This window comes from Limanda limanda, chromosome 21 (assembly GCF_963576545.1).
Source record: "Limanda limanda chromosome 21, fLimLim1.1, whole genome shotgun sequence".
In the NCBI taxonomy this organism is placed as follows: domain Eukaryota; kingdom Metazoa; phylum Chordata; class Actinopteri; order Pleuronectiformes; family Pleuronectidae; genus Limanda; species Limanda limanda.
In genome coordinates this window covers 8516166-8635481 of record NC_083656.1, presented here as the reverse complement: position 1 = coordinate 8635481, position 119316 = coordinate 8516166, and the positions used below count along the sequence as shown (strand labels likewise).

General features: G+C 42.0%; 2 protein-coding genes across 3 annotated transcripts; both read left to right on the top strand.

The window, feature by feature from the left end:
* The first annotated feature begins 1171 nt into the window (after nt 1–1171).
* LOC133027646 (disks large homolog 5-like) lies at nt 1172–27990 on the top strand. Of its 2 annotated transcripts, none has more exons than XM_061094714.1 (33): nt 1172–1972; nt 6564–6632; nt 7383–7536; nt 7853–7996; nt 9374–9557; nt 10239–10495; nt 10751–11063; nt 12002–12232; nt 13603–13787; nt 13910–14035; nt 14239–14371; nt 14464–14588; nt 14859–15034; nt 15140–15243; nt 15948–16040; nt 16470–17429; nt 17541–17664; nt 17758–17902; nt 18091–18212; nt 19009–19092; nt 19180–19339; nt 20214–20376; nt 20469–20602; nt 21028–21192; nt 21333–21516; nt 21819–21967; nt 22096–22266; nt 22410–22600; nt 22805–22948; nt 23070–23197; nt 23495–23604; nt 25581–25690; nt 26925–27990. In XM_061094714.1, exons 1-33 carry the CDS (start codon nt 1675–1677, stop codon nt 27026–27028), a joined length of 5940 nt encoding a protein of 1979 aa, XP_060950697.1. In that variant the 5' UTR covers nt 1172–1674; the 3' UTR covers nt 27029–27990. The 2 variants fall into 2 exon arrangements, with proteins under 2 accessions (XP_060950697.1, XP_060950696.1); XM_061094713.1 differs by having other exon boundaries at nt 7368–7536.
* Nucleotides 27991–29262: 1272 nt separating this feature from the next.
* Nucleotides 29263–100000, top strand: LOC133027981 (calcium-activated potassium channel subunit alpha-1-like). The gene is made up of 31 exons (XM_061095170.1): nt 29263–29580; nt 40324–40461; nt 59561–59622; nt 63962–64055; nt 64763–64874; nt 67771–67846; nt 68971–69046; nt 69159–69329; nt 70662–70753; nt 74050–74160; nt 74252–74357; nt 74475–74557; nt 74990–75059; nt 75412–75567; nt 75730–75839; nt 76284–76352; nt 76776–76862; nt 77184–77260; nt 78914–79090; nt 84314–84407; nt 89560–89683; nt 90002–90226; nt 90870–91062; nt 92051–92164; nt 92359–92451; nt 93429–93559; nt 94319–94513; nt 95384–95502; nt 95638–95859; nt 96390–96391; nt 97803–100000. Exons 1-31 carry the CDS (start codon nt 29341–29343, stop codon nt 97952–97954), a joined length of 3771 nt encoding a protein of 1256 aa, XP_060951153.1. The 5' UTR covers nt 29263–29340; the 3' UTR covers nt 97955–100000.
* Nucleotides 100001–119316: the final 19316 nt, after the last annotated feature.

Sequence of the window (119316 nt, the reverse complement as noted above, 5' to 3'; positions counted from 1 at the left end):
GTATAATTTAGTGATATCTAGTTGTGAAGTTGCATGTTGCAGCTGAATACCCCTCACCTCACCCCCCTCTTCCAAACACGGAGGAGAACTTGGGGTAGCCTTACGTTGTCATAATAACTCAAAAGATGTTTAGTTTGTCCAGTTTGGGCTACTGTCAAAAAAACATGGCGGCCTCCGTAGAGTGGATCCCTCTCCTCATGTTAATTAAATATGGAAAGATAAAGGCTGCGTTCTAAGATAAAGAAAACAACAATTTGTGAAAATATATAAGGTTTATTTTGTATTCAATATCTGTCAATAGATCCCTTTCACACTGGACCTTTAACGAAGGAACACGACAAGAGAAATGTTATCTTATATTGTTAAAACCACAATTCCGCACTTGATGCAATAGCAGGACACATTCACAAGTTGGTAAAACGTCCATTTTCAGTTGCAGTCTTGTACTTTTCACGCTCTATAACGACCGTACACAACAAACCGCGTGAGGTTTTCATTTTAGCATGAACTGTCCCTTTAAAGGTTCAGTGTGTATAATTTAGTGAAATCTAGTTGTGAAGTTGTATGTTGCAGCTGAATACCCCTCACCTCACCCTCCTCTTCCGAACATGGGGAAGAACCTGTGGTAGCCTTAATTTGTCATAAAAATGCAAAAGATGTTAAGTTTGTCCAGTTTGGGCTACTGTAAAAAACATGGCGGCCTCCGTAGAGTGGATCCCTCTCCTAATGTAAATTAAATATGTAAAGATAAAGGCTGCGTTTTAAGATAAAGAAAACAACAATTGGTGAAAACATATAAGGTTTATTTTGTATTCATTTTCTGTCAATAGATTCCTTTCGCACTGGACCTTTAACGAAGGAACACAACAATGGAAATGTTATATTATATTGTTATAACCACAATTCCACACTTGATGTAATAGCAGGACACATTCACAAGTTGGTAAAACATCCATTTTCACAACAGAACCTCCATGAATGACACAATGTCACCAAAGTTGACTTTTGCATCATTTATAACACCACTGTCACGTGATCACCACTTCACCACGACGGGAGGGAAGCGGTGGAGCCAGGTGAAAGCGAAGCCCCGCCCTCTTTTACCTTAAAAGTCCACGGCGGGCTCGGTGATTGGCAGATCGCTACAGCTGCTGCAGCCCGGACGCAGGGAGACATGGCGGAGTTTGTAGTTTCCCAGGGAAGCGCCGCTCAGGAGTTTCTCCACTTTTCAACATGTCCGCACGACTTCAGCTCGGCGCCCTAATGTCCCCGTAGCTCTTGAGGAGCGGGACAGGACGAGGGACCGACGTCTTTGGCTCTGTTTTGCTTTCCCCGGGGGAAGGACACGGAGGGAGCAGGTCGGGGGGAAAATGTGTTGTCATCTCCGCGCAGTCAACAGCCTTGGGCAACAAATATGGCTACTTCTGGTGTATCCCTCAGTTCGGGTCGATAACCGTGCCCAGCCGGGCCGAGCCGGGTAGCTCCTCCAGCCGGGTCAGGGGTGACTTCTAGTCCGGGGGGGGGGTTGCAACTGGAAGTTGACGACCAGGAACAGATTAAGACGCTGGGTTTTGTCCCCGGAGCTGGTTTGGTTGAAGCGAAGGAGTTGGAGGGAGGGAGGAGGGGAGCGAAACTAAAGAAGAAGAAAGAGAAGAGGAAGAAGAAGGAGAAGAGATGGATCCCAGGAATAAAGAGTTACTGGAGACGTGCTACCAGAACTTGGTGGAGTCCATAACGGACGTGGACCGGGTGGTGGAGGTGCTGGCTCGCTGCGGGAGCCTCAGCCCGGCGGAGAGCTTCGAGCTGGGGCACAGCTGCGCCTCCAACCCGGAGAAAGTGGAGCTTCTCCTGAAGATCCTGATGAGCAAGGACCGGGACCATTTCTCCCAGTTGTGCTCGGCTCTGGAGGAGACGAACCCTCACCTGCATGCGGTGCTGCTCAACGGCACCGGACCAGTGGACCACACGACCGGTGAGCAGCCAGGGTTCGATACCCCATGTGTAGATTGACTGGGGATTGTTTGAAACCATGAGTAAAAGTAGGTTAGTGTGGAGGTTTGTGCAGCTTTATCACACTGAAGGGTTGTGGTTGTGATCCAGCCTGGTCTGAATGTAGATCTGACCAACATTAGGGAGTATTGACCATATGACAAGTTGATGAAGGGCACGACTCTTCCCCTGGGCAAGTATACAAAGTGTGTGTGTGTGAGAGAGGGCTGCACAATCATGGGACCTGATGCTTATTTACACACACACACACACACACACACACACACACACACACACACACACACACACACACACACACACACACACTACTGTGCTTGTTTCCTTTGCCCTGTCACTGAAAGCACAGCCTGCCAGCCCTTTGTGAAAGTATTTAATGGACCCAAAAATACTTAAACAATCAATGTAGTGACCAGTTGTGTGTCTGTGTCTGTGTGTGTGTATTTGTGAGTGTGGGTGAGAATCAATACCCCACTGTCAAAGTCAAATAAATGAGGTAAGAGTTAAATGTGTTAATGCACACAGCTCAGTATTGATTTGGTGAGTTTACCCTACATTGTGCGCCATTTTCATTTATTTAAACGTAACACATATTCAGCCTTCATGCCTCTTTTTGTTTCAGCCTCGTACGATCTACCTGATAACAACTTTGTGTCTTTACATATTGTTGCTTGCAGATGATGCAGTGATACGATGGCACAGATCTCAGCCTCCTCTCTAATCGTTTTGGGATGTTTTTACTCTTCTCTGTAGCGCGCTCAGTGTCATATGAGGTTAATTTTATCCTGTGCACTCACAAAAATACTTCATCACACCCCCTAGTCTGAAGCTACAGATTTACTCGACTATAATAATGCTTGCTCAGCACTTCCACTGCATGTTTGCATTTCAAAAACAGTATTTGCATTTGTAGTTAATTCTCTGACACTCAGCTATTGTATCATATTCGCTCAGCTGGATGTGCGGTATTATTAATTAAGTATGCATTTATTCTGTCCTAATTATTTATAAGAGGAGTGAAGCTGCAGAGTGAGTTCATTTTTCTACTCTTTTATTTTCTCAGACGCTCTAGGCCGGTCGCAGCAGTTTGTTGTACTGTGTGCAGCTTCTTGTTTGCAGTCACACGGGACAGAAATGGGCTGAGCCGCTGTTTGCTACTGGGCGGACAGGTTCCTCCACTGCACAGCCAAAAGAAGGGCCTTTCCCCAGGAAAACAGTGGCTTGTTACAGTCTGTTTCTTTAATAATATGCACTGTCAGCAGCCTGATCTTGTTACTCCCCAGTCACCTCGAATCCCACAGGGAGATGGACCCAGATCACCTTTTGAAATCAAAACAATGTGAACGCTTCCTCAGTTAACCCCGGCAAATGCTCCAAAATCAATTGCCAGTAAGGGTGATCAGTTTAGCTTATTAAGATGATCCGAGCTGCATAAGATGCATGTTTATACAGTGCTTAATAAGGTGTTTGTCCCTGAGGGGTTTTACTTGCTTTTCTTTAATGATTAAAGATATTCTGTGGTTGTTGCATAACCATATCTTCAGGGCTTTGACAGGAGAGACCTTTTTGTTTACACATTGTTCTCGTCTTAAGGGACAATAACACGATGGCAGCGTATCACAAGGGCGTGTACCGTGGCTGACGTGTTCACTTGGATCACCTGTGCCACGGCTAAATAAGACTGATCTTTAGTAGGAGAGTAAAAAGCTGGATTTCACTGGTTTGGCTTATCACCTGCTATTTCCAGTGGGCATGTTTTATCGGGAAGGAAGTGCAGTAAACACGTTTGTTAGACTTTAAGGATAGATACAATACGTTTTGCTGAGTAACACTTATTGTGTATATAACATTAGTTGTAGTTGACTGGCCAAAATATGAATTTTAGCCCAGCGTTTACCAAATTGATGGGTGCTTTTTACCGGAGACAGAACTAAGAAAGGTTGCTGAATTCTGAGAAAATGTAAGATCTTATTTTTAACCTGTCCGTTTACCCTGGGATGAGAGATTACATTTAACTGCTTGCAAAGCTGTCAGATCTGAGTCAAACCATGTGACTGTCCTTATAAAGCGCTCAGTGTTTCCTACCCCACTCCACTGATAGAGTATCAGATGTGATTTTAGAAGATATCAGCACTCAGTGTTTGTGCTTGTGTTTTCAGTTCTGAAAAAGACGAAGCTCTCCAACTGTTTCACCCCCCCCCTTTCCATCTTGTTCTCATGAACGTTTTAGGTAGATTAGAAAACCTCCAAAGGGCATTGAGTAGCTAAGAAATCAGCCTAAATGAGACACTTGAGCGCTGAGGGTCAGACCACAGCGAGGTCCAGGTCACATGACTTTCACGGAGCAGAAAAGTGAGTGAGCTATGACACAGTGAACCTTGCCCATTGAGACACTCTTTGCTCAAACAGAGTCATGGGAAACTTAAGCTAGAGCGAGAACAAAGAGAGCTTGATCCATGGGATGCCACGGTTCCTGAGGCACATCAGTCTTTTTTTTTTTTCTCTCTCTCTCTTTCAGTCCCTTGCTGGGAAAAAAGAGGGGTGAGCCATGTTCGCTGGGCTCCTTCCAGTCTTAATCAAACTCACGGTCTCCTTTAGCTAGTGGGAACTCGGCCAACCAGGGATTGATTTAGAGGACTAGGACGTGGGTAAATAGAATCGTTTGTCATGCTCCTGCTAGTTTACATCAGGGGTGGAAGTGGCTGATTTAACTGAACTATAAGCTTCTCATCCTCCGGCCAAATTGGATCACAGTACAATGTGCACCTCTGGCTTTTTGATCTAGATTTGTGCAGCTTGTTGGACATCTCAAGCATGATTACAATTCATTATTGTCTGAAACGCTTACAGGTAGAACTGTGTGGAAACATCACATTTTACGATAAATGTTGTGATTGATGTGTTGAAACGATTCAGTTGACAAAATATGACTTTTAATAATCTACTCGTCATTAAGTCAAGATCCGATGTAAAACATTAGTGGATTTTATGACCTCAAATGTAAGGATTTGCAGTTTTTTAGTTTCATATGATTGTTAGTTAAATATATTCGATTTTTACTTTTGATTGGACAAAATAAATTGAGTACGTTTTTGAAAATTACAGAAAAACTATAGCTCAATGGATATCATTTGCTGGTATCAATATTTTAGACTCGAATACATCTAATAATGGTGTATCAGTCATAATTTTTTTGTGACATGGATACAGTTTAACAAACGCACTCTCTAATGTTTTCAAAAGAAGAATTATGACCTTGATGTATCCGGAGTGGGACGTTTTTTAGTTGAAAAATAAAGTTAGTGCTCTCTGGTGTATAAACCCTGTAATGTAGACACTGTTTCTAAATGACTTAAAGTTCTGTGGAATTTCTGAGCCACAGTTTTGTGTTACTTATTGGCGGAGATACTGTACATGGGGATATATCTGCAAGACGCAGCATTTTGGAGAATGATGTGTGTAGCTTTGACTTTGGCTCTCAGCAGTATCAAAAACCCAGTGGCAGAGATAACTGCTCATTACAGTCCTTAAAGCATCAGGATACTCCATCTGAAGAGCTAGAAGGGGAGTTGAATAGCTTCAGAAACAAAGACTGGCAATGTCTGTTATTATTTAAAACAAACAACCCGACATTGACACCTCAACAATTACCAACTCTTTGTTATTCTGCCTTAACTTAACACCAGTGACACCAGTGGCATGATTTAATCTCAACATTTGTGCAACTTTTTGATGTGATTTCCGGGTTATTCAACACGTTACCGGGCATGCTGCTATAATTAAGATATGTAATACTCTAAGCACAGATTTTAAACCCATATCATCTAGCTCTGAGATTCTCCAACAAGAACGTCAAGAACGGCCCTCTCAACCCGGGTGTTCAACCCACCGCGTTTACGTTCAAATAAATGTTTTGCTATGTTTTGTCAGAGCTGAACTAGGCCCAGTTTTACACAATAAAATTTTTTTTCTACAGAAACGTATGCAATCAAAATAACAAGGCTGTAACACTGTCTACACAAAGTTTCTTCCCAGATAATAAAGTTCTTTGGGGATAAACTGTTTTTAGTCGCAGCCTCTCTGATCCTCTTTAAAAACCACAATTCTTTGGGTTTTTCAAATAACACCATCTCCTCCATAATACTTAGTGTTGTACTGAGGCTTCCTTTCTGTACAGTTAATTATGGATCACTGTAGGCTATAAAAGACGGGGCTTTCACAGGGGGGACTGTGTGAGATGTTGTCAGAGGAGATAAAAGAAGCAGCTCGGAGGCTGCAGCCTCTTTGGGGCCCTGGCTCGTCAGTATTCAAGCTCCCTGACCAACTGATAATTAGCCACACTCTGCTGTCAGCCCACAGGCCCGTCATCCAAAGTTGGGGAAAGTCCCACCTTATTATGCCTCCAGCTGGCCTTTTTTCAGTGAAGGCCCCTGAATGTAACCCAAGCTGCAGAGCCTTGATGTACCATACAATGCTGGAGATAATCATCCAGCTATAATGCAGACATGCTCGAGTACACTCGGAGCTGACTTTAATGTTTTTGTTCGCCTCTGCAGGGTCTACTTACAGCGTCTTGTCCACCATGCCGTCGGACTCGGAAAGCAGCAGCTCTCTCAGCAGCTTAGGTGAGTGTGGTGCTCGTGGTGACGTTCAGGTGTTTTGGTGCAGACATATCATAAGAACATATTTTCTCCCTGGTTTAAGATAACAACAATACGCATGCTCTAAAGAACCAACCAGTTTTATAAACAAGCTGTTGGTTGTCAGTCATTTGGTCACTGCCTGTTTAGACTCTGAGCACATGCAAGTGATTACACAGATGTGAGAAGGATTTAGAAACCCTCTACCCCCCCCCCCACACACACACACACACAGACCTGTTTCATTTAGTCATTCTTTGTGCGAGAGAGGATTTGACTGGTTCATGTCACTGAAAGGGAAACTTTGATTTGTATCAGTGGGGGATTTTCTTTGTGATATATTTACAAGCAGTGAGGTTAATGGTTAAAACAGTGGTAGGTAGAATATTAAGCATTTTTTATTTTTCTTGTAGCTTACTGTAAATAAGTGTTTTGGTCCAGTAGCTGCGACAGATCGCTTTTATTACTCCATGTAAACACCAATTTATTTCCGTCTGACACTTATTAAGGCTTCTTTTATCCTTGTTTTCATTTTCTCTTCAAATTCTCCAAGGTTTCAGTAAAAAAATTAAATAAAGAAAACACATTAGTTAAACACTTTGACGTTATCGGCTGAATGAGCATTTGAAACAAGTGACGCAGATGCAGCTGCTCTAAAATCCCCCATCACTTGAGTTCTGTGAACGGCCCATGCCTCCAGTGACATGCTGACTCTCACAGGTACGCCCGCTCAAGCCTCCTCCCCACCGCCCGCCCACATGGACAGCCACCCGGTCAACGAGAAGATGGAGACGGTTCTTTTCCAGCTCCGACACGTGACCCGCGAGAGGGACGAACTACGCAAACGTCTGGCACTCTCCTCGCCTGGAACCACCTTCGATGACTGCAGGTACTGTTCTAATCTCGCACACTTGTTTTCCAGAACAAACATTTACAAAAAGGAGCTGTGTACCTTGTGTACCTGCACTCTGTGAATCAAGGCATATTGCCATGTTCTGCTTTTCAGAGCAACGAAAACACAACATTGTTTTAAAATATGCTCGACAACTGGTGAGCATGCAATTTTAAACGCGCCTGTCATCTGCTGGCTCTCTTAAGCGCAAAGTTTGGTTTTCTCAGTTATTCTTCTGTCACCCTCCCGTGTGGCTTCTTTAAACTTAACTCTGATGCATTTTTGTCTCCCTCCTTCGCTCTCGGTGAAATAGACCAAACTCAAAAGCAGGTCATGACTACGAGCGTCTGAAGATGCAGTGCATGAAGGCGATGGCAGACCTGCAATCCCTGCAGAACCAGCACAGCACCACCCTGAAGAGGTGTGAGGAGGCTGTGAAGAAGGCAGACTTCTACTAGTGAGTTGAAAGCTTACTACAGGGCCTTTGTAAATTTTTTAACAGCCGCTACATCTGTGCTGTATTCGTTCACGCACAGCCTGCAGGGTTTTAGCTGATGTTCAGTTCCTCCTCTGACATATTCACAGCAGATTGCATCGAACAGATTTTATTTTATTTAGAGCAATATGGATGGAGTCCAAAAGCAGATGACTTAGCCTTGAATCCCTTCATCAATTTCATTTCATCTTTTAGATTCTCTAAAAAAAAAGTGTTTTTATCATGTTCATAGCAGCATAAATCCAGTCATGTCTTCAGACCAATGATATCGACTGCAAACTGAATTACTTCTATAAGTAATGCCCCCTCTTGAAGAGTTCATGCCAAAGCATGCTCTGTAATCATCATCCGCACCCTATATGCATGCCACGACATCTGTGCCATGAGGATAATGATGTGAACCGAGCATTTGTTGTCCCGTGCAATAAGCTGTGCCGAGTTGACGTAAAGGGGAGGCTGGTCCATTTGTGTGATTTAATGATGCCATACTGTCTCCAAAGTGAAGGGAACCGACATCTGGCCCAAACGCCAACAGACAGATGAAGGATTATTGCCATGTTTAAGCCTCTCCTCCTCAGCCCTGTTCGCACATCAGAGAAAGTCTTCACTTGTTATTGTCCTGTCTGCCTCTGCTCTTATCCATTGACACTAAACGCTGTCCTCGGTGAATGAGAAATCACATTCATGCCTGCCTGATGATTTCTAGTTAAATCAATATGTCACTTGGCCCATGCATTACACATCGCTCTAAGCAGTCATGGGAGGGTTTTATTTGGCCTGTTGGTGATTCATGTATGTACAGTTACCAGAGAAGCAGTATTACATAGGAGGCTGTTTCACTGTATACAAGTAACTCATAAGTGGCATGACGGCCTGAACGATAAGGCTTTAAGTAATATTACTATAATACTAATTATTCTACAGTACCTAATAACCAAGAGGGTTATTTTTTTCTAGAGCTTCCCATGATTTTTATTCAAGGTATAGAATAACCCTTTAAAAGGATGCAGGTTATGTAGCAATAGCGGACACAGAAACGCAGGTACAAAGTTTCTGATGTTTACTCAAACAGAGTATCTGAAATGTAAATGCAAATAATTTGTTATATTACATACATTTCTGTAATCAAAAGCAATACAAAAAACTGTTTAAGTAGTTTAAAAACCAGAATCCAAAATATTCCTTGGGGTCAGTTATCAAAACTTTTTACGATAAATCAGTTGAGCATCTGTTGTCTTGTGGCTCATAAGTTATGCCTTTACTTTGGCTATAATGCTAATTTTAAGCTCGGCTGGCAGTGCTTACAGTCTGACGGTACTTGCTGTGTTTTCTCCTCAGTACGCTGCACAGCCGTCTGGCGAGCGAGCACGCCCAGCTGAAGGACGAGGTGGAGGCGGTGAGACAGGACAACATCCAGCTGGTCAGGGAGCACAACCACGTGAAGCAGGCCTGCGAGGAGCTGAGGAGACTGCATGATGACGACCAGCGAGAGGTTGCTGACATGAGGATGCTGCACCAACAGGTACCTTGCAACTGTCCCATCTGCATTTCAGATTGTACACATACAGATGCAAATACTGATATATGTACTGGTGTCAAGCGTAGAAACGTTGACATTCGCTCTTTTGGATCTTGATTTGAGACCGAAATCTATTTATTTCTCTGTCAGTGACCATTCCTTCCGAGAGGACATCATCCAGAGAAACAGACAGTCAGTCCTCCAGTGTCTATCAATCAAAACATGCTTTCAGATCAGATAAATGACTTAACCTTAGTTCTTTACTGTTACACTGTCTGACACTGTATATTCAGCCTCTCTGCAACCAGAAGGTCGGATCATTAAATTTTAGCAATACCTTACATAACCATGGGGGATGGGGAATCGGGAATGTATTTCATTGGCTCTTTGGTAGCATGCTTCACTGTCGGCAGAGTTTATGTCATTATTAGGGGAACAGCTACTTAGTCAAATTAGGTATAAAATTAGTTGTGTGACGTCTATCCAAAGATAAACATGAGAGGGATGTGAGACATGGCGAAGCTTCCTGTGATTATCACATGATCAATAGAAAGAGTAATTATCATGAATATCCCATGTCATCTGTCATACTCTGGTTAATACTCTGTAACATATTGTGTGAAAGCTGCCCGTTTACATACCTCGTGAAACAAGGTGAGTCATGATGCCTGATGTCATTTCCAGGTGATGAGGGAGGGGTCGCCTGATGTCCTCAACAAGCTGTACGACACAGCCTTGGACAAGCTAGAGGCCATGAAGGGCGACTACGAGGGTCTGAGGAAGCGCTACAACGAGAACACTGCTAGTCACAACGTAGACCTGAGTCGTCTGGAGCAGGCAGAGGAGGAGAACCACCGTCTGCAGAAACAGCTGGACATGCTGCTGAAGCAGAGGGACGCCGCCATCCACTACCAGCAACAGTACTCCTCGTCTATAAGAAGGTAAAGCTGGAAATATCATGGATACAAAACCAGCAGCACTATTATTTGCACACTCAGGAACTTTAAAAAGCCGCATAGTACTTAAAACATTCTTAATCCAGATGAGGCTTTGCAGTTGGACAGACGCTTTCCAATTTGAACTTTTCCTCTATGACTATAAGACTTCAAGCTTTTGTTTCTGCCTGTCCCTGTTTTTACAAATTGTTTTGTTTCTGCACCAAAAATCATAGCCAAAACATTTCCTATTTGCTGCAGGTTTGACAGCACGCAGCAGGAACTGTCCAAGGCCGCATCCCAGAACAAGGAGCTGCAGCGAGAGATGGAGCGGCTGCAATCAGAAACAACGCGGCTGAAGACCCAGCAACTCAAGGCATCGAAGGACAGTGAGAAATACAAGGATGAGCGGGACTCTGTGATCAGCGAGTATCGTTTGATCATGAGCGAGCGGGACCAAGTGATCAAAGAAGTGGACCGGCTTCAAACTGGGATGGAGATGGCAGAGGCCAAGCTGAAGAACACTTCCTGTGAGAGACGGGTGGCCAATGAGGAGCTGGAGGCATTGCGACAGGTAACAGCTAGAACAAGAGCTCCCATAGTTGCCTCCATCAAGGAGGATATGTTTTCACCTCTGTTTGCTTGGATCTAAACAAGATTATGCAAAAATAGTATGTGACGGATTAACATGAAACTTAGTGGAAGGATGTGGTATGGATCGGGGAAGAACCCATAAAATGTTGGTGGGGTTCAGGTATTGTGTTCCACTTTCTGAAATATTGTGAGGCATTTTTTGTAATCATTTTTCTTAGCTGTCCAAGGAAATTATTCATGTATCTTCGGGGGGGGGGGGGGGGGGGGGGGGGGGTGGCACATGTAGGGAACTGAAATCTGTGAGTGTGTGAAATTTGGTGCTTCATTTAATGGAACTGTTTAATGCCTTCTGTGGAGGTAGGTGCTCCACTTTCTTTATTGTAGGTTAAATCAGGTCCTGCATTTTACACTGAGAACTCAGGCCTTACTAAATTATATTTCTAAAAAAACATAAAATGTATTCCCATTGCTTCAATTTAAAAAGAATGCTTTTACTGCAGTTATACTGGTTAGAGTTACTGCTGTCATTGTTTGTTATGGCTACACCCAGAGTTTCATAAGGTGTGCCAAAAAGTAATCATATGTCATTATTGGTTTTATTAGGATACAGCCTAAACATAGGTTCAGGGTGAATTGTCCGGTAACAAAGAAAAGTCATAATGGCTATTTAAAAAAGAGGTGCTTAGTGTCACCTTTTGCTCAATGAGATAAGATTGTATTGATCCCTGAAGGAGAAATTCCAGCATCGCTCTTGCACAGTAAACAAGGAAGTTGGTACTAACAACGGTACAAAATAGAAACGCCCTTGTCATGAAAATCCTCATTACAAATGAATGGCTTTAAAATGAAATTCAGACTGTTATGAGTATTCATCTTTAATCTCTCACTCACTGTTAATTTGTTTTTTGTGACATGAAGGAGTTGGCATCATCGCTGGTGGACAGGGACCGGGCCATCTGCGAAAAGAACGAGCTGCTGGAGAAATACTGCCACGAGGTGAAGGACAAGGCCGAGGCCCAGAAAGAGCTCAGCCAGGCCAGCAAGGACATCGAGACGGTGCGCGAGGAGCGGGACGTGGCCCGCAAGGAGAGGACGGAGGCCATCATCCAGAGGGACCAGCTGCTGCGAGAGTATTACCAGGCCAGACAGGTAGTCAGACAGACGGGAGACTCATCATTACAAATGGAGGGATTGATTTATTCCTCTGACAATAATCCCTTCATCCCATCTCATACAATAGTAAATGCTTTTTTTTTTTTTTTTGCTGGCAGGTTTCCACACATTGATTTTGTTGAGAGACGTATTATCGGACTAATTGCAATTAAAGTCCTGATATTCCTGCATTAGAAAATTACCAGTAATTACAGGGAAAAGCTTCTCTCTGACTTTGAAGAGCACAATGAAACTGTGCTGCATCAAAAATTGATAATTAACCGGAACAACAGTGCACTCAATTCTAATGGAATTAATTAAGCCATGGACTTGATTAATGCTGTCATTACCCTTGACAGTCTCCTCACTGTGTAGATATTTAAAGGGAGTAACAAAGTGCTACACATATAGATATATATTCATTATACACACTTCACACTAGACCCTCACTAAAATAGATTTTTATGGTGAAATGTCACCATTGGCGAGTCAAAAATGTCAAAATATTTAAAAAGATGGCACATAGTTTTATCAGAAACCTATGTTATTAATTACGAAGAATTAAAAGAAAACAAATGCAACCAAATATGTAGAATTTTAATTAAGAATAAACAAGATTTCTTACTTAAAAATGATCTTGCTGTGAGCTGATGATGTGTTGGTGCTGACACAGCACATGCTGATTGGGGTTAGATTAACTGGAGTCTCTAAATTGTCCATAGTTGTGAGTATGAATGGTTGTTCGTCTCTGTATGTATGATTGCTTGTATGACTTGTCCAGGACGAACCTTGCCTCTTGCCCAATGTCAGATGGGATTGGCTCCAGCCCCCCATGACCTTCCAAAGGATGAGCGATATAGATAATGGATGGATGGATGATGAAAAAAATATGTCATCTTGAAATTACTTGAGTCTCTCATTTGGGACAAATCTGTTTCTCTTAAACACCCATGTGTACTTCTGTAAATTCCCATGCACAGTGATCACAAGGTCATCACTCAGGCCAAAAATAATCTATGAGGAATATGTGTGTTTGCATATATTTGATTGGCAAACTTTGTACGCCTGATGATGTAACCATGTGTTGATGAAAAAGTTGAGTGGTGTTAAACTTCTTGCCTGACAACGGTTTGTGTGTGTGTGTGTGGTTTTTTTTTTTACTGAAGCTTGTGTATCGGGACCTGATGAGCAAAATAATTTCTCATGTTATAGATTCTAAATAATTAAGTTAATCAAAATCCTTCACAATGTGTCTATTATACAATTAAGGAAAATATTAGATTCAAAGCCTGTATCTCCCTGCACCAGTTGTAACGCACAATATAACACTGATGTTCATTATTTTACATGTTCTTCATCTCCTCCAGAAACAAGACTCTGCCACTGTGGACATGGAACGAGCCAACAAGGAGATTGAAATGCTGAGGAAGCAGTACGAGGCCATCTCTCAGGAGCTGAAGGAGGCGCTGCAGGAGGCCGAGGTCGCCAAGTGCCGACGGGACTGGGCCTTTCAGGAGAGGGACAAGATAGTGGCTGAGAGGGAGAGCATTCGGTGAGGAGCTGCTTTCGAAGGCATCACGTTTGTTCAGATACGTTTTAATGCAGAATGGTAAGAGAGTCTCGGACTAAAATAGATTTGTTTACATTTTGTTTGAAAATCTGTTCATCTGTCAGCACACTGTGTGACAACCTGAGGCGAGAGAGGGACCGAGCTGTGAGCGATCTGGCAGATGCTCTGAGGAATCTGGATGACATGAGGAAACAGAAGAACGACGCTGCGCGGGAACTAAAAGAACTAAAGTGAGTCATTCCTGCATATTCTTTAAGTTTCTCATGTGAATGAATCCGTGTGACCCCCTTGTTTGTGGATCCAGGGTGTAGATTTCTAACCAGATCTTTGGTGACACCCAGTGGAGAAATCATGTCACTCACTGAGCAGAGTTTGATAACTCCTCCAGGTGATTTAATTTATTTAAGAAAGTCAGATTGTATGTTTCCTGCAGAGAAAAGGTGGAGGACCAGATGGAAGAGGAAGCGAGGTTTCGTCAGTTAATGGCTCACAGTTCACATGATTCAGCCATCGACACGGACTCCATGGAGTGGGAGACAGAGGTTGTTGAAATCGAGAAGCACAGAGTAAGATCCACTATAATATCAACAATTCCTCTGTATCTTTAGAAAAATACCTTAAAGTCAATGAATGTACAATTAAACCATCTTTTTTTTAGGACATGGATTTGAAAGCACTTGGGTTTGATATCGCGGAAGGGGTAAATGATCCTTATTTACCAGGAGACTGTGGCATATTTGTCAGTAAGGTGGATAAAGGAAGTATCGCTGAAGGAAGATTAAGGTAAATATCTGCTTTGCTGCTCCTATTAATAAAGTCACTTTATCAATGGGGTATCATAGTACTTTTGATATATCTGTGCCAATAGATCACTTGAGGTTTTATTCGGATACCAAAACAATATTTCTTGATAATTTGTTTGCTAAATTTTATAATAACTGTTATAATACTTCTGTAAAAAAGTAAAAACATTTTTAAATGTCCTTACCTTCATATCCTTATTTTCTTTGAGAGCTTGATAAATCAAATCTTCCCTCTTTTCTCTCTGTGCAGGGTTAACGACTGGTTGTTGAAAATTAATGATGTGGACCTGACTAATAAGGACAGGAAGCAGGTGATCAAAGCAGTGCTGAGCGGAGAGGGGGTGATCAATATGGTGGTCCGCCGAAGGAAGTCGCTCGGAGGACGGATTGTGACTCCGATCCAGATAAACCTTACTGGACACAAAGGTCATCTTCAAGCTTAAATTGACAGTAATTTATCTCTGTATTTGCTTGTTATTTTTGATGATTATCATAAATATGCCTCCTCACTGTCTCCGTCTTCCTTCTCAGACAGCGGCATTGGTCTGGAGAGTGGAGTGTTTGTTGCCACTTTGGCTCCAGGAAGTCCAGCAGCAAGAGACTGTGCTCTCACTATTGGTGACAGAATTTTAGCTGTGAGTATGCTGATGAAAAAGCTTGTTTGTTATATAGAAATGATTTATTATCATTTGAAACCATGAGACAACTTGAGGGTGTTGACTCTGGGCTCTGGTGCCCTCTACTGATCTTTTTAACTCAATACACCCTTTAGAACTGTTTGCCAAATCTACATTACACACCAACAATATGTACTTATCTTCACAGAATATTGGTTGAGTTAGAATTTGGGTAAACTATGTATTATATCCTTATTTATGCTAATAGTAAATGACACAAGGCATTTGTCAAGGATTAGCTGTCAAACTCTGATTGAGATGATTTGATAATTTTCATGATAATAGTTTCTGAGATGTTTTTAAAGCTATTTCACCACATTACATCCACAATACGTTTCAATGGTTTATATGAGTGTGCGCCTCTGCTCCCCCACCTCAGCAGGACGGTTGTTACCATGGAGACTACACTTAAACATCAAGCAACTTTATCTTGGATCTTTTGCTGTCCTTGAAACTTAATACATTAGTATGCATTATGGAAATGGGAGACAGCTATTGCCGCCTTCAATTGCAAATGTGTTTTGGATCACAATGTTCTAACTGACTGTCCATAATAAATTTGTGAATTTTAGGATTCTTATTCACAGGCCTTGTGAGGGTGGATTGTTTTTCATATGGTTTGTGTTGTAATTTTTTGGCATCTTATTACATTTGGTCCACAGATCGATGGAATTGCTCTCGATAACAAGTCGCTCTCCGAATGTGAGTCTCTGCTGAGAAACTGCCGCGATTCTCTCAACATCTCCCTCATGAAGGTGAACCTCTCAGATATATGACACACACACCCACAGCCACTGATTCCATTCAAGGTACTGTGGTAAAGCCCCATGAAAGTACATGCATGGAGAAAATTTGAAAAGTTCTCTCTGTTAAAAATGTATAAGCAAGTTATATTTCTCTCTTGGAACGAGCCAACAAGGAGATTGAGTCCTTTTTTTTAATGGACAATATTGAATGCTTAAACAATTCTGTTTCATAAAATAAACACATTAGGTCTAAAAACATAAATAGTCTGTTGAAAACCTTTGATAAAAGGATTAACTGAAACTTTTGTCTGGTAAATTTGAAACTTCAGCCTTGCATCCTGCTGTGAGTCACTAAGGTTCTCTTTGCAAACATGATTTGAGAGTAGTAGTGTAACGAGTGCAGTTAAAATGCATTAATTTGCCCCCCTTCCTCTTCAGTTCCTCCCACAGAGCTGTTCTGGTCAGAGTTTATATGAAAGTTCAAAGGACTCAGAAAAGGTCTCCCGGCTGCAGTCCTGCGAGGTCCACAGCAGGAACTGCAGACACTCCAAACACAACTGCTCCAAGCACAACTGCTCCACACAGACAGACATTTGCAGCTGTGACTCGGGCGGCAGAGGGGAGAAGGACGCAGGGGACTCTCTGGACAGCAGCGGCAGTAGCACTCATTCCCACCACAAGCCCTATTCCCACAGCTCCGTGCACTCCCGCTCCCTCTCCACCTCACACACTCCCTCAGATCCCCACCCAGACTTTGTTTACCGGAGGCAGGAGATCCACCATCATCCCTTCACCTTCACCCCTGTGCTCTCCGACTGCAGCTCGCCGCAGACACCTGTGGACCGAGTGAAGAACTCCGCAGCCAAGCCAAGTGGAGGCACTTGGCCTAAAGTGTTGGTGGGAGCTTTGATTCCCGAGTACGCCCAGCTGTCAATCTACAAAAAACCCAAACAGAGGAAGTCCATCTTTGACGTGAATGCTTTCAGGAGACCCGAGGCGCCCACAAAACTGGACTACATGTCGGTTACCCAGTTGCCCAACCTCTCACCACAGAGCTCAATATCCGAGTCCGCACAGACTCCTCCCACACCGCCCGCCAGAAGCGACTCGTTCAGGTTCAAACATCGGCAGCAGAACAGCTCTGCGTCGGACTCTACCATCACCACCGGGACTCCCCCTGCTTCCCCGGCTCAAGCTACAAGCACACAGGATAAGGGGGAGACAGGAAACCAGTTCTATTACGATGCTCCCCCAGGAGAGACTAAGACCGCCGTCAAGAAACCTGCAGAGGAAGAGAAAACTCGACACAGAGCAGTGGAAAGGAGGAGATACAGGCCCAAATCAGCACCGGCACTGAGGAGGAATGTGACTCCATTACACATCCCTGCTCCCATGCAGGTAACTGAGAGACTGAAACCCACTGGTATTCGTTATGGAAGTTTCCCATTGATTAATGAGGACCTATTTTCAGTTCCATCCCTCGACTTATTGGCTGATTGTCTTTTGCAGGTACAGAGTTTCTCTAATGATGAGCACTCCCCAGAGCCGGTGGACTTGTTACGCTTCTCTCCTATGAGAACGAATCGGTACAGCATGCCCTTTGCCCCGCCGAGCTACAGCAGCATTGCAGCACGTAAGACATCTGAACAAGTCCCTAGTAAACAAAGATGTTTGTGATCTTCATAATTAATCTGCACGTCATTGTTAAACACTTTACTTTTCCCAGATGCAGCACAGCGAGGTTTAGCCCCATGTCCTGCTGTGACGGCTGTGATGAGGAACCCGGTCTACACTGCCTGGAGCCAGGAGATCCAGAGCAACAACTGTCCTCCAGCCCCCGCCTCAGGAGTTCACTCAAATTCACACACAAGGTGTTCACATGAGCCAGACTACTAATCTTTCCATTGTGGCTTATCAAATTGTTGTTAATTTGGGATTTGAACTGTGTTTACCCTGCCCTAGATCTCATGAACAGATGGCATGTAGCTAATAACATCTTTCTCTGAGTTAAATAATTGACCACTCAGAGACTTATTGAGGCGTTTTCATCCACTTTTAGCCCCCAGCATCAAGGTCGCCTCAGCCTGGACCTCAGCCACAAGCGTCCCGGAGAATCGACCGACATGAAGTGTAGCCAGCCACCGCACAGCACCAACTCCCTGCCCTCCAGTGCCAGACTCGGTATGTATTGAGTCCTAGATTCAGACAAATAATGATTAATAACACGTCTTGTAAATGAGCTGTTGTATTAATCTAAATTACAAAGTAGCTTTGGTTTGATTTTTCTATGTTTGAAATATCGGAAACTAAATCCTGGTGACTTGATTGAACAGTTTTATTAGGGATTATTCAAGTTTTCCATTACCAATTAACCGAGACATTGTTTTTGTATTCAATATAAAAGTCAACGCTACAAGTAGGCTTATGATAAAATGGAAAAATGTAGTGACCAAGATCTTTCAAGAGACACAACTGGGAAAGAAATGATATCTTTCATACTGAGACATACATTTATCGTTTTTTTATTTATTTGCTGATTTTGAGATGAAAATGAGTGCGGAGCGTCCTCACTAACTGCTAAATTTCGACTGGTGTTTATGTTTTTGTAAAATAAAACGTCAACCATTAGTGGACAAAAGGGGGAAGCAGCCCGGCAGCATATCGTATAGCACAGGGCATGCATTTAATGAGTGTTGGTGCCGCCATCCAACAACTAAACTGACCGAGAGACAAGATGCAACACGATCTCTCTGACTCCGCTCAGGTGATCACAGTGACTAACATTTGCGTCGTGGTAATTATTCAGAGTAGCATCAGGAAAGGAACAGCTTATCACTCTTGCAAAGCAACTTTCTGGGGGGGGAAGTCCTGTATCTGCACGGCTAAACAACTTGGAAAGTACGAGAATGTATGTTTTGGTGTAATTTAGGTGAACTGACCTTTTTTAATGATTTCTTTCTCTTTTTGTTTTCTTTAGGCTCTCTGAGTACTTTACAGTTCCGAGCAGAGCGACTTAAGATCCCACCCACTCGTTATCCTCGCTCCACTGGATCTGACAGAGGTACATGGAATACAGCAGCTCCATCGTCCGATACTTAACGTTAAATGTGTGAGTTTGAATTCAAAGTTTTCTCTTTTGCCTCTCCAGGTTCTCTCACACATTCAGAGTGCAGCAGCCCGACACCTCCAATGTCCCCTGTCCACCTGGATACATCGTCTTTCTCCAGTAGCCAATCACATAGCTCCATCTCCACCCAGCCCAGGATATCAGTCAGCCCTGCTTCTGTCGGGGACAGGAGGAAGGATGGGTAGGCCAGCCCCTTGTCCTGGTCGTTGCACTGCCATCTTTCAGCAGAACACGACGTGTTTTCCACCATTTGTCTGTGCTTCTGTCAGGTTCATTGTGATTAAATGCTTGTAAAGCAGTAAACAAAGCCGTGAGATTCCATCTCACACTGTTCAAACGCTGACTCACCATCTTTCATCTTACCCTCATCTCTTTCCTCTGTGTCGCTCTTCATCATAACCTGAAATCTTTCTCTTCTGGTTTGTGTGATCACGTGAGCTCTTTCCTCTCTTCATCTCCTTCTCAGATTTGTCTCTTTTAACACTTCCTCTGTCAGACTTCCACTGGCAGTAAAGCACAAGTTCTTCTCTTTAAGATGCTTGAGGTTTGTCTTGTGCTGCTTGTATATAACACAGTTAATGCACTAAGACTTTAAGAGCACTTTTTTCTTTTTGTACAAAATTCATTTATACTTTTACAGACTGGCTCTGCTAAGCAGCAGTGGATTTATGTGACTGTTGAATAGTTTAATGAAAAATAATGGATGTGTATCCATTTGAGTAATCGTCTTTTGTCTGCTTGTTATTTATTCAGACTGCTGATGAATTTTGTATGATTGCATGACCTTGGGTTGGAATCCGAGAAGCACTCGGCATGCGACACGGATTCTTTTCTCATTTAAACTCTTCAAAGTCTAGTGCGTCTTTCATTTAAAGTAATAGTTGGACTCAAATCACTGTCGAGAATAATGTTAAACATTAAATCGGAATCTTGTTTTAATCGAAGCTTATAACCCTGTAAAACTGCATGTTGCATCCTGCTAAGAGTCTTCACCTTTTCTCTCGCACTTCAGTGCATCACAGTCATACAAAATATTTTCCTTCTCTCCCCTGAAGGCCGTACTTGGAGGAGCCGCGCAATGTAACGGTACAGAAAGGAGCTGAACCTCTGGGGATCTCCATCGTGAGCGGTGACAACGGCGGAGTATTTGTGTCCAAAGTGACAGGAGGCAGCATCGCACACCAAGCTCGCTTAGCGTACGGAGACCAGCTCCTTGAGGTACAGTTGGCCGCAACATTCAACCTTAAGTATCTTCAGGATGTGGTTTATCATTTCTTTCTGTTTTCTAATGAATCACTGCTTTTTTCCAGTTTAATGGAATCAACCTTCGCAATGCCAACGAGCAGCAGGCGCGGCTGGTAATCGGGCAGCAGTGTGACACTGTGACCATTCTGGCTCAGTACAATCCTCACATGTTTCAGCTGGGCAACCACTCTCGCTCAGGGTAAGATGATGATAATGATGAGGAGGAGGAAATAAGACCACAACTGTGATATACACAGATTGGGATTATAACTTTTTGATGAATTAATAAACCAGTCTGAAAAATAAATCAGGGGAAGCAGTTGTTTTCAATATAATGTTCGTTCTGATACATCCAGTTACCACAGGAATTCTGTGCACGTGTGGTTGTGTACTTGTAAAGTGGTGTTTTCTAATGGAACCACAGTGACAAACCAACAATGGATAAAAATGTATGGGTTGTAGAACTGAGATCACTTGACGAATGCAAGGATTAAACAGAATACAAATCCGAAAAATGAACTATAGAAGTAAGAGTATATGTTTTGTCATTCAACTTTTATTTTAAGTACTCCGGTGAGTGATTTGAATATAAATATTTTTTTAATCTGCATCTGTTCTCTTCAGTTCTCGAATGGAGTCCATCAGCAACCAACCGACACCTCAAGGCAGCGGAGCCACAACCCCGGACAATCCCTCCGCTGTCGACACCCTGAGTGAGCAGGACGAGGGCACCATGACGCCGCCGTCCAAACAGACGACTCCTGCCACCAGTCCACACAACTCCTTCCGGTACGATTGTAAACTTTTACTCTTATTTTCAATGTCCTTGGTTATTATCTGTCTTGTGGCTATTATTTTTGTGGGCAATGATGGCTGGTGACCATTTAGTTTCATTAAAACAAACAAGTGACTGTGGGGTTTTTCTTTAGTATTCCTGGTTCCGGTTCTCGCAGGGCTGCGGAGCCTCGACTGGTGCGGCTGAAGAGGATCCAGGTGGAGCTGGGCGTTCAGGTCTGTGGAGGAAACATTTATGGCGTCTTTGTAGAGAGTCTGGATGACGACAGCCCAGCTAAGACTCCTGATGGCCTGCTGCCTGGAGACTTGCTACTGGAGGTACTTGCAGTGTTTAATCCCTTTTATCCACTAGAATATGATGTGTGTAATACAAATTACTTGGGCACCTAATGTGAACACATTATTGGACATAATTGAGGAAAGATAGCCCCTTTTATGTGCAGGTTCACATTCAGGAGATTTAGTTGCATCATAAACTGGAAAGTACAACTGAAGTCCTTCAAAATGACTTTTTTTATGCATTGTTTCACTTGCTTTTACTGAAAATTATGAATCATTCTGTGTTGGCTGCCAGGCTGAAGTGTCCCTTTTTTAAAACTGTAATTGATGTTTTCAAACAGTACAATGGCATCAGCATGAAGAATAAAACTAAAGAAGAAGCTTACTTGGAAATGTTGAAACCAGCTGAAACAATCACGTTCAAGGTTCAGAATTGTGTGGACAACCTCGCTGCGATCAAAGAATCCCCCGGAGATGGATTTTTCATTAGGTACCCGAAATATTTACCATATCAAACCATCCAAACTGTGGATGTTGGTCAATACTTTTAAGAATATTCTCTCATTCCTCTGTTATGATCCCTAAATCACAACTGCTTTATTGTTCATCTCTTGTCAGAGCACTTTATGAGAGGGTGGCCGAGGTGGAGCAGGAACTAAGCTTTAAGAAGGACGACATCCTGTTTGTGGAAGATACGCTGCCAAATGGCAATTTTGGCTACTGGATGGCCTGGCAACTTGATGAGAAAGCACAGAAGCTGGAGAAAGGCCAGATTCCAAGTAAATACATGTAAGTCCAGCATATTGTGTGTGTTTTCACTTTGGAGGAAATATGATTACTGCATTTCCTCTAGTCCATTATTATCATCTTCCTAAATTTAATGTGTTTTAAGAAAGGAGTATGATTCTAATTGTTTTCATGTGATCACGCAGGATGGACCAGGAGTTCTGCAGGCGACACAGCATGGCCGACATGAAGGACGAGAACAACAAGACCCTGTCTGCTGCTGCACGGAGGTCCTTCTTCCGTCGGAAGCTGAAGCACAAACGCAGCGGATCCAAGGACGGAAAGGATCTGATGGCTTTGGACGCCATAAGCACAGATTCTTTCCCCTTCCCAGAGGGTAAGAAATTAGAATGTTTTGGAAGAGTCCAAAAGATTGTTTAGATATTAACCTTCGTGTAGGGGTTCCATAATTTCAGTCAAAAGAAGGAAGGAATACCAGAAGGAATACTCCCATTCATAGCTGGGGTTATTAAACAACCTTTATATTTCTGTCATCCTGCTGAATGTTTGAATCAATTGTATGCCTGTGTTTTCTGCTCAGATGGAGGGAACCTGATGTACCAGCGGGTTCAGAAGGTCGAGTGCTCGTTCCCCAGACCAGTGCTGGTCATGGGTCCGTTAGTGGAAGCCTGTAAGGACATGCTGGTGAAGGAGGCTCCTACAACGTTCTGTCGCTGTCTGCCTGGTGAGCTCATTTTAGATAAAAGTCTGGATATTCAAGTTGACAGGATTGTATCATTGATGTCATACTGTAAAGAGAAGTTTTACTGAGAGGTAATTAAAAAGGGAATTAATTTTGCTTGCAGAGATTATGAAGGCCTCTCAGCAGGCAATAGAACGAGGGGTGAAGGACTGCGTGTTCATCGACTACAAACGGAGGAGCGGCCATTTTGATGTGACAACTGTTGCCTCAATAAAGGAAATCACAGAGAAGGTAAAGTCATCTCATAAAGGCATCTTTGTCAGCTTAGATTGAAACTAGGAGCTGAGTCTATCTCGTTGTAGAAGTCCCTGTATTAAACATCACATGTGTGCGTCAGTAAGATATCATGTTTGTCTGTTAAAATAGGTAAAATAGGTTTTTGGTTATGGGGTTTAACATGAACTTATATTTTAGATGTGTATTCAAACCCATTGCAAAACATGGAAAGAAAACTAAATGTTTTTTGCAACATTCTGCTTTGAACCATCCTCCATTTCTCATGCAGCCTTTTGCTATTTTCTCTCATAGGACTGTCACTGTTTACTTGACATTGCCCCTCACGCCATCGAACGTCTTCACAGCGTTCACATCTACCCAATCGTCATATTCACTCGCTACAAAAATTCCAAGCAGATAAAGTGAGTAATATTTCAAAGAAAAAAAAAAATTTGTTTCACTTATTTATTTTTGATTTCTAGCCTGATGACATTTCCTAACTTCTGTGTGTTTTGGTACCGCTGCTGTTTATCCAATTTCACTACAAGGTCACACTGAGAAAATCACTCCAAGACTTTTGGCTCTGGAAGCACTTTTATGAGAATGTAATGATCAGAAAATTTGATTTTACAGACTTGGTGATGTCAATATATGAAACACAAGTCCTCATCATGTCTGTAGCATCTACTTTATCACCTGTTTTTATTTTGTAGTCAGGGAATTGGACATAATTTTCTTATTTAATCCAAAATCTGTTACATGCAACTGTACAACATCTTTAAGCATACATGGTGTCTTTACATGCTTTTACTAGTCAGGCAAATTTTTGGTCGAAAAGATGGACATTAGAATGACTCGGCTGCAAAACAACACCCTCATCCACGTTAATGCATGACCTCTTTCCAGGAAATATAATTATTAATAATTACTCTTAATTATCTGTTTGTTGAAGGGGCTACTCAGGAAATTGACATGTACAGATTTTTTGCTGACTTTATAATCACGTTCATCCTGCAGACACGGCTAAAGCTAATTAATCAACCTGATTTGATCAGTGTCATTAGTTCAGGAACCACAGCCTCCCCTGCCTCACCACCGGCTGGGTTCTGATAGGATGATGGTGAAATGTCAAAGATCCCTCTACTGGTTCCTTTGTAGACGCAGGGGAAGATTAAATCTGCACAAACTTCAGCATTGTACTGTATGCACACAAACCCAAAGACACACTCGGGTCTGGCAGAAACAGGCTTTCTCTGCCTCACATGTCCAAACCCAACGCCTACAAATCTATGAAGTGGTGCAGCAGGCAAACATGATGGAGATTGATTCTTGCTAAGCCGTCGCTGTCATCAGCTGAGTGCCAGCTGTCCAGGGAGAGCTCGCAGGGCCTGTGGCTCTGCTTCATGGCGTGGGTGGCTAAAACACTCGGTGCCCCCATCAGCAGTGGCCGCCACGAACACACCTCCCACTGCCTGCCTGCTGCAGCGACAGAAGCTTGATCTTTGTCATGGATTTTTTTATCCTCTGGGAGGCATCAGCAGACCAATATGCTGAGTGCCAGGGAGAGAAGGGAGAGTGCTTGGATTTTGGGTCAAAGGCTCCCAGTGGATGAAGTCTGAGGACTCACAACTTATTCTCAAGCCTTTGTAAAGATATGGAGTGAACCTGTGTGCTGGGAAAAGTTTTTCTACTTTAAACTCCATAGACTGTATATAGAGATGGACGACATGACTGCTCTCTCTAAAGTGAAGCTTAAGTGTCTTGATCATCGCCTGTTTGCAGGCTGCAGTACAGGTCATAAACCTCGCCTCCTCCATCTTAGTGGATATTGGATGGCACATGCAGCCAATTAAAAAGTCCAAAAACATTTCAAATTAGGCTTTAATTAGTTACCTGATGCTGTAGAACAGTGTTAAACATCATGACTGACAGCTGAGACAGACTAACGATTGGTCAAATGCATTTATGGGTGTGACTTTGGATCTGTGGCTCCATCCGCATTCGCTCCAAGTGGCAAAGATGGCAGGGTTCATATCTGAGATATTTTGACTTTTCATTTCTAGTTAGTGGAAGGATGGGGAGAGGTGTCGTCCATCTGTATATACAGTCAATGATGTAATACCTGTTAGATTTGTGCAAACATTTTGCTTTTTTAAAACAGTATTTCTTGTTGTTTTTGTCCATTTACTATCATGACAATGGTTTTCATTCATTTCACTTACCTTTTGTTTCAGTAAACAAAAATATGATCCCAAGAATCAAATCTTAAACTTGTGTAGAGATCTTAAACCACCTATTGCCTTGTTGGCTTATTGTTCCATGTTGTGAATCTGAAAGCAAACTGTGCAATGAGATGTTGTCAAGAGGCTGTTGACAGATGTCCGTGTTGTCTCATCAGGGAGCAGAAGGACCCTCTGTACCTGCGGGATAAACTCTCTCAGAAACATTCCAAGGAGCAGTATGAGGCGGCTCAGAAAATAGAGCAGGAGTACAGTCGCTTCTTCACAGGTTGGTGGAAGTCACTCGCATTATCTCTGATGTACAAAAGCTGGTGTTGATACAGTGATTACATAATGGCCACAATTATTTTGAGTTGAGAGACGGATCAGTGCACAGATTCGTACGAAATATACCAAAAGAGATACTTAACGTGTGTATAGTGAATAACTTAAGTATTATTACAGAACTGAACACCGGTTTATCTTTTTGATTAATGTTACCCCAGCTCAAGTAACACTAAGTAACCTTTCTAAAGTCACCTCTAGTTTAATGTCCTCATGCAGACTCTTTTATTTAATTTAATGTTTTTGTTGCTTTGGCATTGAGATAAACAAACCAGCAGTTAGATTGTATTGTTGTTATACTTTCAACTCCTGCTGTTGCATAATGGAGGTATTACGCATTCAGCAGTGAGTAATACTGTCTGTTGGGACCAGCATGACGCGCAAAAAAACTCTTTAACATGCTCGACTTTCTGTTGAGACCTTTTTAAGTCCTACACACAGAATTTGTCATCCTAAACTGCGACAGGCTGCAGGAGATGAGATCTTGTTGCTAGATGATTTAAACGTGACAAATATTGGACGATAATAATGGTATGAATATGTTATCAAACTGATACCCTGTGTTATTTGTGTTGTATTGAACTTATATTTAAAAAATCAGTCTTTAACAGCACTTGAGGTTATCTGAGGTTTTTGGTACGCAGCGTCTCTCTGGTCTCAAGCAGATCTTAGTTAAGTCCTTGTTTCTGTATCTGGAGCAGCGACCTGTCTGAGACTCCCGACTGTCCAGCTGATGAATGACTCTATAAAAGGAGGCCATTTATGAGGGAGGGCTTTGGAAATGAACACCACAGTAGATCCCTCTCTAACAGGGAGACGTGTCTGGCAAGCTCCTGCACACAGGCCACGACGATGGGAACCGTGTTTATAAATAAGTTATAAATCTGAGTGTTGGGAGGCAGACGTCGTGAAGTGAGGCTGATCACGTCCCTGCAGCAGTGTGTGTGTGTGTGTGTGTGTGTCTGCAAATAAACTGGCTGCACAGTCCTGATTGTTCAGGAGAATCTGAGGAGGTTTATAAAACTGATAAGACGAGAAGATAAACTATAAAGGTGCTCAATGAGAATTTAATGCTTTTCTTTGTTTTATATTGTTGAGATTTGAATATCTAGTCTAATCTAGTTGTTTTTACGTACCTGTAAGTAACTTTCACCCCCCCACCCCCCTCTGTGTTGCAGGCGTTGTCCAGGGAGGCAGCGTCTCCTTCATTTGCACTCAGATCATCACCTTCGTGGAGCAGGAACAGAGTAAAGTGCTGTGGATTCCAGACGGGGGGCCGTAGACCCGTCGCCCCTCACCTCACGTCCCTCAGAAACATTAGAGGATTCTTTTTTTTTTTATTATCATGGGATACCCAGCGAATCGGTACATCGGACAGACGCCACGGTTAACGCCACATCCACCAATGATGATGATGATCATGTTATATTCCCACTACAATAGTGATGTACTGTACTACAGCTAGATTTGTTTACACTAGTATTTAATACTTGAATGTTTTATTGTCCCTTTATATCTAGTAGCACTCCTTTAATCCCACTTTGTCCCATGAACATGTCGGACCACAGGAAGTCTGCGCAGATGCAAACTGAAGACTTTATTCTTGATATGAAGATGGAACGGAGCACTGTGTTCCCTTGTCTATATTTATATGTATTCTCCTGCCATTTAATTTATCTAATCAAATCAAAGATGTTGCTTATGAACTTTTTGTTATACAAATGTAGCTGTCTAGTCAATAGGAAGGAGGTTATTTTCCAGGTAACGTTCTTATTTATAGAGGAGAAAACTGGGGCAAATTTGCTTCCTTCACATTGTCTATTTTATTATCTGATGCCACCACTTTTTATCTCTCTGTTGACATCATTTCAGTACTAAACCTTATAACTGTGCCAAGCTAAAAACATTTGTTAATCACTCTTCATTCTTGAATTAATTAACACTTGACTCTCGAGGATGATGCATAGCACAGGCATGTCTGTTGAAACCAGTTGGTCCAGATCGTCTGTTCTTCTGGTTTTCTGTCAAAACTGTTTCCTTTATTTTTTTATTTTTGTTGTCAAGTGCGTTTTTAAAGAAGGGATATTTTATGTCTGGGTCATGGTTGGCATGGCGACACATTTACACGCACCTCTTGGATTTTTACTAGACTCACGGTGTCAACATTTCATCTTCCCACGTTTCTCGCAATGAAGGTTCATATTTGTACAAAATATTAAAAAACACCAGTTACAGTGGATGGAATTCATGTGTTTGTTTTTTCTTTAGAAATTTGGATTGAATATCCTCACAGACACATTCTGTACTCATGCCACAAGTTGGATCTTTGCGACCCATGTAGTTTTTGTCCACTAGGTGGAGTAAAACACCACTATAGGTGAGGGATGGTCAGATGTCTCATTTCTGCACTTTTCATAGATTCACATTCTCACAGCTGCCTTTTATATTATTATGTTCATTCATATCAATCCGCATTTAGAGTGTTGGATGAGCAGCTCTGTTCTTAAAACATGAAAGAGGTGAAATGTGTTGATGCTTAAGTTCATACTTTTGATGGACAATTTGAATTTATAAACACTTCAAACTTGGAGAAATGTTACTGACTAATTTCAAATATTTATAAATGTATTTTATCAGTTGACCACTTATAAATCATTTAGAGCAATTTAAAAGAACAATTAGGCCTTATCATATCCATAATAAACACTTCTCTTATAAGTATATATTAAGAATTTGGTATCAGATTGTGGAAGTCATTGGTTTATAAAATCTACTTCAGTTTCAGTGTACAACCAGGGCTCGAACCACAAACTTAGCACCATCAAGAATTAATGAGGCGGTCACTATAAATAACCAAACCTCCAGATAAGCATCGACGTATGCCATCGATGGCTCCTCCCCGCCCCCCCCACCCACCCGCTACCTGTAAATCTGCGGGGCCATCTTCCCGACAAATGGATGTGACAGGCGGCTCCAGGAGCGAGGATCCCTCCGAGTAGAAACCAGGGCTCCACCCCGACTCACCGTCCATTTCCTCCCCGGGTTCAACGCGACGTCTCCCGGGAAGAGAGGATCGATTTTACGCTCAAGCCTCTGGAGCGAGCGGAGCATTCAACAGTGCGCGGAGCTGAAGAGAAGCTGTGGAAACAAGGTGGAGGAGTGAAGCCTCCATCCCTCCATCCCTCCATCCCTCCATCCGTGCACCACCTCCTCTCCTTCCACCACCGGACCTTCCACTCTCTCCTCGGCTTTTTAAAAATTTTGATATTTTGATTTTTACGCACAGAATCAGACCATCGCAGCCATGGCCGCGCATCATCGCTGAGGCGCCCCGCTGAGTCTCTCCATTTCAGAGGAAGTTTTTTTTATTTTTTTATGACTGTTAATTCGTGCAAGTACTGTCGACTCAACTTGCTGGTCCCAGTCGCTCCCAGTGGCTGGCTGAGACATGGCTGAGCCTCGGGGGCATCAGGGGGCGCTGGCCGGAGCTCCCCAGGGGGCCTGATTCCCACTTGAGCTGCTGGTTTCGTGTGTTGGGGGGGTATAGTGGGTACAGTGGGTGGGTTGGAGCTGGCAGGCGACTACCGGGCGATAATGCCGAAGAACCGGGAGCGATTCACGCCGGACCCGTCCATCCACATGTCCAAGATGAGCGTGATCATCCCCTTCTCTCCAGATGTGCCCTGTGACAGCCACGGGCAGCGGATGTGGTGGGCTTTCCTCGCCTCCTCCATGGTCACCTTCTTCGGGGGTCTCTTCATCATCCTTCTGTGGAGGACCCTCAAGTACCTGTGGACCGTGTGCTGCCACTGTAACGCCAAGAAGAAGAAGAAGGTACGTCAGGTCTTTACGCATAAACCACCACCACCCCTTGAAAATGAAAATTACTCCCGAGTGACACCCAGAAAATGACTCCTGAGTGACACCCAGTGCGTGACAGCAACTTGTCCAGCCTGTTTTTATTAATAAAAGTCTTTTCAGATATGTGTTCGGTCTCCATCCTCAGAGAGCAAGCCAAGAGTATAGCATTGTTTGTGTTTCTCTTTCGATAAACAGTTCGTCAATGACAACCATTGTCTTAAAACGAACCAAAACATAGGCTGAGGTGAAGGTGTGTCAGGTTTCGGTACTTTCAGATTCTTTTATTGTCATTATAGCATCTCTCTGTGAGATTTCTGCCTCCATTATTTCCTGCTAAAAACAATGGAGAGAAAAAAAATAAACCTTTAAAAATTCAGAGTCCCTCCAGAAATGACGTTCAGGATAATCCACAGAACTCCCTGTGTTCAAGTGGAACTATCTGTTGGGGAATAAGTCTGTATAATAAAAACAGTTCTGTGGAGTAATCAGAGAAACACAGGGAGGTGGTATACAAATTCTTAATAAACTCTAAATAAACTGTGTCATTACCTCCCATATCAATATCAATATATTCATATTGAACTTTTATGTGGCTATAGTGGTATTCTTTTATTCCATAGTCCAACAGGTGAGCGTCGCTAACAAAATTCAATTTGCCACCATTTGAAAGGAGGATTACGGTGACACCAACCGTTAAAATGTTAACGCACGGAAAGAAGAAGACATTAACAAAAGCAAAACAAAGGTTTAAAAAAAAAAGCTGAACAATGAGATTCTTGATTAAAGCATATTGTCAAATGTAATTACAGGAAGTGGTTTCCTTGGAGTCGCCTAAAAACGTCCCCCTCAGTGGAGTCTGTCGTAATTTATGTTCCTATCAACGTAGTCTGAGGTCATTATTATTTACAGCTTGAAAGCCTCCACCATTTGTTTTGAGTCCAAACGTCAGGAATGGTTGTCACACACAGACACACACACACACACACACATACACACACTTACACACACAGCCCGTCAGCTGCTGCTACACAGGGTCAGACATTGTTGGGATATCCACTCCTCTCACTGCTGTATCTGAGCGTCTCTGTGGAGGTTAAATCTGTGTCATCCCCAGAAATAATTCCCCCAACATGTAAGGAAGTCTGCGACGAGTTGTCCTGCTCCACAAATTGTAACAACACCATCTGCATGAGGCCGGCTGCGGTCAAACCCATATAATAAAAACATGGTGCAGTTTTTCTGTTTGCTTAAAGATTAAGTTTGCATCCTTCCTTATATGATGGAGGACACAGATGGACTACAGGTGATAAAGGTGCCTGGGATGGAGCAGTTTGTCTTTCCACCTAATGTGTGCATTCATCTCCCAGACAGGCAGCGTGGAGAGGAGAAATGGCAAAGGCTGCACGCAGGGCGGTGTTGACCTTTCCGAGGGAGACATCTGTATCGTTTCCATGCTTTGGTCGTCGGCGGTTACAATTAGGGGCTGCGGCTAATGAGCACTTTCATCAGCTCTTAATCTGCTGATATGCGTTGGGTTATTTAATTAATCGCATCGCTCCCAGAGCCCAAGGTGTTGTCTTCAAATGGTGTGAACCAGCAAATAGTCATGTTAAATGTAGAAATCAGCACAGTAGGGAAGGGTAAAGGGAATATTTTCCTCTTAAATGGCTTCAATAAAAGACAACATTTATAGATTTGAAGGAATGGAAAATAATCTGTTAGAATAAGATCAGTCCACAGTCAAACGCTGCTCCTGTGTGGATACAAGAGAGCAGCCTGTGTTTTTTGTTGTTCACATTTTGCCAAGTGAAGCTGCTGAGCTCCACCAACCTGTTGTGCTCTGTGGGAGTCAGCCGGGGACGGGTCAGCCTTTCACTTCCAATCTTCGCCTCCCTGCCTTTTCGCTCTCCTCACATCGATTTCATAATTCCTGCCCGCTTTTCTCCTCGCACCTCTCCCTCTCTCTCATCCCAGAATCAGGCCTCCTCACAGTATCAGAAATGCAGTGTCAGGCGCACACGGTATGTGCCATATGAATCAGTGTTTTTGTTGCTAAGCAACTAGCAAGCAAAGGATTTCATTATAAGGGTAAATCTCGGTGTTTGTGCAGTTGTCTGGGCTGTGAGATGTGTCAGGTTGTTGGAGGAACACCTCCCCACCCCCTCCCAGTCTGTGCATGTCATTAGCAGCTCAAAAATGGAGCTCTCGGAGCATTGTTCATGGAGGGAGATTATAATCTGTTTCCTCCTCCTCCTGGTTTTCAGTTTGTTTTCCCCCTCTGAGGGGCGTTCGCTGCCCTGTTCTCTTCTGACAGCTCTGAAACTGAGCCTCTGTCTTCCCCGGCTCATGATCAATGAAACTCCGTGTTTGTGAGGTCCTGATGAATGGCAGATATTATCTGTCTGGTAGGAAGAAGGCACACGTCCAACATTGGACTGACATTCAAAAGGACATGTGTCATTGTCCTGTTCCAGATACTGACAGCAGGCTCTGTCCAGTGGCAATGAATGGACATATAATCTAATGAATGGACAATATAATTAAATGAATGTATAATTAAATGTCAGTCAAGTGATTTAGACCAAACAACTGTCGGCCATGAACTTTGGTGCAAACGTCCATTATTCCGACAGGATGCTAATGTCACATTCCATTTAAAAGTCTGAGAACAGAATTTCTGATGCCAATGGAAAAGTTGCTAATGGATTCAAGTCGGAATTTCGAGTCAGAAGGTCGGAGGAACCTCATCAACCCAGACTTCGAAATCCAAGATGGCCCCTCGGTATATCGACTGTAGGGAAAGTTGTAGTTGTTGCTGTTGCTGTTTATTTTTATTATTTGGTCATTTTACTACGGTGTTAGTGTACATGAAATGCAGTGTAATGCGTTATGAACTGTTTTAGCTAACAATGGCTACAGCTGGCTAACGTAAACATTGTTGCTGTGCAACTGAAACACCATCAACTCGGGTTATTTGGGTGTGACGTCATTCTGAGGGCCGAGCACCAAGTTTAAATGGATCGGGGCACAATGTCCAGACTTCTCCTCTAGCGCCACCATCAGGTTGATCGTCTGTGACCAAATATCTACAAAACTATGTCACTTTCCGATCAACCGTAGCTGTTTTGCGTTTTGACCCAATCTGCAAATTGTAGCATGACACGCTAAGCTACGATGGCAGACATGTTGACATTACACCTGGTAAAGATTAGCATTAGCTCACTACGCCAAAGTGTAATGTTAGCATTAAACACAGCCTCAGAGCTGCGACCATCAAAAGGAGTGAGAAGTACAAACTTATTTAATCTCCATTTAAGTCATTAATGGATAATTATCTCATACTTAACCAGCTTCATATATATTTATATGAATATATTTTGTTTTCCTCTCCTTTATATCGTTTATATTGTACAAAATACATGTAATAATACAATATAAATAATACAAATAAGGACATATATATTTATACATTTATAAGACATAATTGATGTTATTACAACCGTGTTTGACCATTTTGTAATTTACATATCAGCTGTCACTTATAAGCGTCGACAGGAGAAGCTTTAGTTGTTAAAAATACATTAGTAAACACCGGTATCTTACATATAATAGAACTGTATATTTTAGACCTTTAAATACACATTTAGATAAGTGTGGGTCTTGAGGTGGAGTTTTGGCAGTTTAATAACGTTAAGATGATTTTGATTATTTGAAGCGTGTCTAAAAAAGGCCGGTTCTGAGCAGCCAGGGTGGTGTGTGCATCTTCTGTCCGTGACTCAGAGGCCTCGGATGTGTCAGGTGCACGGCGTGGGTGGGGGTTGGTGGAGAGAGAGTGAGGGGGGGGATTGTAATTTGAGGATTCAGATGGAGAGTCGCTCTTGTGATGATGTTAAGTGCGGTTTGAAATATTGTAAGAATGAGGCGAAGGCTCGTGATGTGAGAGACGGAGCACCCGAGTGATCCCGGCGACACACACAGACACACACAGACACACACAGACACACACAGACACACAAAATGTCAACAAGTCAAGCAGAGAGAATGATAATTAAGCATGAATTACATCAGTGTTCATGGAATATTATGTAAAATTAACAACATTCGCAGATTTTTAAAACGCAAACTTGCCATCCGCTGCAGAATTTTGTGTATATAACACAAGAACCTGATTTAGTTAGTGTGCATTCGATTTTTACCCGTAACCAGTAGTGCTCTATTGCATCACACGTTGCAGCATGTGAAGGCAGCGTCGTCTCCTCAGCCTCTCACCCCCGAGATCCTTTCACTGCTGTGGTCGTCAGTCTTCATTGGAAAGAAAGCGCATATATTCCTGGTGATATCAGTTTAATTGGCTGTTTGATTAGTCAGGCAAGTTTTGGCTTGCGTTGCACAATGTAAACAGCCTGTTGCTGGTTGGCTGTCGTCGCACCATCTGGGATCCAACAGGTCTCCGATTAACACAAATGTTAAACATCTCTGCCGTGCTAGTTGGTTCTCCTCGGTAAGGAAGACAAAAAATTCAATTCAATTATGAAGCTTCCCCTGTTTTATGTAAATAGTGTTTAGTCTGTGTTTTTCACTAAGTTTTTACTCATACATAAACTTTTCTGCTATTTAAAGTAGTTTTGGATATTGAACATTAATAAAACATGCTACTAGTGTTAAATATCATCTTCTGATCCCACATAATATTCATGTCTGATTCATGTCCTCACACTGAGATGCATTGAGCCTCTTTACAACATTTGTTTTTTATACATTTATGCAGATATCCACCAAACAATGTGTGCATTTATTCAGCGATTCATTAATTGGAAGAACATGAGGCCAAGGGCCGTATGTGAAAGTCTCTCTTCACACAGCTTAGTGGCAATAGATCAGTAATGTGACTCGGATATTTCAGGAAGTTTCTCTCCTCCTCGGAGAATGTCTCGATTCATTATTAACGTGATTTATATTAATGTATTTTTCAATTATTTAGTCGCTTTTGAAGAAAATCTGTCACGGGCCATGTGTTCTATTCTGGTTTAATGTACTCTGCCTTTGACAAATGGTCGTGGAGGATCATGAGAATGGGCTTAGAGTGTTGATCAATGACCCGCACTGTCAGGGGAACTAGATTCCGGAGAGAGAGAGAGAGTGAAACCTAAATTTGGAGGCAATCGATCAAAGTGACAGAGAGGAGATGTGCTGCCTTAGTGGCTTTAATGACCACATGTACGGATCTGATGTCTGCTGCCATTAAACATGTATCTCATCTATTTTAATTTCGTTAAAGCTGCTATATGTAAGTTTTTCCTTTTGCCACGCAGCTGCTTACTTACATGCTCTAAAATCCATTATTTACTATCCTTTAGCTTGTATTTCTACCACTTATTTTCTTCCAGTGAGGTTAGCACTGCTAACCAACAAAGTACACAAGTACATTACGTTTATGACATCTTGAGAAATGGTGCAGGCCGAAGAAGTTTTTTCTTTGTTGGATGAAAGAAATTGTAAATTATTCGCATTGCCAACAATTGCACATTTTCCCTCTGTTGTTATGCCCCTGCATTTACCTGATTGTATTACCCGCCTGCTACCCGCCTGCTCGCTTGCTACATTATAAGCGTCTGTGGCTCTTAATCGCGGACAATACCCTTAATATTAGCGTCCATGTTGCCGTTGCCTAGCAGTCGTGTTCCCAGGACTTGACCACTGGAACACTTAGCAAACCACGAACACGGCGACTCACATCGTAACCACGAGTATACGTTCTGTTTGAAGGTAACAACTGCAGCATCCTCTCAGTCAACGTAAGAAAGTGAAAAGTGGTGCCATCAAGAGGGTGTATCGACATTAGAACTTTGTGAACAGGCTACAAAGGACTCAATCTTTTTCATGTGGGAAGATATTAGAGATTTAAATGTCAAAAAAGCAGCTTTCCCTTTTTTGTCTTTTTTTAATTGAAGGTGTCTTCCTGCATGTGACCTTAAGATGAAATAAAATGTCTGAGCCTTTTAGGAAATAATTGGACAGAGGCATGTCATGAGTCACAAGTGATTAATCTTTAAACTCTGCCTTTACGGGCATTTAAAAATAATCACCATTTTAGATTTGGTCATTGATGTGCTGAGGGATGCCAGCGTGACGCCAATCAAGTCTGCTTAACGGCCGTCGCTTCACTCAGTACAGCCTGCGTCCCCCCCCCACCCCCTGGTTGTGCACAGTCGCACAGAGATATCAGGCCAAGTGTTTCATTGAGATGGAAGACGTGAACTGTGGCATTTATTTCAAAGGGTTTTTAGAGAGAAAACAAAGAATCCCAAACAGTTCTCTCACATGACGATGCTTAATTCTTCAGAACCTCTTCAGAAACTAAAAAGTTCTTATGTATACATTCAATATTTAGGGATAGCGATTTCATTTGAAGCCCAGACGACACACGTGTGAAAGTCACAGCATTATCGTCTCTTACACTACGTTGATCCCCATGAAACCTGAAGCCTTTAGCTTTATGTTCCTTAACAGATTAACACTTTATTCAACAGGCTGCTGACTGACGAGGCACACGCCACCTTCTTTTCCGTTTCACTCTCCAACCCACAGTCTGATCCACTCACCCTGATCCCCATAAAGGGATTCAGATGTGAGGTTTGCCTTCAGGCTCAGTTTCAGGGCCAGCCTGATAAGATTTTTACCAAAAGAAATAAGAGAAATGATGATGTCACCTCGGAGAGCCCTAGTGGTTTGGTTCACGATGTACGATAAATGCTTTAAAGGAGACTGCTGTAAACGCACTTCATGAATTAGAACTACACTGAGGGCAGTTCACAGCTTGATAATGGAAACCCCCGCTGTCTGAAAACACTTAATCTCTTATTTGTACATCGCTGTTTCAAAGAAATTTCCACTCCTGTATGTCCTTGGCTGCCTTCGCTACAAAGTGAACTAGACACGTTATAATAGTGTTATCAGATTAGTGCTGCAGGGCTCTGGAGACGCTGGTGGAAGTGTAACATGGTCTGCTTGTCTCTGACTAATGGACCTGAACGTGATTGAATTTCTATGTGCAGCCAGCTATTTATTAATAATAATAACATTAATAATAATAAAAATAATAATAATAATGATGATGATTGAAATCCAGGGCAAATGGGTTGGTAAGAGTAATTTTCCGTTAAATAACAAAGTGATAAGTGATTGTACCAATTCCTTAGAAACTGTTGAACCTTAAATATCACCATATTTAACTGATAGTTGTTAAATGCAAAATGATTTATTTTAATTGAAAAACATGTCTAGAGCTCAACAAAATCCTCAGAGATTTCAATGAATACATTGCTGTATTGTCTGTAGACAATGTCGGTGTTATCTTCAACACTTCAGCAGATATAGTCATTCATTTAAGCTTGTCAGTTAATTAAATGTTCTCCGCTTGCCAGGTTTCCTCTTTGAAACTCGGCCTTGCATTCCACCACGGTTCTGTTCGAATTTTACCCTTTTGTTGATACTTAAAAGAATAAATCTGGAAACTAATTACTTCTGATAAGTTCTACAAGAATTTCCTGGAACATCAGAGCCTGATTTACAGTAACTTCTTTCTCTCTGTCATATCCATCAGCTGCTGTCAAAAAGCTATTTAAGTTATCAGGTTTAGCCTCCACACACACACAGGCCTCTGCACTGTCCTGCATGTTCGCCTCCACTGAACATGGACACTGGTTTTTTTGAGTCAATCCCATATTAAATGGCTTGATGCCTTAAATACCTTCTTGTACATCGAATATGAAAATAATCAACGCATAGACTTTTGAGTAACATGTGAAACTGAAAAGATGCTGGTTAAGAATATGTTTAACACAATGAAGTGATACTGTATTTATGGGTTGTTTTCATAGTGGTACGGTCCTGAGAGGATGAGAAGGTGTTCAGTGTCGAAACAGACTAATGCATTATTTTTAAGAATATATTACCAGGCTTCTCCTTTAAATTTCATTCATTCATTCAGTATTTCAGAAGTGCTGCTCCCTCCTCCACTCTGCAAAGATTTATGGTGCAGTGGAAGCACAGCACATGTTGCATAGTTGCATACCAGGAGTTCTTTGAAGCTGGCATTGCGATCACATTGACACACACCACACAGTCCATCCTGCATCTGGAGAATGTGGCATGTGTCAGATCCATGGGCATAAGCACCAGAACAAAAGGAACCAGTGTAAACAGCGATGAGTTATCCCCCCCCCTGGAACTATGCACACACAATGCATCAACTAATTCTGCAAGAGGAGTAGAGCGGAGGGAGAGAGGCTTCAGAGAGAGAGTGATGCTTGACACCATTAAGGTGGAGGGGGAGAAGGATGTCACAGGGTAAAGAGTCCTAGTCGTGTTAGCCTGGAGGCTGAGGCCTTATACATCAGGGAACTTGGCTAACCTGCATCCTGTCATGATTTCAGACAGACAGACAGAGACAGACAGGCAGGAAGAAAGACAGGCAGCCCACTCACTCAGTGGAGCAGAAACACCAGGAGCTCAGCGGCTGCCATGGATACAGTCCTGGAGTCTCTGCCTCTCTCACTCTGTATGTTTACTGTATGCATGTGCGTGGGTTTATTTTGAAAGCCTTGAGCCTGGTCACTATATTAAGAAGGAAGCTTTTGAGCTCCTGAAGTGGAGGATGTGTTTTTGTGTGTTTTTGCCAGAGGTGTAAAAAGTACGGAAATATTATACTCAAGTAAAAGTAAAAAGTAGTTAATTTAAAATGTACTTTAAGTAAAAGTTACTTAGTTACTTCCAACAACTTGATGGGGGGCGCTCCTATACATGGCAAAAAAAGACAAGGGATCATAAATCCAATCCAAAAACAGTTATTTTTAATTAAAGGAGAATCTTTACAAATATAAGTGCAATGACATTAAACATGTCAAACATTAAACATTTAACATTTCAACACAACATTTAAGAACTTTTGGGAGGACATGTCAAGACATGAACCACATGACAGCTAAAATAAAAAGTTAAAATGCCGCTTTCCCACTGTATAGTTTAACTTTTGGTTAAACTTTGGGACCACCTTTAGAGCACTAGTCTACAAACTGCTTGTTGAGTATGAGCATTATATAGCTGTTGCCTCTTTTGCGTTTGAAGGCAAACTGCTTGCTGAGATATGGCCACGGGTTTTCTTCATCTGCTTTAATCTCAACTGGCGGAAAGTTTGATGCTCCTGCTTGTTTGTCGTCCGCAATATCATCCTTCTCTAGCTCTCGTTACTCTGCACCAGCTGGCTTGCATCGACTCCATAATCCACTCTATGCAGCATCTACCACCAGTGTTGTGCAAGTTCACACCTCTCATGAACTAGTTCAAAGTTCAGTTCATACAAGTAAACATGTATAGTTCACGTTCATAGTTCACCATTTAAATTCTGAACTAGTTCATAGTTTTAAGGTGGAAAGTCAAAATGAAAGACAACTTGTTTTTTAAAGAAAACTTAATCCATCACTACCCCTTGCCTTAAACTGTATTTCATATGTATCAATTACTATATATATATATATATATTATATGTATAATAAATGTTTTATTATTGCTAATTTTCCCTGTTTATTTATTCATACCCTGCAAACAAAAGGCACAACAAATCAAAGTTTTGATACATTTATTTTGAAATGGTTTCTTTTATTTTGAAAAGGCACTTCCTGAATAATACGGAAAAGATCGCTACTTGCAGGTGTGGCTCGCTGTTGGAATGAACGCGTTCTTTTGAACTCGTTCATGAACAACACTGTCTACCACTGCAGTGAGAGTTGCCTTGTGCCTTGAACTGTGTTTTTTTTTACTCAGTAACGGATGTAATTTCCATTGTTGCGAAGTACAATACTTCAGTCAAAATTTCCTAAGTAACAGTAAAATTACCCATTTCAAAAACTACTAAAAAATTACAAAGTACACAAAAAAACTACTCAATTACAGTAACGTGAGTAAATGTAATTCGTTACTTTACACCTCTGGTTTTTGCACATCCGTCAATCCCAGAACCAAAGTGACACTTGAATATAAAAACTTCAGCTTTCTGCAGGTGGTGCTCGCTCGTGTTTACCAATCAATACTTGTTCTCTTATAAAGGATAGGTGAGAAGAGACAAACCCACTATCACTGGACAGTTCACCTCAGTGTTCCAACATCTTTCAAAAGCTCCGAAAAATCCTTTCCCAGGATCAGAGAACAAACCGATCAGACCAGCGACTATAGCTGATAAGCATGTTGAGCAATTTACTCACGTTGCTCCAGGTTGCTCCGTGACCCATTTGCCTATGAGGTTATTCTTAGCGTGTGTTGGCAACAAGCAGATACATATTACAGTTATTTACAAGTTAACAAATTTTATGTGAAATGTAAATTATGAATTTACACAAAGGCTACAACACAAGATTAGACTTTCAAAACAGTAACGTCAGAGTCAAATGTTCTCTTGCTGTAAACAAAACATAACATTATCACTAACACTACTGTGTAGCTCTCTTTGTTGGCTCCCTTGTGTCGTGACAAATTATGATTGTTAATAATGCAACCGCAAAATATGTCTCTCCCAGTGCTAACTTTGCTGAAAACAGAATTTTATTTATTTGAAACATAGTTGTGTGTTTGTGGCACTTGAATGTGGATGTGATTCCTGAACATATTGTTTACTGTTCACAGTTCGAGCGTTTATTCACTTTTACTTTCTGCATCTTCCAGGAGGTCCATCGGATCATCACGGTCGATGGCGTCAAACTCAAGGACGATGTGGCTGCCAGCGAGGTCGGCTGGATGACCTCCGTCAAAGACTGGGCCGGAGTCATGATCTCCGCTCAGACACTGACGGGAAGAGTCCTGGTGAGTTCACCCACATTCATCCTCCCCTGGTTTAATCTTTGATTGACATCCGGAGCTACTTTAACCTACGTGGAGCAGGCTGCTGGTGGAGACATCAGTGAGATGAAGCGTGACAGCTGATCATGATCATCCCTGATGATCTTCATGACAGCTCGGCATCCGGCTTGAGCTCCCTCACGGGGGGCGCCGTCATGAAAAACATCTACTGTTATAGAACAAGCCAGAAACCATGTTCAGGAGGGGCTTGCGTCTGAAAACCTGCGAATGGGGCACGCTTGAATGCTCCTTGGATTTATTTCTGTATGTCTGAAGCATAAATACACAGTTTTTCCAGATGCATCAAAACAGAGTCGGTCAGGGCAACGAAAAGGAGAGATTTAAATAGTGTATTAAGGTCAGACGTCCCATAATGCCCTAGCAGAGAGACACGGATCCAGAAGGGAGGGAGGGACCTATACAATTTACCAATCGCATGTTGTCTTCTGAGCTGGTTGCCATGGCGCTTGATGTATCTGTTGACATTGTCACGTGGTGATCACATGACCGCTCTGATCACATGTGACCATGTTTTGTACGTCAGGATCAAAAGAGGGCTTGAGAGATTGATGTGAGAGGTCATCGAGTCAAACACGATTTATGTACAGTGGAGATTTTTATTTTACGAGATCGTTTGACGTGACCGAGGAGGGGTGGAATGAAATGGCATGAGTGGGGGGGGGTGCCATGCCAAGGCTTGCCGCAGTGCTCGGAGCTTGATCCCACTTTCACTCAGCCCCCTAAATGTGGTGCGGCATTTCCAGCTGGCTCAGCATGTGGAGGTTGTTAATCAAGAATACTGGGTTGGGCTGCCACACTCAAACATTATGGTTTGACGTAGAATATTAGCGAGACACTAACTTCATGTTTTATCGGGGACAAATAACTCCCGACCTTTGTGAGCGCTTCTTTCATTAAGATTAAGATTAAGATACAGTTATTTGTCCCAAACACATGCACAGACATGCACAAGCACACTCATGCAATTGTAGGGAAATTTAACCTCTGCTTTTAACCCATCTGGTGCAGGAAACACAGAGCAGTAATGATTTATTTATAAGGAATTTTGACAAATGCTTGATCATTGTGAGTTGGTCGGAACATTTGTATCGTTACTATGTTTGTTTGAAACTGGTCAATTAAAACCTTGTGAAGTGAAGCATTTGTTGTTGTTTTGAGATGATGTGCGGAGCTGTGAGCTTCTGCAAGCCGGTGATTAATACCAGGAGCAAAACACTTCCTTTTTTTTTTTTAAACTCCCAGTTTGGGCTAAAAACAGTACATGTTCTCCATCTTCCTCCAAATGTCAAATGAACCCCTGATGACTCAGGCTGAGCTGAAGTTGTCCCCAAGGCACTGTCTATCAAATCATCCTGAGCGCTGACGCTGAAGTGACGGCGAACGGCGGCAGCAACAGATCGCTAAACGGAGCGTGACATCGGCTCCACTGCCATTCTGTGTTTCCCTGCTTTTCACTCTGAACCATCCACGATAAACTCATCTGTGAGTGTGTGTGTGTGTGTGTGTGTGTGTGTGTGTGTGTGTGTGTGTGTGTGTGTGTGTGTGCGCGTGCAGCTCAAGAGCTCGGTCTCAATGATGGCTTGACACACAACTGTTGAGCGAGCGCTCGTCTGTAACCGTGGCAACTGCAGCTTACCTAGACACAGCAGATGTGTGCGTTTTTCTGCGTCGGCCTGTTCAGAGGCCACATTAAAGCCTGTTTCCCGGCCAGCTGAGAGGCTTGTGATGGCTTAAATGAGAGGAGGGGGGGCGGGGGTGTATTTGTTTTATTCATCTATCTGTCTTTGTTTAAGTGAGGAGTGATGTCATTTTTTTTATTTTATTTAAAAAAAACAGATTTTGCAAGCAGCCTGTTTTCTCCTGCAGAGCTGCTGACTGATGGTGGCTAAAAATGATATCAAGATATAACAATATTCATATCTGTCTTATCACAATAAATGTCACATTATCATTTATTTTATTTAGTTTGTTGTTTTAAACTCTTCTTTATGATCCAATATGTGTCAAACCTTCATTATCACTATACATTGGACTTATTGATATTCTTTGTATTGCCCAGTTCTCTTGAAATATTCTGAAGCAGTTTCTTCCTCATGGATGTTCTTCCACTGGGGGTGAATCAACTGTTTTCAACTGTTCTTTACCAAGTGGTAGAAATTACAGCTCTGCTCCCTGATACACGTACTGGTGCATGTAAATGTAAGTGTAGTACTTGTCCTGTAATTGATTTAACCAAATTATTTCTGCTTAAATAATTAAGTACAGATCTGGATGCAGTCGAGGAAAGAATGAATCTTAAAACCTAAACACAACGGAGACAGAGGCTCAGCTGCAGAATGCCTGAGGAAGTTTGCAAATTAGATGGAGGTTTACGGATCTTGGTCCAACGAACATTTGTTGATCTCTCCACGGAGTCAATTACTTGTATAGTTTTTCTTCTGCTCAAAACATTGGTTTACAGAGGGGAGCAAAAAGGAAAGAAACAATGAATAAGAAAACCAGTTACCAGAAAGAATAAATACAAAACTTTGAAATTGTGAGATCAAGAAATCAAATGTTGAGAACATAGTTCCGAGTTTTAAGTGTTAATCTTTCCTGGTTATTGCCTCCCGTGATGGTTGTTAAACACACATTAGATGCTGCGTGACACATTTGGACCCACGCTGATCCTGTCTGCAGTCTGAGCCCAGTGTTTGCTTCTCATGGTGGATGATGAGTGATAAACAGGTGCAAGCTGCCCTGTGGAAGTCCCGGAGGCCGGATCTCCATCTGCCCGACTGGCCTCAGCTCTCGGCAGATTGTAAAAGATCACACCGCGCCTTCGGGGCTGTTTGATTAGCGGGCAGGACACTTCCTGATGACCTTTCAGTCGTCTGTAAAGGTTTTATCTGCTCCAGATCAAGCACTCAACTCTTCATGCACTCAAAGTAAACAACAGGAGTGGAGATGCTTGGTGTTTAGTCGTCCAAGTACAGGTCAGCAGTTATCCCCCAGATTGGGGGGGGGGGGGGGGGGGGGGGGGGGGGAGGATCCCATCTGTCAGTTAGTGAATTGTTGTAAATCCCCTCCAGTCGATTTTTGCCTCATACAAGACCACCAATGATCACAAATGTCATCACAGGGTTTGTGTGCGTCGCTCCAAACAAACACAACTGTCTTCAGGGGCTGAACAGGTGGCAGCAGCTCGTACCTGTGCCAACACCCCCCCCCCAGCGGGTCTCCTGTAATGTCATGCATCTATTTCCACTTTCCCCTGAGAATCTCATCCAGGAGAACCTGTGCGATATGGAAACACGTGAGAGAGTGAGCATCCGAGGTTGGTGTATTCAGGGGGGGGGGGGGGGTGATGGCTCCTAAATGATGGGACCCTGCTGAGTGACATTTAGCCAGTTTCTAAAAGTCTGTGTGTGTGTGTGTGTGTGTGTGTGTGTGTGTGTGTGTGTGTGTGTGTGTGTGTGTGTGTGTGTGTGTGTGTGTGTGTGTGTGTGTGTCGAGGTGATGGGTGCTGGTGGGGAGAGCTATTATTCTGGCCACAGAAAGGTTTTCTATTAATGGAAGCACAGAGCTGCCCTCTGGCACGGATCAGTTTGAATTGCTAACTCCAGTTGCAGTCTCAGGTGGAACACACTCAGTGGAATTACAATCTGAGTTGGATGAATTGGCTCCTGTTGTTTAACATTGCTGGTGAACAGGCTGTTTTTGCTGGTAATTGCCCCTATAAATAGGATTAATAGTAATTGCATGCGTTGCGGCGCATGTACTGATACTGTCAGAATTAGTCAGGCTACTTAGAAATTCTACCGTTTGCAAGTCGATGGTGTAAATACATGTTTGTGTATTTTTTTATTTAAAAAAAAAAATAAAGAATAAGCCAAGAGAGAACCAATTAAATGTTGGCATGGATCTTTGACATTTTGTTTGTCAGACTCTCAGCAGAATTACTCAAAAACTACAAAACATACTGCCATGAAAGTTGGTGGAGGGGGGGGGGGGTCAAAAAGGTCAAATTCAATTCATTAAAACACAAGCAGAGGTACACACTATCTTAGTGTAGCTTCTTATTTTCCTAGATTTAGTTGCTTAGCGATTTGAGATGAGTATATTGTTATTGTTTTTCCGGTCGGGTGATATATAATGATATGCCTTTTACATACATGAAAGTCGTGTTGTCATGCCAACCATGACTGTACAGTCAAAAATCAACTAGATTATATTTGATACTGAAGAGGACGTCTGAACATGAACATGATGTTTTTTCTAGTGTGTTTATTGTGTCTTTTTTTGATTTTCTGAAACATCATGCACACACACACACACACACACACACTCACACACACACACACACACACACAAACCTTATCCAGCGATTGACAAAGGTGTGACATTATCACCCACTCTGCCATTTGTGTGCAAACGTGTGCCCCTTGCCTGTGTGCATAGGTGTGTCACCATGGTTTTATAGAGACTCCATTAACGACCACATGATACGGTACATTGTAAAGCACTGAGGGAAGCAGTGGTTGAGGAGGAGGCTGTGACGGCAGGTACATTTAACCAGTGTATTTACCGGGTTAGGAGAATTTACTTTGAGTCCATCAGCAGCTGTCGAATGAAAAAATGCCGTCATCTAGGATTACCAGGTCAACATGTCCAGGAAGTCCTATTGGATGACCGGGTGAAGGAGTTGTCTTCTCTCTTTACTGCTGTCGTCTGGATTTGATGTCACCTGGGAGCAGCTGCAGGGGGAAACAGAGCTCAGGACAAAATTATAGCTGGGCCAGAAAGGGCAATTTCATCAGGCAGACTAACTCACCTCCTCCTCTTCCTCCTCTTCCTCCCCCTCCTCCTCTGAGAGAGGCTGGGTGAGCGGCGGCAATTGTACCACTACATGAAAAAGCTTTTTGTCTGATGAGAGTGAAAAAGCAGAGGAGAGGAGAGGAGAGAGGGAGAGAGCGAACACCTTTGTGGGGACTGGCTCTCTTCTCTCGGATGCAACTCTCATTCTTTACTTGACTGGGAATTCAGCTCAGAGCTGCTTAATTGTGACATCTCCACACTATTCAACTCGGCCTGAAAGGATTCAGACGGCTTCTACCGCCTGCGCCCTTTTCCTGACATTTCCAGTTGACTTTTGGCTTCAGTTTAGGACGTCAGCGTTGTTAAATGTAACAAATATTCGACGGATATGCCCGAGGCCTTGTGGCAATGCCGGGCAGGGTGTCTGCCACCTGTGGCTTCTGGTGCCAGCACAATTTTGTGTGACTTTCACCGCACCCAGTGCTGGACGGGGAACAATGTGGCAGTGTCACTCGGCTCTCTGCCCGCCTTAGTCTGTCGTTATTTTCGGGCGACGGCAGCTGCCAGGCCTGTTTTGTCAGGGCCCTCCAACAGAAAACAATGTGAGACTAAAGTTAACCTAACGATAAGTACGACTAATAACAAGGTGACTTACACTCAAGGGAAATTATCTTACTGCACTGGACATGAAACGGACTGAAAGAGAGAACAAAGAAAACACATTGGATTTGACAGAGATTTGACTTTTGTTAAGAATTCATGGATTCTTGATTGAAAAAACACAAATATATGATATTTATTAGTGTGTGAAATGTGGTGCAGATCCAACTAAATATCTGAATCTAGTGGATTCAGATGTTGTTTCATAAGGAGACTGTTTGGCCTTGGTGGATGTATGTGCTCGACTCAGTGCCCTTCGAGTTTCTTCCAGTTTTTCTCTTCAATATTAATGAAAAGAATCATTTTTAGAGCGGAAAATGTCACAAGAGCACATGTGACATTGCAGTAACCGATTCAAGAAATGTGACATTAAATTCAACATCGATCTTTTTCATTTATGTTTTGGCCTTCCCCATCGCGTTCAGAAATCATCTCAATTGGATACTCATACATTTTCGTCTTTTCTTCTTCAATGCGGATGATAAATTACATATAAAGATGGACAACACATCTCCATCTCCTCCCATTATCCAGAAATGAAGCCAAAGTATCCCGGACATGAACGCTGTCGTCTTAATAATTTGGAGCCAGAGTTAGTCTCAGTTGTAAAACATGATGTTTCATCCTGTTCTTTCTAGCATCAAATATTTAAAACCAAATATAAACTGGAAAATGACACAAACAACAGTGAAATAAGAACTACCTGGAATGACACAAACCATCTCAGAGATAAATGTATTTGACGTGGACTTGGATTTTGTTTATTTTCCCATCCATTTTTATATCCACACTCTTCCCCTTCTGTTCGGATCTACCGTTGATCATATCAAAGTTCACCAATCTACTTGTTATCGAATGACTTTTCAATACCTCAAAGTTGTGACAAAAGTTAAGTTAATAATTAACCTTATTTACAGAGTATATATAAACTTGCTGTGTCTTGCAGCAGGATTCGTTAGAAGTCTTAATTGTAATGCAAAGGATGAAGCTGTCTCGTTCGCTGGTTTGTTTTGCATGATGTCTGGGGTCTTATAGACGCATGACATGATTAATATTTGTGCAGCACACAGACACATCCGCTCACCGCCTGGACACGTTTAATTAAGGTTCTCCTGACCTGTGGCCGTCTGTGTCTGCAGAGTCCACAGACTGAGAGCTGCTTGATGCTCGTCTCTCTCTGCTACTTGGGGCCAAACTCTTGCAGTGGTCTTACTTTTAGTTTTCGGAGACCAGCGAGTATTAGGTTCGATAATTACTGTGTCCCCAGGGAGCGGTGGGGCAGGAGGCGTTTCTAATTCGGAGCTTCCTTGGCACAAGCGCCCAGTGTTTTATAATTAGTTTGGTAGAGTAGCAACGTAGTGAAAGAGCAGGGGAAAGAGGAGTGCTGCACATTCTTCCCAATCCTCAAAGTCTCATACCCGGGCCACTTTGTGACAAGAAACTCACAACAACTTTGAATCTGCAGATTTCAACAAAAATCTTCAGCTGCACGATGACCCGGGCGTTGCTGTGGTGATAGAGCTCACACGTGCTTCACATCTCATCACTACCTTCCCTCTCACAGGAAAAGGCAGATACGACAGAGGAAACTCTTTCATTTCTGCAGCCGGCCCTTTTGCACCAAACAGGCTTTTTCCTTGGCAAGTTCAGATTCTTAATAATTTCCCACGGCCACTTAGAGAAAATGAATGTTTGGAGGTTAATAGACATTGCTGCATAATGATCACAGGGGCTATAACTTTGAAAGCTGGTGGTAAGTTCATCCCTCGCTCTGTGCACTGAATCCCAATCGGACTGTCCCCACCTGCAGAACACGAATCCAGTCATTTGCATTAATGTCTCGGAGCCGTTCCTGCTGTCGCTGTTCTCACACCTCATGCATCCTGCGTCCCCTCGAAACTTTAAAAATACACGCGGCTGCCACAGTTGCAGTGTGTCCAACTTCCAAGATAGAAAGCGTGATTTGCATTTTAACACACGCCATGAATTTCCATCTCCATTGTTAGCGCAGGGCAGAGATGGCTGCAGCTCCTGTGTGAAGCGCTGCCAGCGGGGTGACTCACTGCTTTTAACTCCAATCGAACTCTTTCAATGAGATTTCTTCTCACACCTCATTAGACATCTGAGGTTTTGTTCGTTGGACCAAGATATATATTTGTTGCCGCTTTCCATTCATTAGCTGCTTTCTCTTATTTCCAACACAAGCACAGAGGCAAGTGAATTACAAACTCATATTTCCGCTGAGATGGACCAGGGGGCCGGCCTGGGGTGGACACTTCCATCCCCTCCCATCCTAAGCTCTTTACGCCTCACTGTGAGTGGTTGGGCTGCTTCCAGGAAGGCTTAAATCATGGCTAAGCCACTGTGGGATTTGGGGTTGGACGCTGCCTGTTTTGATTATGGGTATTTTAATGTCTGAATAATGGCTCAAGCTGTGGTAGAATAAGTTTAAGTCTTCTATTCATAAAGCAGCAGAACATGCTGTTTTGGGCTCAATCTTGAAAGAGTTTATAAAAAGCAAAGTCGATCCCATTGGAGCTTCAAGCTGTTTAACCAGCATGACAAAGAGAGAGACGATCCAAAGAGCTGGACCCATAATATTCAGCGGCGGCAGCGTTGTTTTCACAACTCAGAGACAAAGTCATTAGATCAGATCACTCACTATATACAGGGACCAGTGTCAGCTTTCAGGCTCTGGGTAGTTACAGTGCAACCTATACAACGTGAAACACAAACTGAGCACTGAGCCAAGTGCTTTAAAGCAGGATCCAGTTTCTAAGTGCTTTAATTTCCATTATTCTTTTAATATCTCTGCAATATGGCTAATGGACCGAAGCCAAGCCACTTACTTACTGCTTTAAAGCATGCGACCACTGTTTGGATCTTTAGTTATAAAACACATAAACTACTACCACTACTAATATGGCAGTTATATAACTCTGATTATACCACAGATGTACTTCAAATAATTAAAATTACATAAGAAAGGATGGGGAATGAGCAAAAACTAAATAATAATGATGAATGAATTGTTGGTGGAGATAAAAGTAAACCTTAATTTCAAAGAATGAATGCAGGAGGATTCAAATCGGTGGATAACATTAAAGCCCAGATTAAAACACATGTTTTTTAATTTTAAAATATATATCAAATACTGGGAAGCCACTCAGAGAGCAGATACCTACACCAAATTTCTCTCACTCGTAAATATCAGTCCCCTAAATGGGGCCTAATTTAATTAAAAAGATCAACGCTTTTAATGTTTCTTTTTATTGCGCACCCTTCCACCAAGTTTCATGGTAATCTGTCTTGTAGTTTTTGTGTAATCCAGCTAAAGAACAGTGAAACAAACTAATGCAGGTGAAAATCTAACATGAAGTTAACAAGAAGTTTTTGTAGTTTCCTGCAGGAGAAAATCAGATAGGTGAATTATCTAAGTTTCCATTTTCTTTATTTCCTCATGCAGAATGAAAGTTTAATGCTCAGCTGAGTTACTCGAGGTAAAAGTGTAGAAATCTGAACAACTGGCCAGTTTTATCATATCGTTGGATATAATGTAAGGATTTGTTGCCTCTTCATTGGGTTTTTAGTTGTCAAATAATTTTGCAACACTGAAAACGTTGCTTTATGCAAACAAAGAAACCAAGGTATTCAAAATAATGTATGTTTTGAAAAGTCGCTGCACCTGGGGGAGGAACCGGTACATGACATTTTACATAAAAGAAAAAATACAATAAAATCTACTGCTCTGTTGAAACGGTGAATAGTAAGAGAGAAGCGCGTTATGTCAGGACAACACAACGAAAGCGTCAGTGCAGCAACCTGTCATTTTCCATATCATTTTAATTTCCTGCTCACTGCTGCAGTGGCCTTGTGCATGAATATGTATTTTCTCCAACCTCTCTACACAGCAGAGCCAAAGCATCATGATGAACGACTACACTAGTCGGTATGTAGAAGGCTCGTTATTTGTTATTTTATGTTTGCACTACCATAAATATCTGGTGGATTTTTTCACAACAAAAGTATCGAAGTCTTGCAAAATAGCAGTCTTCCTGTTGCGTTTTTCAAATTGCACCTATAGACTTTTTTGTTTGTCTGGTCATGAAATAAAGAAAGAAATACCGTTTTATATTTGACAGTACAATTGTACAATGATCTACATAAATGTTTGTCTTCATTCAAGTTCTATACATTTTATTGTATTGTACTGCTTTTCTTTTTCTTTTAAGTTATTTATTATAAGATTTATGATTATAATGAGGTATCTGCCCTCCCCTGAAATCCATATCCCTCAGGCTTGAGTACTTACAAGATTAAACAGTATGGAATGTACTCTAGTAGAGTAATGCACTATGGTACAAGTACTGTGGTTTCTAACTAATGTACCATAGTGTGTACCATAATGTGCACCATAGTATTGTTAAAAGCTAGGGTGGAATTCGTGTGCATTATAAATAGAATAAAGCTGCTTTAAAACATTTTTAAAACATCTCTTTTAATGATTTTACCTCCTTTACCTCAATCAAATTTTATTGCTACAGCCCATATTGACAAATCACACTTTGCCCCACTGGGCTGAACCTGTACAAAAAGCATGCACCTCCTCGACTAACATGAGAAAAAATGCAGACACATCAGGTAGTCACGCTGCTTTTCATCCCTTTGTTAATGACTGATCTTTTAAGCTGATAACATCCAAGCGGTTACAGTATTTCCACATAGATAAACATCCTCTGTTGGAACACATACACAAACTTCAACCAGTATTTCAAGTTCAGCAGGAGCAAACACCTTTTTTTCTTATAGAAAGTAAAGGATCACAAGCTGCTTGAAGTAATTTGCTTGAGTTCCTTATAGTTTGTGGTCGTATTCGTAAAAGCCAAATTTTCCTTTGAGTCCCCTTTTATGCTTTTTGCATTTCGATATTGACCGAACGAGCCTTTATTTATAGAGCGACTGACTCAGGAATTCTTCATCCTTCTTCAAACAGTTGCTCACCGCAGATTTCAGTTTGTATAAACTGTTTAAGGCTTGATATGACTGTGGTGCTGAATTGCTCCATTTCCTCTCCACTGATACTTTGACCATAGATTGTGGCCGTAAAGCACAATCTATGACTCACTCCTTTCTGCTTTATTGCTTTCCTTTCTCTTCATGCTCCATCTGTGCAGCAGGCGTGTTCTTTACTCATCACCTGGCTGATGAACATCGCTGTCTACACATTTATTTTATGACTCAAAAACCTCTGAGCCCACTCCTCTTATTCTACCTGGATTTTCTTTACCTGCAGTCATCTCCACACTGTGTTTCTACTGAGGTTCACAGAGCGGCCAAGATCAGAGCTCAGTGATTTGATGTCGGGTTACGGAGTGAATCAGGAAGTGTGAGTCGCCGTGGACGCCCTGAAGGCTGTAACCCCGGGCAAACCCCAATTCTCTGGAGTCATACTCCATCACACTGACAACAACAGCCACTCTGTTCCCTTCACTGCACCAGCAGGGAAAGGAACACGGTTAGATTCTTATGTTGTTGTTTTTACATTTAAAAAATAACATATATAAAATTGTTACTTCCATAAAATTGCACGACAGATTCAGAGAAGCTGAATCATAAATCAATGTGCATCAGGCCGTCTCTTTTTTTTAAATGTGGAGCAGCAGCTGTTGTGAAAGTTAACTGGTTATTTTCGACCTGCTCTCCCCATCGACATCAACATACGTTATCTCTGATGACGTGTGGAAGAGAATGTGATGGTGCTCACAACCCCAACTAATGGATGATTATATGTCTTTTAAAACACTTATCTCATTCAATCTTGTAATATTTGCTCAAGTAAAAGGTTCTGTAAACCACGAAGGAGCTACTTTACAAACCTTAACCAAACAAACAGTCCTCCCTGTTTTACAGGTGTTTGGTTATGTAAGCACCGCTGTTCCACAAGTTGTATCGTGCGTGTGTCAACAATCTTGCCGGAAGCTCTTATTTTATAATGGACATTAGTGTGAAAGCACTTCTTTGACTCTTTCATTTTAATTTGGATTTAGAAAATGTTAATTATCTTTGGGTTAGCGCCCGGTAGCTCCAACTAATGGAATGGCAAATATGTAATTTGCACTTTCTTCTTAACTGGAAGTGAAGTGATAACGTCAGCGGTTGATCCATTCCTTCAAACTTTGACATAGTTGCTACACTGTGTGACTTTACCCGTCAGACTGCATCCAGCACACACCACAGAAACCGGAACGTCTGGATCCAGGCGGAGGAAGGAGTGGAGGAGTGCTGATGTCTATGAACAGGTGGAATTTGATGCAGATCTAGATAATTATCTGGATTTTTCTTAATCTAAATAAAGTTATATAAGGGCCTGACCTGGATTTACTTTGCTTTATGGTCACACATTTTTCTTTCAACTATATCAGAGAATATTTTGCCTTGTTTCAGTGTGAGCAGTTTGCAGATAATTCTTTAAACGAGGCAAATATATCTGATCTCAATGTATGTAAGTGCAATATCAGTAATATAGTAAAGCATGTGTAATACCAATATCAATCAGCCTTGGCAAAGGTTAAACTCTCTTGAATGCCAGATGATACAAGAAGTACACACAAAAACATGAGTGTGCACACAACAGATTATACAGCATACTATGTAAACATACAGCATATTTTCATTGCTGTAGTGACTCCTGTGAATTCTGCCGTCTCCTCCCTGTTTGGGAATTATGACCTTCCCATTGAAGAGCGGGTCTATCCCACTGGAAACGCTGTAATGCCGGGCGGTGATCCCTGATGATGTGGAAGCAGCTGCACGTGGCTGCACGGGAAGCCTGCAAGACAAAGGAGTAATCTGCTTTATGGAAAAGATGAGCGAGAAATCCCTTAAATCCACCGGTTTTACTGTCGAGTGTGAGAGTCACAGGCACAGGAGAGAAGCCTCATCCCCTGGAAACATTCTGAATGATACAGTACAACAGTGAATCTTACATTCAGCCGCTCCAGACACCCACTGGGTCAGTAAGCGTTTCCAGGGATTCCCAGCAGAAAGAGGAGCGGGTTACTGTTCTTTTCACACTGTACACCAGAATCTCATTGTAACCAATATACAACGAAATCCTGATTTATTATATATATGGCTCTCTGGGCTGCTCATCCGAAATGCAGAGATGTGATATGAAAATATTAATGAACTCATGCCTTTAGTCTGAAAACAGTCTGACTTGAATTGTTGAAGAAACCACAGGAAGTTGGTAATTGTCTCGTTTGGCCATTTTTCAACAGGGTCAGCAGGTGAATAATAAAAAACTTTAAAATCCTTTAGTGCGTCATTGCTGTATTTCTCATCAGAAACATTTGCTTCTTTGAATCGTAACACACAGGCATGATACAAATATGAGTCAGATTACAATTATTTTTCTGAGGTTTTAATAACAAGCCTCACCTTAATTCTTACTGAATACTCTCTTCTCTTTTTTTGCACTTAAAAAACACATTAAACAGTTTTCGGTTCATGATGCTTGAAACGAAAGTTAAACATTAACCTTACGTCTTCACCTGAGGTTTTATGTGTCGTCTTTTCCCAGCACGTTTGAACTACACTTACAAACCACTACACCTCTGGTTCATCGTGCAGCTGCTCCTCTGCTGCTGCTGCTGCTGATCAGTCTGATGTCCTTCATAAACTGGAGGAAGGACCGTGACAGGGTCAGTGATCCGGCAGCGAGCAGCCTGACACCGACTCAGCTCGGTGTCCTTCAGCTTGGCCTCAGTCGTGAATCACCACCAGATTGTCAAAGCAGCTCGGGTGTGATCGGAGTGACACACAATGAGCACACATGTGTGGGGACTGCATACTATTTATCATCCTTCTGCTGCTGTCTTCAGTGACTGCCGCCCGTTATGTGAACACTCATTGTTGTCTCGTCGGAGGATGAGTCATGTCACACTTTCTCCTGAGCTGAGACTTCAATTTGTTGCATTCATGTAGTGTATCTCAATACAGTTCTGTGAATGAAGCTGCACACGCGTCTTGTGAAAGAGACAGTAAATAGTTCTTCAACTTTTTGATGAGCCAACAACAATAATTCTGAATGACAGTCATTAACTCAAATTTAACAATATAATTATAGTTCATCACATATACGCACATTGGTTCCTGCCGCTTTAAACTCCAAGAGCTTCCTGTTTTTCATGAAAGAAAAATGAAAGCTGAAATCAAGTCATTCTTTAAACCTGGGATTTTATTGAAATCACATCCTAATAAAAAGAAAATTTTACGATTAGTCACATTTATTTAGGAATATTTTAAATATATTATAAAAAAGTGATATTAAACTACAGATGCTGTTTCTGAGATGACCTCGTTTTGACCTCTAAACTGCAAATGTGTGCCGGTCTTTCTGTGAGCTTGAAGGACAAGACACAGAAAACCAACTTGTCCAGTGATGCTGTGGTGGGAACTGGTTAAATCACAACTTCTCCGATGAGGCTTTGGACTGTTTACGAAACCCATGCTGCAGAGGTTATATTAAGATCATGTTTGAGGAGGGTGCCGGGCTTTAGGAGAAACATCCAAGACGCCATTAGTATGCATGTTGTGTTTTCACCTGTCACCACGAGCGCGGTTTACACGCAGCCAGTGAACGCAGCTGTGTCGTAAAGGATCAATCTGTCTCTTTTGTAAGCAAATATGTAAATTTTTCAGGTTGAGCCGAGATTTGCAGGTGTAAATATACAATTTGAGTCATTTATGAGGAGGTTGTCCTTACATGTTGATGCTGTAAATTTACCTTTAAACAGCGTCTTTCAATATAACTTGGATTTAGCTGCTGTCACGTCTCTGTTCATCATATATTAAAAGGCATGCAATTATTAAAAGACATGTCAATCAGTCTCCCAGCCCTAACAGAATATCTGGCTTTTTGTTTTTTTTGGTGACTGACGGCCCTGATGTATAGCAGCTGATTTTGCCCCTGAGATATTCTCTTTGTCTCCATCACAGAATAATTAGCAGTCTAAGACATATAAGTACGTATTATAGATAAGAAGCTGGAAGTCAGTACCTAGATGTTTTGTGGTGCAGACTGCCATATGGATGTTTTATTCAATCTCTATTCAAGAGCATTGTTAGGTCCTTAAGTCCTTATTTGTCTCCCTACTTCCTTCCTTCTTTCCCAGGTTACTTGTTTACTAAAGGTCAGAATAAGGTCAGTGGGAATCATCATCATCGTCACGTTGCTTTGACAGTCAATGCCCGTCAACTGTCGAACTACGACAACAATAGCTCGGGGTTGGTGGAGCTGAAGTTTGTGCAGCACCTGCAGTTCCACTCCAACGACACCGTAACTGTCTCAGGTGTTCATTCTGTGTCTGCGTGTTTTGTTTGAGGCGTTTTGTCTGCTGTAGTGACAACATGCTAATTTGCTTCTATCACCCCGAGAGAAAGATAAACTGTGCAAGAGCCCTGACCACAGAGTGGAGTTAGGCAATGACAATTTAGACAGTGACGCCTATAATCAAAGGTTATTATACAAGGTTATTCAGTGTGGTTGCAGTAGGGATGGCAGTAAAAATACTTTGGTAATAACCTTTGATTATAGGCGTCACTGTCTAAATTGTCATTGCCTAACTCCACTCTGTCACTCAGAGCGCACGCCTCTGCTAATGCTGAGCAACCCTTCACAGGATTCAATTATTGCAGCAATATAAAAGCAAAAAAAGGATGAGGTCAGATAATCTAAATTATTTCTATTTAAAAAAAAAATGGTTCTTCCCCTTGATTGGCATCAAAATGTATTTGGTTATTCTCAGGCAAAAGCCAGATCCTTCTACCAAACTTGTCTATTGCCAAATTTGTTAATTTTTTAATAATTTTACTAACAAATAAACCAACAATCCATAGATTGTATATAAAGATGGATGATGTGTCTCCTCATCCTCCCACCATCTAGAAAATAAGCAAATTAAACCAAACCTACATCAGTGATGAAAATTTTGTCTATTTTCCGCCCATGAACATGGAGGAGGCAGGGTTCTTGACTTATACTGCAGACAGCCACCAGGGGGCGATCAAGACGCTTTGGCTTAACTTTGTGGGGGCTGTCATGTCGGCCATCTGTATGCACATCTTTTGATTCAAATTTAGCTGACCTACAAAAAAAAAAATTAAGTCAAGCTGAAGGAAAAAACTAAAGAATGACATTTTACATTCACTTGTAATCAATATAATAATTAGTGAATTCCTCTTCACAACTGCAGAATATATCTTTGCTCCTCCGTTGTGCACATTGAGATGACTTGTTTATCAATGTGGCCTTTGAGGACGGACAGATGGGCTGGCTGGAATTCACCAGGACAGACCTCAGGGTCATTTTATTTTGGAAAGCAGCACCCTGTTCCTGGGGGAATCTGCTGCGGGTCAGAGAGTCACCCATGAGGAACACCGTGTCAGGGACTTACGCTCCGTAGGACATTTAAGTTCAATTGAGAGATGCACGATCTGGATGTGACACAGGGGATAACAGAGCTCAGACTGGGCACCGGACAAAGACGGTCAGGCCACTGCACACACCAATCCCTGGCATCCCACCGCTGACAGCTCTGATCCCACAGTGAGCGCAGGCTTTCAGGGAATATGGAACAAACTGACCCCTGCTTCTTCTGAATCCTGTTTTTAGATGCTCACAGCTCACGTAGCAAAACAACCACCCACCGCAGAATCTCAAAAACATGATTCTACCTTAACTGAATATCAATGAGCCGGATTTTATTTAGCTGAGGCGCTGCAGCACCCGCACATTACGCCCCCTGCAATCTCACTAAACTACTAATGTTGATCGTCTTTTACCTGTATTGATTTTTGTAGAATCTTAAGAACTGTTCTTCATCGCTACGAAACAACCTTTGTTCCCTCGGGTTATTTTCAAATAAAATAATCCACAAAAACAGAATCATTCTTAGCTGTAATATCAGGGAGTTTGAGTAGAAATGCTTTTTGAGCTCAGGTGAATTTGTTGCTTCTTTGTCAGTTTATTCACACTGATGGATGGTGAGTCACTCTCCAGGAAGAGTGGAGGTGCATGAGTGGGTTTTCTGATGTTAGCTGGTCGACTCATGAAAGCTACAGACTTGTCGGTGAAGGAAGTCTTATTCTCTACGGGATCATCAGGGATGTTATCAGCTCTTGGGAAAGTGGACCTGGAGGAAGTCTGAGAAAACTGTTTCCTCGGGTTTAGTGATTTTTTTAGAAAGAAGTGACTTCTGATCATGTGACTATAACTTGACTCCTTAAAGATTTATTTCATGAATTAAAAGCAAATCTGTTCTACATCTATGCTCCAGTGCTTGAGTGATCAATAGCCTCAAGATTTTACCTGAAAATTCCTTTAACAATAAAAATAAAATAGCAAACTACGTCGTACAGTTAACACATAGTCTGGACCTATCTTGATTTGACCTGACAGACTCGACAATTGACTTGGAATTTTCTTGAATGACTTGAAACTTGCTCTGACTGACGTGAGACTTGACTTGGAATTGTTTTTTATTACTTGTTCTGTCTGGCTTGAAACACAACATATTTCAGGAAACTTAAGACTTGAACCGAGACTTAGTTTTAAAGACTTAATATTAATACCTGAAATTACCTCAAATGACTCGAGACTTGATTCTGACTTGAGAAGGACATGTTTTTAAATCATTTGAGACTTGCTCTGACGACCCAGGAACTTTCATCTCAGACAGCTCTATATGTTTCTCTTAAACACAGCAATTTCATCAGTCCCTTTGAATCAAGCTGAAGTGAACGCTAAATGCTTGTGACAATTAATGATCTCTTGTGAGCCACTTGTGTCTCCGTGACTCTGTGTGTGCGTAGCCATGAACAGCAGCTGAATGTGACTGAAGGTACGGATGTGCTGCATCGTTATCCCGTGACGGAGATGAATGATGAGCGCTGGCGTCTGCTCATCGACAAACAGAGTCATGAGCGCCCCCTCTTTGTTCCAGCCAGCGTGTTTTATTTACTGCCATCGCTGAATCTTCCTCTGCAGGCGACATTAGCATTTTCCAGTGTTGCACCAACATTTCTCCCAGTTTGGTCAGAGGCATTAGCAGATTTCCTGCCTTCCAAAGAGGATCCCTCGATTAAAAATGCATGAGAGTGCCTTTTGTCATTACGGAGCCATCGGTGGTTGCAGGTTGACAATGCAATTTCACATCATGGAAATGAATTGGGTTGAGCTCATTCATTATGGATGGCCTTTGGTTTCTTGTTCAGTGCGTCCATTGTGTCATTTCTGAGCAGATAAGGCAGGAAGGGTCGCAGGAAACCTGCTGGTGTGTATCACGATGTAAAACATTGTCTGGCTTAAACCTTTTCTCTTCGTATTTTATCTGTGACTCTCTCCTCGAGCTCTCGTCTCCATTAGCTGCGGCTTTTAAAAGACAAAATTAGGGCGCTCATTTCACAACGGCATTAATGAGCCGCTGTGCTTTTAGACTCCTAACTGTCAATGGACGATAATGTCCAATTACTATTAAGTTGTATGAAAAAAGAGACCTAGGTCTTTTCTCACCCAAATGGCAGAAAGTGTGTGTTTGTAACAGCTGCCCTGCAAAATGTGAATACACTCATGTGGCTTAGTTTAACCTACTTTGTAAAGAGAAGTGTGCTCTAGTTAGGAAACAGAGATTTGCATCCTCTGTCCTCTATTTCTGCAAAATCTTCCAGCTCCATCTCTGCTTTGTGGAACTCAAAGTGAAATGCTCCCTATGCTGATTCCAGTTTGTATTTACACTTCAGTCTGATTTGTTGTGGCATTAGCGGCATTGATTAAGTTTCAGCCCAGCTCTCTCGGTGTCAGAGCTGTCACCCGACGACTCTTTGCTTTGTGAGGCTACACCCCCGGATCTCATGTTTTATTGTCCCGGAGCCTGCCTCCCCCGTCTGCTCTGAACGTCTCTCAGCTTACTCCAGGGCTCAGAGTCGAGGCGATGCGCAGGTTTTTATTATCAGGCCACCGAAGCTTCAGCCTCCTTGTTTGTGTCTGTGAAAGCCTCCTGTCACCTCGCCCACTCCCCCCACTCCCCCACTGCCAATTTACACGCGGAGCTGAGCTGAGTGTGTTTGTTTAGGTGTAGATTTACAGTAACTGTGACACTGCTGCTCCACAGTGACAACAGACTGACAGGACGTACCCAGGTCTATAATTGCTCATTAATAGACATTTAACATTGGCCACACGCCATGAAACACATTTCAGACGTTCATCAGCTGCATAAAAAAAGATTTAGACCTGTGTTCCATCAATTTATGTATAAATTAATTTGTCATTCAACTAATGAATTCATTCTACTAATAGGGTAAAGACTGCTTAAAAATACGATTTACTGGATTGAATTTTCTGCATTTAGATTTTGTAAAACCATCATTCTATGTTTCTCTGTACATTTATTGATTTTCATTTTTCTACTATGCTTAACATGTTATTATTTCCCCTTCATGCACTTGTTTTTCTTATATTATGTTCACTCTGTAACTTGAATTATATTAAAAGTCTTCTTTCTTTGTTTTTCCTCTTTTACAGGTGGTCCTCGTATTTGCTCTCAGCATTGGAGCGCTTGTAATATACTTCATAGATTCCTCTGAGTAAGTAACATTTTTAATAACTTATAAGTTAAATCATTGTGATGATATTATGACTCATAGTTTACAAACTAGCAGCTGTTTCTGCAGTGGACTTACTTTCTTGGTAAAGGTAACAACAGATCTGTAGATGGAGGAAAATTAGGATTTAAATTTTCCTGTCCACGTCCTCTGAGTCATTTAGCTTAAAGTTTACAGTAGTTTTATTTAAAAGTAGGAAGTATTATAATGAATGAATTCATAAATATAAAAAGGTAGCAATAATGCCATTAGTATAAAGTTTTTTTTCTAATTCTTGCTTCTTCATAAAAATGTGAATGATAGATTAAAAGAATAACATGTGTTTCGGACATTTATGCCTCAAAAACTTCAGCTGTTGACTGGTTCCTATATAAATCCTCATATACGCTGGATGTTTTATTCCAGGTGAACGACTCTTTCCTTATAGCCTGAGATGAAATGAGCTTATTCTGTTTAATGAAAGGATCAGACGCTCACACAGGCAGGAAAGACCAAAGTTCCTGTCCAACACAATCACCATCGCTCATCAAATTAGAGGAAGCGGAAGACCCTTTAGCTCCGTGTGCCACAGTGGGCTGTTACCGCTGCCTGCTGGTGTTTGGACAGGATGTGCCATTAAAGACGCCGGGTGCAAAAACACCATAGGGATAAAAGCTTTTATCAAAGCCCAAAGGGAGTCAAGAGATGGGAAAATGGGCCATAAACTGGTGTAATCTGGCCTCGTGGTCCTGGCGGTAAGCGCTCAGGTTATTTCATAAGACCGCATCCAGCTGAGGGCTCGGCACGCTCTGATGTGGTTTGCGAGCATGATCTCATTTCATTATCTGGACAAGCTCAGGTAGAGTTACAGCCCCGCCGCTGCCATCTGTGGCCTCCTGTTCTCAAAACATGCTCATCACAGCGCTTGATACCTTGTCACCTGATGAAGGACGACCTTTGACCCCTCTCTTTAACCTTTTCACACACAAGACAGGGGGAAACGTTACGCTTCCGGGGATGATTCCACAGCTGCCGTTCACCCTGATCTTCACATTCATCCCACGACACTCTGTTATTACTCCGTCTCATCGAGGCCTTCCTATTATACGAACAGGATTTTGTCACTACCTGTCGGCCCAACAAGCTCAGTACTTAAAGCCAAAGAGCAGCCAGTTAGCGGCTCTCTGGTGTCCCTGTAAGTGGCAGCAGACTGTAAGAGATCCAACCCTTCCTGTAATTAGTCCCGTGAGGCTGCCGGGGCAGTTCTGTGAAGGGAAGGCCGACCCGGCTCAAAGCAACAGAGAGAAAGAGAGAGGAGAAAGACATCAACACATTCACTGATCTACGAGCTGCCCAGTGATGATGAAACGTCCTCAGGGACTTCTTTTGTGTGCTGTTATTTGTAAGTGAGGATGAACACGGAGCGTAGCACACTCCTCTTTGCCTCATCAGCGTTAAAGCAGAGCTGAGAATCAGGATTCATGAGTTGTGTCCGTCGCACAAAATCTTTAAAGCTGATTTGATATATTATTCAAAAATATATTGTTATTTTTCCCACTACGGGGGACAGAAATCACCACAACAAGCTAACAACAACAACAAACGTACATTCTGTCATATAATCATCTTAAACCTATACTGACTTTTAAAAACAAAACCTTGACATGTCACCATCTTTTCAGTTAATATTATTAATGTTTTTGTAACATCCAGCTTTAACATAACAACATAGCTGTGGGAAGAATCGCAAGCTGAAAGAAGCTTAAAAATCTGTAGAACTTACATTTTTAATTTGTGTTGGAACTGGAACAACCCATTTAAAATAACTCACAGTCATTTGATAATTTGTCGGTGTAATTATGCTGATTATAAAAACCTTTAATTCAAGACAATGTTGATTGTCCACTTAAGTCTTTGTGCACAACTCTTGCTCGTCTTAAAACATTAAACATTGAGAATGATTGAGAATAAGAAACCTGACGTTGTAAAGGAGCTGGTCGATCCTGTTTGATGTGACTCTGAACTGAATGAGGAGGAGAGACAGCGGTGCTACTGTGGACCAGAGCGGGTCTGTGATCCATAACAGGCTTAGCTCCTCCAAACCAGACCCACTGGAACTTCATTATGAGGCTCTGCAGGTCTGTCTCCGCTCGGTCACCCTGCTGTGACAGGGATTTACAGAGCTGAGGTCTCATCACGGTGAATGAGGGCAGAACTAACAAACGCGCTACGACTATTTTTAGAGGTGACACAAAGAATAATGGTTAGGTTATTCTATCGTTATTAAGCAGATGAAAGAAAGATGAATGTGATAATTTAATGAAGAGCGTGTGGATGTAAAACAAACGTACAAAGATCTGATGCAACCACTCACACGGCCAATTTAGGAAAAGGAAGCTGACCAAAACCAAACAAATCAGCCGCTGTAGTTTGAAAACGCTTTTTCCAAAACAAGACAATGTCCTCTTTGTGAATAATAGTTTCCTTCTTCCTATGAGCAGGATCCAAAAAGTCCAGGTTCTTTTTAGTTTTTATTTATTGATCTTTGTTTAGCACTTTCTTAACCATCCTTATCTAACACACGTCATTTCCAGCACAAACTAATCTAGGATATTATCTTATCTATAAATCTGACATTTCTTTTTCTTTTTCTTTTATATGCAGTATATAAAGCAACCAGGAAGCCAAATCCAAGAAAAACACAATGAGTCTTTAAAAATGTACTTAACTTTCAGTTTAGTCCAAAGAAGAAAAATATATTGTTTACTATTTATACACACAAATACAGCAGAATAGTGTAAGAAATAAAACTATAGTAATATACATTTAAAGTGATTTTATTCCAACTTATTCTTGTTCCTTTGTCATTGAAAGTCTTGATAAACCAGTAAATTACTACAAAAATATTAATAAGCCACCATTTAAAGTTTCCACCAAGAGATGTGTTCAATCTCCTGATATTAACATGATATAATTATAAAGTAATGTTTGTGTAAATAAGGCTTTTACCGATTAACACATGAAGTCCAGAGTCAAAGCTCAAGGAGTCGTGATCCGACACCGCTGCTGTGCATCACATTCATCACATAATCCCCCCCCTAAGTATTTTAATGTCACCTCATGAACTTCACCAGGACAAGTGAAGAGTTATTAGTTTTATTTTTTTTACATAACAAAAGCAATTTGCCTTTAATCCGAGTGGTATTAAACAGCACAGGGGAGATTGTAGCTGCTGAGTGTTGTTGTGTGCATCAGTGAAGCTGTTGAAGGGATCGTACAGGTGGAATAAAACTAACACTGCAGAGGGAAAACAAACAAGGTGAGAGTGACCTGCAACGCTAACAGGCTGCAGAGAAACAGGAACTGGACTTCAGAAAGAAATCCATCCACAGTGACCTTAGGGCAGTGGATCCAAAGGTTATTGATCTTGTGACCTCTCAAAAGGAAACAATATGTGTTCATATCATCGCATCACCAGAAATCCCACGTCTGCGAACTGCAGAGTCATTTTGTCTTTTCAGATTATTGTATTTGGAAAATAGAAATAAAGGAAAACTATCCATTTCTTGATGAGAATAAAAGCAAAGATTGTAGTTATGTCAAAATATAGTTCTGCAAAACAAAAGCATTAAAACTCGAAAAGTCCACGTGTCAAAATTTGTATTAACAGCTCAGGGCTGGACACTAACTAACTAATTGTTTGTCTCCAGCAGCTTCCAGGACATGCATTTTACTAAACAATCATTCTAACATATTACACTCACATTCACATGGTTAATCATTTCTCTTTATTTGAATTCTTGGTGCCAGATACGAGCGTTTTGAGGGTGAGACTTCACTGCATTTGCTTTGGCTGCCTGAGGACATGAACCCTGCATGCACTTAACCCTTAAACCACTGCCTGTGCCACTCTGCCGCTCGATCCCACTTCACATTGAACTGAAGTGTTGTGGATGAGATGGGAAACTCTGGCCTGAGAGGAAAAACAGAGCAGATTTCATGATGCAATATATCACACGTTGTTCTGCAGTTATTTAAGGGTTAATCAAGCGTCTCCATGACTTAATGCTTGTGTGGCAATGAATGCATGTCCTTCCTCAACAGAAAAACATTGGAAATACATTGCACTTTTGAACACGTCAGATTCTCCTCTTCTTGGGAATCTTACAAAATGCACTTTCAGGGAAAAGAAGAATGCATCTTTTTATACTTTATTTGTCTTGAAAAAACTCTAAAAACATATTCACCTATTTCACGGAGTGGAGATGTTACCAACACTTTCCTCACTTGACTGTCACTTCTTTCTTTAGACATGAACTCGCTGTGTTTCTGTCTCCAACAGTCCCATCGAGTCCTGTCACAACTTCTACAAAGACTTCACGCTGCAGATCGACATGGCGTTCAACGTGTTCTTCCTGCTGTACTTCGGCCTCCGCGTAAGTCCAGCTGAAGTCTCTGATTCCTTCTCTTATCTCTTGAATATCACCTTCGATGCATCTTCATCAGCCAGAGCTCCCTCCATCGTCTTTTGCATGTACAAAACGTTGCTTCTCATATTTTGTCACTAGGGGAAAAAGAGGAATGCCCACATCACATCTGAGCTTTCCTCACTAGACTTACTTCCTGTTAATTTGATTTAAATTTGTCATATCTCACCTATAAGGCCTTAACCGACCTAGCACCCAAATGTCTTTCAGGATTATCAGAATCAGAATTGGGGTTTATTGCAAAAAGAAAATGGGAAACAATATGTAAATAGTATGAACACTAGAAAAAGATATGTATGAACGTTATTTACAATTTCAATGTTTGTACAGTTTGAGCATTAGTGGCCATGGAAAGTTCAGATTTCACTGGTGCCTCTTTACCACTGGAGCCCTGATGGTTACTCCCAGGTCTCATCTTGTAACAAAGGGTGGCCAAGCCTTTTCCACCAGAGCCTCCACATGATGGAATTTACTGCCATTGAACTTTGAACATTACACTCTAAATCCCTTAATCAAACATTTGTCTTTGCAAAAGCTTCATTTCACTTATTATTTACCCTTTTATGACTTTTCCTTATCTTCCTCTGAAAGCACTGTGCACCATTGTTTGATATGAATGAAGTTCTTTGTTCCTATTCTCATCCTTGTCTCCGCAGTTCATCGCTGCCAACGACAAGCTGTGGTTCTGGCTGGAGGTGAACTCGGTGGTGGACTTCTTCACGGTTCCTCCGGTGTTCGTGTCGGTGTATCTGAACAGGAGCTGGCTCGGTAAGGACGCTCCCCTTTACTCACCCGAGAACTGCTCAGTGGATCTTCTGAGCTTGAGCTTCAAATTTCCCAGCAGCCTGTGGTGCCACCTGGTGGAATCACTGTGTGTAACAGCCATGGTCTCACACTTGAAGATGACCTCAGTCACTAAAGCTGAAAAGAGGGAACTTGTTGTGGGCACTTACCTTTAACTTTCCAGCACGATTGAATATTTTATGGTTTTTCAGTGGTGCCAGGCACATGTCGGAGTGGGTTTGAATGGAAACGTATTTTTCACCATGTGTGGACGTCTGTGGGTTTTGTGCTGCAAGTCTTTCCAGCTCAAATGAAATCCTGCTCTGATTGAAAAAAGAAGGAAGCAGGCTTTGTTGGGATTTAGAATAGAAGTGAAAAGAGTCAATCTGCTGAAAGTGTGAAGCTCATCACTAGGAGAGGTCTGAGAGGAATTAGAGGATTAAATAGGATCTTTGTTTTGTTCTCGTGTTCTTGCTGCGTTCTCTTCTCTCGTCAGCTGAGGAGCCACCAGCCCCTCTGACAGGGCTGAACACACTGGGCTCTACAGTCACTGTGACACCGTGACATCTTGATAAGAACAGTTACATAATGTGTTTGTTCCCTGAGCTGATGCTCCGTGACTCCTGGTGTCACAACAGTGACTCGGAGGAAGTGGTGGCTGCTGGTGTCACCTAGTGGACATAAGGGAGATTGGTTGTCTCATGGTATTATTGTTCATGTAGAAGGGATGTGCAGCTTTGTGGAGAATCTGCATCACTGTCACTTTACAACGTTTCATTACCTCTGTTTTCTGTTGTTTGGGGTCAAACTCATCACAAAGATTTATTTTTAACTTCAAGAAACATGTCATCAAAAGCAAACTTTGGTTTCAAGATTACTACTGGAATAGATGATAATATCACAAACATACTTTTCTCTATCAGATTTTTGTCTCCAGAAATATTAAATATGTTTCTCAATGAAAACATATTAAAATAAATATCGGCTTCTACATGTTTCGTGCTGCACATTTGTTTTTCATGTCAGATACAATAGCAGTTGTTACATCAGCTGTGATTAATTGAAGGATTATTGCAGAATCACTAAATCCACAGAAAAACCCAACAGTTGCCAAAGCTCCTCATTTTTTGGCACAGGGCTTTGCCGGCCTTTCACATCACTTTGTTTCCTGCTGTAAACACGAGATCACAGACACACGCGCTGTTCTTGTCTAAGATGACAGAATGAAATTTGGTTGGACAGGAGCAGTTGCAGGGTTGCAGGGATGAGATGTAGGTTACACTGAGAAGCCAGCTGATGGACAGACTCGCGGTCCGGCCTCTTCCTTTCTCTGGATGAATCCTAAAGGAGCTTACGCTCTAATATCCTGATGGGAAAAGGGTTTGCTTTAAGCTCACTGAACGCAGTAGATAGCCATCAAGGTCTGAGGAGAATCGTTTTTTCTCTGTGGAGGAGGATCACATTTGTTTTCTGTGGCATGTGTCAAAGTGGATGCAGGCGCGTAAAGAGTGGGATGTGAAGCAGATTCTGGACTTTACTTTGGAAACTTAAGGGCGAGACATTTCCAGACATGATTCCCACCAAGATGTTGGTGTACAGGGCGCCCGACGGAGGCACACACACTAAGACTGTGATCAACCCGAGGAGGCGGAAGAAGTCGACCGGGGAGCTCTTCCAGAAGGGCTACCGGGTCAAGACAACCCACGGGCAGGTCAGCGACAAAGAGGACCAGGGCGGCATCTGCCACAGCGTGTGTGCATGCTTCCGTGTAATCTCCTACTGGGGTAAGACCTGCGGGACGTGGGAACCATCGGGGGGGAAATCTTCCCCACAGCTGAGCACTGGCACGTCCAGAACTCTTTGGACGCTGTGTGTCAGCTGGAGCAGGTTCAGGTTTAGGATTTGATCTGTATTATGATCCCCAGCTGGCAAACGCTCACTCCAAATGAAAAAACTAAACGATTTGGCGAGGCACAGCATTCCCCCAAAAAAGATTATTTATATATATAAATATATTTTATCTGAATGCCTGCCCGTAACATCTTTGATTTGTGTCATTTGGCACCAGTGTTCCAAAGCAGGGAAATTCATCTGCACGATTAATGCATTTGGGGATGGATTTGAGTTGATGGCTCACTCTTGGCCGAGGAAGCTTTTAATTGTTGATGCATCAGTGACTCTGCAGTGGATACAGCTTTTTATATTCAACCATGAATCATGTGGCTTTTAAACTACAGTGGGAACTTTCTTTTACCAGGTGGTTTACTGCACTGCACCCAAATACTGAAACACAACAGAGAACATGCGTTATTCTGTTTGACAGGGTTACTCTTCTAGATGTTGAATTTGGATGACAGTGGCAGTGACATGGTTATAAATTAAATGTACGAGTTGCTTGAACGTTGGTCGATACAGACCTCTGGCTTGTGTTGTGGCTGCTGGTTTTATCACTGTTATTTCGTCCTTGAAGTCTTGGCAACAGACGTCAAATTTGGGATTTGACGTCACAACTGTTTACACGTTCAATTTGCCCGTGACAGCTTCCACCTGTCTTCACTTTAATCCAGGTTTTCATCTCGTCCACGTTCAGAGTTTTTTATCCGGCAGGAACGATGCAGGTAGACGCCGGAGGCTCCTGAGATAAAAGCAGAGAGAGATTAGAGGAAGAGAGATCCAGGATAAAGAGCTTGTTTTTATTTATTGTTTATTTTATGATACAGTAACTTCTGATCAGTCGGAGTTTATTTTATTAATCAACATTAAGTTGATAAACATATATGAAAGTATGAAAGGTACGATTCTCCTCGCTGTTGATGATTATCAGTTTTTCTTATTAATCATATATGCTAATTTATTTATGGTCTTTTTTCCCCTCTCGCAGGCTTGAGATTTTTAAGGGCCTTAAGGTTGATACAGTTCTCAGAGATTTTACAGTTTTTGAATATACTCAAAACGAGGTAAGTGTGTTGATATTTAATCTTCCTTTTTCACTTGTGTGTGTGTGAGTGTGACAGTGTGACGTGCGGTGCATGTGCAGTTGACACATAAACATAAACACGTTACAGTTTAAGATTCATCTTCATTTGCAATGTTTCGCTTGAGGCTAAATTCATCACAGTAAGAGCGCTATTTACCTATACCTCATATTTACTATTATGAGGTAAATATATTTGAGAGCTTTTGAAAGTTTAAAGTTGACTCCTCTTCCTACTCCAGCCGGTTCTGTTATGTGCATGAACAAAAACAGCTCTCCGGTTTGTCTCCTCACTGCTTAGAAATAAATCTTTTTTATTTTTTGCACAGATGTCAGGAAGAGCTTATAGTGCAACAAAATGCTTTAGAATAATCTCCGCGCTCGTTCCCTCGGATGGAGGTGAAAGGCACAAAGTAGAGGAGGACAGAGGTCACGCAGGGACGTAGTGTTCTGTGGTAATTACTACAAAAGACCGTGCACATATTTAGACCGAATACCCAGCGAGAAAATGAACGTGTGATGTTTTAGTACTATATGTTTGGTGGAAAGTAAATGGAAACGTGGGTACGACAGCAGGTAGATTCAAGATGCTGTTCAGGGACATTAAAAACAACACAGAGACAAAATGAAAAGACATCAATTTAAAATCAGAAACCAGAGTTTAAAACCATTTTAAAGCAAAATAAAAGACATACAAAAGAGAAGAATAAAGTGGTGAAGAGTGAAAGTGGTAAAAGAAATAAAAAAATAAAATAATTATTATTTGTAAAATAATACAACTAGAATTGACAGAGCTGAAGCTAAAATAGAGCTGCGTGTTACCTTAATAACTACACCAATAACAGTACAAGCACGATAATCTCATATGTGTCAATTAGGAAAATATGTAAGTCAAGTAGATGTGCTTGTTTTAAAAGACTGTTTTATGTTGCATGTTACTTTGGTCCTGAATTATTCCTGCTAAACTTTATATGATCCGTTCTGATACATCTAAGATTCTCTATAATTCAGTTGAATGACTCCTTTTGACATCTTTGTACGACATGTGAATATCAATGTAATAACTAAAACCTCAAACCCTATTGTACGGCTTCTTTTTTTAAATAGCAACTCAATAAAGCTGGTGAACCTGTGTTCAATCTTCATAAGCACATGGCTGACCGCAGCCGGCTTCATTCACTTGGTGAGTTAATGAATCTATTACAGCAAATACCCGCTCATTTTCACTTTTTACTGAATCGTGGGAAAAAGTAAATCAGTTTTGCAGTTGTGTAAATCGCCAATTTCTATTCCAGGTGGAAAACTCAGGGGATCCTTGGGAAAACTTCCAAAATTCCCAAGCACTTTCCTACTGGGAATGTGTCTACTTACTCATGGTCACAATGTCCACTGTGGGATACGGAGACGTTTATGCAAAGACCACCCTCGGCCGCCTGTTCATGGTCTTCTTCATCCTCGGTGGATTGGTAAAAAAAACTCTCATTACCTATTGCTGCTTAAAATCCTCCATGCAACCAATCACCGCCCTCCGCCGGGTGTTGACTCTCGCTGGGACGATTAGGAGCCGGGACGCTCTCCACCTGTTGTTTAGGTGTTTTTGTGGCGCACCACCTCACCACAGTATGTTGCATGTCATTATCGTATGAGTTGTGTAAAATACCACAGCATTTACTCAGGTATATAATGCTGAAGTTTTTGTCGCACATTCATTTCTGTTATTAACTATGAGGTACTGCGGTTTCAGGTGGCTCCACCCTCCTCCCCGCCCCCCCCTCCCTCTTTTCCAACAAACACAATGAAACAAGGAGGATTTATCACAGCGTGGCTTTAAGGACAGAACAACATTACTGAATCTCATCCTCAAATATCTAGAGACACACATCTCTGCACAATAACGTGATAAATTAATCCAACAGAAAAACATGTTTGTGGGATTTACCACAGATCTGAGTCACCTGATTGATAAAGGTCAATCGAGAGGACGCCGTGATCTAGATAATAAAGAATTATTCACACTATTAAATAGGACAGCATGGTGACATATTATATAAATAGTGTCAAAGTGATATAAATGTAAATCTCTTTGAAAAGCCACAGTGTAATTCACAATCTTTCAGATGATTGAAAATAACGTTTATTTTAACAATTCAAGTCTTACTACAAAGTCCAGCTGTGTGGATGTGGCAAGCAAGAAACTAAAGTGATAGATAAATGTTTGCTATAAACACCTTATAGCTTTTTCTTGTACTTTATTTTCATCATGGGCATCTGCAGTATAATATAACAGGCTGTTATAGGTGAAATATCAACATTTTGAGGTGCTTTTATTTTACACAAAATATTAGATTCAGAGTTTCCGTTTTAATGTTGTCCGTCCGTTCAGCTGTGCTTTTTGAATCGACCTCACTTGTGTTTGTTGGGCGAAACATGGCACATAAGGCTTTTCTTTGATTTTCTATCATTTCTTTTCTGCCACAGATCGACACACCACTCATCAGCTCTCATTTTCTCCTTTATTCTTCCAATATCCGTAAATATTGGCTTTATAATTTCCTTTTTTTTCATTTTCACACCTTTTCTGTAAACTGTAAAAATAACCTCCAGCTACACAAAGTCAATGACTAATCTGAATGACCTGCAACTTTCTCTGCATCCTGTTAACATATGAATATAAATATTGCTCCAGCACATACAGTAGTGTTCCACTTAAAATTTCTTTAAAGCACAAATAAGAAGACCTGCTCTTCTTTGCCTATTTTTTTTTTAGTCTCCTCTTCTGTCTCCTATCTTCTCCTTAGGCCATGTTTGCGAGCTACGTCCCTGAAATCATAGAGTTAATAGGAAACCGAAAGAAATATGGTGGTTCCTATAGTGCGGTTAATGGGAGAAAGTAAGTATTCCAGGAGGCTCTGCTGCCTCCACAGCAGTAGAACCTTCTCTGCATGCACTTTTCTTTTTCTTTTTCATGCATGTAGGCCATGTTTGCTCGCTACGTGCCAGAAATTGCCGCTCTCATCCTTAATCGGAAGAAATATGGAGGGAGTTATAACTCGACCAGAGGCAGAAAGTAAGTCCAGCGAAGAAAACGTTGAATGGTGTGGTTTTGTGTGACTCGAGTGGCCCTCTCATAAAGAGGTGACGTACAGTCTGAGATGCATTGATCTCGATTAACACTGAAGTCACACTGTGACTGAAGAACTTGGCCATGATTAATGTAAAAATACCGTTGTGTATTGCTGCTGCTGTTTTTTGTAAATGTGCAAGGTGCCATCACTGCTCGCCATGAATCAATGTTTGCTTTTACACTGCAAAAAATACAATAATAAGTGATCTTTGTCTGTTATCGAGTCCCGAAGGTTTTAAACAAGTGAAAATTTTTTGCTATTTTGGTTATTTTGACATGTTTTCACTGACAAGTTCACTTTCATATTTTTTCACTTGTTTTAAAAACAGACAAAAATGACTTGATAAGACATTTTTTCGTGTCGTCATATAAATGTTATTTCATTTTTAAAGGTGGCACAAAGGATTTTCTCACTGTGATATTAGGTATCCATACTATATAATATAATATATATACAATACTTTCTTGATCTGTGTTGAAAATTCAAAAGATTAAACCACATCTGAAAGTGAGGCCACAATGGGTAACTGTTACTGAACATGATCATTTTAAAGATAAAAAAACAATAGAGTTTAAGTTTATCTATACAACAAATGGTAAACTAGGATAGTTGTTCCTATGGTTACATCCAAAGTTTCTACTCTGACCGTTGCTATGCAGCAGCCGTTAAACCTTGAAACACACTTGTGAACGTGTGGTTTAAGAGACAGAATGTGACAGTAACTCACCGAGAGAGAATCCTTTGTGTTTTATTGTGGTGATGGTCTGTAGTCATCTGTGTCTGTTTAGTTTAGGGTTCGTAAATCTAGTGTCTGCATCACGCACACAATCAGTAATCGCAATGCAACCATCCACATTTAAATTTGTGAATCACAAAGGATGCATAAATAATGCACCAAAATAAAAGATAATATATAAAAGATATAATACAAATGCATATGAATAAAAAAGAATATAAAAAAAGTGAAAACAAAACGTGCTCTGTGAATTTTTCTACATATATTAACAGAACAACAATGATGATTACCCTTTTTATGGATCAACATACACACAAAGTATTCTGAGTTAAATCAGTTTTTGTACCTGTGTTTTTTGAAGGCTAATAGTAATAATTAGGGCTGGGCAAGTTAACTCGTTTCAATGGACTCGAGTTAACTCGAGTTAACTCGAGTTAACTCGAGTTAACTCAAGTGATGAGTTAACTCGATTAATTATTTTATCTCGCATTCACTCAGGTTTGATTATTTATTGTTTTATTGTGAAAGTCAGGCTTTTATTTTGTGAAAGTCTGTTGCTGACTGCTGCAGAACAGGAAAAAGGAAATAATGCTGCAGAACAGGAAAAAAGAAAATAATTTGCGGATAAACAATCGAGTTAACTCATCACTTGAGGTAACGAGTTAACATGCCCAGCCCTAGTAATAATAGAAAAACAATAGCAATTATTAATTATAACATCAGGGGTTAATTTGTGATAAAATAATCAGCCTTCAAGACGGCAATAAAACCAGATAAAATAATTATTAAATAATGATCTTAATATACTCATATAAAGTGTATATGAGTCAAATAAATGATGATACTCAACACTACATTGTCACTGCTTGCTTCATGCTGATTTATTTTAAATGCTCAGTTTTTCTCTGCTGGAAAAACTTGTTTTTTCTTTTCACGCTTTGCTTCTGAACATTCCTGGCCTTTGTCTTCAGTCTGACCTACACCCTTAGGACTTAATAAAAAAATATATTTTAAAGGAATATATGGACACTTTGAGAAATACAGGTATTCACTTTCTCACTCTCAAGTACAGAGCTGGAGCCAGGAGCCAGTTTTCTCAGCATGGTGTGAAACAAAGGTCGTAACTTTTTATATGTGATGTTTTCTTCATATTATTACATGGAAGAAGAAAACAGACATAAGTGTATTGGGTTTATTTGTGTACATAGCGCCCCCTGCTGAGCGAGGTTAACTCCCTCCCGGCTCCAGCTCCCCACTTAACGTACAGACCCAAGAGTGACGTCGATCTTCTCGGCAAGAAAGCAAATAATTGTATTCCCCCAAAATGTCAAACTATTCCTTTAACGTGTCAGTGGCATGTGAACTCGTGTCCCGAGCTCTTAGGCTGTTTTCTGAACAGATGCCTCCAAACAAAATACGGCTTATTGTAGCACACTCTTGTTACTTGTGATTGTTTAGTTCGTCCTGAAGAAATCAAACATTCAGTAGGAAACATTGCCAAATCTGCTTCTTTTGTTGTTGTTTTAAAAAGTAATTCTCACAATCTGAGGAAGCAGTTCTCCGTTTGGCCCCTATTTAAATATCAAAGCTAAATATTGTTTTTTTTCTACTTTAGCCTTTTTTCACAACTAGACTGAATTATTAGCCTAATTTTTCTATTCCCCTGTCTCCTCTTCCTGATGTCTTTACCTGTTGTCATTTGTTTTAATTAGAGAAAAATTAGAGGAAATTAGAGAAAGAAGTGGTGCAAAATGAAAACTGATTCTGATGCATTTATTGTAGATTAAAGCCATGAAGACACAGTGAGGCCTCCAGCTACGAAGCATTTCTACCACAACAAGCGTTTACCTGAGTAAACGCCTGAAATTCACTATTAAACAATAAAGATATATTATTGATAATAAAAATAAATGAATCTAAAGTGTGTTCCTATAGGATCTGCAATGCGTGAGAATGAAGATACACTGTGTGCTGCTTTCATAATCTCCATCTAAGTAAACTCTGATCCTTTATAATCTGACACTGAAATCCACGCTGCTCTCTGACCCCGTCACTCAGCCGCCGCTGGTCACGGCAGGAACACCAAACATCCTCGTCCTATTTCACAGTTTTTAATCATTTCTCCCTCACAGAATTCAAATCAATCACCTGAACACAACAGTGCAGATTATTTTTCATTCCCGTCACGTCCCTCTCCTGTCAGAGTTACCTTGTTTTTTTTTTAATTCCAGGACAAAGACGAAGAAACCTTTTCTGTGTTTGTTTGTCGCTGATTTTTGTTATTCCACCTTGAGCTTCATTGTTGTTCTGCACCTCGTCTTCCAGGCACATCGTGGTCTGTGGTCATATAACACTGGAGAGTGTGTCCAACTTTCTAAAAGACTTCCTACACAAGGACAGGGATGATGTCAATGTAGAAATTGTTTTTCTTCATAAGTGAGTAGGAAACAGCAAACATCACATATTCAGCAGATTGGAAACAGTAGTTCTCCTCCGTGTTAAGACTCTCTCTCTTTTCCTATCTCAGTATTTCCCCTAATCTTGAGCTGGAAGCCTTGTTCAAGCGACACTTCACCCAAGTGGAGTTTTACCAAGGGTCGGTCCTGAACCCACACGACCTGGCCAGAGTGAAGGTAACGCAGCTCCGAGGAGAAACTCCTACTTTGTTGTATCTTTAAATTGCACAACACTGTTGTTTGTATTGATTTGTGTTACTCATTGTGTTTCCTGTTTGTGATTTTTGTTTTTAGATCGAGTCTGCTGACGCCTGTTTGATCTTAGCCAACAAATACTGCGCTGACCCCGATGCAGAGGATGCGTCCAACATCATGAGGTGAAACCACAGGGGCATCCTCAACATTGATGTTTTACTCTTGTTTTGTTTTGTTTGCTTTTCACCCTGAGGCCAATTCTGTTCAATCGTGTTGTAGCCTTTGCAAAAATAAAATGGTTTTCCAAAAGCAGAGGGAGTGAAATTGGCAGAACTCCCTGATTGCACAATCACAGATGAGGAAACTGAGTTTCTACGGAACCCCTGAAGGGTCAGGGCGAGGATTTTTGTGAGGATTACCTTCCCTTGTAATATGCCACAGACTGTCAGAGTAACGTTCCGACCACATGCGTTCCACTGCCTCAAACACAAATTTTAAATGATCTTGAACTGTTCCTTCAACTTGTGTTTATGAATGAAACGATTAAAAAGCAGAGGAAAAAGTAGAGACTTGACGTTGGTAAACTTGTTCTGAATTTGTTGCGTCTCTTTCAGAGTTATTTCCATCAAGAACTACCATCCAAAGATCAGAATAATCACTCAGATGTTGCAGTACCACAATAAGGTTGGTACAGTCTGTTTTTTCTACTTAAATCATCTATAAAGATCATTAGGGCCCGAGCACCGAATGGTGAGAGGCCCTATTGAATCTGTAAGGATTATTCTTCATTCTAAGTTTGTTATTGCTGTATTTTAGAATAGAAAGCTTTATTGTCATTGTACAGGATACAATGAGATTAACAGTGCTCCTGAAGTTTAGTTTAGTGTATAAAAGTTAGATCTCAATGTATTGTTTAGTCTTAAGTTGGTTTTTAAAACCTTAGAAACCTTGTTAGAAATAAGCTTAATAAGAGTTAACAGTTTCATTTTTGTCAAACAACCAGTTAACTTCCTGTTTCACCCTCTGCTCGTCTTAGGCCCACCTGCTGAACATCCCCAGCTGGACCTGGAAGGAGGGCGACGACGCCATTTGCCTGGCAGAGCTCAAACTGGGCTTCATCGCCCAGAGCTGCCTGGCTCAGGGGCTCTCCACCATGCTGGCCAACCTGTTCTCCATGAGGTCCTTCATCAAGGTAGCTGCAGCTGCATCAGTCTGTGTTCACATTTGTGTTTACATTAGAATGGGCTGAGTAGAAAGTAATGATTATCCCAGATGAGGCATCCAGCATCTGGTGAGTGGGTGGAGATGAATCACAATTTTGCTTCTGTTTGTTTTCTTCTAATCTCTGTCCCAGATCGAGGAGGACACGTGGCAGAAGTATTACCTGGAGGGCGTGGCTAATGAGATGTACACTGAGTACCTGTCCAGTGCCTTCGTGGGCTTGTCTTTCCCTGTTATCTGCGAGTAAGTGCACAGAAATATCGACTTTTGTCTCTTGTGCAACAGATTTAAAAAAGTCTTTTTAGTAACTTAAATGTTTTAAATGACGAGTTAGAACTGAGATGTGAAGCAAACAGCTGCGTGAAAGACATAGATAATGATTACATTTTCTTTACATGATTAAAATAATTTTCTAGATGTAAGTTAAGCCTCCCTCAAATCTTTTATTTTATTTATTTCAAGACCAGAGAAGACTACTTTCTCAGTTTTCTTGAAAAATCTAATTTATATATAAAATTACAATGATTCATATTTTCCCCTATTGGATTTCTAGAAGTTAAGTTGATTCACAAAAAGTACATCACTCAGGAAAAATGCTTATTTAGCCTCAGAAATATGAATAAGGTGAACTTCTGAAAGTACAGAATGTTTAGCTGCAGGTGTAACTGTTTTTATTCTCTTTTGCAGACTCTGCTACGTGAAGCTGAAGCTGCTGCTGATCGCTATCGAGTACAAGTCTGACATAAGAGAAAGCAGGTGAGTGCAGATGCTCACAGTGGATCCTTGTCATTACATTTCACGGATGCTGAAACCTGGATACACAGGTGTGTTTGCCGTCAGTATTTACTCTCGGTGATGAACCGGCGTCTCTCTGTTTGACCGCAAACACAGGGCTCTTTACTGACTGGGCTAAATTGGTGTGTAAATTGGTTTGTTAACAAACATCACAGGTCTTTATGACTCTGTCCTGACAAATGAATATAGGAGGTTGGCCGTTGGTTTCTTTAAACACACACCAGGGTTTGTTTGAACGCATCGATGCTCATTTTACTCCGTCTGAAGTGTCACAGCCTTCATCGACTTCATTTAATAAACAGAGACCAACCTGCCAGATGAGTGAGAACGAATCACTGCAGACTCAGTAACTTCCCACTCTGACGTGTTTGTGAATCCTCGCAGCACTCTGATCAACCCTGGGAACCACGTGAAAATGCAGGAGGGAACCTTGGGCTTCTTCATTGCCAGCGATGCCAAAGAAGTAAAGAGGTAACGGACATTTCAAATGTGTATTAGTTTAGGATTAGAGACTTGTGCCCTCACTGCACGAACACATGATATAACAAAATATAATGTAACCTCACTGGGCTTCCATAGAACAGCTTAACCAGCATTTCACCTCACGTACTGACAAATGCCTGAATCTTGCCTGACCCCTTTGTTATATATAATAAATAATAATGTCTAATGAGTAAATAAAATAAGCATAATTCAATTATGAATAACTGTAATTGAAAAAATGAACACTTAATTTCACTGCTTCTGATCCATGTGGAGTTTTCTCACAGGGATTCTTGTTTTCCTCCTCAGGGCGTTGTTTTACTGTAAATCCTGCCACGATGACATATCTGATCCCAAAAGAATAAAGAAATGTGGATGCAAGAAATGTAAGTGACCTCATATCAACACATTAAGTCTGTTTGACTTAATCTACATTCATTCACAGAGCATTTGTAAGTTTTGGGCATGAAGGAAGGTCACAGGGTCAACGAACAGGTTCAGTCTGAATTTACCTCAAAATAATTTATAAATAATATATTTATCTATATGACATAAATAGTCAGTTCACCCAAATTACAAAACAAAGCTTTACAGTTGCATCTAGTCGTGTTAATAGTTTTTGTTTTATATGCTGAAGTTTAGAACTATAACTTGCGCTCAATTTTTTTATTCCACCACTTTTAATTTACAATCTCAACAATATCAGTTGATTATTTAGCGTTTATGACATATTCTCTTTTCAAAGTTATTCCCATTTATTCAACAGACACAGATAAGAGAAAACTGACTTGTGAATTCAGTCTTAACGTAAATATCTTCGTATGTTGTGTGCTATGTTTTTTGTTGTTTTATAATGTGTGTCTGTGCTGTTACAGTTCACTGATAATGTTGTGATGTGAGCAGGCGTTCACAGAGCCCGTGACCTGGTACCTGGATGGATCGTGTGTCTCTACACATCAAAACCCCATGTTTCATTTCATTGTTCTGTCTCTTCTCTTACAGTTTGTTTCATCTTAACCTTTACAGCTAATAATTAATCTTTAACATTTGATGCATTCTTTTCCTGCTGCTTGGGAATTTGCCCACTTAAAAAAAAAATAACGTCACTTTATAGTGATATATTGTGAGTAATGCGGATTGATTCCTCTGAAATCAAAGCCTGAGTGTACTGTACATGTTGCATGTATAACGGTTGATGCTGCCTGGTCCCCTGGTTGTCACGTGCACATTTTTCAATTTGACAAAAAAACGTTCGGCTAAATTAAGCAATTTTGGGAAAAGACCAAAAAGAGACAAAAGGATAAAGAGTTGAGATTAAATTACCTACATAACCGTTTCTGGAAAATGCTAAAAGAAATAGTTAGTACTACCCCAGATCACCACCAGGTGTCCCCATAATCCTTTGACAAACACAACATCCTTGCATGAGAAGCACAGCTGGAAAGGCCCCACATCTGAGATCAAGGATATGTTTGGAACAAATATCAGTCTTGTAGGATACTTGTTACATGATGTCAGATTTATGGTTTCACACCGTATCACACGAGTGTTTGAACTGGTTTTTGTTTTCTTGAGATTCATCTAGAAGCCCAGAGAACTAGTTTTTTATAAGAGACACTGTCAGAAGAAATCTCTGTCATAGAAAGAGTCATCGTATGAAATACAGCACATGACCACATTATGGAGTAAAATAAAGCATTTAGGGTCATGTTCAGCTGTTCAGAAATGTTATGAGTTATTGTTTCTTTTCCTGTTGAAGACATTTATGACCCAAACCCAACCCAACCCCAACCCTCAGCTTTCTACCCCCAAAACCTCATGACCTTTTGACCTCGTGATATTTCCCACACTTGTCCCATGAATGACCCAAATTCCCAATCTGACATTTGCCCGCTGTCGAGTCAAAGTGAATCTTGTGCATCCCAGCAGCAGCAGCAGCCGTCCTCTGTGCCCTGTCCCTCCTTTGTCCACTTCTCTCCAGAACGACCCTCGACGTTAACCTGCTCTCCCTCTCCTCTTGTCTGAACCCCTGACTGTAGCCAAGATGGCCGCCTACAAGAAAATAAGACTGGCATGCTGTTTTGATTGCGGGCGCTCAGCAGAGCGGGGCTGCTCGTGCATGCCGGTTAATGTGCGTTGTAACGTGGACTCCTCTCAACACGACATCCCACTCTCTGCTGTCTCTGTTAATGATTGCTCAACCGCATTACGTGCCTGTAAGTTGTCGCCATTGACATGTGCCCTTTAGTGTTGTGCAACATGCACTGTGTTAACCGTGCACCCTGTCTCCAGCTCTGTGCGCTGTCTGGCTCTCGCAGCCGTGTCGTCATTGTCATGGGTGTAGTTGTTGCTTCAGCTTCTTCACTGTTGTCCGTCAGCTGGTGCTCCTGGTCCTGTGCGGTGCTCTGGGAGGTGACTGGAAGCTGTGGTGAGGCATGCTGGGTGACTGCTCCGCCGGTGCTTTTCAGAGAATGTGAATTCAAACTGACCTTTAGCTCAAATTGGGTCAACAAAACAATTAAGCAGAGTGTGAAAACTCCAGTGATCTCATCAACATTATCAGCATTTAAAGCTGAAGCGCTAAAGTAATGCGAAGCTGTGCGTTATGATGTTATAATGACGTCACTGGAGAACAATAAAGATAAAGAAACGTTTACTCTCTGTGCGCCTCCAGAGACGGGTGAACATGATTGGATTTTAGATATTTGTATGTGTAAACGCTACTGACAATCAATTAATTAAAATAGAAGTCTAAAGAGCACCTGAGGGGATTTTCTGAGGGTATCTCTAGATATTGAGGTTAATGTACTGTTTATATTAAATTAGGATCAAACGCTTGAACAACCACTGACTCTAAAATCTCTAAAAAACAGAAAAACGCATCCGGTTCACAAACCAGTGTCACCATCAGCGCTACAGGCTAAACTGTGGGTTCTCTTGTCTTATGATTTTGTTTGAGTTGTACAACAGAATTCCAAGAATATTGTAGATCTGGATTAAATAAGAGGAATAGAGGACAACAGGAAAGTGCTGGATCATATTGGAATTGGCTGAATGGAGATTCCTCCTTAATTCCAGTGCGATTGCCCTTTAAAGCCGGAGGCCGTGTTAAGTTGCACTGATATATTGCAGGAGGCATGAAGAATGTGTCTGCATCTGCACGGCGTTAATACAATTTGCTGGAAACATTGTAGTCTGTCACACAGTTTTAGCGAAAGGCTCTTGATCAAGGGCCGTGTTGTGTACAGTCGAGCATCTCTGGGCGTTTCCCCCCCCTCCACATGTCTTCCAGGGTTGTGTGCTGTGAGCGTCGCCCCGGCCGGCTAAGCTGGAGCCGAGCTCCGGAGCTGCTGTCGACACAGAGCGGGAGACGCACGGAGCCGGGCCTTATGCGGCCTGACATGAAAATTATGTTTGCATTTTCATTTTTGGAGTGCTACCGGTTGTCATGAAACTCAGCCTGACAGTTCCTAACCACCAGGCAGCCGAGTGCCCCCGCCCCTCTCCTCCACTCTGGTTGTGGGACAGATGCTAGCCTGTTAGTCCTGTGACTCTGTTCGCGCCCTCCGATTGCAGGCGACAGATGCCAGGACCAGCAAGGTCCCTGTTTGAACATTGCTGTCACTGTCCTGCCTTAAGCTCAATGCGTGACCTTTATTGTGAGCAAGGGGTTGAAATAAAGTACTAATGAGCATGTGTGCGACTCACGGCTGCCCAAAAAAAAAGTGACTCACAGAAAAGTTCCATGCATCCGTGCAGGTTGTGTCAAGCAGTGCTGAGGAAAGGGAAACAGCTTTTAGGAAAAAAGGAGGAGAGAATAAACACGATGCTATGAACTCAGAAACGAGAATACGCACAGTTTTGTCACATGTTGTGAGTTAGTGACTGAACAAATCAAGACAACTAGGATAAGACCTTACATTTTAGATAGGTAAATAACGTTTTTAAGACTATATTTCAAAGTGTGCTCTGTACGGATCTGCTTCACATTGAAATATAGTCATTTAATGCTGCTAAAACATCAGTTACTATATATTTAACCAGTTTTTATTAATTTGTGACATTTTATAGACTAAACAATGAAGTAATTTAGACAATAATCAGTTTTATCATTGAAATAACCTGCAGCCCTTAACGACTATATATTAATACTACTAATATTCAAACCAAGTTTTCCTCTGATTTCACCTTCCCATCTGAACATATTGTTTTTTCGAAACTCGGTGCCAACTTCAGCGCCTCCAATGGGATTTTTCATATTTCGTTTTGACCCCGTTACTGAAAAACCCTTTTCCAAACTGACGCTTGTTTTTTATTTCTCGTTGTTTTGGTCCATGTTGTTTTTCTTTAAGGTGCCTCACAGAGAAATCCCTCCAGTTCCCCAGTTGTCCTTTATAATTTGCTTTCATTGCGACCTGATCTTCTCTGTAACCTCTCATCTGTCTCTGCATTCTTCTCAGCTAAAAATAGCTACAATGGATATATCAAATCAAGTAAGTTTTGATTTCCATTCTCTCGTTTGGCCGTTTGTCCTCTAACCCTCCCACATGCCGTCGCCCGCCCCCCCCCGCCTCTGACCTGCTGTGTTTGGCTGTTGTGTCCGTCGCCCTGTCATCATCCATCCTTCTATTTCCCATGCAAAGCATCAGGAAGTTGTGTCGTGTGCGTGGTTGGTTCTCAGCTACAGCTCAGCAGTAGATGGTGCTGCCGCTTCACTGTGAGGGCAGATGAATTAAATCTAAAACCATTCAAGTGCTTATATTTCTTACATGATTCAGAACAGGTTTATTTTTAGAAAACAGGCATCAAATAAGGGTTGAGGGGTTAGTGTGATATTTTGTCAGCTCATGAGTGTGAACCTCATGGCTCAGGTTCTCAGATGAAAACAGAGATGCCACCCTGGTGTTGTCCTGCAGAGCCGCTGTGCATGTTTGACATGGGGCAGATGAACAGTGCAGGTCTGGAGGAGGACGGATAATCTGCTCGACAGCTGACTGTTGAAATAATCATCTCTATTCTTCAGTTTTAGCTCCCAGCCATTTTTCTTTTTGGAGTGAGGGGACCATGTTGTTCTGCCTCCTTCTATCAATTTATCATGTTATCTTCACCAGGTTTTGCCTCCATTATAACACCACTGCAATCCGCGAGCTTTTATATCTCGAATGGGGAAGAGGACAGTGAATTCATTCGTCCCTCATCAGGCTGGACTGCACACAGCAGCTCGTGGTGGTTAACTCACACTGTCACCTCCTTGTTCTTATGGCATAACAAACGCTGGAACACCTGAAAGCGTACTTATTAATTCATGCTTATTATAAATATCAAAGTAAATGTCAAATCCAACATTTCATTGGTGGCTAGAGCAAGTGGTTAAGTGGTGTTTAATAAAAATGAGTTTCTTTAATTATTCAGCTATTAGCATTATTGTGCCAGAAAGAATTACCCCCCGAAACCTGTGATTGTGCTTTAATTATGATAAGAGTCACAAGATGTTTTATTAACACACACACTGCAGGTCTTATTGAAGTCAGTTCCAATCAGATCCTGTCCCGTGCTCAACGTGAGGAATTAAAACGCCAGTTCACCCAAATCACAAAGCAACGTCTTCCTCTCTGCGGTGCTGGGACATGCTTTCAGTTTGCGTCTTTTCCAAAACAATGCTCTAGTTACTGTAGAGGATCCACAAACACGCTCTGAACACTTCTTCTGAGGAACTGACTGTTTAAAATGTAATGTTTCAGAGTTGTGAGCACCACAAATACAATTTTATTCACCTCCATTATGGGAGGGAGGCAAGAAGTTTAAAACCATGACCCATTAAAACCAAAGCTGTCAACATGACTGGATACCACCAGGGCTTTGTGGTTTGAGTTTAATAAACCTTTAAAAAAAACAAACAACCTATAAAGTTGAATTGTGCAGCTGCTGATTTTGACTCCTCTTCATTTAGCAGTAAACGAGTCGGCTAAACTGAACAACAACTCAGAGGAGGCCTGTAGGGGGCCCCGTACCAGACCCGCTGCCGTGTCGGTCCCTCTGGTTAACAACCGCAAGGGAAGCCTGCTGTCCACCGCCGTGCCCCCCGCTCTGAGGCCGAGCTTCGCGGGCGGCGGTGACCTGGGCCAGGTGGGCCGGCGACCCAGGGGTCAGGCCGAGGAGGCCGTCCGGCTGCAGCGGGCACGCAGCCTGCCGGTGAAGTACAGATACCACCCCGGTCGCTCCGATAACGGCACACTCGGTCACAGGCACCGTAAGGGCTAGCTCCGCTCCGCCACCCCGCCGCCCCTCTACCCCCCCCCCCTCGGCGTGTTTGGCAGGCCTGCGCTCGAACAACGGCACAACCGAAGCATGTGCTCGCCCGGCTGGAGTGGTTGCATGTGTAGCATTCCTTACTAATGACCCAGTGTGTGCAGCTGTCAGCTGTGAAACATTAAATATTGAACAGGCCGAGCAAGATGTGAAGGGCCAGTGTGTTGGAGCGTCCCCCCCCCCACGCCCTGTACTCCATTATGGTGTCACTGTCACACATGTTAACAGTGCTCGAAGTCCTGCGTTCATCTGCAGAGGAGCATGATCTTTACGACTATTCATTTGCTCTAATGAAAGCTCCTTTGGTTTTAAAAACACTTGACAGCTTGATGACGATCAAAAGACACTCAAGTGTGTGTTTTTTTTTCCGTGACCTGCAACAAACTAGTCCCAGTGCAAATGATGGCTGTTAAAACGCTATTAGCGAACAACACTTTTCTCGCCGCTTGTGTTGATTTTGCCGCTGACGACCGACTGAGCAGATTTGTTTTTTTCCTCGACTCTGATATTAGCTTGTGAAAATATTTGCCTGATTACTTAACTCCGGGGTAAAACGGTGTAATCCGTTTCCTGTGAAGAGCTCGGTGCCGTTCTGTGTGGTGATGAAGACGATGTCCGAGGGGCATCTGGGCTGAACATAAATCACTCTGGCACAAGGACCAAACTAATTATATGAGCCGAGGGCGTCGACTCCCTAAAATGAAGAAAGACCAAGAATCCAGACTGAATATCTGCAGGTTATTATTTAAATTAAATGAGATTGTGATTGATTAGCATGGCCGATGGAGAAATCTATCTGAATCTAGTTTTGAAGAAAGTTGTTCTAACCAGGGATCTAAAAAGTTGAGGTACGGAATTATCTGAATCATATGTAGATTACAGCAATTCTCTAGATTAGCAGATTAGGCTCCGGCATGATGGTTGAAGGCGGCACAATTGCATGTTTGCATCCTCACACACAACCACGCAAATGTTGTTCCATCCTGTTCACCCGGACTCACTCGTGTTGTGTTATCTCTTTGAATTCACTAAACCCACGCCGTGCTGTGTTGCCCTTTTGCTGTTATGACATGTGGATTGTGCGTTTCTTCTGATAATTCCCTCCCTCACGCCGATGCCTTTCGTTGCAGTTGAAGAGGATCAACAGTCGGCACTGTCGCCCAAAAAGAAGCAGCGTAACGGAGGCATGAGGAATTCTCCAAACTCCTCGCCGAAGATCATGAGGTAAGATATCCCCAATGACTTGCCTGCTGCGCCTGGTTGTATGTTTTGTTCATGCACTTGTTCAGAATTTGTCAACTACAACATTGACATGTTTTCTATTTACCTGTACAAAGTCCATCGGAACATAAATACGCACAACTTGTGGGGCTAAAATATCGCGAAATCGAGTGCTGCCATTTTGTCATTTGGAGCCAGATAATGTGCAGTTTTGATTCATGAAACCTAACAAATGCGTCTAAAGATTCAAAAAATGCTACGTGGAGTTGAGTGAAACTGCAGAGTCTGAGTCTGGTGATGATTCTTTGTGGGCTCGTCCTCAAGAGCAGCATCGTTCCTACTCTGCATAATGATCTGATCCCTTCTTAATACAGAAATAATGGTATTAGAATTATTAAGGAGCCTTTTATAAACAGTTTTTTATTAAAAAATATAACATTACTGGATCTTATCTTCTTCATATTTGTAAATTCTCTGAAATATTGATATCAGGGTCTAAACTTTCCTGTAAATACATAATGGAAAACATGTTAGCAAACATTTCCAGTGCCCCTGTTTCCATGGAAAAGCTGTCAGACTGGCGGAGGGGCTTCATGCCACGAGGTTTCATGTGACACCCGCAGACTGCAGCTCTTAAACCGGCCTGGCACTAATGACAGCCAGGCAGGCAGAGGAGCTCTAAAGGAGAGATAGCCCGAGGCCATTCATCTATTGTTGGATCCCTCTGAGCGCTTTGCAGCACGTAAGGCCACAGATGATATGTATCATCGCAATGAAAGGTGAATTCAAATGCTACCTTGCTTTTATCTTGTCCTGTAAAATTAAACCTGCGCTCATTGATTTTGACTGGCGATAACAGTGTTATTCAAGCAGAGGCCATTAGACGGATGATAATAGTAGTAGTCACTGTCATTACGTGCCGTGTTGTGAAGACAGCAGGCGACAGGGAAGTCGGGGAACGTGACGTAGAAGCCAACAAAGTGGAATCACATGGATGAAATTGAATTAAAACTTGATTTTGTATTCCCATCGCTAATTTGCTATTTATTTGGCTTTTGGAAAATGAATCCACAGATGTCTGGGTGGTTTAAAACCATGAGATACGATACAGATCAACAACGGTAGCTCTTGAAATGACTTCATATTATATCTAAAAGGAGTGTTTATGTGCATAATTTAGCATTTTTTTTCCTTTTGATCCGCGGCCTCTGTTTGTTCAGGTGGGCGTTTGTTCTTGTTTGATCCGGTTCAAAATGGTGTCAAAGTTGAATCGCTCCAGGTCGTTTCCAAACTCCCGGGAGTCGATAACCTCGGCTTCTCCAGCGCTATCGCCACCAGCGATATATATATATATCAGCCCGGACGAACCAATCCATCTACTTGCCATGCTAATTCACCGAACGATACAGGTGGATGTGTTGTTCCGTGCTGCCCGTCTGCTGCCTTCTCGCCGGAGAGGGATTCTCTGCGGTAGCCTCAGGGATACTTCATTGCAACAAGCAGAGAAAAAAACATCTGGGTGTATACTGTATCAAATGTGTTTTTACAGGACCCGCGGCCTCCAGGCCTTTGTAAATAAGTAATGATCAACAGATTGGCTGTGGGTTTTGAAGATCAAGCCTTTGTCAGTTTACATGTTGGGAAGGGTTTTCAGACTCTGCCGACTCTGGTTACACCGAGCCAGAGTGGTGATGCTGAAATAGAAAAAAATCTACATATTCTGCATGTCTACTTTATGTTTCTCTCCGCAGTCCTCACGCTCCTCAGGAAGACACCTGGCCTTGTGTTTTGCGGTTGAGATGTGTCGTTTAGCGACTAAAGCGGAGGCATTATGGAGCTGAGCATTTTGAACGTTTCGACGAGCGCTTATACCGGGATGACAGTCACCTTGACTCGGCTCCGTGTAATGAAACAAGTCGCACAAAAGAAGCAAGCGTTCAGCTGCGGAAGCCGAACCCGTCTCCCGTTTCCACACGTCTCAGCAAACTAACACGCCCCGTCTGGAACTTAGTGACGACGACTTCACTGAAATTAACACCATTTCCACAGGCTCCTTGATGGGTCATAAGACACATCTAATTGTGGGATGTCACAACACGTTTGGTCACATCGCGCCGCACTGTGACACACACGTCATGTCTGCGGCAGCACCGCTGAGGCAATCGGCGGTGCAGGATAGTGACAGGCCGTCGTGGCTGACAGTGAGCGATAGCTATCCTGGCAGAGCGCTGCCTCACCAGTCATCTCCACAAGGACAAACCGAAGTGACAGCGGCTCCACTGAGTGAGTGCTGAAACATTTGACTTCTGATGAAATATTTAGCTGAGGTGTAAAACCACTAAATGCGTTCAGTCTTGCATCTTAGATTCAAGCAGAGACGGATGATATAGAACACAACCAAGAGAGTTATGGAGGATTAATGTCAGGCTGAGTTAATAGATTAGTGTGTTGACAGGAAATGAATCAACGTCCTGATTCGTTAAACAGGAAACGCAAACATTCGTTGGATCTGAGCTTTTCAAAAGCGAGGATCTTATTTAGTTTTTACATCATCGTAAATAAGAAACTGTGGAGGTCACACGTCATTTGAAGACTTATTATTATAATTATTCATTTGACAGCAGAGTGAAGGAGAGACAGGAAGGGAGTCATAGGCTCAAGGCGAATGGGCCCATGTGCTCTGCCCACTAACCTCTCCGCCACCGGGTCGGCCAAGTAAATTATTTTATTTTTATACTTTCTGACATTTTATAGATCAACTATGCCGCTTATCCTTGAATGAGTGGGAGCTGGAGCCAATCCCAGCTGGCATGGGGTGAGAGTTGGGACACACCCTGGACACGTCGGCAGTCCAGTGCTTGGCCAACATATAAAGAAGAACATATAAAGACTCACATTCACATGTATGGTCCATTCAGAGTCTCCAGTCGACAGTGCTAACCGCTATACCACTGTGCCACCACCAGTTGTAATATAACAATCCCACTACTTGAGGTTGTTAATGAAGCAATATACAGAACAATAGTTTTCCGGTTTCCAGTGTGTTGAACTTTGACAAGGTGATATATTTAATCCCACTTGTGCATCGTACACTTCAGTTCTCGAGTTTCGCACTTTTAAAATATAATGTTTACGTACCTTGAACCACAGAGTTCAATTTGCACACACCGTGTCCCTTTGAATTAAAATTGCTTTGACGAATTTGAGCCTGAGAGGTTGAAAGTGGCAGAAAAGACATTTTCCTCTCCAACTGCTTCTATCCTTGAAAGTACATCCAGGTCTTGCCTAGGGGTATATAAGCCCAAAGGCGGGCTTTTTTGGCTTCAGTCTCTCGGAGCCTGAGGGATGGTAGTTTCAGCTGACACTTTCATGCATACTTAACGTGCTACTTAAGGTAGCATTCTTTTAAAGTACTCACACGGATTAAAGAGATGCTCCTCTTATGTGGAGAGGACGTGAAGTATTTAAAAGGTTTCAGACAGAGACAGAAGGCTGCTGTCTGTGTTTTCAGGAGGAAACATCTTCAGCCGTGATCTCAATCTGACAAAATTGATTTAGTGCGAGGGGAATTGTGTTGGGCAGCGCGGCGGCTCGGTGGATCCACTGTGGCTGGTCGTGTTCGACCGCATTGGCTGGTTGTAGTGATTTGGAGTTTTTATATTCCCTTCACCGTTAAAAGACAGAAATCAGGTATTGATTTCCACTGGAATTTTTGCATCTGTGTTTGTTTGGATTACTCAAAAATGAATGAACATATTTCTATAAAACTTGGTGGAAAAATGCAGTATGGGTCAGGAGAACTTTTTTTAATTTTGGTGTAGGTTCGGATCAAGGGGCAGATCCAAGAATTATTTTTCAATTTGTTTTTCGTTGCAACACAGGGATGTTCTTCAACCATTTAGCTGATGTCCCAGAGAATAATTCATGGATCTTCATGAAAATAATCTGAAATGTTTATGAGGACTCATTGTGATTTGTAAGTGTTTGCATTTTGGTGCAGTGCAAAATAAAAATCGAGATCTTGTTAATTTAAATGGAGTTTCACAAGGGGGCTGTTGAGCCTTGTTATTGTTTTTTGGGGCTAGAGCTTCTTACATTTAAACATGTTTTCTCAGCAGATATTTGTAAATGTCACAGTAGGAAAATCACACAATTATCATTAATTCAATTCATTATTTAGACCGGGGATTTTCCATCTGCCACAAGTCAAAATATCTGTAAGGAAGAAGATATTTGATTTAAAAATATATTATTTTATATTTTATTGCGATTTGGGTTTGTTGCCAGTTAATCTACTATTTAAATGCTTGTTACTTTTTTCTTTTTTTGGGTTTGAAATCTAAATGATGGTTTTGGTATCAAAAGCATCAGAACCAGGAACTCAAACGATGGAGTGGCTCTGACCTGAACAAGCCTGGTACAACCGCAGGTACTCATGCCCGGAGGCCACTTCAGTGGTCAGTGTTGGCGCTCACCGCTCAGTGAAATTAGCTTATGTAGTTCCAATGCTCCCTTTAAAAATTAATACCCTTCACTTTGGAAAGCAAATATGATTGGGCAAATTGCTGAAATATTTAAAGTCTGGTCTGTTAAAGCTTTTATGGCACGGCCCTCTAAGTCAGAAGCTGTACGCTGTAAGGGGGCGTAATTGCATCTCCGTGCTCCTGCCAGTCAGCGCAGTGTGTTGCTGCCATCTCCTTCCGCCTGGCTGCCGCCGCTGATGTCGCTCTGCTTGATGACATGGCAGCGTTGTTGGCATTTGTGCAGATGGCCTCTGACAGGAGTACGGAGAGGAAAAGGGGAAAAAGCGACTTTTTTTTATATGAGTGATGTATTTTTTTGTAAGATTCTTGAAATTTGATGGCGTGTTATGAATGTTTTTGACATTTTAATGTTTAAAGTATTATTTATTTATTTATTCATTAGTATTTGATTGTATTCATCTGAATTCGTTGTGTTTAATCTTCTCACTCATTAGTCGTCACATTTTTATGACTAACTCTTGTAATCCTGCCAGCAAACTATAGTCGCTGGGTTATCTTTTAATATTTTGGCTTCATTAGTCAAATCCCCAGAGCGGGTTCACTTTCATCCACAGTCACAGAGTCTCGATGACATTCTTTCATTGCCTCCCTCTCGTCTTTTGTGTGATTAGACATGACCCACTCGTCGTCCCCGGCAACGAGCAGATTGAGAACATGGACGAGAACATAAAGAAATACGACTCGACAGGGATGTTTCACTGGTGCCAGTCCAAAGACATCGAGAAGGTCATCCTGGTGGGTTCTGCTCCTTTTTACGCGGCTCAGGTCATTTTTCCCTGACACTCTTCTGCCCGGTGACAGATGTGTCACGTTACAAAGCACCATCAGAGGTCGACAGGGCACTTAAACACTCTAATGAGGTGTTTGACTTGTCATTTGCTATATGGAACGACCTGTACATAGAACATGTCTTGCACTGATACACATGCCATTATTCAAATGACAGAAATAGTCATAAACAGCTTGCTAGCAGGAGGTAAAAGAGGAGAGAGTGTTAACATCTGTTTAAATAGACAGTGTTTAGTTATAAACATCTTGTCTTTTCCCCCTCAGACCCGGAGCGAGGCGGCCATGACTGTCCTGAGTGGTCACGTGGTCGTGTGCATCTTCGGAGACGTGAAATCAGCCTTGATCGGCCTCCGGAACTTTGTCATGCCGCTGAGAGCGAGCAACTTTCACTACCACGAGCTGAAGCACATTGTGTTTGTCGGCTCGCTCGAGTATCTGAAGCGCGAATGGGAGACTCTTCACAACTTCCCCAAACTTTCTATTCTGCCTGTGAGTGAAGCAGATTGCACATTTAGACCATTAGTATGTCGAACTGTAACAGGTTTGACAAAGTGAATGATCCTGTCTCTTAAACACTTCATATAAAACTAATTTTCAGAAACAAAATGCTTGTTTCAATACTACAGTGGAGAAATATTTAAATTACATGGATCTGCAAACTGTTCACTCCTCATGCAAAAATATTTTTGCTGGATTTATTTTGATTGTCAGCATGTTTCATGAATTCTTCCAAAAATATTCACTCTTGGCAACTAAAACATGACATTTTCACACTTCACAACTAAAGGTCCTTGGTGGAGATCAGTAAAATAATTTGGTTTTAGTTAATAAGCTTTTAAATTACATCATCCTTACTGTGGAGACATATTTACACAGGACAACTTTTTAATGTTTAGGGAAAAACCATGATCTTTACCTATAATAGCCTTATTCAGGTTCAGATATCAGCTAAACGTCCTTAAGAACATTTCTGACAAAGGAATTATCCTCCATGTTATAATATTTTATTGGGGAGCAGGTTGAAATAAGTCTTGAGGATGAGGACGCTCAAATGTAAGAGTTACGTTTACCTACGTCTTCATTACGATCGCTGGGATAACAAACTCTCTTCTCCCCTCCCTACCTCTCAAAGGGTACACCGTTGAGTCGGGCAGATCTGAGGGCTGTCAACATCAACCTCTGTGACATGTGTGTCATCCTGTCAGCCAATCAGAACAATATTGACGACGCATCACTGCAGGACAAAGAATGCATCTTGGCGTCACTCAACATCAAATCCATGCAGTTTGACGACAGCATCGGGGTCTTGCAGGCTAATTCCCAAGGTAAGGAGTGCCCTATCATAGTTCACTGCACTGCCTATGAGGGACAGGGCGCTGGCACAGAGAATATCCCTCACTGGGTGCTGCCTGGCTGACCCCATGTCAACGCATTTGACAGTAAACCCAAGTGACTATTCCTCAGGTTACTATAACAACTGCTTTCTTCACGAACCTAATTGGTGGCAACAAGCGCCGCGTCGGCACAACGGCCTCACCTGGCTCGCATGTTTTTTTTATTTTTGCAATGTGTGCTTTCTGGGTAAAATAACAATGTTTTATAATTTATGAATATTGCACATTACAGCTCTCAAACCAGTGAGCGACGCAATCAGTCAGCGTGTGATGGCCCTTCAATAACGGTCATTGAGAGAAATGCTTTTAGAAACCTTTTGACCCGAGGACAGGGGAGAAAAAATTCCCTGCCAATTTCATTATTCCTCTAATACATGTATGACCTCGCATTTGCCTGAGTCAGCAGTAAGTGATGGATGTCAAAACACGGCCCATGTATAATACATACAGCATCATTGATTTAATGTGCTTACTTGTCAGTCCGAGGAAAGCAAGGAATGTCAAGTCAATCTGAATTCAATCTTGCGTCAGTTATTTTTTCTTTTTCATGGCTCCGCACTGTACATGCGTTGTGCGTGTGTGTGTAAAAGGTTTTTGTCTACGTGCACACACAGTCTGAGGGAAACAAAATGAGCAGTATGTCACATCTATTATATATAGACTAATATTGGCTCTTGTCAAGAGTGCGCTAACATCGCACTCAGCAACTTAATGCCTTACCAGTGGCCGGCAATGGGTGAAGTAGCCCCCGTGTATTAGTTCTGCTGATATGCCTGTTTGTAGCTGCTGATGAAGTATTGAATATTGCATTAACACATGTGCCTTGTGTCATATGTGTGTGTGTGTGTGTATGTGTGTGTGTTTGTGTGTGTGTGTGTGTGTGTGTGTGTGTGTGTGTGTGTGTGTGTGTGTCCTTTAGGGTTCACACCACCTGGGATGGACCGATCGTCTCCTGAAAACAGCCCCGTCCATGGATTAGTGAGGCAGACGTCTGTCACCACAGGAGCAAACATTCCCATCATCACAGAACTAGGTACGATCGCTGCTGCTCGGCTGTGTCACATGATTGATATTCTAACTTGTTGTTTAAAAGTTGTAAATAGATGCGAAAACACCATTTCTGCAATTACAGGCTGTCAACGTGAGATTAACCGCACTTAAAAGTTGAGACTTTGTTGTTTTATATATGCTCCAGTAACTCCAGTTTTCTCCTCAACACTTGTCCAGCACCGTTAGCAAATCCGGGCAAAAAAGTGCCTGTGATTTCATTCAGTCAGGATAAAAGCAGTGGGATCAACATACAAATGATAACGGAGCTGGGTAAGAAGTGCCTCCGTCCTGTGCTGCAGTGTTGTAGCTGCCTCCACATCAGCTTTTTTCCTTTTGATTTCTCTCGCTGCACAAGACGGCTCAGTCCATTCCCATAGCATCACTTTGAGCACATCTTCCCCTTGGTTCTGGTTGAAATTGCCTGTCTTGTTTTTGGCCCCTTATCTCAAGGCAAAATTGTTCCCTTTTATTTTTCTAAAGAATTACAAGGCCTTTGATCCCTCTGAAGTCCTCGTGGCAGTTCTCGTAGCATCTTCTGTCGGATCACATTCTCCGGCCCCTTCTTTCATCTCGGCCCTGTCGATATGACTGACGTTTTATTTCTGTCCTCACAGAAGTAGCGCTTCTCAAAACTAAATTTTTCACATCATTACTTTCTCCCAGCTACTACATATGTTTTTTTTTTCGGGGGTGCTGAAAGGCATCTTCAAAGAAGGTTCTGGGGCAATGAGATGCTTTCATTTGTTTTGACATGCAAGTTCAAGTAATTGGAAGTTCTGTCTTGGATTTGCAAGACAAACAATGGCTTATTGGTGTTTCTCATATTGACCTCAGGAGGACTTGGAATCGAGGCCCGGGGCTTTGACAATGTGCATGGTGTTATGATTGTGCATGAATCTCCTGGATATGGAATGTAGCTGTGGCGTGTGGGCCACAAGTTCAAACACGATGATCTGACTGTTTTTCATTTCAACTGATTGAAAGAAAACGCAATTTTGCCCAAATTCAGAACAAACCAAAAAAAAGGAGAATCTGTCAAAAACAGATTTGTACTACAGTCCATATCTGCAGCCGCTGACTGTTGTGCACAGCCACTTTTACTTTGGTGTCTTTCCTCTTCACATCAACTGAAGTATTTGCCTGATCCATGTTTTTCCAATCAAACCCACAAGACATGGTTTTATTTTGGAGGAAACGAAACAAACAGAATTGAAATAACCTCTTTCCTTTTACTTTAACACCCGTAGTGAATGACTCAAATGTGCAGTTCCTGGACCAAGATGACGACGACGACCCCGACACGGAGTTATACCTCACGCAGCCGTTCGCCTGTGGGACGGCGTTTGCAGTCAGCGTGCTGGATTCCTTAATGAGCGCTGTAAGTCAGAATCAATGCATCTAAATGACAAATGTGTAGCGATAAGGAGATTATGAGAGAGGTTTCTGTGCTGTGACATATCATACATGTCAGCGATCTGAAATATGCGCAGAAGTCTCGTGGTGTGATATCAGGAGAGAGATTTTTTTATAAATGAAAGCGCACTCTGCTCCCATTAAAAAGCAAAAGGTGACAGGACTGGAACTTGTTCTAGGTGTGATGGCTTCATTTGTCTGCCCTTCAGTTTGAGTGAGGTTCGAACAAAGCTGCCTTCAAGTGCGCTCTAGTGTAGACAAAGGTAATGCTACCTAATGGACAGCCCTCATCCATCATCTTAGTCAATAGTGCTGTCGGCAGCCGAGGGAGATGTCACTGTGCCGTACAGGAGGGGGAGACAAGGGGCCGCGGAGCAAAGCAAAGGGCAGACATGTGCCCTTGTTAGAATTAACAAAGCAATTAAAAAGGTAACTACACTGAGAAAAGAAAAGTGGCTTAACGTGCAATCTGTAAAGCTGGATGTAAAAATGTCTGGACAGCCCGAATGTGTTCATGGACTCTCCGTGTCTCTCTGACGGGAGTGAGAGTAACCGGCAGTAATTGGATTCTCCTGTCTTCTCACCGGGTGTACGGAGCGATGTGACGTGACAGAGGAGAGTTCGATAGCACCATTTGTCCTGGCCGGCACTTTGAGAAGGTTCAGTTGTGACTTTGCCGGCGGTTGCTTAAGGACTCACTTCCCCTCTACCTTCATCCTTTCAGACATACTTCAATGATAATATCCTCACCTTGATCCGGACACTGGTAACAGGCGGGGCGACCCCGGAGCTGGAGGGGCTGCTGGCGGAGGAGAACGCGCTGCGTGGTGGCTACAGCACGCCACAGACCCTGGCGAACAGGGACAGGTGTCGCGTGGCACAGCTGGCCCTGTACGACGGGCCCTTTGCCGACCTGGGGGTAAGTGACTGGTCTTGTCACCGGGGGGCTGAGCACATCTTTGTCGCCTTGCATTGTGGGAGCTGACTTTAGAGGAAGGACTCAGAGAAAGGGGGGCGGCTGCGAGTTCAAGAAGAAGGGATTTTACGTCAGAAAATAGTTGAAATAGGTGAAAAGGTAAAATGAAGAGCTTAAATACAAATCATGCATCATCAGATTAGATTATCAGACATATAATCTAGTGCATAGCATATGGATTCTACCAGATTATTGTCTGTCTGTTAGACACAGTTATCTTCAATCTAAAAATCTGTCAATCAGTCTTTTTGAATGGAGCAGACTCCTCCTATGGTTTCAGGTATCGTTGTTTTTACCACACTGGACCTAGACAAGAGAAGGAGAGGAAAAGAGTTTTTTAAGGAGATGAGGAAGAAGTAAATGGATAAGAACGTCACCCAGTAGATCTATGTTCCTGTGACCACAGCTGCACATATTATTAAGAAGTCTAAGGTCAATGGCATCGTAGTGAACTGCCCTGGATGTGGCCGCAAGAGAAAAATTGCTAATTGAACATAAGGATGGTTCACATGATAAATACAGAATCAAGGAAAACTGAAAGAAAAGCATAAAAAGAGCCAGACTCCAGATCGCTGTTTGCTTGCATGTAGACAAGCCACAATGTTTGTGGGAGAACGTTGCACTGACAGATCCCACAAAGTAAAAGCTTCTGTTCAGTAGCAACAGTGTTCACAGAAGAAAAAAAACTGTAAAAGAAAAGAACACCATCCACATGTAGGAGGATTAAAAAAAAAAAAAATGTTCATGTAATTGTGGCTTTTTGTTGAAATACAGATTGTGCACTTCACTGTGTTTTTGTTCCTTCCTTTGCAGGACGGAGGTTGTTATGGCGACCTGTTTTGTAAAGCCCTGAAAACATACAACATGCTGTGTTTTGGCATCTATCGGCTACGAGACGCACATTTAGGCGGCCAAACCCAATGCACCAAACGGTGAGTGCGGCGGACCTGCTGCGTGCTCGCTCGCAACCGGGACCCATGAAAAGAAAATAGGCTTTGTCAAAAATAATCACTTCTACCTCCACTATATTTAGACCTGGCCTCCCATCTGCTCCCCCTCTCCTCTAGGTACGTCATAACCAATCCGCCGTATGCGTTTGAGCTGGTGCCCTCAGACCTGATATTCTGCCTGATGCAGTTTGACCACAACGCCGGCCAGTCTCGGACCAACCTCTCCCACTCGTCCCATTCATCCCATTCCTCCAGCAAAAAGAGCTCCTCCGTCCACTCCATCCCGACCATCAACCGCACCAACCGCGCCAAGAGCAGGGACCAACGAGAGAAACAAAAGTACGTGCCCCTGTAGAGCTCTCGAACTCTGCCTGTCCACTGTGGTCCGGGAAATGTGTGTATGTTTGTCTGTGTGTTTCTTTATTGTCTTAGTTTGCATTTAATGACACCGCACTCAGAACAGCTGCCTCTTGAGCAAGACCATTTCTAGTCATAAGGTAAAATAAGCAACCACAAAGGGCTTTCAGTCTTTCCTAAGCACCGAGGCTTCTCTTCGTAGTTTCCGTCCATATATTCGGTTTTACTGTGGTTAGGAATTTTCCTTTCTTGTACATTTTTATGCCAAGAATTACAGTTTTATCGGGGTATTTCCAAACTCACATTTTACCCTGGACAACTCCAGAAAGTCAACCCACCAAGGAGCAGGGCATGTTAACTATGGTTGACAACTATACAACTATATGATGAATTTAAATTACACTAATTGTGATATTATACAAATAATTACCATTTCTGTCCATCCTTGTGTGTACTTCAATTACCTAAATATTCTCTTTTATGAATCCGTTAAGAGGATTTTGGACTGGCAGAGGTATGAATTCTGAGTACTTTCTAATATGATATACAATTGATTCTCTGATAAAAAATATTTACCCTCAGATATTCTTTAATTGTTCATTCAAAAATATGAATGAGCACATGCTGCATTTCCACAGCTGCTGAATGAACACGGCAAGCTTTTTACCGGTTAGTAATCTGTTCTAAAATAAAACATATTCAGCCGCTGAAACTAATCTACACATCACATCTTATAGAAATGCATTGACAATATGGTTGACATTCGGTCGCTGAGCCCTTTAACATTATGTAACACGTTAAGTGTGTTAGCTGCATGCTGCTAATGTCGGGTTCTGAATTACATCATAAACATGGAAAGCATCATTTCCTGATTGTTTTGGCTGTAGGCATGGACACAATATGGCTGCTTGGTGGCTGAAGGCAAAGCAATGGCACTTAACATTTTTTTGACATGATCCCAGCTCTGTTTTTCTTTACTTTCTGTTGAGTTGTTTGGTCGCTAACCCGCTGTTTAACCTGCTCTGCATCCACATGTAACCACAGCCTCTGCTTTGCACTTTCTGTCATTAACGCTCATGTAAGTATTTTCCCATTTAGCTTACGTTTAGTGTATCACTTTCTTTTTCCAAAGTGCAACAAGGATGAATAGAGTGGGCCAAGGTATGGACGTGAATGATTATGCATGATGTTAAATAATGCATTGAGCAGAGTCGTGTCCTCGCTGACATCTTGCCCTCTGAATGAAAGCCAAGTAGTTCGGTGTTTCCGAGTGACTGCACTGGCAGCGCATGGTTATGACCTACGCGGTACATCTCACTGTGGGGTTTTCTGACTGTGATTGCAAGTGAATGGTTTGACGCCACTTCACTTTATTCTGTATCAAGTCATGTTGGATGTTTTATTATTGGCAACGTGTAGCTACGGATATATGTGTTAATGTACAGCCTCGAGTCATGTTGATGAAAATGCATGACCGTGGATATTGCCAAGCGGATGAATCACCGGCGATTCAAAGCGCCAGAATTATTTCCTTCTTTAAGAGAAGAAAGTTGCATCAAGCCAAAAGCCTGAAGCCCGTCAACAAGACAGAAAAACACCTAATGGATGAATTGTGGAATTAAAAGCATTAACTTCGAATTTAGAACGGTGACGTATGAAAACCTGCATGACCCAACAACACAGCATGCTTCAATGCACAGGTCGAACTGGGACAATGAGATGTTCAGCGATACTTAGCTGCTGTTAAAACCTTGGAGCTTCTTATTATTTTAATATCATGTCAGAATTTCTTTCTGCCCCATCAAATTCACACTTTCTCCTTCAAAATGTACAATGTTCCATGTGCACTTGAAACGTAACAAATTGGTGATTCTGCAGATGTATTTGACGCCCCCCTCCTCTTTGTCTCAATGGCTCTTTCTCAGAAAAGACATGGTTTACAGATGAGCCGGGAAGTACCCACCTGAGGACCATGCAGATCAAGCCTGTGAATACGCTCGCCGTCAACCAAGTCAGTCAGTATAAATCCACAAGCAGCCTGATCCCCCCCATCAGAGAGGCGGAGGACGAGTGCTGAGCTCGGGGACCCGCGCTGACACCTGGATGCATGTGGGTGTCAGACCTGGATCCAGGATCTCCTCTCACCTGCAAAACACGGACGCATCAGTTGACATCAGATGACACAAGGACAGCAACTTTCTTTTTTCATTCACCTCTGCAGCGATTAATGTGCAAGCAGTCAAACATAAAATGTAGATCCAGACAAACATAGAGAAGCATCACAACCCCTCGACTATTAGTTTGCTCAGCTGACAGTCGTGACCAGACTCCATGTTTTTTTCTTTTTTGTTCCATCTTGGGGAATGAGGGTCACTCGAAGAGACCAGCTATAAAAAAAAAAAAAACTTCTACAAGAGGTGATTATTATAATTATTGGATCAAAATTGTTGCTTTTGTAAAAGTTGCCTTTGTAGCTGTCGATGAACAACAACCACGACTTCACGTACTTCACCCGGTGTCGCAGAGTTTGTTCTGTACAGTGTGTTTCAATGAGTGTATTTTACATCCAGCTGCAACCCCCACCACAATGGCGGAGTCAGTGACTGAGTCTTCGCCATTTGGAGCTAATTCACAACATTTGTGACGGTAACGATCGGCCGGTGTCCATGTGTAAATGGCATTTGGCTTCAGCCTTATCTCTATCCATTTATATTTGTCTTATCTTTGCCTTTTTTTTCTTCTTTTTTTTTTGAGTCGTTTGTTATAAATGTTTTCATGTCACTGTTTTGGTTGCAATGTCCAAAATCGCAGAAATCTTACGTAGGAAAGATTTGAGGTTGCACCAGGGGTTGGGAATAGGCTTTTTTTAAATCTTTTTTTGTGTTAATAGCCAAATATGATAGAGCTGTTTCAATCTTACATAGTTCTAATACAACAATAGCTTTTTCCTTTACTTACAACACCACAGACAGCAAAGCCATAGATTAGGATAGAGCATGAGTCTGTGAAAGCCACATATCGCATGAAGTGGGCACCTTCAATTCCTCCTTTGGCCGAAAGCACTGCCTGACACAGGATTGTCTTGGAGGCCATTAAGTGCTTGTATGTACTCCAAGACCAATCTTTAGACCATACCCAGACACATCCATGCTTTTTGTAGATACAATGAATAAAAAAAAACAGCTCTATCATTTAAAAAAGAAGGGGTTTTGGCTATTTTGTTTTTTTTCTGTTATATTCTGTTGGTTTGGTGATCGATTACACATCTGATGTTTCCATAAAACAAAACAATGAATACACGTCTGATAATTTGTTTCAGTTTGTAAGCACATGAGTTATAAATCATGTCTTATTTGAATAATAGACCATAGCTATATTGACACTGTTGTCACTTTACTCCAGAATCAATCAAGGGGAAGTTCCAAAAAACTTAATAAATAAATAAGCAAAACGCAAGCAATCCATTATGTCCTTTACCTGTGATGCGTCACAGCTTATGAGAGGATTAGTGTTGAAAGTTTAAAAAAGCAGGAGGTTAAGATATTTTTTTCAAATGTGCCAGGCAGTGCTGAGGCCATCGGAGGATTTCTGAAGTCCCACTGTTGCGAAAAGAGGCTTCTAGTGTAACTGGATTCAAGCAAAATGTCCAGTTTTTTGCTGTGAGAATGAGAATTGAACTATTCCCCTTTTTGCTTCCCATCACAAACCATTCTGTAATTCTCTGGAGATAAAAAAAAAAAAAAATATTTGAAAAAGTCTTAAAACTATTTTTTAAATGATCCATCATCAATAGCAGAGCCATGATTTTTTATGTACTCTTCGAATCTATAAAGCTTAATGTAAAGTATTTCTTTCTAGTGTGTTTGTTGTGTGACAGATTTTCTTGTTTGCCAGTACCTGTGGGGGAGAGAGAGACGTTTGGCATTGCAGTCTAGTTTGTATTATTTTGTGATTCTTCTTTTTTTTTTTTTAGCACATTGACTTGTGGACACGATGACAGTGCTAAGTTGATATTTCTGACTATGTCACAATACCCAATAAAGAATACAGTTTATTGTCTTGTACAAATAGGCTTGTACATAAATTGTACATGATTTCATTTTGTATTTTCACAGATTAAAAAGCTGACGTATCGTGTTCTACAGTGTGTGGAATTGTATTTTCTTTACACGTATCAACGAAAGGGCGACACGTGATGTCTTCCTCTGTGGTGACGACAGGAAGCGCTCTCTGGTAGCCGGACAGATCACGTGACGCCCGGACACCTCGTTGCACCCCCGGGGACAAGGGCTGATAAAAACACTCTCCACCTTCTCACCTTGGGGACGGAGAGGGCCCATCACGTTGCTTGTTAACGATTTTTACACGCCATGGCGCTGTGGGAGGCCGTCAGCGTGCCAATAATATTTAGAGTCTAACACCTCGCAGAGACGCCGCTGACTTCTCTGATCCTCCTGCCAGCCGCCTGTGTCACATCTTAATAAACAAACACATGAAGCTACCACACAGAAAAAAACTCTAACTACAGCACATCCACTGAGCTCTGTATGCATTTGATGAATTCATTGCAGCGATTTAAAAAGCATGATTATTAACTCAATAATTAAGTAGGAAAATAAATGTAAGCACTGATATATTTTGAGAGAGTAAAACTCAAGTGTCAGTACAACATTTATTCAACTCATTGGCTGAGTTTAATAACAACCATTGATTTTCTAGCTGAGTAATATTAAGCTGCAGTTCAGAGGAAAAACAACACATGATATAAAATCCAATAGTGCAACTTAATACTGAATCATGGTTTTAACAGCTCCTGTTCTCAACAAGGGGAAACTAAATATCTTAAATCAAGGTGAGACGTTTATGTCTGACAGGTTTTTACTCAATATACGAGAAGGTTGAACAAGCTAAATTTCTATCCTTCTATCCATTAGCTTAGTAAGATATTATAACTTGTTGCTCATATTTTAAAACTGGTTCTGATTATTTATGTAATTGTTCTGTTCTTAGCCAAGTTTAGATGTATTTTCATTATTTATAATATTATTTATTTCCTTTTCTTGTTTTTAAGAGCTGAGGATTCAAGCTGTGCCTGTTGAATAGGAAAAACAAGAAAAAAAGCCTCTTATTCAAACTTCACATTATTCTTATGTAGTTAGTAAATGCACTAAAGCGCAACAGCCTGGATTTGAGTATGAAAGAATGAAGAAAAATCCTGGATTTTCCCCCAGATACAAACCAAAATGTCGAAATTTGTAATCCTGCTAAATGACAAACAGACTCAGATGAAAACATAACCTCCTTGGCTGAATAACAAGATATAAACTGTATAGATTCTTTAAAAGTGGCTGAATTGATCCTATTCAAGCTGATTTGTCGTCTAAAACTGTATAATCACCCACAGTGCAATTAAGGCCCCTCTTCTGACAGTTTGTTGTGAAACCCCTTTTAAAGACAGCCCTTGTCCAGCTGCACAGACTTGGCGGGTGATAATAGTTTCCATGACAATGCAGCACTCCGAGTGCATCAATGCCAGCCCGGATAAACAGTCATCCTTTACCAAAACAAGGGGGTCATTACGGCAGCTTGTCAAATCAATGTTGAGTGTGTCCTGGCTGATTAAGGCGTCCCCTCTCAGTCCTGACACAGTGTCAATACTGGCTGGCCTGTGGCGGCACACTCCCATGATTGGACTGAAATGCCTATCAGTCAGGCAGCTGAGCTGGACTAATGATTCCCTGTGCTGCCTATTAGAGGGACATGACAATTTAATCCTGTGGGCCAGGCAAGGAAAAAGTGACCTTGGTGCTTTATATCGAGGCTGAGGTAAATTGACAAGAGCAGATAAATCTTTACCTTGGGCTATTAACAGAATTAAAGAACAACAACAAAGGCAGAAGGTCCCTTTCTTTTTTTTGGTTCTGTTTGCCCTGCTTCTCCAAACGCTGTTTTATAAAGACCCCTTGAATTTACACGTAACAACCATGAGAAATCAATGCACCATTAACATTTCTGTAATTGTATTTCACAAATGACTGATACAATGCTTAGAACAGTCCATGGGTTGAATTCTTCTTTACTCTGCCATCCAGTTTGAATATTGAAAGTGGATACCGCTTGAAGCTCTGGGTTTTTCAGATGTTCAAAGCCATCCCAGCATGGCCCCGGGGCAAGGTATATTGCCTTGGACATCTATCTTAAGGCTATGAGAACATTGTCTACATGGTTGGAAAAAGGCCATGTGTTTACACAGATGTTTCAAGCTTTTAGCACACAGATCTTCCTGTAGCGAGCCGCACCACCATCTTTTGTGCCAAGGGCCATATACATTTTACATTAGTTTACCCTTTGATACAGAAATAAAAGGGGGCAGGAGAACTCGTAGACTTGCACGCAGCGTCTAAAGCAGCGAAAGGATTCTCAACGCTGCCACAGGAATATCTCTCTGAATTAAATTCAGGTGAACTTAAGATTTCTCCACTGTAGCTTAATTTGTTCCTCTTTTTCATAAAAATTGTTGTTTTGAGGTGACCTGAAACGCGGAGTGAAATCTTGCGGCTTTCCACATTTCTACCTGATAAGAAGAAGAAAAAACTACAACTCTCAAATGGCAAAGGATAAGAATTTCATCCCTGTTGTAAGAATAGATCACCAGCACTGGGAGGCAATTTGCCCGTGAGGCACAGTTGCCGCACTGACCCTTTATGTTCCCTGTAAAGGTCAACATTTCCTTTTATTTTGTTTCACTCCATGCATGCATAAATCAAAGCTCTCGGCTGTTTTCCTGTTTGAAGTGGGAACTGCTGCTCATCAAAAACCAAACCTAACCTGGAAAATCCTCAAGCATAGTCCATAAAATAAAATATCATCTCCATCTGCAGATGATTTGAGCTTTTGTGGACTTAAAAAAAAGGGAATGAATGCTAAAAGTTGATATAACTCGGTTCAGGATAAACGCAATTAGATATTTCCCGACTTTAATGGGCCAAGTTATAATTGTCCCCCTTCTCTTTTGCCTCTGTGCAGAGAAATTAGCAGAAACAAACAGCAAACAGATGGCACTATCCCATGACATCACTTCCTCGGCCCGAGTTGTAAACATGATTTACAGTTTGCAGGATATTATTTGCTGTGATTCACGTTTCTGTCAGCAGCACACTGGAGGTTAATAGAAATGCCAGCATGCTCGCTGATTTACTTAGTAAAATTTTCATCCCAAGGTTCAGGTTCAGAAGATTGGAGTCAGAGAGAGTTACAGGATTCATGCATTATGCAGAAGAAGCTGACACGACCTTCAGCCATCACAGTCTTCTCTATATATCACACTGGGCTTGACCCTCCCAAGGCCAGAAGGAGGATTTGATATATTTAACCACTACTGCCATTAAATTACTCACATTCTTTATGAGCTCTAGCTATTTTATACAGCCAGCAACATGGAGGCAATATAATTTTGATTAAAAGTGGTTTTACACTTTGTATTTGCTTTTTACCGCGGGTGATGCTTCAGCAATAAGGGAGACGTTCATAAGTCAAAAGCAAACTAAATCAACAAATAAATCTTCTGCATGGCCCTTCTGATTTTTATGCCTCACATTATGGTTCTGCCATATGTCGACCATATGTAGAAATAAAGAGGGAAATCTGCTCCGAGTGCTTGATACCGAGCACATTGTGAAATGATAGGAAATAAAGTGTTGTTTCTGAGTGTGAGGTCCATTTTAATGTAATTGGCTTTAGAATTATTTATGACATTAATTGCCACATTATCGACTGGCTGTCGGCTCCCCGGGCCTGCCGTCCATTCTTCCTCACAAAGAGCAGCGGCTCAGCCTAAAGTAGACTGACAAGCTAATTATACCATCTTCCCTCTCAATGATAAATGTCACCAGTGTGAATCTGGCCAAGGAATGAGACTCTTTTCAGTCACCTTAGACGCTAAAGTCTTTGCAGAGAGGAGGCTTTGGAGAGGGACTCCTCATTTTCTTTCATTATCATCATCTTAAAGAATTCAACCTCCAATTGCTCTTGTTAGGTTCTGTGTTTCATCTATTGAGCATTCAGAACAATGACTGTATTTAAAGATGGACGACGCATCTCCACTTGCTCTCATTGTAAAAAAATATTCCCGGATGAGGGTGCTGCTGCGCTTTTGGCAGGGGTTTTTGATCTATACTGCAGCCAGCAACCAGGGTGCGATCAAGATGATTTGACTTCAGTTTTGGGAAGCTGTCATGGCGTCCGTCTTTATATGCAGTCTATGATTCGTGTGAGTGAACGGCCCCGCCCACAACTCTCAGACATCAGAATTGCCGAGCTGTGCGTCTGAGAATTTCTGTATGTTTTGTTGTTGTTGTTGTTTTGGTTTGTTGAAAATGCACAAAAATGGCAGCTATCATCTCATATGTGAAAAGTTGTTCACTCTGCCTGGGAATATATGTAACAATGACAAACACTTTGTGTAACATGTCATAGGAACCACTTCGTCTCACTCTGTCAATCAAACACATCAAGAGTATAGAAACTATTTCTTTTAGATAATCTAACGTATCTGTTGAAGTACAGTGTTGTAACAAACTTTTAAAAAGATATATATATATATTTTAAAATATTCACTCTGCCCAAAATGTTTCAAGTGCACTCCCCCTTTTTAATGAGGCTGTTTACATATTCCGACTTCACTTAGGATGTATCCTGACAACAATGAGAGCTGACACGTACCAAACTTGGTATGTCCCAGAGCCATCGTCAATGGCTGGGCTGCTGTCAGCTCCACCTACATCAGTGGCAGTGTTTCAATGGGAGTACGACACATGTCAGAAACTTTTAAACGTCTGCTCTTTTCGGCACAGCCCTTCCTCTGCAGCACAAAGATGGGGATGTGGATGAATGTGAACGCCGGTCAAAGAGGGAGCAGTGTTGTGACTCAGAAGCTCAGATACATTTTAATATTTTTCCTCTGATAAATCCTAATAATTAACAACATAATCACTGCTCAGCGACCAGCGGAATAAAAAATTCAGCCTCACGCTCGGATGTTTGGACAGGAAGAGCCGCCTCTGGTGATTGCACATGCCCAGTGCAGCCAGACGCACATCTGAACTTCGACCTTCTTTGATCAGCAGTTTTGGCAAGGCAATCCATCATGGTGCTCTTACTGTCAGAGGAGGTGCCTGGCTGCAGCTGTGTGTCACTGGCTAAGAGGGGCTGCTTAAAGGCAATCATGTCAGCCTCCACGCGACTGCTCAGACTTCCCGATTGAAGGAGGACCTGACAGGGGCAGAAGAGTCAGCTGAAGACACTGCGGGGCTGTGTCTGATTGCTCTGTGGTCATAACGTGACGGCTGATTTGATCCACTGTGAACATCTAACTGAATAAACTCAGAAGACGGTCGGAACTTTCTGCTAAACCGTGGCTTTTTATGCTGTTTTGCTTTTAGTGCGGTAGATTGTACAGAATGAAGATGAGGGTGGAAAAACTGTACTTTTTTAATTGAATATCCCAGTGAGCTGACCTCACACACACACACACACAAACAACAAACCCAGCAGGGATACAATATATTCACACACTCAGGAGAAATTGGTGGATGAGAGCATTTTCGCCAAGGGCAGGGAAATTATATTCATGCATTACGCTGATGTATACATTATAGATATTTGGGTGAAAAGCCGGGAAAACCTCCTCAGCAGCAGGTTCGGTCCCGCTCTTAAATCTCTGCACAAAGACTCCACCTGTCAGGTTGTGGAGCGCGCGGCTACATCCTGGTGTAAATAAGGCGAGCAGGGTGAGTGATATTCCAGTTCCACTGCCAATGATTTCCTGACAGGAGAGCAGATAGCGTATTCCCATCACTTTAATACAGGCGGCGGGTGCATTAACGGCAAACACGGGGCCCGACTCTCAAACAAAGGGGCTGAGTGACGGCCTGCTGACTGCAGCTCGGAGTGCGAAACAACATGATGTGAAAGGACATTGTCAGGAGCCGTGGAGAGGAGCCCACATTGTACATAGTGACAGAAAACAGAGATGAGGACAGAGATACTGGTGCCATATTAGTGGCCAGCATATTCAAACACCATCCTTGAGTCTAAGCAAACTTGACATCACCTCCAATGGCTTCAAAGTGTTCACTCCCCCCCCCTCCCCATCCTTCTGTCTGCAGCCAGCTCTCCTCTCTGATGTGTCTCCAGACTCTGTGTTATGTGGAGAGTTACCAGCAGGCCTGTTCTGTCAGGACAGGAGGATAGGGGCGCCACGGCCCGCGGATACCCTCAGTCAATCTACATTTGATCACCGCGGTGGGAAGTGTGCTCATTTTTCCCGATATCTGAGCTACTTGAGGTGATCCGAACACTGAAGTGTGAGGAGCTGTCACCTCGCATGAGGCTCCGAGCCGGCGGAAGATGTATGGCCCTGGATATGCTAAGAGGGGGGAGGGGGTGGCGAGCTCGCCGCCCTGATAGGCTGCGAGGACACTGGGGACCCTATAAGAGGAATGTATTCCGCTCTGTCCGCCTGGGGACAAGGGGTCGGCAGGGAAGGAGGCAGCTCATCACCCGGCCCCCTGCAGTCTCGGGACAGATTTATGCTGCTGCTGGGCCAAACATGGGGGAGATATTTTAATGTCGTATCAAAATATCAACAAGAGGCCGGCAGAGAGAAGCACAGAAAATCGACCTGTCTTTGAAGAGAAAGTTGGGAAAGAAAAAGAGCATCGCACGACAAGAATTATTTACCAAATAAAACTCTGAACGGTGGTTTTAGTTTTGTGTTTTCCACTAGAAGGTGTTTTGCAAGCCTGCCCAGTGGCGGTGATGGGCACTGCTGCTTGTACTCTACAGGCCGTTAACAGTTCACCCTACCTTCTCCAGCAGGGCAGCAGCTGGAGAGAAAGAAGCACCAGCAGCGGTGCAGGATCTCACCGGCACACAGAGAAGAAAAAAAAAAAAAACATGGCCAGAGGCAGGGGGGCTGGAGTACACTGCGAGTAAAGTTGGCAGCTGTGCGGCTGTGTGTGATAAAGTGCAGCTCTCCGTAAATACACTCTGGGGCTCCCCGCACAGCTGGCGACCGTAGGTTACAGTTCTGAAAGATGGAGCGCAGGAAAGGGATGAAGGGAGGAAGAGACAGATGAGGGAAGTGCTAAAGCCTGCGTCTACACATCATCTGTCTGAGCTGGAGTGGAGGATCAGGGCCAAATTCATGAGAACCAGGAAGATGAGGAGGAGGAGGAGGAGGAGGAGGAGGAGGAGGAGGAGGAGGAGGAGGAGGAGGAGGAGGAGGAGGAGGAGGAGGAGGAGGAGGAGGAGGAGGAGGAGGAGGAGAAGGAGGAGGAGGAGGAGGAGGGTAATAAAACAATGTTGCATCAGTGTAGGAGACGAAAAGAGCGCTATTGTCTGACATTCATGGGTGTCTGCAGGCAATTGAAACGGCATTAGCTTGAAGTTATGGAAGCAATGTGGGTACTATATACTGTATATACTGTACAGGTATACATCAAGGTTACAGGATGTTGCACAAGATCAAATAAAAACAGTTTGTCTTCTGCTCAGGCTGTAATCTCACATTCCAATAAAACCCCCACGATTTTAAAATGTGACAGGTAACTCAGTCGTATGACTGGAGATGTATTATCCATTGATAACAGGAACAGGCCCTGCCAACGTGTCAGGGAAGGAGAACGCACAGTGAACGTTTTTATCCTGCGATGAGCTTTTAGCTTTTCAGGGTCATTATTGTGTCAAGAGATGAAACTGCCAGAAGATGTGACACGTAGCCTTGAAGATGGCGCTCTGCTTTCTCTATGGAGTCGTCTCTTCCACGGAGCAAGAGGGAGAAATCAGCCAAGGTTAAAACAGTGTGATGATTTTACTCTACCCAGCCATAGACTTTATATGATATAATATTTTTTTTGAAATATGTTGTTTCTTCATAATTTGTCATGTTTGATTAATTCAAATATAATAAATCACTGTAAATGAATTCCAGCTGTAGAAACACATTGTTAGCATACAGTAGAATATGTCAAAGCCAGTTAAAATGCAAGCTGACTGACATTGAGATGTTACCACGGCATGTAATACTTAATGAAATGCTATTTGGGCCTCAATATTTATATATAGTGCATATTCCCTCTTAGATTACGAGACTGTATCGGTTTAGATGGTAAATGATTTATTTCCACCATCGTTTTTGCTGATATCCTCCTGCTCCCACAGGAAACACGGAGGCGCAGCTGATAAAGTTATGCAGACATTTGTTTTTCACTCGCAGTGATTTAGCGTGACTGTGCTTGTCACCATAATTTAGAGGAGCCCCCGGTCCGCATTCTGTTTATTGTGACCCAATAAGTGCAGCGCCGGCACGCTCTCAACTTCAGAGTTATTGATTAAAGTTTTAAATGGTTTCCATATTACCCAGGGACTTCTGGGAGATTAATTTGAGTCAATGTTCATCTGTAATTCATTAGCCATTTAGACAGCTCAACCACGAGGACTCAGTCTGGAGAATAAAGGCCATTTTTCACAGTGGAAGTACGAAGGCAAACTGGAGACTAACAGCAATAACACAAGATGGATCTCATGTTGTAAAAACAATTCAGTATCAGAATGAGGGAGATCATGTTGGAGGTTTTGATTGAAACAGGATACTATTTCTTCAGCCTAAAAGAAAATCTTGTTTAATCTATATTTCCCTGTAGTTCATCTACAACCTATGCTAACAATTCATCAAAATACGACAGGTAATGTGAAAAATATAATTTCTATTGATCGGCGCAAAAGAACCATCACACGTTTCTTCAGCTCTATAGAAGATGTTTTATTCCTTTTTCAACTTGTTTTGTATTTGAGGCACATTTAAGTCTCACACTTCTCAATAAACTCATTTCTAGCAGCCGCAGACAGATGTTTCATAAACCTACTGTGCTCTACCTGCCCAGCAATGGGAAACTACTAGCATGCACTGGTACGAATTGGTGAAAACAGAAACACGGTCGAAGGGAGAGTGAATGTTGATCTTACATTATATTCACCACATAGACAGAATAGTAGTTAACTAGAATAAGATAAGTTACCAGTAGTTAACCAGAAAAAGACAAGTTACCAGTAGTCTTTCATTGGTAAATTGTAAATGACCTTGTTTCCAGTCAAATTTGACACCACAGGAGCAGAATGGAGGCATTTTATGTTATTTTACGCTTGAAGAATCGGTCACTAGTTATTTAAGCTATATTGGATTTGGCTGTAACACTTTTTAGCCCTGAAACTCCAGAACTTCACCCGCCGCTCCATCGGCACAGTGGTGAGTCGATAATGAATGAATTTACATTTTTCAGTGAACTATCCCTTTAATGCCTCAGCTCGAAAAATACCACGACTTGATTTCATGAAAAACAATTAATTGACATCTTGTTTTAGGAGAAAAATAAATAATGTGACTGTGAACATGGAAACTCAGCTGGCTCTGTTTGAAGGCAAGTTGTGTCCTGAGGCTTTGGGTCAGCAGTCAATTAAATTATCACACTAAAGTGAAAGACTTTTAAAATCCCCTTACTGAATAATGGTTGTCAGACACTCTGTATCCTCCATGATGTTCTGTAAAAAAGGTTGCAGCAATGGGATTAGGGCTTGATCCTCAGCGACTGCTGTGCCCAGTCGAAAATGATTCTCCTCTTATCTCGAGGCAACAGAGCTACATTATGTTATGTACCGACTTCGTCAAGATAGAATGGATGTCACTGAAATTAATTTAATCTTCCTTAAATTAGCTTCCGACTATGATCTCTCCAAGTCGGAATTTATGTCCTCCAGAATTCAATTTCCTCCGCAGTGTGATATGCTTTTATCAGTTGGTAACTATTCGGTGGCCTCCAATAATGAGAGCTGTCACAGAGACCAGAAGCGGATAGTGTTTGATGGCGACCATCTTGTGACCACTGAAAACTGTCACCCACACACAAGGCATTAAAAAAAAGACTTGAGGCTTCTTATGCTTTACACAAGGGGGGAACGCTAATTTATGGAATCACTTTAATCCAATTATTAGTCATTAGCACACAAGTGTGTATCAGTGTTTGATACTCGGGTGCTGAAATGAAAGAAAGGGCATCTGATGTGGGACATGTTGAATGAAGTGCTGGCAGTGAGATAACAGCCTGGAAAGATACCTTCAAACTCATTTCCACACCAGTTACTAATTATACAATAAATCCAGTGGCTGATAAAGCTATATTGGATGGTAATGGAAGCGACTCAGACCATTATAAAAATTAACTTTGACTATAAGTGATTACATTCACGTAGAACCGATAACAACATCAGTTTACAGATCTACTGTAATGATAAAGGCCCAGTGGAGCTTTGAGCTAAATCCTAACATCAACATGCCGATGTTTATATAATGTTGAGCATTGTCAACAGCTTGGTTTAAGTCACTGGTTGTAAAAAAAAAAGATGGCCGACATGTCTGCACTTCCTCCGACTCTCTGGAAATGAAACCAAAATATTGTACCGACGCCGCTATCTTGCCCCTTTAAAGTCTGTGGAGTACTTTACATAGAAACATGAAACACTTGAAAATACATCAGTGTATATAGAACTACCAGAAACGACCGAAACTATTATTTACATATTATTTGCTGTGTAGTTTGGTCTGTATCCCGACCATTAACATAGAGGAGGCAGGATTTATTATGTATTTATTATGACCTATACTACAGCCAGCCACCAGATGGTGATCACAACATTTTGGCTTCACTTTTGGGGAGCTGTCTTGTCGGCCATCTTTACATACAGTCAATGGTTTAGGTTGTTAGCATGCTATCATTAACTAATTAGCACCGCTGAAAGTGAAGCTGACCGACATGAGCCAAGTTTTTGTCGGTTTTACCACAAAGAAAAGTCAATACAAACTGAATAAAGCAAACTAAAAACCTACTGCAATAAAAAAAAATACGGGACTAACTTTCTATCTGACAATTTGACAACAGGGGCACTTATGTATTTTGAAGCCATATCAGCTCTGCCATGATATCCTTTTACCTGAGATGTTAGGTGCCCACCCGGCTGTCTGGTCCCCATTATTACTCTCATCTTGTCTCGGCTCCTGATGCTTAATAAGCTTGTACTTGAGGGTCCTGCCTCCGTCTCCGAACTCTGATTTGATGTGGCAAGGAGACAGAAAACAGGGAAGAAGGGGGACAGAAATAAAAGAACAAGGGATCAAAATAACTGTGCCTGGCTGCCTGAGTGGAGTGGGGCCCATCAACACCAATAAATGTTAGCCGCGGACACGCGTGTCACAGCGAGACAAGTGTCATATCACTCAGCCCAGTGCTTCATTTGACTGGAACACATCAATCACTCAGGGAAATGCGCACAGACGTGTCGAGATAGGCCTCACCTCTGGCTCTCTCATTACGTTGCGTCAGTGTTAGTGAAACCTCGGCCTGTCAGGAATTTACCGGCCCTCTTTCTCTAAAAGAGCCTCTCTTGTTCAGTTGTTTCTATCAAACCGCAGCTTGGACGAGAACGCCAGGGCGAGCTGCAGCAGCGCATTGGGAATCTCACAGCTATTACATATATTTCAATGTGTTCGGTGCTTTTTAACGGACCTCTGTTACTACCCGAAGAGCAGCACATCTGCATGGCTGCACCCGTCTGTGCCCATGAGCGGCGGCAAGTGCTCAGCGCGTATTACTCATGACAAAGACGTGCTCATCAGTATGACATTAAAAACTCTACGCCTGCAACAAATGAGGTGGTGCTTTTGCTGATTTTTTTAATCTAAATTTTGGGACTACATTTTTGTTTTTTTTGTAAAAATGTGTGACATGCACCATCCAATAATTTCCAGTTAGTCAATTAACTGATTGGTTTTTGAAGGAATCACTTTCCTGAACCAAATTTCACACGTTTTTCTTTTAACGCAAATTGAGCTAAAACCAAGTCGTCCAAGTCGTCTTCGCTGCTGTAACACAGTGAATTTCCCCGTTGTGGGACTAATAGAGGATTATGTTATCTTATCTTGTCTTATCTTAGGAGCAGATGAAAACCTGTGTCTCCAGTAGAGTCTTTTGACCTGGAACTGAATGCCGATTTAATCAATTCTCATTGCAAACAAAAGCCAGATGTTAGAGGGCGCTATTGGGTTTTTTCCCAGGGGAAACACCCTAAGTAATGAATGAGATTAGCATTTTTAATGTCACATCTATAACACTGTAGTTGTTTCTTAATAAAAGACTGAAAAGGTCAAGATTTCTACGTATCGAGTAAAAATTCTAAATAATCCCACAGTGCCTTTAATGAAAGTCGTATTAACAAAGGCCTACCGTGAAAGCCGGGCTCTCTCCCACGCCGCCGCCATGCTACACCCAGCTGTGTATACAACTCCGACAGGTAGAATAATAACGGTTATACATCACCGCACCTGAGAGCCCAATCATCTAAATCTTCCCCTGCCACTGCCTCCCAGACTCCATTACTTTATTGACACGCAATCTTAAGAAGGAGAGAAATATTGCACATGTAAGGTCACTTGGTTATGAAGACATATTATCATATTATCTGCATGAGGGTTGTAGGGCTCAGGCCTGACAAAGCTAATTATAATTGGACATGATACAGAGCTCAGAGCATATTACGTGCTTGGCTGCATGACAAAGTCGCAGCTGAGATATGAGGGGGAGCGAGCGAGCGGGAGAACGTGCGCTGAAAGTCGATGTGAAGAGGGTGACGCTGTACAATAACAGCAGTGAGCGCTTTGATGATAATTTATGGATACATCCACTATAAGCATCGGGCCCAACCTGTTCCCATTTGATCACAAGGCGCAAGATGGAAAGAGCCACTTGTTCAAATACAAATTTCTTATGCACCCTGACTCGAAACAGCTCTAATACCCAAATGTCACATTTTGTTAGCGACAACAGAAGTGGCCCTGTGGCTTCTTATCTCCCCTCCCAAGGTTATTTCAGTATCGCCAGACACAAACAACTGTTTCTCTTCTCCCTCTTAAATGACTGAACCCTCTTTTGCTGCCTCTTATAAAGCGGCCATTTACCTCCAGACAATGATGCCCTATTCTCGCTCGAACTTGAATCAGTCACTAAAAAATCAAATCAGCCCCACAATAAAACAGGCAAAAAATAACTGAGTCAAGTGATACTGTACATCTGTCCCTTGATAGTTGCCGTCCGGCGCGTTTATAATCTCATCACAGGGGTCGTGATCGGTGCCACATCCAGTGGCTGCGATTTGCACGGCGGACCCCTGGGTCAGATGTTAACTTTGCTTTAATAGAGCCGGTCGCAAAGATGGTTCTTCCACACTCGTTTGTGGTGATTCATCACTTCAGACGTCTATTAATATAATATGCTTTCACTTATTCCCATGAATATGAGTCTTTTTACAACTGGTCCCAAGTCGATTACTGCACTATTAAACTTCTCACATAGCCGTCATCTGCACACTAATGTACTGAGATGGAAAAATTAGCATCGTTTCAAAGAGCTGACTCTCAGTGGAATGTGAAAAGATAGAGCTTGGGAGGAGAATTGTTTTTCTTGATAAAGTCTCGTAGTTTCCAGCCATATATAAATATTTGCTTTCTTCTACCACTGTAGTGCTGGTGAGGGGGTTTTGATTTTAACTGTTCAAAAGCTTTTAAATCTTTACAAAAGTTCCTGAGTTATTTTGCAGACATTGATAGAACATGAAAATAATCCCTCAAGAGGACGTGACAGGCAGTTTAGTAGATGATCCAAATTAACTGCAACATAATTTATGACCCTGCAAGAAATGACCTTTATGCAAAATTAATTGGCAACAGCGAATGTATTTCGAGGGCAATACAATGCCAACTGGATAAGGTTTTCAATTAATGTAATGAGGCAATGTTGTTAATTAAACCCTAAAGTGGGGAATTTTTGTCTCCCCCTTTGGGTAGTGGGAGTAATTGCACACTGTTGAATAAAGATGCATATTCACCGTTCGAAAACATACAGACTAGTCCAATTATTTTGAAATATCAATCTGTCCAAGAGAAAAAAGGGGAAGTCAGTCTTCTAACCCTAACCCAAGCCTGAGCAAATAAAAAAGCAGCTCAACGACAGGGCTAAATATACAAATGTATTCACTTTTTTAATCTGGGTGAACTGGGTCCAAACAGAGAAAGATTTGTTATTTTTTGTGTTGTAATAAACAAACTCTATTTCTCGTGACAGAAAGCAACAGGGACTGAAAACTCCCATGAGAGCTGGAAACCAGGCAGCTGTGAAAAAGTCAACACAAGTTTTGGGATTTAGCTTAATTAGCTCATAGTATCTGAATAACACAATGTGTATTCAGGCCTAATCTACTGCATGTGTTTCTCCTTAAAAAATAAAAAAACGTCTCCAGCGCTGCTGTGGTCTGACTTTTAAAACACGCTCTCTCTTTCTCTTTCTGCAAAAGATACTGAAAACATCTGGAGGGTCCATCTGACAGTAAATCTCCCTGATAAACGACGGTGCTGCAGAAACCCGAGGAAAATAATGAGTGGTGCAACATCTTGGCAGAACTAAAAACATACTTGAAACACAAGACTACATCTCAGATGCTCCGCTGCGAGACCGCAAATCACAAAGGCCCTGCTGGACGGGGAATCTATTTCAAAGCCCATCGTGTCACACACACATTTGCGACTGTATATCTTTCCAGATACTGGCGAGTGATGCTTGAAGTCTGGTAATGCTCATAGGTGGACTAGCTTACATTGCAACAGCACATCTTAGATTTGCATGGTTCTCTGCAGAGTTTATTGTTATTAAATGGAGCGTTTGGTTTCTGGGCAAGTTGTTTTCCCCAATGAGAGAAAGAAATTAAGCTGTGGATCATTCTCCTCGCTTGTGATTGGTCGATAGCGTATATTCCGTGAAATGAATCAACAAGAATCAGGAGGTAATAGCAATCTGCCTTTAAATTACCGAATGCCCAGACCAATGCTATTTGTGCATTGCTGTTTTGCCTTGAACAATTAAATTCAATTAACAACTATTAAGCCTGGTTGTTTAAGGCCCGTTTGAACCCAGTCCTCCAGCTTTGTCATCTGGTTTCAGAAACTCGCTGTGACAGGCCATTTTTCATGATTTCTGTTACACTGGAAAAACACCAGTATTTTAATTAAGAGGCCTAACTGTCCAGATGCTTACCTTTTTTTTTGTTAAATGATCACTGATGGAGAAAGCCACGAGCTCAGCAGCCAAACATCGACGATCGCGGGTTGCAAAGTGAGAATTCTCTCGTGTGTGGGGAAAATTGACGTTCAAGGCTCTTTGAAGCCGAGGCGGTGCATTTTGTTCCATCACGGGACACGGTTACCTTGATGCTGCTAAAAAACTTGACTCCTTTAAAACCTGTGACACAAGACGTTTGTTTAAATGTTGAAAAAGTGGAGACTTAGCACTCAACAAGCATGAAAATAAAGGTTTTTAATGGAAATAATGTGGTGACGAGTGGGTCAGCCGAGGGTCAGGAAGCAGATGAGTGTCTGTCTGAGTTTGTGCTGCTATGTGAGCACACTCCAACAGGTGGCATGAGACTCCTGCCCTGCTCCTGCACCTCATTCTGCACCAGCAAAGGAGACACAGCTGCAAGGGACTGAATCCTCCTTTGTTGTGTTGCTATTTCTCATAATTGGCTACTAGACAAGAGCTGAGTCTAATATCCGCATTCTGTTGTTGATAACGCGACGGGCGCCACATTACGTTCGCTTCTCCGAGATAAAACGGAAAGTGTCCTTCGTTACTGTGTAAGTAGATTTAAGAAATATCTTTCTCCCGTCTTCTTTATGCGTCCACATTAGCACAATGAGTGTTAACGACGTTGCCCTCTCAAGAATGCAAACAATTTTCTGGCTACTTATTTCAATATCCTCTTTGCGCAGGGGCTTTTCATTTCCTCGGGTTCGCTGTTAAAAGGCAGCTCCAGCCTGCCCTGACTAATTTCCTCTCAGGCTCACAGATCACAGGCCTTTCCCGCCCAGTGCTCCCTTTGCTCCCACAAAGACCCTCGTAATCCTGCTGCTTGTCCACAATTAATCTTCCTGGTTGCCACATTATTAACACAACCACCCATGGGCTGAGGATGCAAATGGAAAGCCGAGAACAGGCCTCCCTGTGTAACCCCCCCCTCCACCACCCCTCCACCCCCCTAGCACACACACACACACACACACACACACATACTAACACAAGGAGCGGTGGCAGAAGTGTTGATCACTCCGGGGAGTTAAAACCGCTGCCCACTGTCAGGATCAAGGGCTGCCCCCCCCATGTCTGCTGATCAAACAACATGACACCCCCCCCAACCCCTATTAACACCACATAGGAGTTTTTATCCTTGATTATTTTTTTTAATACATGCATCTTCCTCTTCCTGTCTGTCTCTCTGTCCTCTCTCTCTTTGTGATCTCTCCTCAGTTCCTCCTCAGCATGACATCAGTCTGTTGAAGTGCTTTTGAAGAAAAACTTTCTTACTCACTAAAAACATCTTTGCGAATTGAAATCACGGGGGGTGCTAAGGTCAAATAAGTTACCATGATTTCATCTTTAGCTGCATTTTTCTGTTTTTCGTTTTCTTCCTTTATTCAAGGGCTCTGTATTTCACTTTGAGAGCATGGCTTCTTGATTTCAGCCGCTGCTTGTGCTCAGATCTGCCCAGCTTGAGCTCAAACTGTGCGCTTGCACTCAGATGTGAGTTGTTGCTTGGACAGATTTCCAACGCTCCAGATTCATTTATCACCCTTAAGCATCTCAAAAAAGATAGGGGAAAAAAAAGAATACTCTAACATCTGGCCAGGAAGAGCAGTTGAAAATGAACTAATTTGGCTATAAACAATTAAATTAATTAGCTTATGAATCATTTAAGTCAATCGTACACAAAACTGCCGGTCAAACACTGGTTCCAGTTTCTCAAATTTGAGTTTGTCCCATTCTATTGTAAATAGAATGAATTCACTTGTAAACTGCCATTTCTGTATGTTTTGCTGTATTCTGATCCTTTATGTAAATGTATAATGTATTAACTGAAATAGTGATTAAGAAATTACTGAAAAAGATTCAGCAGCAATTGCCTCTCTGTGTGCGCAGTGAAATGTAATCTTTTCTGTATGGAAAAGATAAGAAATCACAAGAGTTAGGGCATTATACAGAAGTGATAAGACCAACATGTTTCAGCTGATGTGTCAAAACAAAGTGCTTTCAAGAGGACATGCTGTGATGTCGTAACTGTAGCTGGTGTGTTATAATAAAGTACAAAGCCTTTAGTTCCTTTGGTCCTGGAGCGGTGTCGTGTAATTATTCAGGAGATAAAAGACAAACAATGTCCCACTTTTGTTTGTCGTGCTGCGTTTAAGACATGTGATTACTGCAGTCCTCAGCCATGGTGAGCTCTCCCAGTCAAGTCTTAGCCGTTAGCATAAACTCCACAAATCATAGTCCTGATCAAAGCCAGTGCTGGGAGAAAAGCTTGGCACCACTTTAAAAGAATATGAAATAACGTCCCAATCCAGCAGTTCTCAAAGAGCAGGGGAGAGAACGGGAGCGGGCGCTGTAAGAGCTGAATGTGTGGAGGCTTTTTGGAGAAGTTGGTCACTCTATTGCCTTCAGTGTCACTTAACATGAAAGTAATGCCACTTCTATGGAGATCCAAGCTGTTCCCCAGTGGGTGAAATGCTATTGTGTGTCAGACAAAGGGTATGGTTTCATAGCACCCCCTTGTTTGCATGCATGACCAGCACTTTCAAATACGGCCTTTAGATCTAAATCTCAGGCTCCACTCAGCACAGAAGGCAGCGGGCAGCTTTGTTAATGGTGAGAAATTACTGGGGATGTCCAAACTCCAAAACGAGGCGTTCACATCTCCCCGACAGGAGTTGTGATTATGCTGAGGTCTACAACGAAGCCCTGCTGTGAAGACAGTCCCGCTGAGCTGCGGCGGGTTGTTTACCAAAGCATCGCGCTGAGCGATACAAGACTGTCTTCTGCTGCTGTCGTATATTTGGAGATTAAACAGCAAATCGTCGCTGATTCAAGATTTAGTTAAACAAACATTTCTCAGAGCCAGAGGTTCACTCCCCCCTCAGTTAAACCTCAGAGGGTGGAGCCACGCGAAAAAGCCTTTTTTTAGAATGAAGCAACATCAACTGAAAGAAAAGAACCCTGAATAAATGTCGGTGAAAATTTAAACAAATCACCCATGTTAAATATTAAATAGTCAATATATATATCAACAATGGATCACACTGCTTTGTGTAAGGGACAGATGTAGCTCATGAGAATCATCACAGAGTTCCAATTCCTCTCAGCTACGATTTATTTGGGTTCCTTTCTGCTCATTGTTTTGGTTCGTTGGCTCATGATTTACTCATCTTGATTCACCCCTCGCACCATTTTCAACACAAGCAGAATTTGTGCATTTATATTCTCCAAAATCCCTCTGCAGACATATGTGGAGAGTATGTGGAAGTAACACAGACACAGAGCCGAAAGGAAGTGAATATTGGACTTATGTGGTCAGGATGTTTAAAAATACTCTGATATAGTGATAAACCGTTTATATGGATCAAAAAGCTTGGGACAGCCTACAGGGTTCATTTTGGGTCATTTCATACCTATCTGGACTCTCCATACCTACGTTTACAAATTCTGTTAATTTTTAAAAACAGAAATGCATTCAAAGTATATTTGTTAGTATGGGGATAAGCACCTTTGCACAAAGAGAATCACTTGATGGAAACATAAGTGTTGTTTGCTCCAAAGAACTTTCCAAATGGTTCCTTGAACTAAGAAACAATGAAATGTCACTCTTCAGTCGTCTTCGCTATTATCCCACATTTTTTCCTTTTGTAATACTTCCTTCACATCGTTATAGAAAGATGTTTTATCTCTCATTTCGAATGCATGGACCACATCCTCACATTTCACTGAAATTTTGGAGACCCTTCTCGACTCGCTGTCAGCAATCAAAGTTATTATCAGAGAGAATGAAGAAACCGTTTTTTCCGCAGCAAGCAAAATTCTCACAGCGATATATCAGAGCCTTGGATGTGGAGGAAGATGGTTTCTCAGTGAAATATGTGATGGTATTCTAAACCTGAAGGGGCTCCTGGGAGCAGGAGCAGACAATGTGAATGATAAACTGAATCCGATGGCCTGAACTTCAAACTATAATCCGGAGGTAGGAACATTGCAGATGCACACACAAAAAAAACACATGTTTTCGTGCAGACATGTGAAGGAGTTGTTAACGCTGATTAATAAGCTTTAACAGGGGCACTGGCTCAATAACTGCTCTGAGTCAACACATATCTGTCTGGCATGTCTCAGGGCTCCTGTCCAGTTGGCCCTGGGATTCACTCATGATTTTCCCCAAAACAGTCCAGAGAAACGAAAGCAC

Bases quoted from the DNA above. Each gene is read 5' to 3' on its own strand.
- LOC133027981 (XM_061095170.1), top strand. From the start codon at position 29,341: ATGCCGAAGAACCGGGAGCGATTCACGCCGGACCCGTCCATCCACATG. The intron at 59,623-63,961 runs GTAAGTAACATT...TGTCTCCAACAG, and splicing joins TACTTCATAGATTCCTCTGA to TCCCATCGAGTCCTGTCACA. The intron at 84,408-89,559 runs GTAAGATATCCC...TTGTGTGATTAG, and splicing joins TCCTCGCCGAAGATCATGAG to ACATGACCCACTCGTCGTCC.
- LOC133027646 (XM_061094713.1), top strand. From the start codon at position 1,675: ATGGATCCCAGGAATAAAGAGTTACTGGAGACGTGCTACCAGAACTTG. The intron at 14,036-14,238 runs GTGAGTCATTCC...TGTTTCCTGCAG, and splicing joins CGGGAACTAAAAGAACTAAA to AGAAAAGGTGGAGGACCAGA. The intron at 17,903-18,090 runs GTGTTCACATGA...ATCCACTTTTAG, and splicing joins CACTCAAATTCACACACAAG to CCCCCAGCATCAAGGTCGCC.